Source organism: Aedes albopictus, chromosome 3, assembly GCF_035046485.1.
Source record: "Aedes albopictus strain Foshan chromosome 3, AalbF5, whole genome shotgun sequence".
NCBI classification, from domain to species: domain Eukaryota; kingdom Metazoa; phylum Arthropoda; class Insecta; order Diptera; family Culicidae; genus Aedes; species Aedes albopictus.
In genome coordinates, this window is record NC_085138.1 from 344950002 (window position 1) to 345094180 (window position 144179).

At 40.1% G+C, this 144179-nt stretch overlaps 3 protein-coding genes across 7 annotated transcripts in view; 2 read left to right on the plus strand and 1 right to left on the minus strand.

The window, feature by feature from the left end:
- The first annotated feature begins 4967 nt into the window (after positions 1-4967).
- On the plus strand, positions 4968-7181 carry LOC109421932 (leucine-rich repeat-containing protein 47). The gene is made up of 3 exons (XM_062859679.1): positions 4968-5681; positions 5782-5917; positions 5982-7181. The coding sequence occupies exons 1-3, from the start codon at positions 5199-5201 to the stop codon at positions 6965-6967; spliced, it is 1605 nt and encodes a 534-aa protein (XP_062715663.1). The 5' UTR covers positions 4968-5198; the 3' UTR covers positions 6968-7181.
- Positions 7182-22176: 14995 nt separating this feature from the next.
- LOC109432691 (merlin) lies at positions 22177-49169 on the minus strand. 3 transcript variants are annotated; one of them, XM_029865080.2, is made up of 6 exons: positions 48131-49169; positions 39196-39423; positions 38688-39137; positions 32540-32979; positions 32350-32480; positions 22177-22580 (listed from the first exon to the last, which is right to left on the minus strand). In XM_029865080.2, the coding sequence occupies exons 1-6, from the start codon at positions 48557-48559 to the stop codon at positions 22561-22563; spliced, it is 1698 nt and encodes a 565-aa protein (XP_029720940.1). In that variant the 5' UTR covers positions 48560-49169; the 3' UTR covers positions 22177-22560. The 3 variants fall into 3 exon arrangements, with proteins under 3 accessions (XP_029720940.1, XP_029720937.1, XP_029720939.1); XM_029865077.2 differs by having other exon boundaries at positions 32274-32480; XM_029865079.2 differs by lacking the exon at positions 22177-22580 and having other exon boundaries at positions 31139-32480.
- An 88444-nt stretch (positions 49170-137613) lies between these two features.
- The window catches only part of LOC109432666 (OTU domain-containing protein 7B), a 40496-nt gene continuing 33930 nt past the window's right edge, over positions 137614-144179 (plus strand). For all 3 annotated transcript variants that reach the window (XM_029865081.2, XM_062843173.1, XM_062843174.1), the window contains exon 1: positions 137614-138019. In XM_029865081.2, the coding sequence (XP_029720941.2) occupies positions 137899-138019 (121 nt within the window). In that variant the 5' untranslated portion in view covers positions 137614-137898. The remainder of the gene's footprint in view (positions 138020-144179) is intronic.

Below are 144179 nucleotides of genomic sequence, written 5' to 3' on the forward strand. Positions count from 1 at the left end.
GTCAAATTTATCATTATTCAATGGTAGTTTATGGTGATTTTATTGGAAATTTTTATCAGGGCGAGTGGTAGCGTGAGAGCCTGGTGATGTCAAGGTTCTTGATTCGAGTCCGGTTGCCAATAGAGACGTTTTTTATTTGAAAATCGAGTCCATGGTAAAATTGAAAACATAATTCTGTTGAATTGAAACGAAAATCAGTCTGCACAAATTTAGTGGCGTTGTGTATTTAAATTGACCCTCAGAATAGTAATTTTCACCGCAAGCCGCCGTCCAGTGTAGCCGGTAAATCCACAATAGTACATGTTTTATTCTAGGATACGATGTGACACCTGCAACTTCTCTGTCTAATTTCACAGCTTGCTGTCTTGTTTTTTCGCGTCTAAGCCCGCATAACTATGAACAATATATTACCCGTTGCAAGAAAATAGAGAGCGAAAATGGTGCAAAATCGTTAATAGTCCTCCGCTGGTATGTCTAATCGTTATGGTGTCTTCTACAATAAGTGCGCGAATTGGCCAAGGAATACTGCGCCGAAAACACCAAAATGATTTTTCTTACAGGCGGAGATGTATGGGCGCTTGCGCGTACAAATTTTCGCGCAACGCATAATAAGTACTGTATCCCATAGTATCCGCAACAGCTTGCGACAATAGCTGAATCATTTCATATAACATCCAGAGCAACAATAAACCAACACTACCACAAACTGTTTCGACAGTGTGGTGAATGGTAATTGGGAAAATTACAGTATGTGGAATAGGCGGTTAAGTTCAGTTACCATAAAAAATCGTCGATTTTCTCGAACAAAATTTCATGCCCACAGTTTGTCAAAAGGTGGACATACTATCCATTCTTCTATCCAATCCATTGTAAGACAAACGGTTCAAAAACAGTCTGACAGTAAACTCAAAATGAAAACGAGTAGTGTATGTGTAACTGGAAGCTTATTGTGCTTTATTGTATTTAAACCCTATAATATACCGTTCCTTCGCATTAAGACCATAAACTACCCAAGTAACCATTAAGCCGTAAAAATGGCATTAAGTCGGTTCTATAGTCGAATATAGAACATGTTCAACAGAGCTAATTGGAACTATATCCTCTAATAGGGCTGCTCAAAAGCCACTTTTGGCGTATTATTCGGCTGATAAGCGGCTTCCCGTACCGAGTCTCTGACGAGAGGAATGTCAAATGTAAATAAAAAAAGAAAAAAAAAACACTTCTATTTTTGTCTTGCTTTTCTACTTCTACTCTACTTCTCGTCGACGTTCATCTTTTTGCTACTTGATCCAGATTCCGGCCAATGTCCTCAATGTTCCTGCGTTGAATTTCTACGTGTTAACCATATACTCCACAAATGCATCGTGAACTTCATACGCTCAGAATGGTATTTGAAGCAAAGAGGCGATGCATTGTTGATTTTTCCATCCAGGAGTAGCAGACGGATCTTAAATCAGATACAAAGACGATCGGATCCGAAGCCAGATTCGATCGATCGAGTGATGATAAATTTGGGTTGTTTTCGGTAGAAAGGTAGGACAGCGAGCGAAATATCAGGGGAAATTTACTACATAGAACAAACTGAGAGCTTGTTTGTACTATAAAGGAAAAGATATTGCGCGCAAACCCCAAAATTTTATTCCCACCTTTGGGTTTCCGCGCCGAAGACCCAGCGCCAGATTCGGCGACAAAGAGAGCTGACCGCAGTCGCCGGGCAGTTGGCAATCCTGATATTTGACGGCGGTCGCCCGTTAGTCATAGGAGTGGATTGTTGTCACGCAAATAGAGTTTTTCGCTGAAAATGCATGTGTATTGAGGTCTTGTTGACAGATTTTCTGCTGTGTTAGTGTGAAATTCAATGATTTCCTGTATCGCGTAAGCCTTCGCTGGAAGGAAATGTCAGGTTGCTCAGCGAAGCAAGGAAAAATTTCAGTGAAAAAAGCAATATTGCTAATTCAGATGAATCCAATGGTGTTAAAGTTTGAAGTTGAGGAAGCGCTAATCGATGACGTGAAGATTCGCGGGAGATAGAAGTTGAGCTGGGAATCATCTGGAAATTTGAAGGGGATCTATCTCGATGTCAGATTTATGACCGGGATCATAATCCATGGTGTACTACATGCTGCCGCTTGCCAATAACTTTTTTCAATTCCTGAAGGCCTGAACCTTTCTTCTATGTTAGATTTACTTTCATCGGTTTTAGTTTTGGTTTGATTGAAATTTATTTTGATTGGTATGGATGTCATGTCAAATGTCATGTAAGACAAGCCGTTCAACAGCACTGACAGCTGTCTAACTAGGCTTGAAAGCACAGGGCTAACAAGCACTTCAAGATAGCGTTATATACCCATATACGGCTTATTTCAATGCTTACGATTTACAAGGCCTATAAGCATTTGAAAACCTTCTTTAGAGCCTGTTGGCACTGAAAAGCTGTTGAAGTGCCTCTATACCACTTATATCAGTGCTTAGTGGTTACCTGGGTATAATAATAAAAACAAGCTGGACTCTGGTTATCCGAAGTCGCATTCTGAAACTGCTCAAGCATATATCTTACGAACGGAATGATGCATGAAGCTGAAACTTTGGCATGTAGTTAAAAAGTTTTATAAGTAATCAATCACAATTTCATCTTTGTACAGCATTATTCCGTTTGCTATGAATGTTTGAGAAGTTTTAGAACACGGCTCCGGATAATGAGGTCCAGCCTGTAATGTAAAAATAATAAATAAAAAAAAAATACTGTTTATTGCATTATGTACATAGAACAATCAAGACATCATATATCATCACGCACGACATATTTTTCCGAACTCGAACAACGGAACATTAATAAATAAACACGAAAAAGAATGATAAACTTCTGGATGGTTTCTTGCTCCTGGTCGACATTTGCTGCACCTCGGATGTGCCGATATGGACGATTAGCTAAACAAGTCCCAGAAGCTAATGCTGCTGATCTAGATGTTGTCTCCATCGAGGTCTCCGTCGGAAGCGGTCCGAAAGATTGTAGGGAGTTGCTTAGCTTTCATCTTCCTTCGGTTGTTTCCACTCTGTTGTTGGTTGTAACCGAGGTTGTAATCACCCAGGTGCGCTAGAGACTTAAGCGGGTCACTTGCTTCAGCAACAGTGCGGAAAATTCCGATGTATTTTTGCACCTGCAATCGAAAGATAATGGACAGAGCTAAAACCAACCTATAAAATCAACCAACAAAATGAAAGCTTGAAACCCTACTCACCTTACACATTCCTATTTGCCCGGATTGGCATTGAGTTGTTCGTATTCCAATCCTCCAGGGAAGAGTCCTCGGGTTTGCTTTGGCCAACTAGCGAGGCGGAATTTGGAATTTGTTTCCATCATGTTTTGGACCAACTCGTCCAGCCACGGCATACACTGAAATAAATTTTGTTGTGTAAACTACCGATTCCATAGTAAAATTACTAACCGTACCTATGATTCTCAACCGACAACAAAATCTGTTAAGGTAACTGAAATATGCTTGAAATTACAATGCATTGTAGTAAATTCATCTAAAAGCGTAGTCGTCTCAACAAGAAAACATTGTTAATTTTTCCTGGACACGCATTTTACAACACAGTGTGGTTAAAAATACGATGCTCATTTGTTAAATTAAGATTATTTTTAGTAATGTTAACTGCACTGCTAGTTAAGTTGACAGTGTTTTAGTAGAATTAACTGGAAATTGTTGTCGGTTGAGAATCATAGGTACGGTTAGTAATTTTACTATGGAATCGGTAGTTTACACAACAAAATTTATTTCAGTGTAGGAGAAAAACTGCCGTAACTTTTGAAAAGGACACGCTCAGAAAACCGTTCTGATAAACGTGAACAAACAAATGCGAATATAAGAAGCAAATATACACCGTGAACTGGAACTAGTTCCAGCTGTCAATATGGGCGTTCTAGAAAACGTGAAATCTAGTTCACGGTGTACATTTCTTATTGTTGTTATCGTTGCTATGCATAGTTCCCGTTTGTTCCCGTTGCCGTGATTGGGAGTGCACGTATATCGGAACGGATTTTTTTGCGTGGACCTTTCCCGAAAATATAATAAACTCGAATAAAGAACGATTTTCTTATAAAAAGCAAGCAAATGCGAATTTAATTCTATTAGGGCACTCCGATAAACTATAGTGCCCTATTAACTAGTGTCGACCCCAGGCATATTCAAATAAATTTCATATTGTCATGAAGAGATTTTTTTTTTAGATAAACCTTTATTGATTATTAAGCGAAAAATGAAGAAACGCAAGCAAAACAATCCATTTTTCCAAACCTCATCAATACAAATACGGGCAACCATTTGCCAATCTGTTAAACCAATGTTTTGTATAGTAAAATGTCTATTAGTGCGTGTGTTGTGCCGATTCAAAAACTAACAGTTTGTCATAATGTGACATCATATTACCACCATTCCGTACCAGTTTGCATTCGCATATTATTCAACAATGTCTGGACTCTAAAATATACTGTCACTGCTTAACAAGATGTTCACAAGCTGTTGTTGATGGTTTTCGTTATCGGGGTTCATATTGTTCCACTGAAACTTAACTCCTCGAGAAAATGTAACCTTTTCAGTTGGATGAAGTTTGCTGTTTGAACTTTATGCCAAACTGTATATTTCTATGCGGGAGGTCCCCAAATAGGTCTCTTTTGGACTGACTAGTTGTCGTATCCTATTGGCTCTGACGGCAGCAAAACTGCACTCACTCCAATGGGAAATCCCATTTGTATCTGTCATCGTGTGCGTGAAGAAGTATAAGCAAACATGTTTTGTCTCGTTTTTTCTCACGTTTGCCATACGACTCCCGCCAGGCGGCAGCACTGCGGCGCTGTCATGGCCTATCCTAGGTTTTATTTTTAAAGAAATCTTGGGTCTGAGTACATCCCTGGAACGAAACTTCATTATTTTAGTACAAAACTTCAAAACAAAACCGCGTCCGTGATCGGCGACAGTGTTGTTTACGTTCTGCCGCATGGTGCACACCCCGCTTTTCTTCCCAAAATATTTCCGCGCAGATTAGTGCAAGTTCGTTCCCGTTCGCTGAGCTCTCGTCGTCGCCAAGTTGCACAAAATCGCGTCATAGTCTATAATCTAATTTCATCATCTTGTGTGGTTGGTTAATATTAATAAACATCGTCATCAAAACTAGCAAGACATTCAGACTATATCGATATGTGGCACGAAGTGCAGCTGGCCAAGGAGGAAAACCGCCGGGAGCTGGTGCTCTCGGGGGCTGCCATCCGAAAGCGATTCGAGGAGAACGACGGCAACCTGGACGAGACCGTTTACCAGCTGAGTGCCCTCAACCTGCTGGACATCAACGATACACCGCTGCGGGACATTTCACCCAAGATTGCCAATCTGGAACATCTGCAGTCGTTGATTCTGTTCCGGAACCAAATCGCGTCGGTACCGGTGGAGATTGGACGATTGGCGGCGCTCAAGGTGCTGGATTTGTCCGGCAATCAGATTGAGACGCTCCCGATTGAGTTGGGACAGCTGAAAGCACTGACGACGATCAATCTATCGGGGAACAAGCTCAAGCAGGTGGATCTGGGCCAGCTGGAGTGGTTGACGGTGTGCAACTTGTCCTCGAACCAGCTGGAGGAATTCCCGGTGCTACCGTGCGGAAAGGAGGCACAACATCTGGCAGAGGTGAGCGTCATCCCCCTTAAACTTGTCACTTGAAATTCCGCGGAATGGAATTCTGGGAGGCACATATAAAACAGATAAAAATACTTTCGTACTATTGCAGGTAAACTTGGAGAAAAATCACATCAAAGAAATTCCGGTGACGTTGGTCAATCAAACGAGCCTGAAGACGTTGAACGTGGCTGATAACAAAATTGAATTGGCTCCAAAATTTTTGGTCAAATGTCCAAAGTTGAAAGGTGAGAAGCTAGAGTTCAAGTAATGAGAGCAATTGAACACAACTTTTACCTTTTTCTTTCCCAGAAATCAATCTCAAGGACAACCCCCTGAAGGACAAACGATTGAAGAAGCTGGTGGAGCAATGTCGCAGCAAACAGGTCCTAGATTACGTGGAAAAGAACGGCTACGTCGCTCCTAAGTCCGAAACCGACACCAATGCCGAAAACAGTCTTCCAGAGCCGGAACCAGCGCCGGAAGTGGTGGACGTTCGACAGCGAATCACAATTATCAAAGCGCCGGAAGATGGTCGTAAAGTGAGCTTCACAGCGGAAGCGAAATCTCTGCGACCATACGTAGCCCATTGCATCGTGCGGGACTTCGACGTGGGCAACATGAAGAAATTCCTTCAGCTGCAGAATGACCTCCACGACAACGAGTGCGGGAAGCGCGAATTGGCCACCATTGCTACCCATGATTTGGCCAAAATCAAGGGAAACATCCGCTACCGAGCGGACCTAGCCGAACAGATCGAGATTACGCCTCTGGGAGCGAAGGTCAAATCAACGGCGGCCAAGTATTACGACGGATTGAAGCAGCAGGCGGAGATCATTCGAAAGGAGAAGAAACGGAGCACCTACTCCGGTGTGTACAAATTCATCAACCTTCTGGAGGGAAAAGTTTTTGTTTTCTTCGATGACGAGGAGAAAGTGATCAGTCTGCCACCGTTGACGAACTGCGACGAAACGAAAATATCGCCGGAGACCAAGCAAATGCTGCTCGAGGTGACCAGTTCCGTTAGCTTGGAAGTCTGCCATCGGGTTATGGTGGCACTCATCAAGAAGATGATCCTGATGGATGTTCAGGTGAGTCGAGCTGCGCCAGAGGGGAAGAAGAAAGCGAAGGGAGCAAAGGGGCCATCGACCACTGTCTTGACTTACGACCGATCGGTGGAGATGGTCATCGAGCAGGTTCGACAGTACGATGCCGAAGGGAACTTCCACTCGGTCTTCCCGGGCCGAGCGGATTTGGTTTTCCCCGAGGAGGAGAAGATCGACGTCGAGTTCAAGTGAGACACGAAAGAACCGGATGTTTTTGTTACCTAAAACCTCTCTACCACATGTTTGATAAGTAATTGAATTGAAAATTACCTGCTATTTAAGTTAACATTTCACAACGAACACATACCCAAAGCCACGAAGTATCAGTACTACTAATAATTAATAATCACTGTTGTTACAACGATTCGAGAATTTACTGCGAAGCATTACAATTTTTCGAAACATCTGCAAACTGTTTCAATTCAGAAATTCCGGAGTAGCTAGATATCACATCCCAAGATTTATTCAGCAACTTAAGCATGGAAAGCCGTGAATAAAATCGCCAGAAAATCGTTCCGAAAACTCCTTTTTATAACTCCACGTGGCTCATCCGTCTTGTTGATTTTGTTCCTCGAAATTGTAGAGGTATGTTTAAAGTAAATCCAGTGACTGTGAAAGAATCACAGGATGTATCCCTGAAAGAATCGAAGAACGAATTCTTAGGTGAATCCCTGGGAAAGATGATGGACGGATTTCTGAAATTTCTGATCGTACTCCTGAATAAATTTTTGAAAAGATCCCGAGAGGAATTTCTGAAGGAACCACTACAGGAATTCCTGGAGCAAACTCTGAAGGAATTCCTGGGGGAATCCTTAGAACAATTATGGGAGCAATTCCTGGAGAAATTTCTGAAGAAATCGCTTGAGGAATCCCTGGAGAGGTTCCTAGACAAATTTCTGGATGAATACTTGGAGGAATTGCTGGAGAAGTTACTGAAGCAACTCCTAGAGGAATCGCTGGAGGAACTTTTGGACAAATTCTTGGCAGAATCCTTGGTGAAAGTTCTGGAGGAATTTCTAAAAGTATATCTGGAGAAATCACTAGAGGAATTCTTGTAGAAATGCCTGGAAGTCTTTCTGAAGGAATAATTGTAGGATTTCCTGGTGGCATCCTTGGAGAAATTGCTAGATGAATGCCAGTAGCAACCCCTGGATAAATTTCTGGTGGATTTATTTATTTATTTTTAACTATCAGTTTAGACAGACGGAAAAGCCCTTTGAATGATTTCAGAATTCCTACTGGAATGTCTAGAGGAATTCTGGGAGGGACCTCTGGTAGAATTCCCGGAGCAATTCGATGAATCCGTGGAAGAATTCCTACAGGAATACCCGAACAAAACCTTGGACACAGAGAACAGACGTCTATCTTTGCTTACTGCCTTGTGTAAAACTTTGTAACGGTCATATTAGAGTATGTGGTTATGCCCCCGGTGGGTGGCGCCAGCGTCCCATCACTTATATTATTGTGTTGTCATTTTTGTTTCCAGTGTTCGCCGTTTTTGGCCGTTTCGCGCTCGTGTCGCTTTGTGGGCTACCCAAGCAACACACATGGTTACAAAACAGTGACGGCAGCGTATTTAAGGGTTGCGCAGTAAGTCACAGTAACTTCTGTGCAACCCTTACATACGCTGCCGTCACTGTTTTGTAACCATGTGTGTTGCTTGGGTAGTGTATTTTAACGATGAACACTGCCATCGTGGGGTCAAATCGACTTTATATGTGGGGCAGTCTCCGTTGGCGGCGTTGAGGTACACTTAAATCCTTTACACGCGATTTCGACGTGTTTTTGTTCGAGCTTAAACGTCTGTTCTCTGTGCCTTGGAGGAATCCCTGGAGAAATTTTAGGAGAAATTCCTGGATGAATTCTTGGGGCAAACCCTGGAAGAAATCCTGAAAGAATCCCTGGATGAATTTCTTGAGGATTCCCTAGAGGAAATCTGGGAGGGTTTCCTGGAGAAATGTCTGAAGAAACCTCTTGAGAAATCCCTAGAGAAATTCTTGGAAGAATTCTTGAAAAAAAAACGTGTAGGAATCCCTGAAGCAATCTCTAGAGCAGTGGTGCTCATCCTGCGGCCCGCGGGCCGCATGCGGCCCTCCAAGCCTTAAGATGCGGCCCGCGGAGTACTTTTCGACGTACAGACATTTTTGAACGATTTTTTGGAATAACTTAAGAAATCGAACAAAAAAATTTAGCTGATCAATGTTCACAGTGTTCAACACAAATAAAGTGTTAAAAATACAAAAAGAACAATCCGTTCCGGTAAGATTCGAACTCACGACTTCGAAATATTCCGGCGTCGTATAGCCAAGCCCCAAAACCAGTCACGAAAAAAATAGTTCTGGTGCCACGGTGCCACTATTGCTGAAATATCTCAAACAACTTTAGAAGAAATTCATGGAGCAACAAAATATATTCTGAAAACTTCAAACAAGATTTCAGGATCAATTGCAGCAAAGCCTGAGGAAAATCTGAACAATAATCTGGAAGCAACTTTAAAAGATAATTTTTAAGAAACGGTCAGATATAATTGTAAAGAATCTCAAGCAGAAAAAATCCGAAGCATCTTTAGGATAAATTTCAATAGCAGCATAAGGAGCATTCCTGGAGACACTTTGGGAAATATTCATGAAACATTCTGGTTTATGTTGAAGTTCATAGAAAACTTCAAGATATTTTTAAAAGACTTTAATAAAAATCTTTAGCTGCAAGTCCAGAAGAGACTTATGGAAATACTTCACTAAAGTCTTCAAAAAACACCAGGAAAATTTCTAGAGAAGCTTCAGGAAAAATCCGGAAGCTATTCTAGAAGAAATACTTGGAAAAGATTCATGAAAAATTCGTGAAGTAACTTCAGAGCAATTCCAAAGGTTAATTCAAGAAAAGTTCTTGGATGAGGTCCAAGGGAATTCTAGAAATACTAAAATAAGCTCCAGAAAAATTTCTGAATAAGCAATTTCAAGATAAGCTGTTAAAGAAGGGGCCGGATCACAACGTCCGAGGCCATACTGTCCCGGTCGTTAAATCGCGTTTTTTTGCGAAATAACGTCCAAAAGTTTAGGTGCGTCATAATATCCTATGTGCCTTCTTTCCTTGGACTTCGTGGCATACTTGTATGTTTGGACGTTATGCCCCGAAAAAATGCGCCATAAGGCCCTGGGACATTATGGCCTCGGACGTTATGATACTGCGCCGTTAAAGAAACTGCTTGAAAATCTTCTGTACCAACTCCAGAATAAAGTTCAAAAGAAGATCCAGCATTTTTGGAGCGATTCAGAAGAAATTCATATAAAAGTTGCATGAGAAATTTCTGAAGTGGCTTCAAGGCAATCTAGGGGCGACTTCTAAATTATTTGTTTAAATTTCAATTTGAAACTCAAACATTTTTCTAAAGCAAGCCTATGAATCTAAATTGTGTTTTGTTTTCCTTAAAATACAAAAAAAACTTAAAGTTCTGCTAAATATATTGTAGAACCTCAGTTATTAGTCAATTTTTGTCACTTAGCGAAAAATAAAAACAACATGAATCAAGTTTGACCCTTACACAAGTTCTGAACGGTTAAGATTTCCAATAAATGTGTTGTAAAATAATTCTTTTCCATGTTTTCGTTCATCGATATTCTATGCGGCCCGCCGGTCGATCCCGAATTGTAAATTTGGCCCGCGGTATCCTTCAGCCTGAGCACCACTGCTCTAGAGGAACCTCAGCAGGACAGCCTGGAGGAACTTGTGGACAAATTCCTGTCGGAATCCCAGAAGGAATCCCAAGAGGAACTATCCCTGGAAGAATCCCTGAATCAGAGTGTAAAAAAATCGAAGATTGCAAATGATGATTGACATTCTCATTTTTTCATTCGAGTTTGGCCACATTCATTGTCAGCTGAATGCCTCTCTTTTTCCATTCAATTCTCAATCACGAATATTTTATAATTGTTCAATTCAATTTATTTTTCTGTAGTCAATAACACTATTTTAATGAAAGAACTTAACATTAACAAATTCAGAGATTTGGATAACCTTACAACTGAGAACAATTCAATTTCATTAATAGAGACGTATGTACAACATTTAGAAATTGCTAGCTACGAGTAGCACGTCGTAAAATGTCCAATTTCTATTAAGAGACGCACAATCCGACTCAATGGACAAATAGAGCAAATAATTAATATTCTAATTAACTACTATACACAAGTTTTGAGGTGATTGAAAGTATAATCGGGAGTTACGGTCTAGTTATATTTCTCAGTGAAAATTGTCAGTGACAGAAAAATGAATGAATAAGTGAAAAAAATCATTCATCAGAATATTTTTTTTGTTGATCCCTCAGTTGAGAATTTTCAAAATTCACGTTGAATTCCACTCATTGAAAATGAAAATTTTAAACTGAATTGCTGGAGGAATCTTTAGAGGAATTTCTGGAGGAATTCCTGCAGAAGTCTCTGGAAGAACCCTAAGAGGAATCACTGGAGAAATTTCTGAAAAAAATCCTAGAGAATTTCTGGATAAATCTCCAGGAATCTCTGAAGAAATTTCTAGAGAATCTCTGGATAAATTCCTGGAGAAAACCCTGAAAGGCATAGGCGCCAACTTGTGACGTAGTTGGGGGGGCGAAGCTCTCCAAAATTGGACAAAATTCAACTTTTTTTAGCTCAATGCACTAGTTTTCACACAAATATGCCTAAACTAGATGAACTGCGTCGAAATTTTACGGATTTGGTTGATTTTGAGAGGCCTCGCCCCCCCCCCCCCCCCCAACTACGTCACAAGTTGGCGCGTATGCTGAAAGGGTTTCCCGCGGAAATCCCTGGATAAACTCCTAAAAGAATTTCTGAAGGAATCCAGTGAGGATTTTCTGGAGAAATTGCTGTAGGAATTTCTGAAGAAATAGCAGGGGTAATTCCTGGCGGAATGCTTGGTGGAATTCCTGGAGGAGTCCCTGGAAAAATGCCTGGATGAAATTCTAGAGCATGGTTTCCCAAACTGTGGGTCGCAACCCCCCAGGGGGTCGCTGGCCTTCATCCAGGGGATCGCGAGGGACAGTCGAATATTTTTCTGTAACAGACAACAAATGAGAGAATTTCTATGGGGGGTCGCGAAAAGTACGTCTGCTGGCCAAAGGGGGTCGTGCACATGAAAGTTTGGGAACCTGTGTTCTAGAGGAATGCATGGAATAACTCTTGGATAAATTCCTGGGACAATTTCTGAAGGAATCCCTGGAGCATTTCCTGCAGGATTCCTGAAGAAATCCTTGAAGAAATTTCTAGAGCGATTTCAGGAGAAATTCATGCAGGAATCCCTGGAGGGATTCTTAGAACCTTTCCAAGATAAACTTCAGGAGGAATTCCTGGTGAAATTTCTGAAGGAATCCCTGGAAGATTTCCTAGTGGAATTCTTAAAGGTATTCCTGGAGAAGGCCCTGGAATCCTGGAAAAACTCCTGGAGGAATGCCTTGAGAAATCTCCAGAGGAATCTCTGTAATAATGCCATGAGGAATCTCTGGAGAAGTCCCTGAAGGAATTCCTGGAGGATTGCCTCGAAGAACCGCTGGAGCACTTTCAGGAAGAATCCGTGGAGGAATCTCTAAAGAAACTCCTGGATGAATCCGTGGAGGAATCTCTAAAGAAATTCCTTGAGGTATCTCTAGAGGAATACCTGTAGGAATTCTTAATGGAATCTCTAGAAGAATTCCCGGACGAATCCCTGTAGGAATTTTTAGAGGAATCCAAGCAGGAATTCCCAGAGGAATCCTATAAGAATTGTTGGGGTAATTTCTGAATCCCTTGAGGAATTCTTGGAGGAATCCCAGGAAGACTTCCTGAAGAAATTCAAAGATCAATTTCTGAGGGAATTCTTGGAGCAGTTTCAGAAGAAATCTCAGAAGGGAGCACTGAAGAAATTGCTGAATCAGCTGAGGAAATTCTGAAGGAATACTACAAAGAGTACATAGAGGCACTTTCTCTAAACTGTACCTGGAGGAGTGTCTGAAAGAATTCCAGGAGAAATTCCTGAAGGAATCCCAAAAAAAGTTCTTGGAGGCATTTTTAAAATAATCCTGGATCTCTCTCTCTCTCTCTCTCTCTCTCTCTCTCTCTTCTTGGCGTAACGTCCTCACTGGGACAAAACCTGCTTCTCAGCTTAGTGTTCTATGAGCACTTCCACAGTTATTAACTGAGAGCTTCCTCTGCCAATGACCATTTTGCATGTGTATATCGTGTGGCAGGCACGAAGATGCTCTATGCCCAAGGAAGTCAAGGAAATTTTCTTTACAAAAAGATCCTGGACCGACCGGGAATCGAACCCGTCACCCTCAGCATGGTCATTGTTGACGTTGGCACCGGGGCGCAATCTTCCAATTGGCAGCACGATCCAGATGCACTTTTGTCCACAGCTATCGCGATGATGAATCGACGATGATCAGGATGACGAAACCCACAATCGTTTCACGGTACCGTTGCGAAGGGATACAGTATTACATTCCGTGCGTACCAACCAACAGACTAGACGGAACGCGTTACTTTCGAACACCGATACTACTCACTCAGGGTAGGAGGTTCAAAAAGGAGAATAGTTAAAATCGAACGTCCAAATCGTGTGTGATAGGATTTAGGCCTTTCTAGACTCATGCCAACGTTACTCGCATTCGGAACCTTGGCGTACCAGAGTGAGAAATAAATGCCTTCACACTTGAATCTAAATCGAACTGGCCTTTTCTAGATTCATGCCAACGTTTCTCGCATTCGGAACCTTGGCTTACCAGAGTGAGAAAAAGTTTGACCGATCCAATGATTTTGACTTCCACGATTCTAAATATCAACACTTTAGAAGGATTGAATTATCCAATCAAGTGATCAGAATAATTTAAGCTTCGCAAGTGCAAGTTCAGGATCAAAGGAATTTGAGTAGCAAAATACTTATCCGGGAGGTATCCAGTGTGGAGTCCAAAAACAAAACTGACTGTCGTCTTTATTGATCTTCCTCTTTTATAGCCGCAGGGCCTACCAAAAATTACATATGATCACATGATCTTTCCTGAAAAAATGATGAAATAGCGGCTCTCGTTACGATCTACACATTTACACTTTCAGTACGTGTTTTAACATGAATATATGAGCGGCCAGATTTCTAGAATGATCTTTCGCGGGTACATGGTTTTTCGTGTTTTCACAGGAGAAATATTTTCTTCTCCGAAGAGAGAATTTTCCTGAATTTGAGCAATCTCTCTAGCTACATGATTTGATTGTATTTGTACAGAATTAGATCTACCATTCATATTTTGCACGATCCCGATGCTCAGCTGGCCTAATTTTCAAGATCAAGTTCAATGATGGATTTTGATTACATTTAGAATGCTACTGATCTGCTAGGCTATTGGTATGGTCTCCATCGGGTGTCGCTTCAGATTGTTTATTTTATCATGCTGCTCAAAGTCAGTCGAGTCCCTCAGCCGCATAGCTTTTGCTTCGTTATGCTGATAAACATTGCCGCTCTGATCTACGTTTATAATCGCGGGCCCTATTATATTGTTGTAGGTCATGATTGTTCGAATTTGATTGGGGTTTTATGATGCGGCTCGCTTGGTTAGCTGTAGGAAATGGTTGGAAAGGAATTCGTTCCGAATTGTGTGGATTCAAATGTACTTCACGCTTCGCGTTTGTAACAGTCATGCTGAATACCCGTGCATTTACCGCCTCGGCTATATGGGCATATATATATAATAATCCTGGATGTTGTTCCTGAAAAATATCAAGAAAACAATTTACGGATGAATCCCTGAAAGAAATCCTTGGATGAATTCAGGCCAAACATTTCAGTAGGTCCTATCTGCATCCTCTCAGGCCCTCTTTGTTCACTTTCTCTTTCGATTATTGCAATGTAATGGTACACTTTTCAACTATTTTTGCAGTACAAATCCAAAGACGATTGTTTTGACCATCGTTCAATGCAAGGAGACAATCATAAATACAAATAAACAGCTGAAATATTAAGAGGAAACAAACCATCATCGTTTAGCAAAAACTCAAAAGCAGTTTTCTCGCTGGAATCTCAACCAATGTTAATAACAATTTATCACTGCACTCTGGCCACCATCTGGATAACAGTGAAATAATTTTCAATGATGGATTTGTGACTTAGAGGAAAAAAACTGCTTTTGAAAAATTGATTATTGCTGATGACTGAATGATGGTTATTTGAGCCTTAACGAAAGGAAAGGAAACCAAAGAGAGACCCTCTTCTGCAGATAGGACCTTTAGACATGTTTGGCCTGAATTGGTGAAGAAACCCCATGACTGCCGGTGGAAGCATAATTGTCACATGTGCATTTTTGGCAATATTGAGATTTTGCAGCCCATGACCATGTATCATGGTGTACTATCATATAGGGAAATATAAAAAGGTAGTTTATTCCGAAAATTGTTGAAAAAATGCAACGCCGATTTGTCACATTCTGAAAAGTGGACGCATAAGTGTCACGCTTCATTGGAAAACCTATGAAATTTTAAAATAGCTCTAAAACAAAAATTAGTGCTCAAATTCAAAATTGGTTGATGTTAGAACACGATTCGTCATTTATGCTTCATAGTTGAGACAATTTACTTTTTCGAACTTTGGACGCGATTTTCCCGATTGTCTGTTTTTGCACATGTGACATTTATGCGTCCACCGGCAGATGAGGAATTCCTTGGGGAATCTCAGGAGAGCTTTCTTAGCTAATTCCGAAAAAAAATTTTTGTAGGAATCCCTGGATAAAAAAATCTGAAGAAATTCGTGTCTGCAGTAATTTCTGGACGAATTAATGAAGAAATACTTAGATGAACTCCTACAGGATTTTTATACAAAACTTTTAAGAAATTATTGGATTCATTTTTGAATAATCTCTGGTAAAATTTTCTAAAAGACTTTTTGGAAGACATTCCTACAGAAATACTTCGAACGATTTCAGATGGAATTATTGGAGAAATCTCAAGCGGAATTCTGGAAATAATATATGAAGAAATCCCTGAAGAAATCTGTGAACCTGCAGAAAAACGCCAAATGATCTCTGGAGAAATTCCCGAAGTAAGATAGGGTGGCTCCAGCTGGTATGGAAAAACCACATGTAAAAAGTTCGATAGGCACCCTTCTCATTTCGGTTAATATAATTATATTACGCCACGATACTCCGGTCATATTTTAAGCTCAATCCGTTAACATTTGGACGATGCTAAACTTGTTTGAAGTTTGTATGGAAATTTATAAAAGATTACATCATTTTTTGAATTTTTCTCTTGAGAGAAATTGTTTTGTTAAATTACGTAATCGATAATATAAAAATACAGGGTGTTAGGTTCCTAGGGCCCATATAGCCGAGGCGGTAAACGCACGGTTATTCAGCATGACCATGCTGAGGATGACGGGTTCGATTCCCGGTCGGTCCAGGATCTTTTCGAAAAGGAAATTTCCTTGACTTCCTTGGACATAGAGTATCTTCGTGCCTGCCACACGATATACACATGCAAAATGGCCATTGGCAGAGGAAGCTCTCAGTTAATAACTGTGGAAGTGCTCATAGAACACTAAGCTGAGAAGCAGGCTTTGTCCCAGTGAGGACGTTACGCCAAGAAGAGGAGAGGAGGAGGTGTTAGGTTCCTGAGTGCAAACTTTTTAATGGGTGATAGAGGACCATGAATGGTGAAAAAAATTGTTCTACGCGTATGGTCAAATCTCAACCGTTACGGAGTTATTGGACTTCCCATGTTTTTTATTCTTATTGCCTGGCCATAACTTGAAAATGGTCAAACTTATCGCAGTTTTTTTTGCCCTTATTCGAAAGATTATTGAGTTTTCTATCAAATGGCATCTTTGAATCGATTGGTTTAGTTTAATAAATAAGTTTTCTAGAGCAAATAGCTCAAAAGTAGTGTGTTTTAATTTGTTTTTGTTAATTATCTTTGAAACATGCGTAATACATTAAAATTGTTTCTCTGGCAAAGTTGTTGCCCCTATTCCACTCTACAATTCGTACTTTGCCACCAAACTTCTAGCTCTTATCGTTTTCTTGCAATTTCGATTTGAATGTGCGGCAAAGTGCGCAAAAACATGCTTACCTTGACAGTTGCAAATTTATGGTCTGAAATGCAATGTTTAAATCGAATTTTCAAGAAAACGATAAGAGATAGAAGTTTGACGTCAAAGAACAAATCGTAGAGTGTAACAGGGGCAACAACTTCGGAAAAGAAAGAATTTTAATTTATTACGCATGTTTCAAAGATAATAAAGGGTGAGTCGATAATTATTGTGCCATTTTCAAACTAACGTAATTTTTTTTTACTTCACCAAAATCAATCAAATTTTGCACAGTTTCTCCTTATAGTCTCTATTGTTCACATATAATTGATTGAGCAGTTATCAATGAGATTCCGGTCAATATAGAATAAATTTAGTTAACAGTTCTAAAAAAGATGTTGTACAATCACATGCTAAAATCTAAAATCATGCTATCGCACCTTGGAACAATTAATGATTATACATTATCGAATCATCATAATGCTCGTCAATAGGTTTCAGGAACGGTTGTCAGTGAAACATAAGCTTGGAGCTGGGTTAAAACCAGGCACGATGCGCATAAACAAACCAGAGAGCTTTAATTATTTGTTCCAAGTAGAGCCTAAACATGTCTACATGGAGGGCGTTAACTGAAAATGTCGTGAATTTCACTAAAACACATCCTAAATTTGAACCGATATCAAAAAGTTGAAATACATATATATACTAGACTACTGTAAAAGTTTGGTTTCAATTCGTTAACTGTAGACAATTTGTGAATCAGTTGAAGGTAGGGTGGCAAAATAATTATCGACTCACCCTTTAAACAAAAACAAATGAAAATACACTACTTTTGAGCTATTTGCTTCAAAAAACTTACTTATTAAACTAAACCAATCGATTCAAAGATGCCATTTGATAGAAAATTCAATAATCTTTCGAATAAGGGCAAAAAAACTGCGATAAGTTTGACCATTTTCAAGTTATTGCCAGTTAAGGCAATAAGAGTCAAAAACATGGGAAGTTCAATAAGTACGTAACGGTTGAGATTTGACCATATGTGTAGAACAATTTTTTCTATATTTATGGTCCTTTATCATCCTTCAAAAAGTTTGCATTCAGGAACCTAACACCCTGTATAGCCTAGGATACGCCGAAAAACAACTTTGAAATAATAGAAAACGATTAGGGCTCAAACAAATTAACCCTCTAATACCCAATCCCGCCTTTAGACGGGGTATAGTTTGAGCATTTTTGTAATTTTTGTTTCGTGGAAAATCAATTTTTTTATATTTTTGGCTGATATTTAGGACTGGTTTGTATATCTCAAAATAGTTTTTGGTGTATTATAAAGCGTATTTACATTTTTTGAAAATCATTGAAAAATTGATGTTTTAGTCACCTTTTAGAAGTCATTGTTTATTTTGTATTGAAACGCTACAATTAACATATTTAAAATTTTTCCCAAATCATTCTATCCTTGTTTAATAGTTCAAGGGAATCGAATACACTCTAAAATTATTTTCCTTAAAATTACACGGAAAATAAAATTTTCTGTGAAAAAAATTAAAATAATAATATTTCAACAATAATCATCAAATCTCAAAATGTTTTCATCTCAAAAAATCCGTTCCCCAAATTGGCTTCCAGGAAAAATATAAAAGTGTGGGGATGTTCAAAAATAAAAATTAGAAAAATCAAAAACCGAAATTCATTAAATCGAGAATTAAAGAGAATCATCTTCCAAAACATGTTTAAATCGATTTTAGATGACGAAAAATGATATTTAGATCGAAATCAAAAATTTGGGTATTAGAGGGTTAATACAAGAATGGGCGAAGGGAGATGTGATCGCTGCTCCATTTAACACGTAAGGTACACCAGGGTAAGTTGAAATGGGTGGGGCAAGATGAAACACGAAGTTTTGAAATAGATTTCAATACAATTTTAGAATCTATCCTTCGCTAAAAGATTGTTTGAATCAAAAACTATGTGTTATGATAATCAAATTGTTTATCATCATTAGAAAACATCTTGTTGACCCGCTGTTTCATCTTACCCCGGTGTACCTTATTTCATTTCACATTACGCTCCGGATACATTTATCGAAAATGTTAGTAATGTCGACGAAAACCAATCGGATTTTTCATTTCGCACAGTGGGACGAAATCCAAAAAAGTGATACATGAGTATTTACTCAGAAACTATTGAAATTAGCGTTATGTGGTCTTCTACAATGTTTCTTCATTTTACAAGTATGTACTTTATTTTGATGTAATAAAATTTTACTTAAGGGTGGTATACACTTAGATAAAAAAATTAACTTTTTTATTTTACGTCAAAATTTAAAAATGTCTAAGAAAACATTGTAGTTAATGTATTTAGAATAAACTTTGTCGAAGACCAAAAAATTCTATCTCGCAGTTGAATAAAGTTATAGGGCAAAAATGGTGTATATGTCCCTTAAAATCGATTTTTCGAAATATCTTTTTAGAATGAATTTTCCCAGTTTTCCAATGTTCGGCAAAGTTGTAGATACTGCAAAAATACACATTTTTTCTGAAGACAGCAAATGGCTATCTTTTCGTTTAAAAGACTTAGGAATGTTTTTCTTACTTTTTATACCAACTTTAGGGGGATAGATCATACAGAATAGCGGCTATTAGCAGCTAATTTCCACGTTATGTTTGCATGAACTTACACCCTTTCGATACATATGCCAATCACAACGGGATCGAGCGGGATTCACTACACTTTTTCAATTTATGTATCGTAAGATTTTATTTAACACAAATACCCCACTTAACAAACAGTATGTTTAAAAGATTTTTTCATTTTTTTTTATTTTGCCTTTGATCTGCAAAGTTGTAGATGCTCAAAAATATACGGTTTTACCAAATAGACCAGATTGCAGAGATCGATTATGTAAAAAACATCAAATCCTGAGAACTAATAGGAATAAAGACAAATTAAAAAAACAGTTATTTGGAGATAATATTTTTTCTACTACCGCGGTTGGCACAAGAAGGTGTAGATCACAGAGAGCACGATGGGCGGGCCAGGTGGAGCGTGACCTAGCGAGCATTGGGCGCGACCGAGGATGAGAGCGGCAGCCACAAACCGAGTATTGTGACGTACTATTGTTGATTATGTCTTGTCTTAAATGTGATGTTGAACAAATAAATGTATGTATTGTAAATATTGCTGCAATATTTTTTGTAGGTCTATACTTATGCCGGGTAGTGTATTTCTATGCATCTACAACTTTACTAATCAAATACAAAATAAAAAAAATGTTTAGAAATCATCTTTCAAACATACTGTTTGTTAAGTGGGGTATTTGTGTTAAAATCTCAAGATACATAAATTGAAAAAGTGTAGTGAATCTCGCTCGATCCCGTTATGTTTTGCATATGTATCGAAAGGGTGTAAGTTCATGCAAAACATAACGTGGAAATTAGCTGCTAATAGCCGCTATTCTGTATGATCTATCCCCCTAAAGTTGGTATAAAAAAGTAAGAAAAACATTCCTAAGTCTTTTAAACGAAAAGATAGCCATTTGCTGTCTTCAGAAAAAATGTGTATTTTTGCAGTATCTACAACTTTCCTGAACATTGGAAAACTGGGAAAATTCATTCTAAAAAGATATATCGAAAAATCGTTTTTAAGGGACATATACACCATTTTTGCCCTATAACTTTGTTAAACTGCGAGATAGAATTTTTTGGTCTTCGACAAAGTATTTAGAAACATTATCTACAATGTTTTCTTAGACATTTTTCAATTTTGACGTAAAACAAAAAAGTTAATTTTTTATCCAAGTGTATACCACCCTTAAGTGAAATTTTATTACATCAAAATAAAGTACTTTTAAAATGGAGAAACATTGTAGAAGACCTAACGCTAACGACATAACGCTAAATCCAATAGTTTCTTGAGTAAATTCCCATGTCCCACTTGTTTTTGATTTCGTCCCACTGTGTTTCGTGGAGGAACGAATGATGAAGTTCTTTCGGAATTTGTGTCTGCCTCTTGCGACTCTTTTGTGCGATGATCTAATTCCACTCAAGGTTTAAAAAATGAGCGCTGCATACAAGATACTCTCTCAAATTTCATGCCGCCGTTTATCACGGATTGTAAGAGAGTTCGTGGGGCAATATCAGGCTGGATTCATGGGTGAACGCGCTACAACGGATCAGATGTTCGCCATCCGCCAGGTGTTGCAGAAATGCCGCGAATACTATGTGCCCACACCTCACTTGTTCATCGATTTTAAATCGGCGTATGATACAATCGATCGAAAACAGCTATGGCAGATCATACACGAATACGGATTTCCGGATAAACTGATACGGTTGATCAAGACGACGATGGATCGAGTGATGTGCGTAGTTCGAGTATCAGGGACACTCTCGAGTCCCTTCGAATCTCGCAGAGGGTTACGGCAAGGTGATGGTCTTTCGTGCTTGCTGTTCAACATTGCTTTAGAGGGTGTAATAAGGAGAGCGGGGATAAACACGGGTGGGACGATTTTCACGAAGTCCGTTCAGCTGCTGGTTTCGCCGATGATATTGATATTATTGCTCGTAAATTTGAGGCGATGGCGGAAACGTATATCCGACTAAAGAGTGAAGCCAGGCGAATCGGATTAGTCATTAATGTGTCCAAGACAAAGTACATGATGGCAAAGGGCTCCAGGGAGGAATCACCGTGCCCGCCATCCCGAATTTCTATCGACGGTGATGAAATCGAGGCGGTTACAGAATTCGGGATAAATTCAGAGACACATTGTAGGCAGGAAATCGAGCTTACTTTGAACTCCCCAGAACTCTACGATCGAACAAAGTTCGCCGTCACACGAAGTTAATTATCTACAAAACGCTGATTAGACCGGTAGTCCTCTATGGGCACGAAGCATGGACCTACGTGTAGAGGACCAACGCTTCCTTAGAGTTTTCGGACGGAAGGTGTAGCGTACCATCTAGCAGAGTACAGATAGAAGACGGGACTTGGAGAAGGCGAATGAACCACGAGCTGCATCAGCTGCTGAGAGAACCAAACATTATCCGCACCGCGAAAATCGGGTGGCTACGGTGGGCGGGTAACGTTATCAAGAGTCATCCGGCCGGTACTAGAAGACGTGGTGCGCAGCGAGCTAGGTGGGTCGATCAAGTGGAGGACGATCGGCGGGCCCTTCGCAGAGTGCGGAACTGGAGACAAACAGCCATGGACCGAGTAGAAGGGAGACGACTCCTACGTTCAGCAGAGGACACTCAGACCTTAATCTGACCGGTAAGGTCTGAGCCCATAACCGGATGCATACAATATACAGCTCTCAAAATGATTTCTTTACCATCCATTTCCAACGCAAACACCGTTCATCACTAAACTTCATCGTAGAAAATCAATGTATTATTCACAGCTAAAATTGAAATCCGTCCCGAAGCATCAGCTCCGTAATGTCAAAATAAAATTAAGGCAACGCTCGATGATCAACCCAGAGTTCCGAGAGTTGTCACAACGCGTCAGTTTGTGCGTTTCAAAGGCACTTCTTGTCTTGGCCCCGATCAATTCCCCTCGTTGTTGTTGATCGAATTGGATTCTTACGCTACGTTAGGCAAAATGTGTGTTCGCTACCGCGCACATTCCGCGCGGCAACTTGTGTGGCAATAGTGAGAGTATGTATGCGAGATTGCACTTCCTTGGGAATCACCCGTTTGCTTCGCTTGGTTGGTTGATTGATGAAGACTCCGGGAAATGCTATGCTATCGATTCTTCCGGTTCTCTGTGTGGGAAATGCCGCAACGAAATGGGAATTTGATTAGTGAAATTTGTACAGATTGGAGCAAGGTAAAATGCTGATGTAAAAGCGTAGAGCGAAGCTCGACAGGTGGCCTTCAGCTACTAGTAGACGGGAAACAGCAAACACGCATATGATGGACAGAGACCCAACCACACAATAGAACAAGCAGGACACACTCTTTAGGAATAAAAAAAACGCTAAAATTAAAGAAATAATTAGATTATAGAAAAAAAAAAAGATAAAACGAACACAAACAAAAGAGTAAACGAAAGAAAGCACACAAGAAATACAAACAGAACCATTTACCTTGAACCGAAATGTATGTGGTTGGTTGGATGATGACAGCGAATGATGAAGATGATGACAAGAAACAATAAAAACGGAAGTTGAAACTGACGGTGTACTGATTCAGAAACCACAAAAAATACATTTTTATTGACTTTATTCTGCTGTTTCGACTTAAAAATGTAGTTATCCTTTCTGCTATAAGAAGACTCGGTGTATAAGAAATAAGCATCTGATTGTTTTTTTTTGTATAGTTTGCTGCTTGCGCATTAGGCTAATAATAGGCGTTTTAAATGTATCTCGATAAGAACTGATTAGCATTACAATGGATGGACTGCTATTAACCGTAAGAGAAGTAGTTGTCTGTTTCTGTTTGTTGTTCGGTATTTTACACTAGGCGTAAATCAAGGAGGAGTGATTCGATTTTGACGTTTTTACCCAACTAACAGTTTTTTTGCTTTTTGGAAAAGTATTTCACAGCATTTTTGAAGTCTTTGAGCTGATGTTGACTTTCAGTGCCTCAACATATTTGGGTAAACCTCGAATATTACTCTATACTCTTTAATTGTGCCTCAAAAGCATATTTTCTAAGAGATTCTACTTATAGACTCCATTATTTAAAGATTTTCCACAAAAAAAAATCATTCAGAGAATACAGGGATGCTTGAGCTTGGACGCCCGCGGATGCTACCCCAGTATCGCCAGACCAACTATACGCACACAAGGAACCAATGAGATATCTGCTAGGAGACATCTTCAATGTGTGAGCGTTAGTTATTATTATTACTATATATTTAAGACACTTTACCACTTAAGTGGCATTCGTGTCTAAATTAACTAATTTACTTTACATTGATTTTACTTAGATTTCGTTATTAATGTTACTATGTTTAGTAAACTTTAAGATGGCTGCTTCGCGTTGCGCGTTGTATGCTAGGATATCGTTTATGGAGCCGTTGATCCCACAGTCGATCCGTTGTTGGGCATATTTCCTGCAGTCGGTCAAAATATGTTGGACAGTTAGGTGTGTCCCGCAACAGCTACATGTTGGTGGAGAATTTCCGTCGATTAGGTGCAAGTGTGTCATGCGGGTATGTCCTATTCGAAGTCGTGTCAGGATGCGTTGTTCGGAAGCACATTTGCGATCTGGATACTTTGTTGGTGAGTCTTTGATCTGTCTCAGATGTGAACGGGTTTGGTGCCATTCAGACTCCCATGCAGTCCAAATGCTTCGCTTGGTAGCTTTGATAACGTCTTGTGCCGGCGATGAGATGTCCATTTTCTGCTTATGTCTAGCTTGCTTCGCTAGGGTGTCTGCTCGTTCGTTTCCTTTAATACCGCAATGGCCTGGGATCCAACACAGAGATATGCCCTTTTCGTGCAAAGTGTTTTCTATGCATTGGATCCATGGATGCTTAGATCGACCGCCTTGAATGGCGTCTAGGCAACTAGCAGAGTCGGTAAAAATGATTGTATTCTCTTGGGAGCTTGCTTTGAGTACGGCAGTAAGAAGACCATGAGCTTCTGCCGAGAAAACACTACAGATTTCTGGTAGAGCGTAGCTTTCTTCTTCATCTCCCATGACTACCCCTACTCCAGTGAAGCCAATATCTTTGGAGCCGTCGGTGTAGTATTTTTCATAGTGTTGGTAATGATTCGTGATATGCTCCTGGAACGTGGGTAATACGACACTTTCGTTAGAACCGGCTTTGATACGTTTCCTGAAGTGGTTGTCGATGTATGGGGGATGGTTGAACCATTCTCGATCAGAGTTTCGGAGGGTGTGGCAAACCTTCGGCAAAGTGCAACCTGTGATTTGCTGGAAATAATGGTTGGCTCGGGATACCACAGGATAGTTGATTGCAGCTGGCGTTTTCTCCAGAAGTCTAACTGCTAGCTGCGCTAGTCGTTGCACTAATGCTAGACGGAATGGTAGGCATCCAGCTTCCGCCATGATGGACGGAATGGGGCTACATACAAAGGCTCCGGAAGACTGTCGCACTACTTCGTTATATGTTGGACATAGTAGCCGTACCATGTCGTCGATGTTAGTGCTGGTGAGCACTAGGCCATAAAACAACTTTGATATGATGAGCGCTGATCCTGCCTTGAGTAGCACGGATCTACTACTTCTCTTCAATCGACATCCTAGAATGCGCAGGATGTTGATCCGTTTGCTACAACTGTTCTTGACAGACATCAAATGTTGCTTAAAATTGAGATTTGAATCTACCAAAATTCCAAGTATTTTCATTTTTCGAACAAGTGGAATGGGGGTATTGTTGATTTGAATTGCTCGTCCTCGTTTCCGGTGGCGTTGGTGACAGCAATGCAGTAGCTTTGATTTAGACGGTGCGATGGAGAATCCAACACTAGCGGCCCATTTTGTAACAGCAGCGACAGTTTTTCTCATTATCTGTCGGATTGCTTGGCTGTTTGTCCCTTTTACCACGAGAACAACATCATCCGCGTACAATAAAATATCGGCGCTTCCTGGGATTTGATTGAATATGGGTTGCATAGCCACCAAAAAGAGCGTAACCGACAGGATTGATCCTTGCGGAACTCCATTTTCCGCTTTCCTGTGGCTGGATGTACATCCGTTTGCTGAAACTTGGAACTGTCTGTTGGCAAGAAAGCTGGAGAGAATGTTGAGCATGCGCCCACAAATTTTCCATTCCTTCAGAGTGCGGAGGATGCCGGGCTTCCACGTTGTATCGTACGCCTTTGACACGTCGAGCGCTACAATCTCGACATGCTCGTTGTTATCGAAATTGAGCAGGTGTTCTAGGTGAGCTAGATGAGAGTCAACACCCTTGCCTGACCGAAAAGCATGCTGACGTGGGTCTAGTTTGTTGTTGGTTTCAAGCTCTGTAATGAGACGGCGGTTGATCATTCTCTCGAATATTTTACCCACGCAGCTTAACAGAGATATCGGTCGGTAGCCGTCCGGCCTGCTGCGGTCCGCATCCGGCTTAGGAATTGGTACTACTGTCCCAAGCTTCCACTCTTCGGGGAACATCCCTCTGTCCCAGATACGATTGAACAACTCCAGCATAGAAATTTTCGAGGATATGGGTAAACGCTGTAACATTGGGTAACTAACGTTGTCTGCACCGGTTGAGGAACCCCCTTTGCGATTAAGAGCCCACATCAGTTCTTCTATTGAAAAGTCTACATTGTACTGCTTATGAAGATGTGGTCGTTGACATTGTACATAGATATTGGAGTCTGTTTTGTGTTGCCTTCGAAACTTGTCAGGGTAATTCGAGTCAGATGATTTACTTTCATACTCGTCAGCCAATGCTTCTGCTACTGCCTTTCCATCGTTGGTGTACCCGGTCGGGAGGTTGAGCGTCAGTCTATTTCCACTTTTCTTTCCTTGAAGTCTGTTTAATTTGTTCCACACCTCGCTTGCTGAACTCGTGGGATTGATGCTTTCGACGAAGTCTTCCCAACTTTGTTGTTTTGCGTCGTTGATGATCTTACGAGACCTTGCGCGGGCTTCCTGAAACTGTTTCAGTGCTTCATTTCTTTTGGGGTCTTCACCGCTTAATCGTCGAAGAGCACGTAATCGTTTGCGTCGTAGCTTGACAGCTAGTTTGACTTCCTCATTCCACCATGCAACTGACTTGAGTCCGCATTTGCCCGACGTTTTCGGAATGGATACTTCCGCTGCTGCAATGATCCTATTCGTAAATTCCTCTACTGACAGGAAATTTCCCGGGCGAATCGTTTCGCTAATGAGGTCTTCGAAGAGTTCCCAATTGGCTTTTCCGTAAGCCCATTTTGGTCGATAGCGCGGTTCACTTGAGGCATTCAGCAAGTTGATTAAGATCGGAAAGTGGTCACTGTCTGAGGAGTCTGCCAGAACGTTCCAATTGAACTTTGCTGCAACCGACGAAGAGCACATTGCGATGTCAAGAGCTTGTGAATTTCCAGTTGCTGGATCTATTCGCGTGTGAGACCCGTCATTCAGCACCACCATATCATTTTCAACGACTAGTTCCAGAATTCTCTCACCTCTTATCTTGGCTTCGGTAATAGAAGAACCGATTTTGCTTCCCCAAGCGAGGTGATGTGCGTTCAAGTCTCCCAAAAGCAACGTTGGTTTAGGGAGCTCTTTCAAGAGATTTTCCAGTAAGAAAACAGCGTCTTTTTCTCTTGGTGGCAGGTATACCGAAGCAACAGTAATTTTCATCGGTACGAAGAGTTGAATTGCAACGACTTGTAGATTAGTTTGAACTTGCATTCGCTGGAAAGGCGTTCCATTTTTAATTGCCAAACCAGCGCCTTGTCGCCCGTGGCTCGAGCAGTGGCTGAACAGAAAGTCGTAACTGTTTCCGAGGAATTTTGTCGACAGCTGACGATTGCCTATGTTCGTTTCTTGGAGAGAGATTACGATAGGTTGATGTTTAGCAACTAGCATTTGCAATTCACTGCGGTGTGACCGGAGGCCACATATATTCCACTGCATCGCAAAGGACGGGGTGGTGCGTTCATGATTGTTCGAAGAGTCTGTATCGCCAGAAGATGCGGGCCTCGAACGTGAGTACCTTGGGTGTACGTGTGTGCCGGTTGCAGCGTCTGTAGTGTCGGTACAGTTGTCATTCGACTCGACTGGATTCCAGGAGGTAGTAGGCAATGCAAGGCGCTCGTGACAGGCCCCATTCCTGTCCCCCCAGACATCCACTTCCGGTGTAGGAAGGGGGGAGGTTACTACACGCTCTCCCTCCCCTCGTCGAGCACGCCCGCGAATTGGGCTGCTTGATGTAGATGTGCTTCTTTGCTGAGTAGTAGACGTGTTGAGCCCTAAATTAATGGAAAGGTTTCGGCAGAGTGACTGTTTTTCTTGGAATGAGTGTGTTGAGGAGGTACTTGCCGTTAAAAACGACTTACCCACGTCGACTGCCGCCAGAGGCTCATCGGACGAATCCGGGACATCCCTGGTCAGGGTCGACGTGGTAAGCCTCGCGCTTGGCGATTCAAAAGATGCAGAACTGGCGGATGGCACACAGTTTATGTTGTTGTATCTGTCGTAGGCGACGGCGTCAGATACAATATTGCTTGGTAATGCTTCAAACTGCTTACACAGGATGGTGTAGTCTAGCGTGGTATTCGATCGTTGTCCAAATTCGAATTCCATTAGGTCATTGCAGAGGTCCGTTTTTGCGTCTTTAGGTAAATGTTGTTCTTCCAAATTCAAGTCCGTTTGTAGAACCAGGTCAGTATTCAAGATTATGAAGGGGTTTTCAGCCATTGTTACAAGTCAAGCTGGTTCCGCTACTGCTCGCATCGGAGTGGTTTGATATGCGGCCACGAAGATCACCTGTTGCCGACATCCCGAGTTCACGTTTGTTACTTCTGCTCCGGGTACGATAGCTGTTATCAGTTCCTTTGTCACGATTGTCTTTCCTTTTAGCTGGTGGTGAGACAAAACTTTCGTCCTTTCTAGATTTGTGCTGCGTCTTCGAGGTTGTCGCGGATGACTGAGTTTCCTTGGGTGAGGTGGTTTGGGTGAGCGGTTGCTGTGGCTCACGCAGTGCTGATTTGATAGAAGCGAGCTCTTTGGCCAATTCAGCCACTTGATTTTGCAGAGATGCAATCAATTGGTCCTTCGTAGCGATCTCTTGTTTGAGTTGGTTTTGAATCACGCGTGCTATAGTCTCCCTCCTATTTTCTTCGTTGTAGATGCGCCTTGCTTCGCCAAACGAAATACCTCGGTCAACTTTTATGTGGATGATCTTATCTTCTTCCTTGTATTTGGGACATTCCCGAGACCTTATGGAGTGATCTTTCCTGCAGTGGAAGCAGTGAGGGGTATTTTCACATTGCTCTCCTTCTGCGAGGTGAAGTGGTGACGAACATCGTAGACAGATACCAGGTTGACTGCATGATTTCCGTGGGTGACCGTAGGTTCCGCAGTTGAAGCACAGCAGTGGTGATGGGTAGTACGCTCTCACTTCAATCCGTAGTAGTCCGAAATACACATGGTCTGGAAGTTCCGTGCCGTGGAAAGATAGAATCAGCAGTGGAGTATTTTTGAGTTTACCATCCACTCGTTTCTTTATTCGCCGGACTGCTTGTACATCTTGGGATTTCAAATTTTTCGCGATAACTGTTTCGTCCGTGTTGATAGAGTCTGGCTCATATACCATACCCTGCACCGTGTTCAGCGTTGGATGTGGGAAGATTTCGATTGGCGTTCCGTCGGTCAACTCCGTCATCTTTGTGAGCTTGCTAACGATGTTTCTGGAATTGGTGCGAAGAAGATAGCGCGTACCGCGTCCCTCGCGAGAAGCTTTTACGCTTCGGGCTTCTTTAACGCCGATTGCCAACTCAACAGACGTGCCAATGATGAACGGCTCAGGGAGCTGAGGGTCGTCCGTTACGTTTTCCGGAACTCTACACCTTAACACCAGAACCATGCTTTGTCCCATCTCGTCCTTGCTGAGCATCCATTCAGGAGTTCTTCCGCATCGTTGGGATCCAATTGGATCATTTGAGGCCCCCGCCATCATGGCGGGGGGTTTTCCGGTCATTTGACCAGGCTCTGCTGACACTTTTTCGGATACACTTCACTTTTTCGATCTCACGTGATAAAATATCGTGGGCCGAATTTGTGTCTGATTTTGACACCGACTTGCACTCGGGGTCCACTGATCAATATATAGTGTATCAGCACGGCAATTGTATTGGTGAGTATCTCCAGCCGCGCGGCGGCAGCTTCATAAACTTTTCACACGATTTTCACAGTCAATGTCTTGCAAATTCACTAAAAATCCTTTTTGCCTAGAGGTGCACACACCGAACTTGGCACGCGATCACCGTTTTAGGACTTATCGGTTAGCAATTCACTATAAATTATGCGAATTTAATACGAGTAGCTGTCACGTGTTGATATCCAACATGACCCGAACACTCGAAACTGAGTGAGCGTTAGTGATCGTCTATTTTAAGGCGACAATGGCGCCTGCCACGTCAGGTTGCAGGTCAATGTGGGGAAGAGGAAGGAAATGATTATTGCAATCGTTTGTATCTACAGCAGACCTCTGCGGCTGCACAAATTCATGGATGTAGGAGTGCTGGTGGGATATGGATTGCAGAGGGTTCACACATTGGTGCGTGGATGCCAGGCGTAAGGTGATAGATTGGTGTGATTATTATGTCGTTTTGTTTTTGCGGTGGTGCTACAACGGTGTAAGCACTTTTGCACCGAAAGTGTTCGTTTTTGATTTTCGTGCTACACCGGTGCAGCACTTTTTCTGCACCGCGCATGATAGTGTAGCACTCAAAAAATCGGGAGTGTAGCAGGTGCACACCGTGTCCACCAATCAGCGTTTGCAAAGTTGTCAATATTTTGGTGTTTATACACGCACACCAATGCAACTGCACCGAAAATGTTCGTTTATTCAGCGAAAAGTGTAGCACGAAGCGGTGTAGCACCGCCGCAAACACGAAAACGACATTACTATGAAGCTAATGCGGCACAGTTCGCAAGAGTGCATAACTTGTGGGCGTTATCTGATAGACTAACACTGTGCTGCGAAAGCTGGAAGGAAGAGAAAGGCTTTTCAAACGATTCTGGTTCTAGCGATGGCTATGAACACGTGAATATACATGAGTTGTATATGTAGAGTGAAGGGAAAGAGTAGATAGAAAGATATATAGTAGGAGGAAATGGACGAGCCAAGAATTGAACCCACGACCTTCCGAATACGAATCAGAAGCGGTAGCCACTAGACTACCAAGGCCGTATCATTCAAACAATTCAGGGATGCTTGATGCCTATAACAATTTCCGACAAGGACTCATCCACAGTATTCTAAGTTTCAGCTTTCAATATGCTTCAGGTATTTGATCATGAGCTAAACATAGATGACCGTCAAAATTCGTAGTTGCTACTCCGTGATTAACCAGAACATTCAAAATTTCACAAGGAAGCAACAAACGGAGCAGCTACCGCTCTCAATGTGCATTTTCGAGAGTTCTAATAAACTGTATAAGGTCAATTACGGCGCCGGCAACGTCCTTACGGTCATCGAGGAAGGGAAGGAATGTTAGTATGACGTAGGTTGCTACTAGAGACCTAGATCACCTCACGGGAAGAAGTTTTTGTTAGTGGAGAGGGGGAAAAGTCACATGATCGGGATTCATTTTGGTAAGTAATGTGATTCATGCAACCTCTATTCATCACGGTAATACAAGATTTCTTCGATAAAGTTAGTCATCTGCAAAAAAAAACAAATATCAAAACTGAATCACAATCCTTCGTCGATTTACGCCTAGAATAAAACCGCTCCGTAAAATACTCTAATAAATGTGACAATTACTCGGATGATGAATTTGATGTTTTAAATTAAACAGCAAAATCTATGGGATGCAATCTGTTACATGGAAACATGATAAAATACATCTAATTGTCTCTAGTAGGGGGGAAAGTATCGTCTTCGTACACGTATCATAGGCTAGGCATAAATAAAAGTTATACTGTCTAAATATCTACTTCTCGTTCGGAAGCGACTATGACGACGCAATAGAATTGATTTTGACTATTTAGCATTCAACTACTACCACTATTATACTGCTAGTACTACTACAGAAGATGATCGATCGCATCGCTATTACACACGACGCTCAGTTGGTTCCGGTTGAACCGTTTGAAATACATATTTTGGCAACGAGGAGAACTACGAAGATGTTTTACCTTTACACAATTTATCAGGGTTTTTAGTTCCGAACGCATTCTTTCATAAGCTGAGTTATTAGTTGTCCTATCGTAAAAATAATCTGGCACAACTCTGCCGTTATATTGAACAGCGTCTACTTTCCTGTGATGGAAAAGTTTAGCATGCAAAGATGTACTGTTCTACTGTTTTTTTGTTCAAATCCAACGATGTTTGACGCCATTGAACGCATGCTTCAATATACTCTTTAGGATCCTGCCAGTACTGATGAATCTACACCTAGGTACCACAAATGATACAGTACAAAATGTCAAGCCATGTACAACAAAACAAGAGAACTCAACAATCCAAAAATAACTGAACTCGATACAGCCAAAAACAAAACGTGTGTTGTTTCTACAGTCACGAACACTAGAATGGAGATATCGACTTCGAGGTTGAGATTTCGGTTTCAACACCGAACTCGGTAAATTCAATTCTAGTGTAACTCTAGTGACGAGAGGCTCAGCCAAGCACGCGCCGCCCATCCTCTCCCCGCAAAGAAGTCCACAAGACACTTTCACTATGTATATAGGCACTTATGTAGGCATATCAGCAAGGCGTAATACGGTATCGTTAAATGTGTGTGTGTGTTTTGTGTAGTACTACTTAGCTAATAAGAGATTGTACGGGTTTTGTGCGAACCCTTTCTCTAGTCACTTACAATTCCTCAAAAAATGCTACTCGTGCTTTCGTCGAGCCCGATTTGAGCTTCTTCAGGGTGGAATACTTGTTCTCACCTAGGCGTGTCTGCTGGGCGCTAATTTTGTCCAGTGGCGACTGCTTTTCACCGATTTTCAGCTGTTCGATCTCCGACCGGAGCTCCTTGAGCTGGTTCTGCACCTGTTTCGACTTGGTCAGATACTCCACCCTGTGTGGCGAAAGATTTCAGAATTTCTGTAAAAAGAATCTCAAATGGAACGGACTCACCTCTCCTTCTCGATCTCCAGTGACAGCTGGTCCATGTCGCCGTCGATCATTAGGTCATAGGTATTGCTCTCGAGGGCGGGCGTTTCCGGCGAGGAGGACGGAGTTATGAAAATCGACTCGGTCGACGTTCGGCTCAGGAAGTTCAGGAGTTTTTCCTTGGCCTCCTTCTCGGCGACCCGGGCGTGGATGAGTTCGTTTTTGAGTTTTTCCGTCTCCATTACCCGCTTGCGGGATTCCTCGATCATCTGGGCGGTGAGCAGTTCGGCTTCCTTGGTTTTCCGCTCCAGGTAGATTTTCTCCTCCTCGGTTTTCCGGGCCGTCATCCGCATCCGCGTGACCTCCTGCTCCACCTCGAGGGCTTTGTGCGAGAGGAGCAGGGCTTCCTCCTCCGCCAGTCGGTTCTTCTCGGCGAGCAGTTCCGCGGCTTCTTCGCTGCGGCGCTGGAAATGTGTTGAGTGGGGGAAAACTATTGCTTGAATCTATCATCTACCATAAGTAATATTTTTTTAAGAAACTACAATTCGTTCTTCTTGGAATATGAAATTCTTTCTTCCTAGAATCTACGAACATCCCTATAAAGCCTCGTTTAGATTTTCTAAATAGCTGTTCGTGTGATGTTTTGTTTTGCTAACGGCCACTCTAGATTTCGAAATTCCTGCTACATTGTAGGCCTAAAAAATAGATTGAGGTTGATGATTAACCTGGGCTTGTTAGGGGAATTCCGACCGAAGAATTCTTTCAGGATTCTTCAAGGAGATTCAAAAGTTTGAAGATTTCTTCAGGAATTTTAGGAATTCTATTCATAAAATAATCTTCCAGGAAACATTGCTGCTGGAAATAGACTGTAAGGTTGACTCTCTTGATTAACATCTTAGGCTTACGCGATTTTTTTTTAATACTAACGATACGAGAATCCCCTGAGGAAGACATTATCAGCGTGTCGAAACGTCGTTTTTTAAACCTAAGATTGTGTTGCCGTTAACCAATAGAATCTTCCAAGACTCACCAGCAGGTACTTTAAGGATTGTTTCAAAAGATCTCTGTTTCAAGCATTTTACAACAAATTTCTAAAGAAGTTTACTTCTGCAGAGATTGTCCCAGATATTTAGGGTAGGACGGGGCAAGATGGCCACCCGGGGCAAGATGAGCACCCCTCCGTTTTACTACTTTTATGATGAATTTTGCCCAAGCAACTTCATAATCCGTTAGAATAATGTTCATCCTGTTTGTAAACCTGATAAAAGGTACTTCATAATGAACGAATTAAACAATATTGTCAAATAAGTCGATAGCATGGAATTTTAGCATTTTCTTATAAGAAATCATCAGAATAAAATAAGGTTTTTATGTCAGAATCAAATTTTTACCATAATTCTAGTTATCAGCCAACATTACTAGCTTACTGCAAAGCATTTTAATTTACATTAGAAAATATTTTCTAAAAACAAACATTAAAATTTATTCAATTTTAGTTATTTACCTATAGTGGGGCAAGATGAGCACCCCTGATGGTAATATAGAAAATATTTTGAAATTATTGTAATCCACTCAATAGTGCCGAACATAGGTTTCCGTAACCTCTGCAACTATTTGGTTGAGTAAATTTCTAAAAATAAGCAACCTAATAATCGTTTATTGTTTTTCGGGTCATTTTGTATAAAGTATTATAAAACCGCATTTTTTTTTAATAATCGAAAAAAAATGATAATTTTAGAACGTGATACCATAGCTATACACAAGGTTCACTATATCAATCAGTGTATGACCAATTTATTGTTAAAATATTGGGATTTTAATGAAGTGCTCTTCTTGCCCCGTGGGGGTGCTCGTCTTGCCTTGTAGCATGTTCGAACTGACCATAAAACATCTTTTTTGTTTAGTCAAATAAATCATCCTTATTGTGAATTTTTAACCCTCCCATGTTTATGGGTGATAGAAAACAAGATATAGAAGAGAACTACTGAGAGGTACTTTGAAAAATTGTGTTAACTTTCAATAAACTCAACGTGATCCTTAGGGTGCTCATCTTGCCCCGCCCTACCCTATTTTAAAAATGGCACAGGGATCCTTCTTAAAAATAATATTTCAAAGACTACTCAAAGAGTTTCCTTCAGGGATCGCTTCAAAAGATACTTTCGAAGATTGCTTTGGACTACTCTGCGAAATTGTCTTAGGGATATCGCAATGAGTTCTCAGAAAGGAAGGGAATGATACCCTAAAATCTTCAGAAAATGCATCCCAAGGGGCGCTAAAAGATTCCTTTGAATTTGTTTACGTAATTTGCTTAAAATTTATTTTAGAAGATCTATTCTGGGATTATCTAAAAGTTTGCTCTAGACAGGGATGGGAACACTCACTTGCAAAGAGTTACACTCACTTGCTATTTTCTCAGCTCAGAAGCGTGCAATCAAGAAACATTGTATGTACGACTTTTGCCTTGTGGTTTGGTCTAAAACTTTGCCGAATAGAATAGGGGTCGCACACGCATCTCAAAGCCGTGACAGGGCTGTGAAAGCGACTCTCCACGAGGTGAGTGTAATTTACATTCACCTCGTGGAGAGTTGCCTTCGCAGCTCCCTCACGACCTGGGTATGTGTTTGCGACCCCTACACTATTCTGCAAAGTTTTAGACGAAACCACAAGGCAAAAGTCGTCCATACATCATTTCTTGATTGCAAGCTTCTGAGCTGAGAAAACTGCAAGTGAGTGTAACTCTTTGTAAGTGAGTGTTCCCATCCTTGGCTCTAGACTAGAGATTCCCCAAGAGATTTCTGCAGTAGTTGCTCTCTAGGAGATTCCTTCAAAGATTCATCCGGGAGATCGTTTCAGGACTCTCTCGTGTGTTACAGTAGATTATTTCAAGGATTATCTTTCTGGAGATTCTTTCAGGGGTTTCCATAGATTTTTCCCCCAAAGATTCGCTCAAGAGGTCAAAACTTTTTCATTGATTTTTCCAAGAGAATATCTTCAATAACTTTGCATGATGAATGGGGGTTTCCCTAGAAAACTGCTTCAAAAGTTTTATTTCAGGCAATTCTTACTTGAGAAATTGCTTCCGCAAATTCCAGGACAGATTCACTCTGAGATTTCTAAAGAGAAAAGTCAAGGATACCTTTCGGAACGATCCCTTGATTTGCTTTTTGAGATTATTTTACAGATTCTTTTATTAATAGCTTAAAAGTTTGCTCAGGGGGGTTCCTCCAGAAGATTTCATCAAGGAATCTTACGGAATTCTCCAGTAGATTTAAGATTAAACATTGCCCTAGAGATTTCCCAAAAGATTTCCTCAGTAGTTGCTCTAGGAGATTTCTTCAAAGAACCTTCCGGGAGACCAATTCAGAACATTTGGGTATGATATAGGAAATTATTTCAAGGACTCAACTGGGAGATTTCTTTTACGATTTCTTCAGAAAATTCGTTGAGGGATTCCTCCAGGTTGCTCAGGGATTTTTTCATCACCAGATATTCGCTCAAAAGCATTTTATGGAATCTCTTGAGCGTATTTTATTCTTCAGAGTATTTTATGGAATCTCTTGAGTGAAAAAAAAGGACAAACATCTTTAAACAAAACATCCAAAACAATTCCTTAGAAGATTGTTTGTGGAAATTCCTTCATAAATTCCTCATAGAGATTCTCCTAGAAAAATTTTCAAGGATTCCTATGAGCGATTCCTTCCTATTTTGCTCCTGAAGATGCCTTCAAAAATTCCATGATTATTCCATAAATTGCGTAAAAGTTATCTCTGTAAGGTTCATCCTAACCTTTCAGAGATTTCTCCAAAAGATTTAAGATTAAACCTCAAAACTTTGTTCAAGAGATTCCCTAATACATTTCTTAAGTTTCTTCAGGAGGTTTCTTCAAAGATTTTTCACGCAGACCCCTTCAGGATTCTTTCATTTGGTATTTCAAGAACCATGGACATTTCTTCAGTGGTTTACCATAGGATTTCACCAAAATCCTTTGAAACTGTAAGGAGACTCCTCCACGGATTTCTCCACGAGGTATTTCTTTCAATTATTTATGGTAAGTGGTTATTATTATAACTTTATTAAAGAGATTTTCAGCCCTAGGCTGGTTCATCTCTTATGGTAAGTGGGTATTTTGCAGGGAATCTTCCGAAAAAATAAAATCCTCGAGATTCCTTTAGAGATGGCTTTTGGAAATTCCTTTATAAATTCCTCCTAGAGATTCATTCAGTGATTTTCTTTGAGGAATTATTCAAGGATTCTTTTCAGCTATTCCTTTCTATTTTGTCCCTGGAGATTTCGTCAAGAAATCTTACGGGAGATGTTGCAGATGAAACTCCAATAGATTGACTTAAAAATGTTCAATGATTTTTTCAGAGATTATGCTATGAGACATACCTTGACGAGTTTCTACAGGTGTTTCCTGCATGGTTTTCTGTACAGGATTTTTCAACAAATATTTCCAGAAAATTTCTTCTGGGATTCTTCTGAATGAAGGACTTTTTTTTAAGTTTGGCCTAGGAGATTCTTCAAGGAGGTTTTTACAGGAATTCTCTCAGGAATTCCACCAGGCATTTCGGCAAGAATTCTTCGATATTCCATCAGAGGTTGTTCTCTAAGATTTCTTCTAACATTCCATGACACATTCCCAAAGGAGATTCCTGCATGGTCTGCTCTAGGAGAAATGCCTTTAGGGTTCCATCCGCGATTACCGTTAAAGGGTGTGCTGAATATTCCTATGAGAGATTCTTTCTGGAGTTTGTAATCGATTCGTTCAAGAGATTCTTCCAGAGATTTCTCTGTGAGGTTTTTTCAATAATTATCTCCGAAGATTTCTCCAAAAACTGTTTCAGAAGATATCGTCAAGAACCCTTTAGAAAGAAGATATGTCTTTAGGGATTCCACCGGTAGGTTTTTTTTTTCTTCACGGGTTTCTCCAGGAGACTCCTTCAAAAATTTATTCAGAAACTTCTTTCAGTAATCTTGAGCAATGCAACAGAGATCTTTTCAGGAATTATATGAGCGATTCCTCACTGGGTTGATCTTGAATTCCTGATGTCAGGGATTCCTTTGTTGGTTTTCAAGAAATTCCTTCCCTCTTCAAATACTGTTCTTGGAGATTCTTTTTTCTCAACATTCATTCAAATATTCGATAGCGAAATCCGAAAAAAGCCCCATCATAAGAAGTATCTTCTGTGTTTCCTGCAGTACGTTTTTTTTTCAGGAATATTCTTTTAAGAATTGTTTTTCGAAATTCCTTCAGTAATTCATCGAGGAGGTTCATTGGAACATATCTCTAAGAGATATGTTTATGAGCTGCTGCAAAAGATTACAAATATTTCTGCAGAAATTTCTCTTGATAATTTTGTAAAAAATTATCCTCAATTTTATAGAAAAATCTATTAGGGGTTACTCCAGGAGAACTTTCAGGAACTGTTTCATAATGACTAATGGATATTTAAGGGAAGATCCCGTGAACCATCAACCAAGCCGTTCTACTCCGGGTTCATATGGCACAGACGCTTCAAGCATTTCGATGTATTCGTTAATATATCGCCTTCATGCCTAATTTCACCTTCTACAATCTACAACTAGTATGAAAACCTAGCGAATACTTTCAAATGAGCTCTGCAACGAATGATGAAGAAATTTCCTGTAGAAATCCTAGAATTCTTGATCCTTGAATTTTCTACTGTAATAATCTTACTAAAAATTGTACATTTCGATCTTCTCAGACTACCCTTTTCAAGGGTTAGGAGCAGTGCTGAAAATGTCATTTCGACATATGTACATTCAATTACCTACACCCCGTTTCAAAAGCTGAACCTGAAAATATGGTACATATATGAAAACTTGTGCGGCTTGACCAGTTCTACAAGAAAGTCACGGAAAACCGCTTTATCCAAAATATTTAGGGTAAATATCATCGACTACCTTCGAAAAAATTGATATTCATCATGTGTAGTCTATAGATATTAGAGTGAAAGCGATTTTTTCATGACTTTCTTGTAGAACTAGTCTAGCCGCATAAGTTTATCTAAGGGCATATTTTCAGGTCCAGCTTCTGAAATGAGCCGTAGACGATTGAATCTAGATTCACCAAAATTAGATTTTCAGCACTGGTTAGGAGGCATCAAGACATCACAGTACCTAATTTTGGTTTCCCGACAGCCGAACTTACCAACGCCTCGTTGGCAGCAGCCATCTCCTCCTGCAGCTGCATCAGTCTTTTCTCCATGTTGGCCCTCTCCTGTTCGGCTTCCTCCCGCAGTTGTTTCTCCCGCGCTAGCTTGTTCCTCTCGATGTGGCGCCGGTGTTTTTCTTCCTTGGCTTGGGCCTTCATCTGCTGGATCTCCATCGTGTCCGGTTTGCGTCGTTTCATGTACAGCTCGTGGTTTCCGACGCACAGATCCAGCAGCTCTTTGTTGTTGCGGGCCTTCTCCGAGTAGAACGTGGTGGCCACGTTGCCCTTTTCTTCGTTCGTTTTGACAAAGAATTTCTTCCCGTCGAAACTGATGTTCCGGATTTCGTTCCACGGGAACGTCGTCATCGGGGTCAGTTTGTTCTCCTTGCTGTAGATGTTGAGACCGAGCGCCGTCACGCCCACGTATACTTCTGTGTTTTTCTTGTTCTGAAATATAGAAAAATATTAAACATTATCCATACTAGAGCAATGAAACCGTAACTACCGTAATGGGAAAATAGTTCACCCCGAACATGTCCAGATCCTGTGCGATTTTCAGATACTCCATTTCTACCTCGTCACGGGACATGCCGCGATGGTCCGCATACCAGGTGTTGATGCGTTCTTCCCACATCTGCGGCGTCATCTGGTACTGGTCGATCACTCGCTGCGGTAGTAGGTTTTCACTGATCAACATACCCGGTTTACAGATGGCCTCGTCGTAATCGCCGTACTGGAAAAAGAAGGAACGTATAATAAGTCATTTTGCCATACAGTAGGATGTGCGACTATTTATTATAATTTGGGCATAATCAACGCGCATACTTAGGAAGCAAGAATATCTAGGACATGTAAACGCTCAGGTAGACCCCAAAAGGAGAAATTCCGGGACATCTGAAGGTCATGTCAGCAAACGGAAGCAAATTGGTCACGTTCTGATGGTTGATCGACGTTAAAACCTATCGTGACGCTACCACGTCAAGTTGATTCAACATGCGCCAAAATCTTTTCATCATAACCAATGTACGATACCCACGACCGCCAAGGTACGACTTTGGACATTGAAGCAACCGGATGGAATGGAGGAACAGAACGCAGCGTTGACGGTGAAGCTGCATCAACACAGCATGGACTATACCTGGGCTTTGATCTACATCTGCCTGGAAACATACTGAGGAAACCGAAATTATGATTTTCATAATGCCTTTCATATATGAAAAGGAAATTTGCTAGAAGAAAACAATTTCATACGATGCGTATGATTTCCATAAGCTTCTTATGGAAATCATACGATCAAGGTTTCATATTTATACGACGTGCGATGAAGTTCTATACGACGCTCGTATGAAACTTATACGAACCCTTCTCGTGTGAAAAAAATCATACGTCTCTCTTATGAACGTCGCCCAACTCTCCCTCGGATAAAACAAGATGGCGTTTGAACAGAAGTTGGTCGCAAAATTGAAAATTCCGGTTGATGTTTTAGCTATTTTCGAAGTTATTTAGGAAAATGTATTCCATTTTATAAATATTATCACAATAAATACTCCAAATAGAGTGTGACGTGAATATAGCGGCTCTCATTACATGGCTAAAACAGCAAATGTTTAACGCGTTGTCTCAGGCGGATGTACACTGGCGGTACGATGTGATCTGGTAGTCCTGGGAGTGGATTACAGAATGGCGTAAACAAATCGCAAGTTTTATCTCGATATTTATGTAAACATGTACTAATTTTTCAATTTGATTATTTTATAGAATCTCTCCAACATATTGGTTGTGACAAGTGAGATCCTGGAGCCGGTTGCAGAGACACCCGCCGAAGACAACAACATTGGTGCAAAGGAATACGCCGTTTAAATGTTCTATTTATTTTTTATTATAAATACTAATATAATAACAGTAATTAACTACAACCAATTTGGCACACAGATTATGCCAAAAGATATTTACTTGAGCTCGTTTCATTAGTGGGGTTAGGTGACACAGCTCGACTCTTATATCAATAGTGAAAAATACATGATTGAAATTACTTCAATGTATTTTAACACTGCGAGTCATCTCGTTCAAGTATACTTTCCACTTTGATGTACGTGTCGGCCTGGTAACCTCATTTGAAATGATTTCACTAAAAATCACAATCACAAAATATCACAACTAAATATAATAAAAATTATTCTCAAATGGTATGAAAGTCATAATAAAAAAATTAATACGATTTTAAATTGAAGCTTGTAATAGATATTTATGAATTTCATACTTTATGAAAACCATACGAGCTTATTATGAGGTTCATACGATTATAACACATATGTATAAATTTCGATTATAACACATATGTATAAATTTCATACGACGCCTTTATGAAAACCATACGAATAGAATATGGAACTCATTCTACTCTCCTGGCTGAATCTTTGATAGTGCTGTCGTATGAAATGCATAATAAATTCTTTTGGTTAAATTTCATAGTCGTTTCTTATGGAATTCGAACTTTATTTTTCCTCAGTGCAGGATTCCTCCAGAAATTCCTTTCGTGATACCTTTAGAGATTTCTCCAAGGATCTTCTAAATCTCCTCCTGTGATTTCTCTTAGTATTTCTCCCGGAATACTGCCGAAATACCCAGTTTTTTGCTAAGATTGAGTATTATTTGAACTAAGGAGATTAGATTTAAAGAGTTTCTGATAAAGGACGTCTAAAAGCAAATATACTGGATGAATCCCAGCTGGAAATGTTTAACAATCTTAACAAAAATACCTGGGGAAATCTTAATAGGAATTCCTGAAGGAATTTATGTAGAAATTTGTGAAAGTATCTATAGAAATCACTGGAGTAATTCAAGAAGCAATCACATCAAAATTACTGGAGGAATCCCAAGAGGATTTTCTGAAGGAATCCCAGTAGGAATTTTTGGAGGAAGTCCAAGAGGATTTCTCCAAAGATTTCAGCCGGAATTCCTCTTGGAATCGCTCCAAGAACGTTTACTACGATTACTCCAGATATTTTTCCTTGGAACCTTCCAGGATTCCGTTCTAGGGTTCCTCCAGGAAATCATTTTCAAGTTCCTCCAAGCCTGTTGGGATTCCTCTAAAATTCTCTCAAATGAACCATCCAGGGATTTTTTTATGGATTTCTTTATGAATTTATCCTGAGACTCTTCCACAAATTCTTGCTGCGATTCCTCCTGGGAGTATTCGAAAAACTGATCCAAGAACATCTTTTGAAATTCTAGAAATTCTGCTAGTGATCAACTCGCTAGTGATTGCCCAAGCGATTTCTCCATGGATTCATCCCAGAAATCCTCTTGGAACTTTTACAGAAACGCCTGCTGGAATTCCTCTTAAAATGTATTCAGGTTTTTTTTTTCAATAATTCCTCAATAAATTACTCCTGTAATTTCACCAGGGATTTCTTCAAGGATTCCTCCAGATAAAAATAAAACCCTACGGAGATTTTTCCAGGAATTCTTGCTGGAGTTTTGCAAGCATTCCCAGCTTGGCTTATCCAGTATTAGCTCTCAGGATACCCCCAGGAATTTCCAGGATGCCCAGCAATAATTGTCTGAAGACACCAGTAACAATTCCAGGACGGTTCTCACCAGACATTTCTGAAGGATTCCCAGCAGCATTTCTGGGGCATTGTTTAATCTCAAACGAATAAACACATTCATCCACACCGGACAGTAAATCGTATACTAATACTTTTGTTCATCCAGAGGATGTTATGTAAATGTAATTTCAAATGATGTTTATGTATTTTTCCATCGATAAAGATCGATAAGATCTCTGATCGTCAATGAAGGCGTACAAGGCGCCTCGAACATAAAAATTAGACTAAACAGACGAAAAAATAACGTCTACGATTATTGCAGAAACAGTATCATAATATGTTACTTCACAATAAAAACTTTAAATTTTTACAGTAAATAATACCATGAAACGAGCTGACTCATTCATGTGCCTCCATTTATCCTCATCGTTGGTTGTCGAACGAAGCACAAATCCAAAACCAAAACTCAAATGAATTCACCCGCACAAACCTCTATTGACAAGCTTGTAGGCCTATCGTAAATTCCAGACCGATCGCAAAAGAAAACATAAAACATATTGCTGACTGCACCCCAAATTGGACTGACACAATGGTGTGCACACACTTTCAAAGTGTGATTGCAGCGCTGGACCACGTCGGATCGAGTTGGGGTCTTCGGTGCACTTATTCCTTGTAAATCAAGGAATAAGTGCACTGAAGACGTTGAGGCGATCCGAGGCAATTGTGCACTTTTATCACACTTTTTAGGCGTATCAAAAATAGTGTGATAGTCCAATTTGGGGTGCAGTCAGCAATAAACAAACGAATACGCACGGTCGCACTGTTCCAAGCTTCTATCGCGAACTGACTGCTGGTGATGCGGCTGGCTACATACAAAAGCTTATCAAACATTATTCCTCTACTTCCCAGGGTTGCTCTAGAGCACCATCGATTTTCGACGAACTCGATACAATCTCATTAGGTAAACCCAACTGCCAACTACTTGTTTCAATATTGGAACAGTTGATGAACAATCAAAAAAGTATTGATATATGTACAACTTTTTTTTTCGTTGATTTCGACAAATTTGGTCAATTTGCAATAACTTTTGTTCAATCACTTTTTACGGACACGCTTTCTTGCCATAGAAATAGTTCTGAAAGCTTGGAAGCCATCATGATCTTGTACTGTACAACTTAAAACTCTGTGTTTGTCCAATATTGCTGTAAAAATATTAGGGATTCTATAGGATACTCTTCCGGGGATTCCAGTTATGCATGCAGAAAATAGGTTTTTAGGTAAACTTTTAAACATTTTTTCGCTGATTCCGTTGAAGACTCTTTTACGAGTTCTGCATATACTATACAGGAAATCCGATAAAAATTTCTTATGGGATTCCATGAGAGAGTCCTTCAGGAGTTGCACTATACCATAAATTATTTTTGGAAAACTCGCTATATTTTCCTGTGCTGTACTCAATCTTCAGATTTTTTCTTTAAATTTTGATTTGAAGTTCCTCCAAAATCTGTATGTATAGAAGCGTTTAGGTACGCCTTTCCCATGACTTCTGTCAGGCATTTCTCAATATACTTTCATTGACTTCTGTCAAAGGTATCAAATTTTTAAGGGATCAAGCAGAAAAGTTAAACGTAACCGAGTTGTTCAGGAATCCTGAGAGGGCCTTCATGGACTTTTCTCAGAATTATCGCTAGAATTCTGCTGTCAAGGTTTTCACTCAAAAAGTCCTTCGGGAAATCTTTTATAAATCTGAAAATTGCGCATAAGAAGTATTCAGAAGTTTTTATATGAAGTTGTCGAGATCAACCAGAAACTACGAAAATTCCTCAACATTTAATATACATTTGTTTCCAAAATATACATGAAGACAGTATTATGACAAAAAAAAAACTACGGAGCTAAAATGAACATAACACAGGCAATCAGGTGGAAATAAAATCAAAATTCTTTCAAGTGCAATGTAACTTAGGCGCCGTCCACAAATTACGTAACGCTCTAGGGGGAGGGGGGGAGTATGGCCAAGCGTTACGGCCCATACAAAAATTTTCGGGGTTTCATACAAAGAAGCGTTACGGAGGGGGGTGGGGGGTCGAAAAGTTCGATTTTAGCGTTCCGTAATAAATAGACGCTGCCTTAATGAAAATTTTAAAATTTCTTGACGAAACCCTGAGTTAGGTATAACTTGACCTACTCAAATTGTGCCAAAATAATTATGTGTCAATCCTGCAATTAAAAAAAACTCTCAAATTTTGATGAAAAAATACGGAATTTAATTTCCCATAGCTTTAAACAATTATTTGAAAATCTAATTCGAATGAAACCATTAGTAGAATTTGGATTGATCTATCAATGATAATTGCTTATTATGCAACTGAACTGTTTTGTCATGGGTAACCTTTGAAAATAAATGATTAAAATTAAAAATATCTAGGTATGCCAGTATTACCTTATAAAATCGAAGACCTCAAATATGTCTGTCTTTAAAATATGCATCATTTTCTCCTAAAATTCCACGTAACTTTGAGTTTAAGTTCAGACATTTTTCTTCAGACTGCCCGACTAAAAATATTGTCTGCCGGCAATTCTGTTAATGTTGATATCAGTCTATTCAAAACTCGATTGTCATCAATGCAATACACTGCCTATGATCGCATAATTGTCCCATATTAATAGGAGACGTAGGAAATATGGGACTGATATGCTATCATGGGCAGTACAGTACCATGAAGATTTTTCCCGATGTCTTTTACAATTTCCCGTGTATTTCCCGGTGATTTCTAATTCCCGGGGTTTTCTCGGGTTTCCCATATTTCCCGGATAGATGGACACCCTGCTAGTTCCGTCGAGGAAGAGGTCAATTTCTGATTGCTTTTAAACCCATCTTACGACACATTATTTTCCATTAATTTCAAAAGTAGGTAGGTACATTAGAAGTCATTTCAGAACTTTTGGCCTTCATATACCACATGCAGGTCCATTCCGGGATCCTGGTTTCTCAGAGGAAAAGAATAATTTCTGATGTTCTAGGGTAGGTTACCCCAAAATGGACATTTCTAGGAAAACATGGTAAAGTTTTGAATAAATTTTTCATTCTTTATTCCAGCACACATTAAGATGAGCAGTTTTGAGAAGGCTGGACCTGTTCCGGTGACGTAGTAGGCCAGAATCGGTTCCCCTAGGGACCCCCAAAGAACAATTTCAGATCTTTTTGTAACTCCTTCGTTCGACGGCTCGGAATTCATGAATTTTTATTCAGAAGCCAAAAACACTGTGTCGAAAAAATAAATTTAAAAATGGGTCTGGTCCCTTCCGGATACTTCGCAATCGGTTCCGGTAGGGACTGAAAGGGAACACTTTCAGAATTTTCTTGTAATTCCACCGTTAATGGGTAGTACGGAAATCGCAAGAAATTTCTTGGCCTATCTCGATGCGTGGAAAATTCAGGCAAGGAATCGCTCAAGAAATAATAAAGCGTCGCTTTATTCCGGATCCTAGTACGGAGCTGAAACGAAACGTCAAATCAAATGGGGCTTGCTGTGTTAAATTTCTTTACCATTCCGGTCACGGAAAAATAATGCACTGAACGAAAATTACTTGAGCGATTCCGTTTGAAGTGCATACCTCCCATAAGGCTCAAAATTCATGAATTTCATCTAAAAGTCAATCGACATGGTGTCGATGATCAACACTTCTTTTGGTTTTGTTTGCATTATTTCACTCATTTAGAATTTTTTTTCTTGAAAATCATAGGCATTCGACCAAAAATTTACCAGGATTGCTCCAGATGTTATTTTCAAAGATTTTATTTTTTTTTTCAGTTCAACTAAAAAATCTAAGATTTTTTTTTAAATCTCCAGGCAAAAACGACAGACTGTTATCCAAAGAACACTTGGCCCGGTTCAAGGAATTCTACCAGAAACTATGGGTTCCACGACTAGAATCAATAAAGCGATTTTTTTTTAAATAAGTAGTAGTCCTTGCAGCGACTACTCAAGGAATTCCTCCATATGTTTTGTACGAACTATTGAAACTACAAGAACTTTCACTCTTCAAACCTAGAGGATCCTTTAATTTTTGCTTCACTTTGTCATTACTCGACGACAAGATTTCAATTTTTAGACTGACTCGTTTCCGTTACATCAGTTTTTACCCCAGTATGGTAAATAGTTTAATAGACTTAGAAGGCATATCTCACAAATCCTTAATGTGTTTCAAATTTAACACAATTTGTCCAGACATCAACATCATTGAGATACATTGTAATGATGTAATTATTTTTTTTTAACTATTTTTGTTTGTAGAGACAAACCAGCTAAGGGCTGAAAGTCTCTGGAATAAAGACAAATCAAGATATTCTAAATATCTCATATGGGATCTAGGTAGGGTTTGGGTACTAGTAGTGGACCCCCTAAGCCATCGAAATTTACTTCTGCGGCTTTTTAGCTATGTTAAGGCAGTGGATTGTTCCAAAGTGGATTTTTTTAACCCTCACAGCCCCAGGACAAACTTTTTATTTTTAATCGGCTGATACTCAGGATCTGTAAAACATAAAAATAAGTGGTCTTTACTATGATCGATGGGAAGAGTTGTACTTTATGCAAGGCTAGTTGTCAAACTAGAAGTCCATGCTTCAACCTGATTTTGCACCGAAAATAAGTGTTCCCTGGTGCTATGTTTGGCGATATGTTCTACAGCTGCCATTTGGCTACTTTTTCAATGATTAGCTGTTAATTCTCGGTAGATCAATCAAAGTGGAATCTAAATCTGGCCTTTAATATCTTAGCGAAGCGTGCTTTTACAAATTGGAATCAATTTTGTAAATTGGGTCAGAAACCGATAAACGCCTAAAAGTATGCAATGATCTAGTAATAACTCGTTGGCTAAAGGTATGACCCGTGTTTGAATTTTAGGTGGATTAATCACATGAGTGAAACTTTTGAAAGAAGGGCTCAAATATACGGAACAAATTCTTCATAGACACCAAACTTCTAAAATCATCTTTTCAGGTGCAAAATGATTTTGATCACGAAATTGGGTCTTAGGGAGTCCTACCGGAAGTACACTCCTGGGACAAAGTTTCAGACGCAACTTATGCTAGAAAGCAGCCTCAGCATTGTGTTCTTGCGTTGGCCTACCATTTCAAGATGATAAAGATGTCAGAATTATTATAATATACCAGATTAATAAACGACTCGCCAAAACATTGCACCAGGGAACACTTATTTCCGGTGCAAAAACAGGTTCAAACGCGGACTTCCGGTTTGACAACTACTCTTACATGAAGTACAACTCTTCCCATCGATCATAGTGAAAACCGCTTATTTTTATATTTTACAGATCCTGAGTATCAGACGATTAAAAATAAGAAGTTTGTCCTGGGGCTTTGAGGGTTAACAAGTTCCACGTCCCCTCTTTATGTTAAGACCGTCAAACATACAACATTTATAAATTATTCCAGTGAAATACGCATTCGAAAATACGCATCGATGTTGCCTACAATGGACACCCCTGGGGTCCATTATAGGATTATTTACAAATATCTTGGCGCCTATAGTGGACCCCTCATTTGATTTCCATGTTAGCTGTCACGCCGCCGACGGTGCCTATAGTGGACCCTCTCTGAGTGTGCATATAGTGGACCCTTTTGAGTGTTTACATTCATTAAATAGTTAAAATAACCGATGGTTGCGGCCACTGGGTCATTTGTTTGCCAGGAACTGCTGTGTAGCAATGTAATTGATGTTCCCCCGGTGGAATTTGCCTGGAAACAGTTGATTTGGGCATTTATATTTGAGTTTTTCTGAAGGGGGTCCACTATAGGCGCAGGGTCCACTACTAGCACACAACCCCGATATTAAAAAAAAAAACTATGTTAACATCTACACTACATACCTTGGCTTGCACTGCATAGGAAGCCAGCAGAACGGACGCCTCCGGTGGGCAATAGACCTCCATCGAGAGGATCGCTTCCTTAATCTGCAGGAAGAACATATGCTGGGTCACCTCCTGGACCAACTCTTCGGCGACGTTTTCCGGATAGAACTTGGCCATAAACATAAACACACATCCCTCCGGGGTCAGATTGATGTGCTGGTCCAGCACCTTCTTGTCCATCTTGAGCCAACAGCTGTAGCCCTTCTTATCCATGTAGCGCAGCCCAAAGTACCACGTCTCCCGCAAGCCGATAGTCCGGCAGATCAAATCAAACAGGAACCCTCCGGTGGCCCTGTGCTCCAAGTGAAACTCCAGCTCCGAGTCGTAGGTGCACACCTTGACCGGGAACTCCTTGCTGGACTTTTTGCGCCGGAAGGGAGCCATCATCCTCCCGGACGGGGGCGCCCCGAATATGCTGCTTTCGGAATCCAATTTAGCACACTTTGGTCCGGATGTGGTCTCCCTCGCAGGAGCCTAACCAACTCCTATTTCGCAACTTCACTGTCCACTTCTTCCGAAAAGGGGCGACCCAGAAAAGTTGGCACGAATCCGCCCTACCAAAAAGAAACCCGTTTTACGTAAACACAAACACCATACACATTACACACCAGCGATCTCATCAAGAGACTCTTTCGTTTAGGTTTGCTACCGACCGACGGACGATCGGACCCGTTCTTCTTGGCGACGGTGTGCTGCTCTTCTTTTGCCACTCTTCACGGCGATGAGATTGGGTAAGACGAAAAATAAAAATTCTAGGACTTCTTCATCGCATTAGAGAGGGGCGCAGCAATTTTGTTGCCCTTCACTTTCACGGGAAAACACTAGATTCGACACTTTTCCACGTTAATCGCGTTCTCTGGCACTCGCGGAAGCATTTGGTACACTTTTTACCCTTAAATACTGCACTAAAATTACGAAATCTGAACAAAATAAAAATTGTAAATAACTTTTCAGTCTGATCTGCAGAGTTTTTGAAAGGGAGTTTTGGACTTTTTTCTCTTCTTCGCGCTTGACTGACAGATCGAGAACGCTCGGTGCACGGAAAAAAATCCAGTCGCAGAAAATGTCGGAGTTATGCGAGGTGTGTCGGAATCGAAATGGAACTCGCCGAATCAACCTCGGCGAATCTCCCCATTTTGCATGCAATTTTTCAGTAAAGAGAATTGTCAGACAAAAGAGGTACAAAACAACCCGGATAAAAACTAACCATAGGGTGTTTGGTGAAAACCATTCCTGCACCATACAGTGTACCAGCTACAATAATGTATATTGTAATGAAATGGTTCACTAAAAGCTTCGCACATTGTAGCTACTATACATTTACATTCGATTTTTATGTAACAATATATTATACTGTTTTTCTTACGTTTGAACCATTCACTTTTCCGAAACATTATTTTTCCGTGCATTATTAATTATTTATTCAGTTTTAGATTTTTTCCGTGCTTTGTTTTGTTGATGTTTGTGACTTTTTTGATGCAAAGGAAAGGAAAGAAAAAAGTGAATAAGTTGAAACATCAATTTAAAAGTAAAAAGAAAATCGCGTTAAGTACTGTTCCTTTGAATTCCACTAAGAATCAAAGGAACAGTACTTAACGCGATTTTTTTTTACTTACGGATATTCCCCTAACAAGCCCAGGTTAATCATCATCATTAATTTAAAGTCAATAAAATGTTTAAATAAGTAGTAAACCAGATCTCTTAAGAACTGCAGATCCAAGAGATATGGTGGACTAAGTATGTAGAGTGCGATGAGAGGAATACGATTGACGTACTTTATCGTAGAGCCATCTTTAACATATGGACTGGACTGAATACTGAAAGAAATTCTAATATAGGTTCGTCTGTGGATTCGCTTTTTAACCTAACTTATACTTGAATCGAACTTGACCGTTTTCTCATAAGTTGTTATGTATTTCCCCGTGTATTTCAAACTTTAGTCAATATTGCAATAACGGTTAAGCACGCTGTAATGATACTTATGTACCTCGTCACCCACTTCATGCAACTACATTAGTGGTCTAATAATACTTAGCGCGCTCGGCATAGTTCCATCATGCCGCTCAAAGTGTTGCCACAAATAATGCTTAGTTTGCGAAACCCAGTTATCTGGCTGGTGGGGCATGGGAGCCTAAGCTTCAACTGTTAATGCAATCAGAGACTACTCAGACTTAGACGTGGGCGATCCAATATGAAGGGTTATCCAAAACGCTCTGGAGAATTCCCAAAGCGCATTCTCATAATGCTAGTAAGCCTAAGATGCCATTAACAGGAGGAAAATGACAAGATAATATAACATTATATGGTTTATGTAATGTAAACCAATACAACATAACAAAAGAGAACCATTCCAAAACCATTTAATTAAATGTATAACCAGTAGTGAAACTACAATTAAAAACAATATATTTACGGTACATTTTATTGTTTGAAACCATATGTGTACCATACAATGTACGGTTTATTAAAACCCACGTATCAGTATTTATAACAATTCATTTACAATATAATGTATGGTTTTGCAAAAAAATATATATGGAGAAAAATATTTTTTTATATTGTTACGATACTTAACCACCCGTATAGTATATTGTAAAAATCTTATTTACAATTTACTGTATTGGGTTCTACATTACATTTTATTGTTTTTGTATTTTTATTTTTACAGTGGTGTCTATTGTAAAAATATGGTTCTAAATATTATGCTTTTGGTCGAAATACGAAGTGACCGAACGTGCGAAAATTGATTTTTAACCTACTTAGAAATGTCGCAACTCAATTTGGATTAGTGCATATTGTTGCTCTTAATTAGCTTAATGATGCGCAACAGAAAAAATAGATTCAAATTTACTTCGCAGCTGCAACTTCGCATGTGCTTCTAGCGACGACTTCGATTTGGTGGTGCGACGATAATAGTACTGTTACAATACAACGTTCGGTTTTTCTACTGTATTTTTTATTCGGGAAGAAACAAAAAAGACGCAGCGATTACTCTTTATCCCACCCGCACGCAGAAAAATAAATTGTAAACACAATTAAATTCTAGTTCAAATCAACCGATTTTTCAGTTTACTATAGCGACAAACTGATTTCTAGTTTAAACTGAACTGTTCCATTTGTTTGATAATACAAATATTTTCATTTGTCGAAATTTTTGACAGTTTGTTAAAACAAACAGAGATATGGTTTTTTAAACATGAAATTATTGATTGATTCAAACGACTGCACTTTTGCCACTAACAAACCCGGAATGTGATTGTTTTGGTGACGGCAGCAACTGCGGCAGCTCGGAAATCTATTTTTAGATCGTCGGTAAGCGGATGGCGAGGAGAACGACTAGAAAAAGACAAAAAAGGCGAAACCGATCAACTTTTTGTGGATGCTGTCGTGAGTACCTGCGCGTTATCCACCACGGCCAAAGCTGCACTTGGAAGTTGGCGTGATGGATTTGCTGCACCTTCTTCGCTGTGGCGATGTTGGGGTAAGCATTTTATAGATGTGTGAGTGCTTTCGGACCATGTTTATGGTTTTTATTTTGTTGAAACAAATGAAATTTTTGACATTATATGAAATGATGGTAATCGGTTGTTTTTATCAATAAACTCTGAATCTCGCTCTGAATGAAAACAATTAAATATAACTTTGGAATAAGTAAATTCTCAGTTTGAAAATCAACCATGCGTTTTATTGTTTTAAACAAGCGCCATTTTTCTGCGTGCGGCAACAGATAATGACCAGGGTACGAAAAACGAATCACGCCGAAAAACAAACGCTTTGTCCCAACCGGTGCATGTTGGTAACAAAGGCGCTCCGCAACAAGTGCATGTCAGGCGTTGAGAGCTATAAAACCAATAATGCATTGATTTTTTGATTTTATACGAAAGAACACCTTTTTCTGAAGCACCATGATTTTTTTTAGATTTTTAGAACCTAAAATCGCTTTCGAAGAGATTTTTCGAAATCACCTTTTGACAGCTGGCCAACTGCTTCACAGCTCCGCCCAGTACAAAATGCGACGAGGGGTGATTCGACAAATCGCTCCCATATAAACTTCAAACTGATTTTTAAATAGGTTCCCGGGCACCAAAAGTCATGAAAATTTGGATTTCGGCCGGGAAAACTCATTCGCTCACCCGAATGCCGGCGATGCAAAATAGCAAAAAGAACGCCAACAACCCAATACTGAGTGAGAGCACGGCGCACTAAGAACGAACGCAACACGAACGGCTCACCACCGACGCCAACGAAGCGAATCAAGATAGAAACAAATAAAGTGTGAAATGAATCAGCTGTCATCGGCGTATACGAAAACAACGTTCGCTCTCTCAACTACCGAGTGGCATTCAGCTGATTCAATCAAAACGCACTTAGTGATTCAATTCCCAGTACTGAATGCTTCCACTGAACGCTATAAATGAGCGTTCCAAAATGAATGCTCTCGCACCCGACTCAGAACGCAAATATTGGTTCGTTCACCTTCGGCACTCAGATTCGGTAGCGATTCATTCGGCCGTCGTTGCTTGCGTCGCTCGGTGCTCGGCGATTAGAAAGAATGGACAATGAAAGTGGAAAGATTTTGCTTGGCTGGGGGAGAAGCACCGACGAACCGACGTGACAGATAGAACAAACAAATTCAAATTTGTTGTCCGCGACGCCATGATGAAAAATAGCCGAACACTACCGCCATCTACATAACGGTTCGCGTTGGTTTGCTAGCTTGATCTCAAACCCCCGTGTGTTCATATAGGAACAGGTTTGCGTCTGCGCTGATTTGACAGAAGGGTTCGCTCGTTTTATTGGTCGACCGTTAAATTGAGGAGGGACAGTTTTGAATCACCACTGTCACGTCGGTTCGTCGGTGGGAGAAGCACACTCGCATCTGATTGTGCGTGGATGTGAGTGAGGGATACGCAATAAATGAACGATTTTTCCCCCTTGACTCACGGGCTACGACGCGACCTTCTGTCAAATTTTTATTCATGAATTGGCTTCTTTGTTCATTCACAAATTTCATAACGCCAAAATTGGCCTTTCCTGACACCCACCCACCCCTTCGTAACACTATTTATATGGGGAATTGTTTTATTAGTTCGGGCTGTAACACCATGAAGGAGCTGTCAAGCATTTGGCCAGCTGTCAAAAGTGTGGAGAGGAGCAATGCACACCCGTTCCACCTTAAGCACCTTTGCTTTTCCACACCCGTGACCCCTGCGCGCTGGCGATCCCTCGCGCAGTGCTACCAACCGAAGACGATCGAACCGAGTCATTCCAACCGCCATCGTTGTCCGACCGACAAGTGCTTTCTACAAACTCTGTATTTTCATAGAATAAAAGTTCATGTTAAAGTAATCGCGAGTGCTTTTGATTTACTTTCACTCACGAATCCATTCGCTGACTTTCCGCTGCGTAGCCGTGACTAACCGTCAAAAAGGTGATTTCGAAAAATCTCTTCGAAATCGATTTTAGGTACCAAACAAGGTACCAAATAATAAAGTACTAAAAATCTGAAAAAAATCATGGTGGTTCAGAAAAAAGTGCCCTTTAAAATCAAAAAATCAATACATTTTTCTTAATTTAAAAACCCAATTGAGCGATCAGCTGAACAAAACGTCTCGTAAAAATTTATGAGCCAAGATATACCGCATTTAGTTCACCACTGGACTGCGAACTGCGACTTCATAAGTGCGAAAACGTAAATAAAAGTGCGCGATTGCATCAAATCAGGTTGATGTCTTCGGCGCACTATTTTTTCAATCTATGGTGAACAAGTGCTCTGAAGACACCGAGTTGATTTGATGCAATTGCGCACTTTTATTAGCGTTTTCGCACTCGTTAAAACTAGTGCGATAGTCCAGTGGTGAACTAAATGCGCTATAAATATTGCTTTTTTCACTGAAAATTTTCCTTGCTTCGCTGAACAACATGACGTTATCTTCCAGCGAAGGCTTACGCGATACAGAAAATCGCTGAATTTCACACTAACACTGCAGAAAATCTGTCATCAATAACTCAATACACATGCATTTTCAGCGAAAAGATCTATTTGCGTGACAACAATCCACTCACATGACTACCGGGCGGCCGCCGTCAAAATTTGAGTCAAGATTGATTTTAAATAAGGGCGAAAGTAACATGAGCGAGTTCTCTTCATCGACTCTCTCTTCTTCAAATTAAAACCATCATAAAACTGAAATAAAATATATTAGGTTTTATAACGGTTCTCAAAACCTCTTCAAGACTAACTCATCATCAGAATGTTACTTGTGTTTTTGGTCATAAATTGCTAGGTTGCGATGCAATCTAGCGTCTAAGTGTAAAAAAGTTCGATTGAATTTGCATCTTGTCACTTTAATTTGCAGAAGAGAGAGTCGATGCAGAGAACTCTCTCATGTTACTTCCGCCCTTATTTAAACTCAATCGAGAAATATCAGGATTGCCAACTGTTCGGCGACTGCTGTCAGTTTTCTTTGCACGCTCGTTGAAAACTACTCTCAAGTGAGTAAATTATACTCACTTTCAAACTTTGGCTAAATCTGTCAAAGGTGAGTAACATGCATTTGTCAAGGTGAGTTATTAACTACTCTGTCATGTCAGATCTCTGCTTTACTCACTTTTGAGTAAGGCGTTTTATTTACGAAAAACTCACTAGCTGTTGTGATTGATCATCGCCGCATCAGATTGCCGGAGATTCTTGTGTGCCAGCCAAGTTGCAAGCTGGCGGAAAACCTGAAACCGGCGCTGAAATAAATCACGTTGCAGTAGCAGTGGAGCCGGAAACCTTCCGGTAACCAACAGGTGAGACTTATAAAAATGTTAATAATGACGCCATTTGTCAACTTTGTTGTCGCCGTAAAATGTAAAATTGTTCTCGCCGGTTATGTGGCTGATGAGGAGGCTGAGCGGCAGAGCTGTGAAACTCCACTTCCGGGAGGTAGGAAATGAACCTCTCAGTAAACACCAGTATAACAGTTAACAATTCGTATGTTCACATCATTGTAACTAAAGAGGTAGATTGATGGAGCACATGAGGTTTTCAAAGAACGTACGGTAACACCATAGACTAATTTCAAGACCTCGATGTACCAAAGAAAACGATCAAATTTTCGGTGACCAGTCTGGTACCCAATAAATATTCATAACCGTGTATTTTTTTCCGTGTAAATGGCCTTTTGTGTAAATTTTATTTAGCGTGTTACACTGATCTGACAGCTCTGACAGTAAGGGACTAAACATAAATCACGTAAAGTGAGTACCGAGGATTGTTCACAATCTGCGAACTTGACTGCGGAAAAAATTGCGACCATGACGCCGCTGGTAACACCGCAACACCGCTTAATTGTTGGGTAAAAGTAAGTTGTATTTTGACTTGGTGTTTAATGAGTTGTAATGATTATCTGTTCTCTAATTTCAGTCCAAGACTAACAACGGCGAAGATTCGGTTGATCAAGTGCGGTAGATCCGCACATAGCTTGCATGACTACTTCAAATGGCAACGTTCGTAGTAATGAACATGTAATTCAAACCATCATCAAGTTCCAAGGGAAGTTTAAAGTGATTTTATAATTTTATTATAATGTTGTGTTATAAATAACGAATGCCTTAGAATAAAAAAAACAGGCAAGATTTTTGCTCAACTTAATGTTTGTGTTTTAGTTATTTGAAAATGAAAAACAATTCCGAAAACCATCCCGAGGAATATTTATATACTCACTTTCGCTAATTTTGCAAAATATAAAAGTGAGTATACTAATACTACTAAATACTACTCACTTTAAACAAAATCAATGATTACTCTAAAGAGAGTAAACTCGCTTTACTCTCTTTTGAGCTGATGCACTTTGTAATGAAGTGAGTGGAAATCTACTCACTTTAGAGTAGTTTTCAATGAGCGTGATGTCGCCGAATCTGGCGCTGGGTCTTCGGCGCGGAAACCCAAAGGTGATGGGAATAAAATTTTGGGGTTTGCGCGCAATATAAATAAGCCACTTTGAAAAGTTGCGTCACGTCACAGAGTCGCACTCAGGTGTCGTTGGTAAACAAAATATTGTCGGAGTCGTGGGAGTTTTTGTTTGCATCTTTTTGTGTGTCGATTTTCTTCTCCCTTTTGTTCGCCAGTCATCACCGATCATCAACAGCTTCGTGCCTTCGTTTACGCTCGCTCGCGCTCGCCCGCAGTTCCGTTCGCGTTCAGTTTAGTTCCGTTCATTCTTCAGTCAAGTCGCAAAAGTACAGAGTACGGGAGGAGAAAAAGTGCATCACCGTCGTCGTCGTGAAAAAATAGTGCGGAGGCGGAGTATTTAGTGCGCTTTGCATTTTATCCGTCGCGAAAAAGTGCAAAAATACCTAGCGTTGCATCGTTGTGAAAAAGTAAGAAAATATTGTGCTGTATTCGATGGTGTAGTGCAGTGGAAAAAGTGGATTTTCGGGAACCTACGCATTGGAACTACCTAGGGGATGACATTCGCGTAACATTTTTTTTTGCGAAGGTGAAAAACGGCGACGGACGAAGAAAATCCTTTGGTTGCTTGCTTGCTGTGTGTTTGTCGTCGTTTATATGATCATGCTGATGGCAAACGACCTTCACATGATTCCCGTTGTCCGTCGTCGTCGTCGTCTTCGTCGCAGCGCAGTAGTCGTTTTGGGTTTTAGAATTGCATTTTCCGCTTCAAAGTTTCCTAGCGTGATTTTTAGGAAGCGTTCAAGATCTCGAACAAAATTTGTTATTTAATAAAGGAATTCTTTTAATCGACTAAAAATTATCGTTGTTGATTAAAATTAAAATTATTTCGATTAGTATACAAAGTTGGGCCGTAGCACCCGTAATAAATGTTACGCTAGAATTTTCCCGATTGTGTTACGTTCCATCATACATCCATCGGGCTGCTCGGAAGGGTGGCCAAATAGTTTTCTCCGATATTGGATGACTTGATGTACAAAAATCTAATCAGTAAGGGTCCAACTATGTAATTTTTAAGCATTAGTTAACGTTTGAAACACCTTTAAATTGAGTAGATACATACGTCTCAATATCGATTATTAGATCAATCAGACCCTATTCTGTTGACTTACGTTGAAAACACGCTTAACAATTAAGAATTACCTCCAAAATCACCGAAAATGTAAATTGCGTCACTAAAATCTCTCAAATGCGGAAATATGCAGGAAGACAATTACAATATTCACCTCAAAATCGTCGAATTAATAATTGTAGGAAATTTGAAAGCCTTATTGCAATGAGAAATGTTCAATACAGTAGATATGCATTAGGCAGCCGGGTCTGGTACGTTTGGCATAAGGCCGTTTGGCATAAAGACATTTGGCATAAGGACGTTTGGCAGAAAGGACATTTGGCATAAAGGGACGTTTGGCATAAAGGACGTTTGGCATAAAGAATATGTGAAATATATTTTCCCTCCGGAGAGAAATTAAAGAACAGCCTTCAAGGTAAAGAAAGCAAACTTGTTGTTGGTGCATTATACTGGATCTCTTATTTTCGAAATAACCTTTTGCTTCCATGAATTTGATTGGGGAATGTTCCTTCTTTTGTATATAGGCTGTTCTTCATCGAAACAAGCAATTTAGATTCCGGTAATGGTTCTTTCCAGCAAATCATCCTTGTCTGCATATTATATTATAAAAATTAATGGTGTCAGGCCATTCGGCCGAAGGTCATTAGGCCGAATGGTCATTGGGTCTTCTTCTTGCCGTTACGTCCCCACTGAGACAAAGCCTGCTTCTCAGCTTGTTCTATGAACATTTTCTGTTACGTCCTGGAGTTCGGGGTGGCCGGGAGACATAGCAGTCTATTTAAACTCACAGGCGTAGCGAAATAACACATTAAAACGTAACTTTATTTACATAAAAGACTACATTACAAAACGACACGTATATACAACACGGCGGTTACAATTCTTCTAATCTAATTAATCACTGCGATTGTGCATCGGCCGAAGGCATATTACAATGCTATCGGCGAGCACGCAGAACGACGAGAGCATGAGATCCAATCCAGTGGTTCTCAACATCTCCCCCTCTAATTGGTTTGGCGGTAAACCATTGCAGCGGTCTTCTGGTGCAGGAAGAGCGATAATGGTGGCCAGTGGTGAAAGCGTGGCCGGTGTTATCGAGGAGGACTGTGGTGCACACACGCAGTTTGACTCTCACTCCACCATGGTTGATCATCCACTCAAAGACGTCGCTGAACACTGAGGCACGTCCACGTGCCAAATCCATCCGATGCCCATGTCGATCTAGAAAGTATTGCTCGAACTTTGGATCAGACTCGACGCAGATCGGTGGGTGCTTATCGGAAATAATTTCTGCTCCCCGAAGTGATCCTACATTGCACGACTTGAACACCTCTGCTGCACACTTGTTCTGCTGAGCGTGTTCGAAAACCTCATCACTATAGTCTATTTTACGAAACGACAACAGTGTTGATATTGATATTAACACTCACGGGCTTGGGCGCAACCTCCTGTCAAATTTTCATTCATGAAATGAGCGATCAGCTGATCCGAAACGTCTGGTGGTGGTGCAGGTACGGCAATAGGATTTTTTATTTCTTGCTTCTGATGCTGTTGTTCCTCACAATGAAGCGTCGACTCTGGAACAAACAGCTGATCCACTCGTGGCTGCCGCGGTTGCTCTTTATTTATTACCGCCGCCGTAGTGTCGACATCATCTGGATACGGAGATTGGTGTTGTGTTCCCTGTTGATGTGTGCTGATCGGGGAAGATTTGTATGTTGGCTGTGGCCCTCGAGCAGCCCAACATAGCGAAAACATCAACTGCGTCTGTTGGTTGAATGTTTTCATCCGCTCCACATAAGCTTGATATTGGAGCTCCATCAGCCGATTCATACTATCAAAGTATTTGTCGCTGGCTTCTCGCATGTGCCGAAATTGCTCTTCGAGGTATTGTTCTCGATCGAGAGGAAATTGGCTTGACGATGATGGCGGCGGTGGGGCTTGTACCGCTGACTGTCCATCATATGGTAGCGAATCAATGGGCCATTCATTGATTCCAGCTGGGGTTTGATGCGAGGGTTGATCTACGAACTGGTGCTGCTGCTGAGAATGCATTTCCACGGGCACTGATGGGAATGGAGTTCGGTTCCGGTAAACTGCTCCTAGAACCGGCGAGTGTTGCCACTGATTCACCTGACGCTGGTGCAGATCCTGTCCAGCCATTGAAGCTAAATGCTGGTGCTGGCCTTGTTCACTCCGCCCGGAGTCCATTGTGTCGCCGTCGCCCATCTTCTCCTCCGCGGAAAACTTAACGTGTCGCGGGTCCTCACTGCACGCACGAATTTCTCGTCGCCACTGTTACGTCCTGGAGTTCGGGGTGGCCGGGAGACATAGCAGTCTATTTAAACTCACAGGCGTAGCGAAATAACACATTAAAACGTAACTTTATTTACATAAAAGACTACATTACAAAACGACACGTATATACAACACGGCGGTTACAATTCTTCTAATCTAATTAATCTCTGCGATTGTGCATCGGCCGAAGGCATAATACAATGCTATCGGCGAGCACGCAGAACGACGAGAGCATGAGATCCAATCCAGTGGTTCTCAACATTTTCACAGTTATTAACTGAGAGCTTCCTCTGCAAATGACCATTTTGCATGTGTGTATCGTGTGACAGGCACGAAGATACTTTATTGATGCTGAATCTACTGATATTTTACCCATGAATTTTTCCTTCTTTTAAATATAGACTGTTCTTTCTAGTATCATTGCTAAAATAGTTTTTGGCGCTGAAACTGCTGATATTCAATTCATAAATTTTTCCTTCTTTAAAACATAGGCTATTCTTTCTAGTTTCATTGTTAAACTAGTTTTTGGCAAAAATTGTTGGAAAAGGTAAAAACAACGGCTAACTTTCAATTCGTCCTGATGACCATTCGGCCTAATGACCATTCGGCCTAATGACCATTCGGCCTAATGACCTTCGGCCTAATGACCCAGCATCAAAATTAATACATTATAATGTATTATCCTTCTTTGGAATACTTATCATTCTTTTACGTTAAGTATGTAGTTCACTTTTTACTAAAATCATGTTATGCCAAACGTACTTTATGCCAAATGTCCATTATGCCAAACGTCCTTTATGCCAAATGTCCTTTATGCCAAATGTCCTTTATGCCAAGTATCCTTTATGCCAAACGTCCTTATGCCAAATGGCATTATGCCAAACGGCATTATGCCAAACGTACCAGACCCTAGGCAGCCAATCTAGTTACATTCATCTAGAACTCTAAAATAGGTGATGCCCAAAATGTAATACAGTTTTTCTACATTGTATGTATTTTGGTCATTTGATGATGGGGATGCCGTGCGATTACATACTTGGAGGCATATTCAGTGGGTCTGGCGATATTTCCTCGATTTTAACACAAACTTCAATAGGCCATATGAATAAAGCTGAGTTAATACTCTTTTCTCAGATCTCTGTGAAGATTCACAGAGATTTGCTTCACGGCTTCACATAGTTTTAGTGAGGAGTATTTACTCAACTTTGTTCATATGGCCTAATGACCTTGTCCAAATTATATTGGCCTCAACCAGGGAGTTCAAAAGATATATTCAGTGTACACAATGCGGTTGAAATCGTGTTTTTCTCAGTTTAAATTGCTTCCGCTAAGGTTTTTGTCACCAGGAATGCATAGTACAGTCATATTATAAGCGTATTAGTAACTTTGCAAAATATTCCATTGGTTTCTAAGAAAGTTAACAGAAAAGTTGTCCTCAGTTTCCTCGTTTTCCAGTTAGCCTAGGGTTAAGGCTAAGCGCCAATTCGGGTTCGATTCCCTTTCAGGTCGGCAAAATTTTTTCGACTTTTTGGGCATAGTGTATCACTTTACTAGCCTCACAATATACAAAATTTAATGCATGCCATGGCAGGCAAAGAATACCCTTCAATTAATAACTGTGGAAGTGCTCAAAGAACACTAAGTTGAAGAGAGGCAGATAAAGTTCCAGTGGGAACGTAGAGCTACTAAGAAGAAGAACAAGATAATACTAGCGCTTGCACGCCGTATGCTTGAGAGTTAAAATATGGCGCCTAGGCCTGTCCACCTTTTCAAAAATGTTCTCTGATTCTCAAGTCCACCCCCGTATTTTTATTGGCATCCTGAAAGAAGTAACTGGGCAAAATTTCAGCCAAATCCTTTGAAATTAAGAGGTGCATCAAGTCAATTTTGTGTTTTCCGACTATTTTTGAACTTCAAAAAATCATAACTACACTAAAACTTGTCAAAACTTAATTATTTTGGCACAAATTGAAAGCTATGCTTGTTTGCTACAAGTTCTCCGAACAACGTATGCCAATAAAATTGAAGGATGTGTAATTATCACATTTGTAATCAGAAAAACCTTGAAAAGTTATTTTTTTGATAGATTTCGTTGTGGAACACCCTAATATACGTCATAAGTTGGATTTTTAAAACGGCATCATATTCTCTAATGTTTTGTGGTTATTTGCTTCTTTGATACCAATGCTGTAGGAGTTGAGCAAAAATTACTATAATTTGTGAAAGCCAAATGTGTCTTAAAAACTAGCTTTTCGGGGGCAATCATGCTCTGGCGCGCAGAAAGTGACATCGCGTCAGCACTGATATTGATAGCCAACACCTGTCAACACGCTTGTTTGTTGACACTCGTGGTAGGGGATAGCCAAGGCAAACTACAAGGAAGCAAAGCTACTACGTTGGGTACAATTTTGCGCCACAGCGTGATTGCCTCCAAAAGCTAGTTTTTGGGACGTATTTGGCTTTCCCGAAGTTTAATAATTTTTGCTCAATTCCTATAGCGTTGAAGTCAAAGAAGCGAATAACCATAAAACATTAGAGAATATGATGCCGTTATATAATATCCAACTTATTACGTATATTAGGGTGTTCCAGAACGAAATCTATTAAAAAATCAACTTTTTAAGGTTTTTCTGATTACAAATTTGATAATTACACATGTTCCCATCTATTTTATTGGCATACGTTGTTCGGAGAACTTATAGCCATTGGCGCCCTTGGTGATGATTGTAGTAAAAACACTAATCTACTAGTTGGCCGAACATCACATTTTATTATAAGGCTACTGAACTGAATTGTAGACAAATGAGTCAAACGATTGTCATGTGATCGAAAACACCCTTAGTTTGTCGAGCTTCTGAGAGGTGCGAGGAAGTGTTGGTAATATTGCCCTGTAACGTTACGGAAGAAAAAAAGTACAGATTTTTGAAGAAATCGTTTCCTGTCCTAATTAGCATTTTTATGGTATGAAATTCAGACGAATTTATTATATAATTTGTCCAAATCTATTACTATAGCCTATATTCTCTAAATATTATTATAACAATGATTTATCCAGTATTTTTTTTTATTATTTAATTTGTAGTTCATTAAAGGATACCTTCATAAAATTCTCCACTTTACAGCTTCTTCAGCGATTCCAGTATAAAGCCTTCCAGTCATAACTTGCTTTACAGCTTTCGCAAGAGTTTCCTTGAAGATTGTAGAAATAGCTTTACGAGAAATTCAAACAGAAATTGCCTATTTGAAATTTCTTAGAGATACTTGTAGTGCCCCTCTTCGCATGTCACTCCCATGTTGTTTTTCAAAGCGCATACCTTTTGTACTAGAACTCCAATTATTTTCAATTTCAATTTCAATTCAATTCATGCATATCCTTTTCATGGCATATTGAGCTGTGAAATGAGGCGGGAAAGACATCAAATGAGTTTTACATGACTTCGTGAGTGACAAAAATATGATTCGCAATAGAAACAACATGAGACTGACATGCGAAGAGGGACAGTGTAGAAGTTTCGCTAGCTATTATACATTAGGGGTTTGTTTTTGTATTACAATTCTAGTTGTCGATTAATCCACAGGTTTTTTTTTCCAAATATTGATTCAGGAACTTTATTACATATTCAACAACAAATTGCCATAAGAAATTTTCTAGGGGCAAGATACTGTGCAAACGAGAGCAACTCTGAAAGATTCTGAGTTACTCTTTTTATCGGTGATCGACGAAATTTGTTGAAAGACATCCTTAAAACTGCAATTTTCATTCAGCACACGCAACATTGGTGCCAGATCACACTTTGGCCCTGACTTTGGCATAAACGAGAAAAACTCTGAGGAACTGTGAGAAATTCTGAACTGTTGGAGTCGAAGCAATCCGCGATTGACTGGAGCATTTGTAGTATGCCATGATATTTAGTTATTTAATAAATTTGTCATTCCACTATCGTTACTCAACCTATCAAGACGTCTTTCAATTCCGATAGGTTATGAGCCCAGCGAAACGGGACATAGCCAGAAGATTTTCAAGCAGTTTTATTTCAACCGAAGATTTTCTGAAGAAGTAGTTCTGAAGCTCTTACCACGATGGCCAACAACGGAGGCGGAGAAGCTGGAAGCGGAACGGGATCGGGATCAAGCGTAGCGGCTTTGGATCGCCGGGTCGCGCGGACCGCCGGAAGCAGTGTTGCCTTGACGTTGGAGAAGCTCAAGGGAAGAGAGAACTACGTGACGTGGGCGTTCTCGATGAAGATGACCCTCATCCGGGAAGGCACGTGGAGCGTGGTGGAGCCGCGACAAGGTGAATTCGTTGATGAAGACACGAAGCAGCGGGCGTTTGCCACCATCTGTCTTAGCTTGGAGAAGACCAACTACAGCTTGGTGATGACCGCAAAGGACGCAAGGGAAGCTTGGGACCAGCTCAAGAAAGCTTTCCAAGATGACGGAGTCTACCGGCGGATCAGTTTGCTACAACAGCTTACTTCGATTCGGTTGGAAAATTTTCAAACAACCGAAGCGTACGTGGATGCCATGGTAACGACGAGCCACAAACTGGCGGAGATGAATTTTGCCGTTAGCGACGAGTGGATGGCATCGTTGCTGCTGATGGGACTGCCGAAATACTATGCTCCCATGGTGATGGGAATGGAGGCGTCGGGTCAAGCAATATCAGCCGATGCGGTCAAGAGCAAGATCCTCCAGGACGTCAAGCCGAAGCAGGGACCCAAGAGCAGCAGCGAAGAAGGTGCGTTCTACAGCGGCGAGGAGCACCAGCGGCGTCGCAGGGGCGGCGGTTCAAGCAAGGGTAAGGACGACAGTTGCTTCAACTGCCACAATCCGGGTCACTACGCGGCCAAATGTCCGGAGAAGTCTGGACCGTCGTCGTCGTCGAAGCGGAACAAAGGTCGAGCGATGTGTGCAGTTTTTGCCATCGGCGACGTGCAGCAAGAGGAGTGGTACTTCGACTCCGGAGCGACCACCCACATGGCTCGTGTGGGAACTGGATTCGAAGACAAGCAAGAGCTGGCGTTTCAAATCGGGACGGCGAACAACGGAACCATGCGGTCACAAGCAAGAGGTACGGTCAACTTGGACTGCGTTGAAGGTGACGTGGCCTTGCAAGAGGTACTGGAAGTTCCAGACTTGGCGGCAAACCTGTTATCCGTGAGTAAAATTTGTGCCAAGGGATTCGAAGTGCTTTTCACGAAGCAAGGATGCCAAGTTCTAACCCAGGACGGAGAAGTTTTCGCATCGGGGATTGCGGAACGAGGATTGTACCGGCTCAACCGGCGCGAGGTCAACCGAGCGTACACGGCTGCAGACATTACCATGTGGCACAGGCGACTGGGGCACCTTAACAAGCAAGGTTTGCAGAAGCTCCAAAGGATGGCGGACGGATAACCTGGAATGTGTTGCCTGTATCCAAGGTAAGCACTCACGAGATTCGTTTCCTTCTAGCGAGAGTCGGGCGAAAGAGAAGCTAGAGATTGTGCACACGGATCTGTGCGGGCCGTTTGAAGTTCCCTCGATCGGCGGCAGCCGATATTTCATGAGTTTCATCGACGATGCGACGAGGAAGGTGGTGATCTACACGCTCGAGACGAAGGACCAAGCCCTCGAAGCATATGAAGAGTTCAAGGCTATGGCGGAGCGCCAGACGGGCAACAAGCTGAAAGTCCTACGCAGCGACAACGGTCGCGAGTACGTGAATTCAAGATTCAAGGCAAGCATGGCTCGTGACGGGGTGCGACACCAGAAGACTTGCCCCTACACTCCCGAACAAAACGGGATAGCCGAGCGGATGAACCGCACCATACTGGACAGAGTGAGGAGCATGCTGAACGATGCGAATCTGCCCAAATTGCCCAAAATTGGATTGAAGCCATGCGAGAGGAGATCCAAGCGCTGGAAGGCAACAACACCTGGGTGCTGGAAGAGCTGCCGAACGATCGAAAGGCCATCCGAAATAAGTGGGTTTTCAAAACCAAGCGAGGCGTCGACGGGCGGATTGAGCGGTACAAGGCCCGTTTAGTCGTCAAGGGCTGTTCGCAGCGGCCAGGCATCGATTTCGAGGAAGTTTATGCTCCTGTGGTGAGGTACTCAACGATTCGGTACCTGATGGCGATGGCTGCGAAGCACGATTTGGACATCGAGCAAATGGACGCCGTATCTGCATTCTTGCAAGGTACGCTGGGTGAAGAGGAGCTGTACATGGACCAGCCAGAGGGGTGCAGCGTGGACTCGATGAAGGTATGCCGACTGAAGAAAGCGCTGTACGGCCTAAAACAGTCCAGCCGGGTATGGAATCAGCAGCTGGACGTGGCCCTACGAGAATTCGGACTGGAGCGGTCGAAGGTGGATCCATGCCTTTACTACAAGGTCGAAGGCAACCGGATGCTGTTCTTGACGGTGTACGTGGATGATTTCCTAATATTCACGAACAACAAGAAGCTGAAGAAGGCCCTGAAGAAGTTCCTGTGCAGCCGGTTCCAGATGAAGGACCTCGGCGAAGCGAAGCACTGCCTGGGCCTGCGAATAAGAAGAGATCGTGTTAAAGGTGAAGTAAATCTAGATCAAGAACACTACATTGAAGCGATGCTGGAGAAGTACGGAATGGCGGATTGCCATGCCGCGGCTACGCCGTTCGAGCCGAGTCTACGATTGGAGAAGTCAATGTGCCCGAAAACGAAGGAGGAAGAAGACGACATGAAGAAGGTACCGTACAAAGAAGCCATCGGAAGTTTGACGTACCTGTCCCAAGTTTCAAGACCGGACATTAGCTACGCCGTAAACGCTGTAAGCCAGTACAGCAGCAATCCAGGACGACAGCACTGGGAGGCGGTGAAACGAATCTTCCGATACCTGCGAGGAACTACTGGCAACCGCTTGTGCTACAAAAAGGAAGGGAACCCGGACATTGCAGGCTATACAGACGCAGATTGGGGAGGAGACGTCGACACCCGGAAATCGACGACGGGCTACGTCTTCTTAATGCAAGGTGGCGCAATTTCCTGGAGCGTGAAACGTCAGCCGACGGTTGCGTTATCGTCATGCGAGGCCGAGTACATGGCGATGTCCCGGACCATTCAAGAGGCGTTGTGGTGGCAGAACATGCTGGAGCAGATTTTCGGCAAGCGGAAGGTCGATATCCTGTGCGACAATCAATCTGCGATCTGCGTTGCGAAGAATGGATCGTACAACCCCCGGACGAAGCACGTCGACATACGATACCATTTTGTACACGACTCTCTGGAAAACGGTGCGATCGAGCTGAAGTACATCAACACCAAGAAACAAGCTGCTGACGGTTTCACCAAACCTTTGGCGCATCAGAACTTGAAGGCGATGAAGCTACAAATAGGAATCGAGGATTAGGGAGGAGTGTTGGAGTCGAAGCAATCCGCGATTGACTGGAGCATTTGTAGTATGCCATGATATTTAGTTATTTAATAAATTTGTCATTCCACTATCGTTACTCAACCTATCAAGACGTCTTTCAATTCCGATATGAACAACACCTCGAACTCAGATATGCTCTCGTTAGATCTGTCTTGCCCCTAGGAAATTTCTCAGAGATACATCCAAGATGTGTTTAACGAATTTCTATATAAATTTAGGGTTGAAGGATTCGTCATTGATATCATCGTTATCAATAAAATTTTGACAGCAGTTTTCTCTTTGAAAGAATGAATGTTTACAATAAAAATGTATTCACTGTATTTTATTCTCCATTCAAACATTTGTATTTTGTACGAGTAAACTGCTTTCGAAATTTCAATGATGACTGTGATATCAATGACATAATATTCAACCTTAAAGGTTCTTTAGGAATTCCAGTAGACTTCAAGTATTTCTGAGAAATAATTTGTCATATAGCTTCTTTTTATTCCTGGAGTAACGTACCAACTGGGGTTTTGCTGAATACCCGTGCGCTTACCGCATCGGCTATATGGGCATATGGCTTCTCTGATAAACTTATGTAGTGCCATTCGTTATGGAACTCAATAAGATATTTCTACAAAGATTTTAGCAGGGATGTAAAACCCTCAACTACCTGAAGGGCGCTTTGCATCAGGTCGAAAAGGGTGCTGATGCATATACCAATTAACAATGTTAGGAACTAGAAAAACCGCAATTATTGAGTTGCCTCAATTGCGTATCTGCTACGAGATTCCACAAGAGTGTCGATAAGATTTCCTCTTACGGGCATCCACAAACACTCAATTTCATAATCGCTGATTGACGCAGTGTCGAGAAGAGATGTCGGTTTTTGGGCATTTAATAAATCGAATTGGAAATCATTGGAGATATACCATGACTCCGTGTGGCTTCCAATATTGCATCGAAAAACACGTTGTCAAAGGCATCCTCGATATCTAAGAAAACACCCAAACAAAATCGCATTTGAGCGAATGCTTTCTCGATATCGTAAACAACCTTGTGTGAATGAGTCACAGTGGACTTTCTAGATTGGTAAGCATGTTGGTTCACATGAAGAGGCACGTTGGCCAGATGAACATCACCGATGTGATGATGATCGACAATGCGTACAAAACATTTCAGAAGAAAAGAGGTCAAACTGATAGGTCTAAAACTCTTTGCTTTTTCATAAGACGCTCGACCCATTTTCGGAATAAACTTTTCAATAATATACCGCCAGGATTTGCGAATATACCCTGTAGCAAAACTGAATACAAGTTTGAACATGTTTGAAATAAACAAATCTCTTCTGAAGCACAATAGGATAAATCTCATCTGCCCCAGGATTTGAAAAGAGCAAAGCTATTAAGTGCCCACTCAATCGATTCTATAGTTACGATACTCCGAGCCGAGGCCAGAGAATCATCAGGTTCATCCGAAGATGTAATATCCACACATCCAGGGAAGTGTTTGCTGAATAAGCATTCCAGAACTTCCTTATCAGAGGAAGTGAAATCGCCATTTGGCAAACGAAGTACGTTCACTTGAAAATCCTTAGATTTTGCAAGGATTTTGTTCAGTCGACTGGCTTCACTCAGACTGGAAACATTTGTACAAAGGTTTTTCCAGCCGGATCGTTCAGCAGACCGAAGAGCTTTTTGGTAGGCCTTGCGAGCCGACCTGAAAGCCTCCGATCCAGCTGAACGTCGTCTGTTCCAACTCTTTCTACATTGTTTCCTGAGCTTCGCCAGATCAGAGTTCCACCAAGGGGTTCCTCTTGTGGTCTTCACAGACCGCAGAGGGCAAGCTTCTGCAAAAGCTTCCATGATGAAGGCCGTTGTATTATCAACGGCATCATCTAAATCACTTGGAGTGTCAATGGATGGTGAGTATTCATGAAATTTGGCTGTTGGTCGGTAAAGAGATCCCAGTTTGTTGACCGGGGATTTCTGAAACGGAAAGTTTGCGTTTTCAAAAAAGATGTAGCGATGTTCAGATAAAGATTCTTCATCTGACACATGCCAATTGGTCAGCTCGTGACTAATTCTGCTAGAGCAAAGCGTTATGTCTAACACTCCCTCTCTAGCAGGTACCATGAAGGTTGGGCGGTTGCCTATGTTAAGTAATGCAAGATCTGTACTACTTAAGTACTCCATCAAACTGGAGCCTCTCAAATTAATGTCTGAGCTGCCCCAGATGATATGGTGAGCATTAGCATCACTGTCAACAATTAGTGGAAGGCCTTTTGAAGTTCAGTATGCGATGACTTGCTTAAAAGCATCCGTAAGGGGATGGTTCATCACATCATGCAGTAAATACAGTGCCGATTCGTTTGTTGAGGGCTCGTCAGAGGTGCTGTCTCGATGGTTGGACCCCAACTAAAAAGCACTGTCAATGTAAAAATCGATGTCAAAACGAGTTTGACGTCTGACCGCCATCGCATTGGTTGATCAGTTGTCAGTTGCTCCAACGAACGCAGTCGTGACCGAATCAGCGAATCCGGGCTGTTCACCGATCAGTAAACGCATTTCCTGTTGAGGTTTCCAACAGATACCTACATCGATTGTGATATCATATACCTACATCTCTAGTGGTTACTAGAGAGATGAGTGTAACATGATTACGTGGTTGACAATCACACATGCTCGAGGCATGACACACGAGTTTACCATTGCATTGTTACTGAAAGTAGCAAACACCGGGTTCACAAGGTTTCCTAGTTAGAGATTCGCCTTACGAAAGTAAAAGGTTCTTGCCTCTCTTCAGTCGCTTAGGCTGAACCGTTTTGCAAAGGTTTGCAAAGATTGTTCGTTGCTGTTCTTTTATGCTGAAGATTGATCTAGGCTGATCGGGAAAAGAAGTTAATTTTGATGATCAACTCCATACGGGCACAAAAAAAAACGAATTAAAATTGTATTCTGTAGAGTGGCTAATAAAAATATAAGGCGAAATATAAGGGGCAATACACAAAGTACATTAGAGTGGTCATCAAGCTCCAAATTTTTCATAATATTTTTTAATGATTACACAGTTTGACATTGAAAATCGGTTGTTTCTGGGGTCCTCTTGAGTCTTCCCTAATCTCTATGCATCGGTAGCCGTGTACCGAAAACCGGTGGATCTGGCCACCCTGCTCGACTCGGATCGGTCCGTCCGGTCGTCGTCGCCGTCGGTCGATGGCAGAGTACTATAGGCAGTAGGCTGACACACAGGCAGAGGCAGCTTGTGGTGTAAAAATAGTGGCGGAAAATCGTCATCTCTCCTGTGTGCGCTGCTGGGACGGCCGCAAGTTGCAATAATTATTGACAGCCTAGCCAAGCCAGTAGTGGTGGTAGAATTTTCAGGATTTTTCCTCGTGGGAAGTGAAATACCTAGTGGAAAATTGCGTTTTTCCGTCTTCTCCTGCCGATCGTGAGCCGTGTGCGAAACGTGTGCAAATCCGTGAATAATTTGCTGTGATCGGGAAAGAAAATTCGATTTTACGTGGAGTTCTGCTCTGCTTTGGGGATGTGAACGATTATGAGTGCGTCGTAAAAAGAACAACAGCCAGAGAAGTGAAGTGTAGTGGGAAAATTGGGCCTGGAGCCGATTGGAAGAGGTCCCCAGAAGAATCAGGATGATCTTGAAAAATTGAAATCGTATTTCTTTTCCAGAGGCTAAGCCTACTACGAAGTGTTATCCAAAGTCAAAGCCTGCTGCAAGTGTTTCTCAGAGGCATAGCCTGCTGAAGGTGTTTTCCATTCGTGAAGAAAAATATTAATTTTCAGTGAGTGATACAAGAGGAATAACTGCAAACAGCAAATAGTGGCAGAACCTCGTCAAAAGTCAGTGCAGTCAGTGGCTAAAAAAGGAAGAGAGAAGTTCCAAGGGAACAACAACAATAACAAAGACGACGACATCGCGAACATCGAACACACAGTCGGCGCGGAACCTGCTTCAGCAGCCGAGCGGTCATCCAACCATCAGCAGCGGAAAAGTGTGAGTGTATTTTTATATGTATATCCAATGTCTTCCTATGTGTACAACCTCTGTGTATCGCAAACGTAACCCCATAGAAGAGTCATCTATATCAACATGTGCATATCCACCTACTAATCAAGGGTATGCGGTATGGGATTTCTTTACGTTGGATAGGTTTCGGCATATGAGGCATAGGTTTCTTTCGGCATATGAGAGTACAATTCTAAAAACAAAAATTGAGCATATTACGAAATGTGATTAGGTTTTGACCGCTAATAACTCAGCCAATAAGCGATGAATTTCCTCAATTAATACAAAGTATTGAAAATATGGTGATTTTTTAACTGTGACGAATGCATTCAAGTGAGATCAAACCAGCAGCAAACTTGGCTATTTTGTACGAAAATCAGCATTTGCACGATCAATTATGCCCCACATTGTATATGATCTACTTGATTGTTAAGCATAAATTTTGAAAAAGAAAAAAGCCCGCTTGATTGATTTATATGAAGTCCTATTTGCCCCGTACCTTTCTCAATATAATGCTGAACGAATTCAAGAAAATCTTGATAAGATTCACAAGCAACTCAAATAAAATCTTTGGAAGAACTTCTGTTGAAATCTACGAATTAATCCCTGAAGAAAATATGAAAAAAAAACTCAAAGGAATCTTTGCAGGAGGTCTCAAAGAATTTTTTGATGTTATTCCTGATGGAAAACATTAAGGAATTTTGAAGATATCCTGAAATGAATTCCTGTAGAGACTTTTGCGAAGTTTTGAATAAGGAACCACTGACTAAGTTTTTGATAGATTTCTTAGTGGTATTTTATGTATTTCTAAGAAATGCACAGAGTTAATTTCTGATAAAACTGAAGGAGTTTCTGAGGGTAGCTGTATTCTGGAATAGGTTTTTTCAATGAAAATGTAAAAACAGTTTAAGAAAAATCTTTGTAAATACTGTTCCCTAGAAAATAATGACGAAACGGGAAGAACTGTTTTTTTAATGTCTAAAAAGTTCAAGTAAAAAGGTTAACACGAATATCTGAACTAACCTTTGCAAAGTTCCTGATAGAATTGTTTGACAAACTTTAGAGGTTTTTTTAGAAATTTTCAGAAGAAATTTCTAAATGGATACCTTGAAAATCCTGAATATAAGTCTGACAAGATTTTTAAAGAAAGAATCTCTGTATCAACTTGAAACCAGTAAGATTTTTGTAAGTATATTCATCTAAGGGCGCCGACTAGAGTTGTTGCAATGTGTGTCAGAGAAGCTAGTTACAGCTCTGCCACCGTTGTGGTGGTTTGACGGATTATGAGTTCATTGCAGCAACGCACTATAGGTTGCTTTTATCACATTCTTCCCAACTTATCAAAATTTCAATGTTTACTCAATTTTACAACCGTGAAACCTTGCATAAATCATGCTGATCGGTTCATATTGAGTTTTATTACCTCGAAGGGACTTCAAACCCATCGCATCTCATGCATATTTTAGTAATGTCACAGTTTTTTTTTTTAAATAAATTATGTTGTTTATTTTCCCAACTTTTTCTTCATCTAAACATAGCCACCCTGAAGTCGAATTGAACCGTGCAGAAATCATGCCGATCGTTCTGATACTTCATCGACTACAAAGGGTATGCAAAGGCAGTTGTATATATAATAGAACGTCGAGTATGTATAACAGAACAGAACTTCTATCAGTTCATGCTTTTTGCCTGAGAAATCTTCAGAGGAACTCCTAGAGGAATTTGTAGAAAATTTTCTTGAAGATTCGCTGGAAAACTTTCAGGTAGAATTCCTGGAGGAATCCTTTAAAGATTTTCTGGAGAAATTCCTCGAAAAATCCCTAGTGGATCTACAGGAATTTCATGAGGTATCTCTAGAGAACTACCTGGAGGAATTCCTCGAGGAATCCTTGAGAAATCTCCACAGGAACTCCTGGAGGAATCCCTGCAGAAATTCTATTAGGAATTTCCAGAGGAATTTTTGGAGGAATTCCAGGAAAAAATCTTGGAAGAATATTTGGATGAAATATTTGAGAAATCATCGGAGGAATTCCTGGAGGAATCTCTGGAAGAATATTTAGAGGAATCCCTGAAGGAATTTCTGGTAAATACCTGGACCAATTCCTGAAAGGATTCCAGGAGGAAATGCTTGTGAGATTCCTGGAGGGATCCCTTGAACCAATTTTTGGAGAAATCTCTGGAGGAATCCTTAGAGGAACACCAGGAGGAGAAATTTCTGGAAAATTCCTGGAGGAATCCCTGGAAAGATTCCTGGAGGATTTACTGAAGAAACTCTTTCAAAAGAATTTCAAAAAGGAATCCCTGGAGGATTTTCTGGATCAATTCGTGGATCAATTCTCGGTGTAATTCCTGAAGCCATTCTTGGTGGCAATCCTGGAGGAAATGCCGGGATGAAACTTAGAATTCCTGAGGTAAATTCTGCAGGAGTTCCTGATTTAATATCTGCCGGAATTCCTGGGGTAATTCCTGGTGGAATTCTCAAAGGTATTCCTGGAGGAGTCCCAAAAATCCTGAAGGAATCCCCAGAAGTCCCAAAAATCCCTAAAGGCATACCTTTAGGAAGATGTTTCTTAAAGAATTCCTGGAGGAATTCCTAAAAGAATTCGTGGAGAAATTCCAAGAGCAATCCCTAGAGGAACTCCTGGAGGATCTCCTGAATGAATTCCAGTAGACATACCTGAGAGAATTTCTGGAGAAATCTCTAGAGAAATTCTTTGAGCTATCTTCTAAGGAACTCCTAGAGGAATCTCTAGAGAAATCTATAGAGGAATTTTTGGAGGATTTTCTTGAAGAATCACTGAAGAACTTTCAGCAAGAATCTCTGGAGGAATTCTTGGACAAATCCCTGAAAGAATTCCTGGAGGACTTCCTGGATGAACCCCTGGCGGAATCTCTAGAGGAATTGCTTGAGGTATATCTAGAGGAATACCTGGAGGAATTTCTAGAGGAACCTCTAGCGGACTTTATAGAGAAATTCCAGGACTCCTCAATGAATTTTTGGAGGCATCCCAAGAAGAGTGCTAGAAGTCATTTTAAAAATAATCCCGAAAGTTGTTCCTGAAAAATCACAGAAGCAATTCCTGGGTGAATTTCTGAAGAAACCCTATGAGAAATTCCTTAGCGAATCACAGGAGAGTTTTCTTAGCGAATTCCTGGAAGAATTTCTGTAGGAATCGCTGGATAAAAAAAACTGAAGAAATCCATGTCTGTAATAATTTCTAGATGAGTTATTGAAGGAACAATTGAATGGACCCCTAAAGAATTTTTTGAACAAAATGTTTAAGGAATTTCTGGATTATTTTTTGAATAATCTGCCGTTTGGTGGCAGCCCTCTCAAGCCAGTTGCACAGCCCCCGGTCCTCCCGGGCCTGTTTCCTCGGGACGAAGTCGGCACACCAAGGGAGTTAGAAAGCACGGCCTTTCCTCTGCGGCTACTGAGCCCCATCTGGCTAGCTACCGCCGTGTTTGCCCCACCGTTGTCTTCTTGGGCAAACATTAAATTGGCAATTCAAATTTGACAATTGTTGAGGTCACTGGAGCAGCGCACGCTAGGTTGGTTTTGTTACTCTTGAGCCTTTCTCTCAGCTCATTTCTGTTTCATTTGTATGGGAACCCCCCGTTCCAGAGACCGGAGAGGTCTCACACCAAGTTAGGACCTTCCCCGGTCCCAAAAAGACCCACATACATCATTTCACATCGAAAGGTTCAGTAGTTTTTTAATGCATAAGGGTCAGACAGACAGACAGAAATTCATTTTTATATAGATAGATTATATATATATATAGATTAGGTTAACATTGCTCTGCATTTTCGGTTCTTACAATTTTTGGTGAACCTTAGCAATGGAATTGATTAAAGCGTTAGAAATCTCGAAGTTCACTTCGAAGATTGATCTTCGTTTAAAAACTAGTTTCAAAGTTTGATGTAGGAATTTAAATCACAATTTTACATATGTACTTATGGTTGATTTTAACTAGCTAACATTAATCTTAGTGTTGAGGTGGTCGTACCACTCTTCCTCTCGTGAACCTGGAAGACGTCGCAACGTTGAAGGGATCCTCTCTGGAGCCACCATCATGATCGACTTCAAGTTCATCAGGTGGGACTTTCTTAAAGCTATACTAAACGAAACGATTGTGATGGGATGCGGCTGATGGAGCGATGGAGTGAGACGTAAATCTACATATCGAAATCGTTACGAAATTTGAATTAGTTTTGTATTTTTCCAAGAAGTAACAATTACTGATATTTTGAAAATATTTTCTAGGTAAACTGCCATGGCACATTGTTTCCGACTCATAGTTTTTTTATTTATTCAAATGGTCCAAACTACATAAATCCTCTGGAAAAGTACATGCTCAAATTCATTGAAGCAGTTATGGAAATATCTCTGAAGTAACTAAAGTAGAAGATCTTTAAAAGATTTCCGACAGAATTTTTGGTTGGAATTTCTATGTACAATTTCTCAAGAATTGTTGAAAAAATGTTTACGAAACACATTAAAAATGTTTGACAATTTTCTGAAACAAATTCTTGAGGAAATCCCTAATAAAATTCCAAACACGAACTTTGATGAATCTGTTACCAAAAATAATAATGATATACTACAACAAAGCTAATAATGTTATAATTCAGTGAAAAACTGCTAAACATCCCAAAGTAATTTGTTTGCAGATCATCGTAATTTTTGGAAGACGTAATTTTTAGAATTCGTAAAAACTAAACGAAATTCAAAACAAAAATGTTTACCAATCCAAATTTCGCATAGTTTTGTTTCGATTTACAAAGTTATCCGATATATCGCTCGCATACCCTCACTATTAAAAAGCACCCACAAAAGGGGAACCAACGAAATCGCCGCTTTTCGGAGGGAGCAACATTCGATTTTTCCACCGTACGACCGTCCAGTGCACTTGACTTGACACGGGTGAGGACGGAAAAACGGATCAAAACTGTTGCTGGCGCGGCCTGCTCTTGAGAGAGCAGTTGGTTGGTAGCTACTTTTGTTTTGTTCAGCTTCAAGTGGGAGGGCAATCTCGACTCGACTTTTGGTCGAGAAAACCACAAAACCCAAAACGCCGCACCGCTTCGAAATCTCGTTTAATGAGAAGAAACTAGCCAAGTAGATGCTGGTCGGCTGACTGAGGTAACAACTATGAGAGGATTTGTGCGGTTTGTCGTCAGTATTCAAGGTTATTCTGGTTGATGAGAATAAGGGGGGATGGATGGGTCGCTTTGTAGTATTTTTAATTGTTTGATGAAGAATTCGTCAATGTCTGTGATGGGAATGATAAAGGACGTAGCAGGATTTCTAGCAAAATCGATGCTCTTGTGCAAACATTCCACAAAGTATTTACTGCTGGATAGCTGGAATGGGTCATCTAGATTTTTCTGGAATTTATCTAGTTCTCTATAGTTTTCTCTTAGGTTCCTTAGACATTTGTCTTGGATTTCTCTATAGAGTTGCACCAGAAGAACATATTTCATTTTTATGGAGGACTTGTTTAATTTTTGTTATTATTGTTATATAGATGCTCTTGCGATTTTCTTCAAAATCATTTTTGAGTTCCCTTTCTCAGTAATTAGTTCACAACTTGCTTTATGAATTCCACTAGGAATTTGGTTGGTAGAAACGTTATTAAAAATTACTATCCGTTCTTATGGGCAGTTCGCAATTATGACTTGATTTATACTAGGTATACTGCTAGAACAACTTAGAACAAGGGAGAACCCCATAAGACATTGGAATTCCTTAATGAATTACAGAAATATTTTGAGGATTAACTTCTGGTGAAATTGATTGCCTAATTCCTTACAAAATTTCTAGCAGATGTTCAGTCTTAGCATATATCGTAGAACAATTTTGAATGGGATCCATGATAAATTATTTTGAAGACTGCTAATAATGTTCTGAAATATTTCAATAAAATTCCATTATAAATTCACATGGTGTCTAAGACATGAAACCTGAAACTATCAGAGAATGTTATTCCACCTGGGAAAATACTGTAATTCCCAGGAAATTCTGTAGCCAATCAGAAACATTTTAGAAATAAGGAATTTGATTGAAAAATACAATACGAGAAATAAATTTAAAGACAGAGTCGATTTCCATACAAAATAATCATGTTAAGGGATGAAAATCTCTTTTACTAGCGATTCGATTTTTATGGAATTTTGGCTACAACCTTGAAATAACTAGAATTTTGGCTAGTAATATAAATCATCATCCATACAAACGTTTCGCTAGTAACCATTAGCACTATGTTTTGCCACTTTTGGTTCACAGGGCTATTTCCATACAAAAAGAGCCTATAACCAATCATTTGGAGTTTATACGTAGGCGCCTTTTCCAAAAGTTGATATAATGCGAAGAAAAATTCTCAAAGGAATCTTCGAAAAAAAATCGAACAGTAATCCCCAAAGGAATTCAAAGAGGATTTCCCGAAGGAGATTCAAGAGGAAGCATCGAAGAATGTCCAGCTGGAATTCTCGAAAGATGTACAGGAGGAATTCTCAAATAAATTTTAGGAGAAATCTTTGAAGGAATTCCACGAGAAATTTTCGAAGGAATTTACGGAGGAATATTCGAAGGAATTCTAACAGACTTCCTCGCCAGAATTCCAGGAGAAGTATCAAAGAAATGCCATGAAGAATCCCCGAAGGAATAGCAGGAGAGTTCTGAAGGAATTCCAGGAGATATCCATAAAGGATTTCTAGGAGGAATTCCCGAAGGAATTCCTGGAAGAATCCTCGCAGGAATTCCAGGAGGAATCGCCGAAGGAATTCCAGAATTAATCTCAAAAGGAATTCTAGGAGGTATTCCCGATGGGATTCCAGTAGAAATCCTCGAAGGAACTTCAGTAGAAATTCCAGAAGGTTTTTAAGAGTAATCCCCGAAGCATTTCCAGGATGAATCCCCGAAGATTTTTCAGGAGGAATCCCCGAAAGAATTTTTGGGTGAATTTCAAAAAGTAAATTGTCCATAAACTACGTAGAGTTCAAAGGGGGGGGGGGGGGGGTTAGTCTGGTCAAGTCTACGGTACATATAAATTTTAAAAATTTTATATGAATAAAAGCCTACAAGTTGGGAGGGAGATCTGAGATGACCAAAAACGAGTCTACGTAGTTTATTAACAAAGCCTAATGTAGGGTAAAAGGGTATAATACGCCCCACCGGGGCAAAACGCCCCCTTCATTTTCTAGCGATTCAAGCGCTATTTGCATGCGGGATCGATTGGAAATCTTAAATCTGGAGCAACATTTGAAAAGGGCATACAAGCATTGGTAAACAATGACTTCACGCGTCGCTCCTGAGCCGCCCTCAGCTTATTCACAAAAACTAAGACCGTTATCAGATAGAGCAAACATCGATCTTTCGGATAACGGTGTTCATTTGCGTGGGCGGGCTGCTGTTATGCCCTACGGAGCGTTTTAGAAAAAAGACACAAGACCTCTTGGGCCCTTTTCAAATGTTGCTCCAGAAATATTTATGATTAATTGCCATCAAGCTGGTCCGTTAGTTGATTGGTATAGAAAAGCAATAAAAATATCAAAAAGTCTGAAATCGAGGCTTTTGGCGTAATATTTTACCTCTTGCAAGCTGGCTTCATTGTAAACGAAGCTAGTTCTGTTCGCTCATGTTATTTTGCAACTTTTATGTCGTTAAACACTTGTTAAAAGGCCCTCCTAGGATAAGCATGTGGTAGAATTATCCCGTGGTACAGTTTTATCACGGGGCTGAACTTTTTTTTTGTGATGGGGCGTATTGCCCTGTTTGTTTTGATAAGGTAAATTTTGGAACGTTTTCAGAAAACGTTTCAAAGCTTCCATAGCCGCCCCTCCAGAGGTAAAGTTCTCATGCAACACTTCACTGACTTTAGAAACAACGATTTGCAGTGGACAATAGATGGAATAAGGCGCCAATTTTAGATATATTGCCATTTCTGCTTAGGGGGGGCATATTATACCTGTTTACCCTATTCCCTGAAAGAAATCCTTGAGGAGTTCTTGTAGGAACTCCAAGAAAGATCCTTCAAGAAAATCTTGGAGATATGTCTGATTGTAGCACTAAAATGTTTTCGAATAAAATTTTATAGGAGCAAATCCTGTAGGAATTTCTGAAGGAACTTTAGGAAAAATCTCTGATGTAACTCCTGGAGGTATCCCTGAATCCCTAGAAAAATCACCGAAAGAACTCCAGAAGCAGTGGCGATTCCCTAACCTCAAATCTACCTGTTCAACAAATGTAAATTCTTGATTTTTATGATCAAATTAGCTTTCAATTAGTAGAAAACGACTAGAACAGCTATCCTCACACATTTCTGATTTGATTTTGATCTCAAATTCTCTGCTATTGCAAGTTTTAGGGTCGTTGAACAGGTAAAAAGTGAGGTTACGAGACGCCACTGTCCAGAAGCAGTCTCTGGAAGAACTCCTGGAAGAATGCCAGAAAGAACTTCTGTAGGGATCTCTGAAGAAACTTTAGAGGGAATTCCTGAATTCTCCTAGACGTGTCCTTGGATCCTTCTGTAAGAATCTCTGAAGGAATTCCTGGAGAGATCTCTGAAGATACTTTTGGAGCAATTCCCGAACGAACTACTACACTGCAGGAATCCTCGAATTAATCCCTGGAGGAACTTCTGTAGGAATACCTAAAAGAATTCCGTGAGAAATCCCTAAAAAACTCCTTAAAGTATCACTGAAAAATCTTCATGAGGCAACCCGAAGGAATTCCAATAGAAATCCCCGGAAGGATGGATCCTTGAAGAAATTGCAGCAGGGATTCCAGAAGGAACTGCAGCAGAAATTTTTGAAAGAATTCCCTGAGGAATCCTTGAAGGAACTCATTTTCATTTTCATTTTATTTATTTCAAGATAGTATAACACTTGTACTAACATTCAGAGACCCTACTGAAACAAAGTTTCTTTAAAAGGGTCTGGGAATTTCCTAGCATAATGGCATCTTAAAGTTTACAAACTTATTCATAACTTATACAACAAATTTAGCTTAAAAATAGGGGAAAAATTCAAATCTCTAACGTATGATGAAATTCATGATATTGTTTTTCACGTGAGTTCTTAGTTTTCGCTTGAAAATTAAAATTGAAGCAGCATTTTTCACATCATTGGGTAAACTGTTGAACAAATCAGGCCCTACATTCTGAAAGCGCCTTCTTCCTATTTCACTTCTAAATCCCATTCGTTGAAGTAGATGAGCATAACGTGTCGGGTATTGGTGAGTAGCAGCATTGAATGACCAGTTGTGGTGAAGATTCAGTTGGTTGACGACTTTGAACATGATGGTGCATATTTGGTTGGTAAACAGTCCGCGTATCGGCAAGATGTTATGTTCCGTGGTACTGTACAGATCGTTGGTCGGGTATAGAAAGGGTAGCTTGAATATTGCTTTAAGGCAGCGGTTTTGTTGAACTTGAACTTCCTTGAGGTGAGTGTTGCAAGATGAACCCCAGATAGCGATTCCGTACTGGTAACGAGTGTGTATAAATGCGAAGTAGATTTTGAGAAGTACGTGTTGTGGTACAAATCTTGACAATTTTCGCAGCATTCCACATAACGATGAGCAACTTGACAAAACCTTTCGTATGTGGACATCCCATCGTAGCCGACTATCGATATGAACCCCCAGATGCTTGAAACTTGAAACTTCTTCGATTGAAACTCCATTTACGATGATAGCAGGTTGGTTAACATTTTCACGGTCCTTGGTGCCAAAAACCATCACTTTTGTCTTTTGGAGATTCAATGCTAGCAGATTGTTTTCAAGATAAGCGATTATTAGTTTCAAATCATCCGACATATCTTGGATAATCTCAGCGCGACTGCTATTTTTATACGATATTGCTGTGTCGTCGGCAAACAATCTAGACTGTCCCTTTATGTGCAGATTTGCGATGTCATTCACATAGATTAAGAAAAGTAGAGGGCCAATATTGCTCCCTTGCGGAACGCCACAACGGATATTGCGAAGTTCACTTCTAATTCCGGAAACCACCACTTCCTGTTGACGATTTGACAAGTAACTGCGTATAAGGTCATTGGCCACTCCTCGAATACCATACGCATCAAGCTTTTTTAAGAGCATCGAGTGGTTGATTGTATCGAAGGCTTTAGATAAATCAAGGAATAGAATTCCAGCAGCCATTCTTTGATCCACTGAATCTGAGATTTCGTCGACTAATTCTAAGACTGCAGTTTCCGTCGAAGATCCTTGGCGGAACCCAAACTGGTGTTGGTAGAGCGAAGCGGTACACTCGAAAAAGTCATACAAGCGGGCAGATAGGAGTTTCTCGAACACCTTGTTGATAGACGGTAATACGGATATGGGTCTGTAATTAGTGGGGTCAGTCGGGTTACCCCCTTTGAAAACAGGATACACAAGAGCCTTTTTTAGGGAATCTGGGTAGATCCCTGAACTAACACTATCGTTGAAAGATGTACAGATGATTTGCGAGAGCACTATGCCGTGTGTTTTTAGAGCTGCTACTGGGAAGTCGTCGACTCCTGTTGCTTTAGAGGTATCTAGTGCTTTAATTACATTTAGTACCTCAGACTGTGAAGCCGGCCTTAGGTAGATGGATCTATCAGAAGTTTTCATAGTATTAAACTTGTTTATATCGCCATCCGAGTTGAGGTTATTTGCAATCCCTTCTCCGACAGTCGAAAAGAACTTATTGAACATATTTCCCACGTGCTTAGGTTCGGTTATCCGGATTCCTCCAATTTCTAGTTCAAGCTGTTTGTCCTCAGTTGTCTTGTTCCCAATAAGATTGTTGATCCGATTCCACAGTTGCTTAGAGTTGCTCGAAGAGAATAATCGTCGATAATAGGCTGCCTTGGCATGACGTTTGGCGTCTGCTAATTTTTTGTTAGCATGCTTCAGGAGATTCTTTAATGGCACATTCTGCCGATCGCTTTTCCATCTTTGGAACAGGTTGCTGGAAATTTTTCCAAGCTTCCATATGTCGAAGTTGTACCATGGACAAGAATTCAACTTCACTTTTACTTTGATGGATACAGTCTTAGAAAAAGTATCCTTTAGTTGTTTGTAACGGCTCGTTATTGCTAAAATTCGCTCGTTGGGTTGGAGATGTTCAAAATCGTACGACTCAAGAAATGTTCGGAAAAGATTGTTCACTTGATACGTATTAACGAAAGTTTTTGTTAGCGTTTTCTCGACTTTACCAACAGCTTTTTTAAACTGCGTCAGAATATAACTGTGGTCACTAAGTTCGCAATCCAACGTGAAGTTAGTTACACATTTGGACTCGTCGACATGGCAGATGACGTGATCAAGCAGATTGTTACTCTCCGGCCGTGTTTCAAAGGTGTTGGTTACAACCAAGTTGTAGCATTTCAAGAGTTGCAGATATTTCTGAACACCACGAGATTCTGTGTTATTGACGGCCAAATTCATGTCACCAAGGAGAAAGCAAGGTATCCTTGTATCTAACGATGATGCGATGTCCTCGATAAGCGAAACAAAACGATTCACAGCAAAACCGGGCGGTCTGTAGATCCCATGAACCATGACCTGCGTTTGAGTTCCGACAATCTTAACAGCAATGTGATGGTAACCATTATCCTGCGTTACATCCTTTATTTCGAAATTTATGCCATTCCTGATGAAAACAGCTAGACCACCAGAGGAGTTGTTGCGACACGAATGAATACTTTGGAAGCCTGGAATATTGTAGAATTGTGATCTACCATTCTTAATGCACGTTTCTCCAACCACCAGGACGTCCACCAATATGTTTAAGCTTTGTAGGAAAATCTGGAGCGAGTTGAATTTATCTAGTTGATTCAGACCACGGATATTGATCTGCAGCATATTCAGTCCGACGGAATCGTTGGAACCGACAAAGGAGTTCATGCGGTAATTTTTGGCTAAATTATTCAGTTCCATCTTGTTTGTTATCCTAGAACAGCTCTACTATAGCCACTATTGCATGTTTGAGGTCAATTTGTGAAGATCAGCACGGGATCGAACTTTAATCGGTTGGGAGTTTGCAGCATATTTAACGTAAATTATACCATTCCTCCCAGGCCAAACGTATCGGAACTTCAGCTCCGGTTGTTGTAACTTAATTGCTTGGAAAATTTCCATCGAGAGCGGAGAAAGATCATCTCGAATGATTACTTTGTTAGTCCACCCAGATGGCCAACGAACATTCCGGATCATGGACACAGTTAAAGAGCCAAATTGCTTTTTCCTGGCTAGCAAGCACTCTTTTGCATGGACGTCATTGAATTTCACTCGTATTAGGTTATTACCTTCTTTACTTGCTGACAATCTGGTGCATGAGATGATAGAGTTCTTCTCATTCATGATCCCTAGTTTATGGCACATTGCCTCGACAAGAGACTCAGTGTTTTCATTCGGTACCCTTGGGAGACCCATTATTATCGCATTGGATGACAACTTCTAAAGAACTCTTGTAGGAATCTCTGAAGAAACTCCTAGACTAATTCCTGAAGAGACTCCTGTAGGAATCCCTGAAGAATTTTCTGGAGAAACTCTTGATGGATCTCCTGGATGCATCACTGAATCTTTCTGGAAGAATCTCTGACGAAACTTCTAGAGAGATGTGACTAAGGAAAAAAAAACTAATGAAAAATAAAAAAAAAAAACCTAATTTGATGGTGCCTTTCTCGTGCATTTAAGTATTTTCTACAATACTCATCATGCCATCATTTTTAGACCCCGAAAATCATAAACTCTAGAAAGCATCGCCGTCCTAAACATTGAGACACCATCTTAGATGTTCTGGTACTCATTTTTTGGACTCCGGACTTATTTCTCATGCTAAATGTACCCATATTTTTGGTTTTAAATTACATAAAACAGTCACCGTTTTGAATTTGGAACGCCGCGTGAATAGTTACATTGCATGGTTTAGGAGACCTCGTAAAACAGCGGAATCTTGGATTTTCTGAATACAAATTTTGAATTGTAGACATGTTTCCCATACCAAATATGCCCATATTACCACGCCAAAGCAACTCAAACTAACCCTCATTGCAGACAGTATCAACAAATTCCAACAGCAGCGATCGTCTCTTCTCATTGAAACGCTGGAACACTTTTAACTGCTTGATTATATGTATTGATATTGTACATACTTCTACTCTATTTGCATTCATAATTATCTGCCGGGCTATGCTTGTGTGTGTAGCTCCGTGCACTAATATTAAACAAATTGACCTTTACTTGGGCCAAACTTGATGACGATCATTCGTTCAGCAGTGAGTGTCATAGCTCCTGCGTCCGAGTGACGGTAGCGTGCTTTTGGCTGCTGCTCTTTTGCAAAGTATGGTATTTACAAGCATTCTGCATAGCAGATACAAATTTCGCCCAAAACTATATTATCAACAGCACATTTCTATATAGAAGATGACTGTTGGTCCTAATCAGTCATCTCAATGGTTCCTTATGTTAGTGCCACTGATACTGTAGTAACAGCTACGATCACTAGCGACCAATAAAAAAAATCAAGCTCAAGTTCAAACTGAGATTTGAAAAACTTGAATCTTAGAAACTAACCCTTCCAATGTTTTGTTTCAGGCATTAAATTTCTGCAACCGAAAACTCTTAGTTCAATCTATGTAGAATAGAAGATGGGCACAGTTTTTTGTTGTTGTAGAGCTGGTTTTTCTCAACTTGTGATCATATCTTGAACAGTTTCTCTTGAACTGCAAGGTTCTTTTATTATCGATTGTAAGATTTTCTCGCAATATAAGGACCGTATCGTTAATTATGAGTACACCTTAAAATTGCTGTATTTCAAAATGTTTTATTTATTTTGTAAATTAAATTCAATTACAATGTTCATTGACCATCAGAAAGCCCATGACATGATTGTATATTTAATTTTTCGTGGATCTTGCCACCTCTCGCACTTTCTTCTTGGCGTGCATCATAAGGTTTTGGACAACCGTTCCGACGATGGTTTTGCATACGTTGACCCAGTTTTTCTTGAATTTTGTGACGTCCTCTGTTCCTCTATCCTTTTTCCGTAGTTTCCTTTTCATCAAAGTTAACTATTTCTCAATGGGCCTTATTTACGGGCAATTTAGAGGATTCATTGCCTTTTCCACAAATTGAACATTGTTTACTTCATACTTGTCAAAGGTGTCACGCGCATAGTGGCAGGATGCCAAATCCGGCCAAAGTAATGAGTGGCAGAATATGTTTCTGGAGACATTCCTTCCGGTATATTTCGACGTTCATACCTGGGACGGTGAAGAAAGGTGACGATTTCATACCACATTGACAAATTGCTTGCCTAACCAACACATTTTCCCATTTTTTTTCGCTAAAAGTCGATTTCTCCTAATTCGTAACATCCGTGCCATGCTTAACAGTGAAAATTTGTGCCCCTGGAAGTACCTTGTAGTCCAATTTGACATACGTTTCATCATCCATGAATATTCATATGCAATTTTTGCTCAAAACATCGTCGTACAGCTTCCAAGCCTGAGTTTTCACATAATCCGCCAGAATTTGACTGCGTTTTGGACATTTCTGTTTTGGGTAGGTCTTCGGGGAATTACGCTCCTTGGCGCGTTGAACCATACCAACAGTCGTTTCACACTTTTTGCGTAATCTCTAATGGATACCTCCTATTTTCCTTCAACGATTTTGCAAGTTTTGCTGTTCAAATTTGACTTGGACGCACCTTTTTTTGCCGCGTCCGGGTAAGTCTTTCAGTGTGTTATGCATACCGAATCGTTTGATAGCATTTTGGACAACAAAAACCCTAACACATTCAATTTTTGCTAATTTTCTTAGCGATGATCATTTTTCCTTGCAGTGCCAGGTCACAATCGATTTTCGCTTCTCCTCCGTAAACCGTAACAATGCGAGGTTCCACTTGAGGAAAAACTTTAACTTTTAATTAAGGTTATCGTTTGTTTACAACGTTAGCAACACATAGACACAAAGCAGTTAACAAAATAAGGCATAGTCTTTTTAATACAGAGCCTCAAAGGTGTACTCATAATTAACGATACAGTCCTTACTGTTTATCATGAGTATGACCAAAAGCAAGAGACACGTGACGGTCTTTATATTTGTGAAATTAAAATTCCATTTTCTTGGCAACCGTATAGATCCAGTTTATTTGCGTTACCGTTTTATACATATAACAATGGACCATCGAAATAACTAATGGCCGCTATGAAATGAACAGATAGCGCCACTGTAGCCTTGTGTATTTAACAAAGTTGACTCCAATGATCCTTTTGGCAACTTTTCTGCAAAATTAACTTTTTTTTTCAATTTTCAACTTATTTTTAGCTCATATAACATGGGGTTCTTCTTCTTATTCTTTCTGGAGTAATATACTAACTGGGACAAAGCCTGCTTTTCAGCTCAGTGTTCTACGTGTACTTCCACAGTTATTAACTTAGAGCTTCCTCTGCCAATGATTGTTTCGTATATAGTGTGGCAGGCATAAAGATACTCAATGCCTAAGAAAATCAAGGGAATTACGTTTACGAAAAATTTCTAGGACGGCCGAGAATCGAATCCGTCACCCTCAGTATGGTCATGCTGTTAGTTCATCCAAATGCAATGTTCCAACTAATTAGACGCTGTTTAATTGGATTCCTTGTGCTTAGTCGACTAAGGACATCTTGATGTCGTTTTCAGCGTCTCCAATAAACATTAAAACCGTCTGACCGTGATTTTTCGTTACATTTCAATGAATTCATTCACAAAGAGCACAGAAGCTGTTCCCTGTGTCTCGTCGCCTTTTCTCATTGTCTTAACGCACCGCTCTGACAACTCAAATTCCCGAAGTGTAAATATGACGCCAAATGTATTAAAATGCTAAGATAAATATTTTTACACTCAGCCAGCAGTAGTGGCGTCATCGCATCGCAGAGCACACAGTTGGCGGCGATTGAGATTCGTGCAAATTGCCACCATCACGATCATCATCGTCGTGGTCTGGTCGTTGAAGTATTTTGCACTCACATAGATCCCTCCCATTGCTACCGCTGTAGCTAGTTCCTGTGTGTGTATAGACTATTACAGTTGTTGTTACTGGCGCTGTGCGCGATTCTCTCTCTGTTTACGACGCGATGACTAATGTGCCCGATGCCGCCGCCACCGCTCGATGCCCATCTTGTTTACTAGAATTAAAGATGCTCTAAGCTTCCATATTTGCCATTCAACTCTGTAACTCTGCTGTTATACAGTCTGGTTCTTTCTGAAATAGAAGTTGATCAACTGATGCTACGGACGACTCAGTTCTTCTAGCGTAACATTTCGAATGAGTGTCATGAGAAGCAAAACGAAGCCATTCTTCGTTCGCTTGACCAATTGGCGAAAAAGCACTCAGTTAATTACTATGGAAGGCTTTATAGAACACTAAGATCAGAAGCAGGCTCTGCCTTAGATGGTCCGCAATGCTTGACAGAGCAACAAGAATATACATAGAAAGATTTTATATTTTTGCCGGATCGTAATTAGAGTCATTGGATGTATGCAATTTTTTGAGTAAATAATATGGAACGAACTCACCAGTTTATCTAAAAACTGATTTTTACTATCATCGATGCAGATTCAATTTTCATAACCGAATTGCAAAGAACATACAAATACAAGACAAAGCTAAATTCTTCCAGTCAATGCCAGTTTGATTCATAAACATTTCGGCTTAATATAGCTCTTTTGAAATGTCACGAACTACTGTTGTAGCACCCTTGGCTTGTTTTCAGCTGTGTTCAAAACAGTCGGCTTGTGATCAATTGCGTTCCGCAAGTTTTTTTTTGCTCGCTCTCTGATGTATAGAGGCTGTCGTATTAGGTAACATACGCCGAGATACAACAGATGAAACAGAAAAAAAAATCAATCAGAATCTCTTACACATGAGAGAAACGCATGACGACCCAATGAATGATGGGGAAACCGATCGACCGGAACAGGCCCCGGAGGCATTCCATCACTGTCGGCGGTGGTGTGCTTGCTGGTTGGTACGCACTCATTTGACGTCCGTCGAGATTGTTAACTTCTTGGATGTTGTTTTTGTTCCTCCTTCGATTGACATAACCTACAATAAATGAGGGTCGCGGCGCCGAGAGCTCCGCCGCCGTCAACTTGGTTGGCTTGTTTTTACTTTTGCTTCCCGCGAAGCGAATGTATCAGCTGTTGTCGCTGTGCTGTGGTTATAGATAGGTACCAACATTCTACGATTTAATGTTTTCATCATCGACGACCACGTCTTGGTTTTGCGGCTAGAGTGTGGAATCGGAAATACGATGCCGAGGCAAGCTGGTTTTTCGTTGAAATATCGATTGCGAAGATGAATAATTGCTGTCAATGACATTCCCTCGGTCGCATAAGAAGGGCCAAATGATTTGAAATCAATTATTTTCATGTTACTAAGATGGGTTTAATGGATTAGTGGCTACTGGTTCTGAATCGCATGCAGAACGGATGGGTTCAATTCCTGGCTCGTTCCTTTTCTCCTAATTTGTGCTTTTCTACCTACTTTCCTAATCTTCTTTACATATAAACCTCATGTATGTTCAAAACCATAGCTAGAACCCGGAACGGGTTGAAAAAGCCATTTCTCTTTCTTCCAACTTCCATAACACAGTGCTAATCCATTAGATTATGCCTATAAGTTATGCAACCAAGTGAACTGTGCCGCATCATCTTCAGAGTAATCAACATACGATCTAATCACCTGACGCCTGGCATCCACGCACTAATGCGTGAACCCTCTATAACTTCTCTCAGAACCTGGAAAGCTTCTCTCAGAAGCTGGAAAAGCTTCTCTTAGAAGCTGGAAAAGCTTCTCTCTGAAGCTGGAAAAGCTTCTCTTAGAAGCTGGAAAAGCTTCTCTCAGAAGCTGGAAAAGCTTCTCTCAGAAGCTGGAAAAGCTTCTCTCAGAAGCTGGAAAAGCTTCTCTCAGAAGCTGGAAAAGCTTCTCTCAGAAGCTGGAAAAGCTTCTCTCAGAAGCTGGAAAAGCTTCCAGAAGCTGGAAAAGCTTCTCTCAAAAGCTGGAAAAGCTTTTCTCAGAAGCTGGAAAAGCTTTTCTCAGAAGCTGGAAAAGCTTCTCTCAGAAGCTGGAAAAGCTTCTCTCAGAAATTGAATATGCCGGAATATTTTCTGACTGAAACTGAAATCTCAGATACTGAATTATGCTTTGTCGTAAGCATGATTAGCTGCTCCTACTGTGTCTTTTGAGCATTTCTACTTAAATCATGGAATTAAATTTAAATTTGAACTCCCTTTGGGACTACTCCATGATGAACTTCCTACTGGAAGAAGCACGCACAAACTTCTGGGAAAAGCTTTCACAAGCTTCTGGGAGAAGCTTCCACAAGCTTCTGAGAGAAGCTTCCACAAGCTTCTGGAAGAAACTTTCACAAGCTTTTATGGAGAAGCTTTCACTAGCTTCAAACAGATGCTTTCACAAGCTTCCAGGAGAAACTTTTACAAACTTTCAGAATTAGCTTTCTACAGCTTCTAGACGAAGCTTCTACAAGCTTCTGGACGAAGCTTCCACAAGCTTCTGGAAGAAGCTTCCGTAAGCATGTGGGAGATGCTTGCTTTGAAGCTTTCACAAGCTTCTTGGAGAAGCTCTCACTTGCTTCTTGGAGATGCTCTCACAAGCTTCTTGAGGAAGCTTCCACAAGCTTCTGGAAGATGCTTCCACAAGCTTCTGGGAGAAGCTTCCACAAACTTCTGAGAGAAGCTTACACAAGCTTATAGGTGCAACTCGAATTAACTACTTGGAGAAGTTTCACAAGCTTCCAGAGGAAGCTTTCACGAGCTTTCAGGAGCAGCTTTCTCAAGCTTTCAGGAGCAGCTTTCTCAAGATTCCAGGAGAAGCTTTCACTAGGTTTCAAGCGAAGCTTTTACAAAATTTCAGAAGAAGTTTTCCAAGCTTCTGGATGAAGCTTCGACAAGCTTCTGGATGAAGCTTCGACAAGCTTCTGGTAGAAGCTTTTACAAGCTTTTGACAGCAGCTTCCACAAGCTTAAGGAAGAAGCTTCTACAAGCTTAAGGAAGAAGCTTCTACAAGCTTAAGGAAGAAGCTTTCACAAGCTTTCAAGAATAGTTTTCACAAGCTTCTGGGAGAAGCTTGTACATTTTTTCAGCAGAGCTGGCCACATGCTTTCAGGAGAAGCTTTCTCAAACTTTCGGGAGCAATTTCCACAAACTTTTGGGAGAAGAAGCTATCACAAGCTTTCAGGATAAGCATTCATAAGCTTCTGGGGAAGCTTCTGCAAGCTCATTCGCCAAACTTGTAGGTTTTGGAAACAAGAAGGAAAGCTTTGAACAGAAGGTTTCATAAGCTTCCAGAGAAGCTTTTATAAGCTTTCAAAAAAGCTTTCATAAGCTTCCAGAAAAGCTTTCATAAGCTTCCAGAGTAACTTTTACAAGCTTCTTGGAGAAGTTTTCACAAGCTTCTGGGAGAATCTATCGCATATTTCTGAGAGAAGCTTGTTTAGTATAATTTCTTCCAAATGTTTTCTCAACTTTCTGGACGGTTATATATCACAAGGTTAAATTAACGTAACTGCATGCTCCTATGAGAAGGTTTTTCAATCTCTGGGAGAAGCTTTTCCAAGCTTCTAGAAAAAAAAATACATAACCTTTTCAAAAACATGTTTCAATCAGGTATATTTTGCTCCAGCTTATCTAATGCCATTCATTCTGTAATTTCCTTTTCAATTATCAAATGAGGCAACCGAAATCTCCAAATAGGTATTTCTTCTTTCGTCTATCTGTTTAAAATGATTCCACGTGGAGGCTTCATAGTTGCATTTGAGCATGCTCAACTGATACCGTCTCGTCGATGAAATGGGAATAATGATTCCCGGCATGAAACCCACATCTCTCCCTTTTCCCACTTTATTCCAACTCAAGGCTCAGTCAAGCTTTTTCTCCAACAAGCATAATTGCACAACCCCGAAGTTGCCATCTAGGCAGGCAGGGTTCTCCACGTTATCCACTATACCCTGCTTAAGTCCTTGCCGACCTTCCAATACCTGTACACACAGTACATATGGTCTCCTTGGTCATACAGGTACGAAGAGCTCAACACCGGGCGCACATCGAACCACCTCTAGATTCACCTTTTCCAGATAATTGAATATCGATTGGTCGAACGACGCGGAACAACACGTGTGGAAACGAAATTCTTGCAATCGGTGATGCACCGAGCGATGCCCAAGGCACCGATTTTCGCGACTGGAAAATGTTTTCCCTTTGGGCATCGCCTCGCTGTCATCGGCTGGAGGGTGACACTCGCTCGAGGGCTGTCCAGGGCCTTCTTCCAGCTCGTTTGTCATTAGAATTGTTGTTTTCCCAGCTGGTTACACATCATCACGCGGTGGCCTCGGTCGGCCCGTGTAAAGTCTGATGTAGTTGGAAATAGGAAATACTTGTACTATGTAGGATTGTACAGAAATTTACGTGAAATGCTATGTAAATTTCATGACTTGTAAATTGCCGTTGTCACTATAATTTAGTATAATTACATGGCATGCAACACATGATGGATCATATAAATTTACATAATTGGAAATTTACATGAATGAAATAAAGTTTACATGACAAGTAATTCTCATATGCTTGCCAAAACAATGTCTTCAAGACAAATATTCAAATTGGAAAGTTCTTCGTTTTTTATACAGATACATGTAAACTTTAGTGTAAAATCACGCGCACAAAGAAAATACTAGATTCAGTGTAGAATTACATTGATGTCATATAAAATTCAACCATTTTGATGTATATTTCCGTCTATCATCGCGTAATCCATTGTGGTCTTAAACCAGTTACTTGTATTTTTGTGGAAATTCTCGCGATCGTATTTTCACATCAAATCTGATGTAAAAAACTAAATCTAACACTTCCAATATCTGATATGATCACGTTTCGAAGCGTCCTTCCGGATTACAACCGGATTAGACCTTATAAACCTGAAGCCAAACCGAACGTTTGTTGTCGCAGTCGCTGCCACCACTACCAACGCCTCCATTACCTGGACAGTGGATACCTAGTGGTTATAGCGTTTGCAGAAAATAAACCCTGCATGAAAACAAATATGTCAAGGGCAGATTCTATTAATAAAGACCTTTCCTTGCTCGTTGCATCACCTGATGAGCTGCAGAAGCCGGCTCGGCTCGTGTTGGTATCCTTCCCGTCGTCCAAACACACAGTAGTTCGAACGAAGGAAGGATTACACACGCGAGTGAACCGCATGTGTTGCATCACCATCCGCCGCCATCCCTACCGTCGTTACCATTATCGTGATCAGTAGGTACGCTGGGATTAGGAATCTTGGTCTAAGTTGTTGCCGAACGATTCAATAGGATTCACCACTGCGAACGAAGTACTATCAAAACATGTAAATTTACATTTTATTGAATGTTAGGATTAGGAAACACGATTACGACATCATTTCGTTCGTATGTTTGAGATTATGTTTGCACATTCTGAATTGAATCAGATTGCCAGTCCGGATCTTCAGTTCAAGAAACTTCCAAAATTTGTGTGACGTACCTAATCCATGATCTCTGATTTTTTCTCATGTAATTTTACATAAATCGGTTTTAAACAAACCAATCGGTCTGTACCACAAGCGACAAGTCCAATTAGTTTTGGAGGAGATCTGAGAGCGCTGATAAAACCAAAGTTATTTTATATTTCTTTTATTATGGTTCTTCGAAAATCTTTTCAAAAAGTCTTCGTCTCTCAATTGGGAACCACTGATGAACTCCATCAAATGCAGCAAAGTAAATCTTGCAGATATTACTGCCGTCTAGTCAGTCTCTGCCTTACTTAGCGATGGCCATTACTGCAAGGCAAGATACCATCCCACATGGTGTTCTATACCTTGCTTCATTCCGGTCTAAATTTATCTTCCAGTCTCGTTCATTGCCAGAAGGTTTTCTCTATTTTAGTCAAACCTTTTTTTTTGTTTTATTCATCTGGCAACTCCTCCAGCCATTTTCCAACCATTTAGCTTGTTTCGTCGGAGTATCCAATCACAACAGCGATAAAAATTCCTTTATCCGAATTGGTCGCGTCACCGTGCGTGTGTTGGACGCGCCGGTCGCCGGCCGTCTGGTAGCAATTTTCTGGCCCAGACATCGCGGACAGTAAATCAAATTTACCATAAAAAGAGGTTATTAACGAACGAGCTCCCGGTCCCGAGAGCAAGATTGGCAATTGGAATGGATGACGCGTCTGCCGAAGCCGGTGCCCGGTGCATGTTTGCGTATGAGAGGTGCATCGTTCTGGCTAGCTGGGGCGGAGCGCGTGGTGGATCAATCAAATAGGGGGGAAGGCTATTAAAACGGTGAGTGGCGTGCCTGATGGTCCTCCTGGTGCCTGGTGGTGTGGCGCTACTGTGTCGACGGTAGATAAGTACTTTTGAAGATGATGAGGAAGCGTTTTGCTACTGTTGTGTTGCATAGCAATTTTCTGTACAGCAGCTTGTGTTGCCCAAAATAGCACTTGAATCAAGTAAATTTTGGTAATAGGTGAAGTAAATTCGTTTCCAAGGGTTATTTATAGCAACAGAACAATCATTTTTGTAGGGGCTTTCCTAATTTAGCGATTTGATTCGACATGACAATTGGAACCTTTTCTTTAAGGAGAAGGAAAAGCATTTCACAGACGCCTTAGTTATTCTTCGAAACTAAGCAAGGCTTCTCTCAGGAATCCAATAAAGTTCAGGAAGCTGAAAAACTGCCCTCTAAACACTGAAAAGATTCCCTACTGAAGCTGAAAACATTTCCAGCTTTCAGGAGATGAAAAGTTCTTTCAGGAGCTGGAAACTTCTTCCAATAGCTGAAAAACTTCCCAAAAGAAGAAAATCTTTTCTCAGAAGCTGAAAACTCTCTCAAAACAGTGGCGTCCCGTCCATAGGTCCACTGCGTTCACTACACAGTTGATAAAAACTAAAATAAATCACTATAATGTCAACATTTTGCTAAAAACGATATAAACTACTCATTCGATCCTTTGATGTTCACAACTTCAAGTGAACAAACCACTATGAAATACTAGTGCGTATCCAATAAGAACCAAGTAAATTTTCCAACTTAATCTCACTATGCCACCACCCTGCCGCTGCCAGAGTGCTCCACGCCGAAGCATGCGAAACATCCATGTGACAGCATCGCCAAAAATCTCTCGCCTCAGTTCACTTCCAGAAGTACACGGGAGCGCTGTATATGCATGCAAGAACTGTGTTTACTTGTGTTCGACTGTTCTGTGCTGCTTTGGCAATGTATTAGTAAAATTTTTGTGCACTTCTTCCAATGGACGTGGGCCTTATCGGTGGCGGAGGAAAGGAAAGATTGTTTGCTTACACCAAGCTTGCGCTCGCGGGGAAGCTGCTAAGTTTGGCAACGTCGCATTTGAGCTACTGCACCCTAAAACGAAAGTACACAGCGAATGAGTAAATTGCGAAAAGACAAAGGATTTTTCACTCATATTTGCGTACGACTGGATCAGCACAAAAAATGTGTTGATCCGGTGTTACACAAATTTGCGTGAATTTTCACACAAGTTTGCATGAAATCTTTTGTCTTTTCGATCGCTGCGTGAAAGTTACTCCTTGCTCTGTGTACATCGATCTTTCCGTGTGTATGCATCAGCAAGAGAGCGAGGCGAAAGAGCAAAGCGAGAGAACTTGTACCATTCAACGGAGGCCGCCCATCCACTCTTTTGGCATGCGTGCATGCCTTTGGGTGGACCTGAATGGGTGGCATTTTCATTCACTACTAGTTGCACGTCGCGTACGGTTTCATTTTCTAGCAACATTCAAAGGAAAATGGAGCGCGATATCGTAGACAATCTACTCCCGCAATTCGTTTGCCAGGCGGTCGATTGAGGAAAAGCTTGTACCGCATCTCGAATCATCTAAGTAGAATACCCTCTTCGATTGTGTATACTCAGATTTGTACTTTTAATTCGATTGAGTATACTCAGATTTGTACTTTTAATTCCGCCCTCTAATGCTTATCCTTGGAGCCCTTAAACAGATACGCATGTTTCGACTACAGTCATAGCATAATCATAGGTTACTCACATGGGTCAATTTCATTTAAATTCTATTTGAATAGCATAGAGAACAGACTGACTAGTAATAGTTACAGAGTGACCTATAATTGTGCAATGGGTGTTTCACTTCTTCAGTGTTAGTTATCCACTTCTGAGTGGATTCTTCGAAGTTCAAAAGTTATTCCGAAAAAAATCCCTTAACAATTGGTGGGCAATGTCTACTCTCGCTTCCCAAATTTCGATAAAGTTCAGCTGACCAATGAGCTGATAATGTTTCACACGAAAAAAATCGCAGAGATAGCTAAGGTGCTTACTAAGAACAATTTGGAAGACGTCTTCTCAGAAACGTATCTGCTTATTCCTCTGATAATACCACTTACGTCAACAACTGATGCCGTTGGAAGGAGCTTTTCCATCTCAAAAGAATAAGAACCTATCTTCAGTTACAATGAGCAAGCAAAGACTAAAGAGGCTTAAACTGATGGCGGTAGAAAACCCTCTGTTTCATCATTTGGAACAACAAGGCAGTTTTCTCGACGAAATCGTCGATAGATTCACTTGTCTTGCGGAGTTCAGGTTCCTGCTGTTTTCCATTCATACTACAGTCCCATGTGAAAACTTTTCAAGTGCACAGTCAGCTTTACGGGTCACGAGACGCCTTTGTCAAAAGCTGAAATGATTCTCTCAGAATCTTGACATACCTTTCTCAGATGCTAGACAAGCTTCTCTAAGAAGATGGACAAGCTTCTCTCAAAAGCTGGAAAAGCGTCTCTCAGAAGCTGTAAAAGCTTCTCTCAGAAGCTGGAAAACTTATCTCAGAAACTGGAAAAGCTTCTCTCAGAAGCTGGAAAAGATTTTTTCAAAAGCTGACAAAGCTTCTCTCAGAAACTGATAGAGCTTATCACAGAAGCTGGAAAAGCTTCTCTAAGAAGCTGGAAAGGCTGCTCTCAGAAGCTGGAAAAGCTGCTCTCAGAAGCTGGAAAAGCTTCTCTCAGAAGCTAGAAAAGCTTCTCTCAGAAGCTGGAAAAGCTTCTCTCAAAAGCTGGCGAAGCCTCTCTCAGAAGCTTGGAAAGCTTATCTCAGAAACTGGGCAAGCTTCTCCCAGAAGCTGGAAAAGCTTCTCTCAGAAGCTGGAAAAGCTTCTCTCAGAAGCTGGAAAAGCTTCTCTCAGAAGCTGGAAAAGCTTCTCTCAGAAGCTGGAAAAGCTTCTCTCAGAAGCTGGAAAAGTTTCTCTCAGAAGCTGGAAAAGCTTCTCTCAGAAGCTGGAAAAGATTCTCTCAGAAGCTGGAAAAGCTTCTCTCAGAAGCTGGAAAAGCTTCTCTCAGAAGCTGGAAAAGCGTCTCTCAGAAGCTGGAAAAGCTTCTCTCAGAAACTGGAAAAGCTTCTCTCAGAAGCTGGAAAAGCTTCTCTCAGAAGCTGGAAAAGCTTCTCTCAAAAGCTGGAAAAGCTTCTCTCAGAAGCTGGAAAAGCTTCTCTCAGAAGCTGGAAAAGCTTCTCTCAGAAGCTGGAAAAGCTTCTCTCAGAAGCTGGAAAAGCTTCTCTCAGAAGCTGGAAAAGCTTCTCTCAGAAGCTGGAAAAGCTTCTCTCAGAAGCTGGAAAAGCTTCTCTCAGAAGCTGGAAAAGCTTCTCTCAGAAGCTGGAAAAGCTTCTCTCAGAAGCTGGAAAAGCTTCTCTCAGAAGCTGGAAAAGCTTCTCTCAGAAGCTGGAAAAGCTTCTCTCAGAAGCTGGAAAAGCTTCTCTCAGAAGCTGGAAAAGCTTCTCTCAGAAGCTGGAAAAGCTTCTCTCAAAAGCTGGAAAAGCTTCTCTCAGAAGCTGTAAAAGCTTCTCTCAGAAGCTGAAAAAGCTTCTCTCAGAAGCTGAAAAAGCTTCTCTCAGAAGCTGAAAAAGCTTCTCTCAGAAGCTGGAAAAGCTTCTCTCAGAAGCTGGAAAGCTTCTCTCAGAAGCTGGAAAAGCTTCTCTCAGAAGCTGGAAAAGCTTCTCTCAGAAGCTGGAAAAGCTTCTCTCAGAAGCTGGAAAAGCTTCTCTCAGAAGCTGGAATAGCTTCTCTCAGAAGCTGGAAAAGCTTCTCTCAGAAGCTGGAAAAGCTTCTCTCAAAAGCTGGAAAAGCTTCTCTCAGAAGCTGTAAAAGCTTCTCTCAGAAGCTGAAAAAGCTTCTCTCAGAAGCTGAAAAAGCTTCTCTCAGAAGCTGAAAAAGCTTCTCTCAGAAGCTGGAAAAGCTTCTCTCAGAAGCTGGAAAAGCTTCTCTCAAAAGCTGGAAAAGCTTTTCTCAGAAGCTGGAAAAGCTTCTCTCAGAAGCTGAAAAAGCTTCTCTCAGAAGCTGGAAAAGCTTCTCTCAGAAGCTGAAAAAGCTTCTCTCAGAAGCTGGAAAAGCTTCTCTCAGAAGCTGGAAAGCTTTTCTCAGAATCTGTCCAAACTGCTCTCAGAAGCTGAAAAGCTTCTCTCAGAAGTTTACAAAGCTTAACGCTGGAAAATTTTCTCACTGAAGCCTTATGGTAAGCTTGATTAGCTGCCCTATTGAACATTTCTACTCGAATCATGAAATTCTACTTTGAACTCCCTTCGTGACTATACTCTATGATGAGCTTTGTATACCGCCCCGAAATGCATCCGTACTCAATTCAATTTAAACCTACTGCATACAATGGGTGATAAAATCGAACAAACCACCTGCAAACCGACATCGGTTCCATTGAATAAAACGACCTTGCCCATAAGTTGATTTAGTGCAGCGGAAACCTGACCTGAAAAGCCTTAACACATTTGTACCGTGCTCGCTCAGATTGTGTTTGTGGTGGTGTTCGTTTCGGTTGAACCAGGTTCGGTCAAGTTCAAAGTTGCCTGTCTGTAGGTGTACCTTAGGCCGTCCCTATTTTTGCAAAAGTTGAAAATGTTAAAAGTTCAATATTGCAAAACGATCGTCTTAGCTAAAAAACCATCATGACAAAATTTGAAGTCCGTATCTCAAGGCTAAGTGGTCCCCCACGGGGCCTAAAGTTCTCAAAAATTGTATGGGGTCAAAAAAATCATGAACTTTTTTCGACGAGAAAATTACACTATTCTACTGGAATCGGTAATTTTAGGACCCTAAAGGGCCAAAAATCGGCTCAGAATTGCGATATCTCTTTTCATTTCTGAGTTATTGACGAAAAACTACCTAAAATTGAACATTTTGACCATTTTTTTGAAATCCCTGTGTAAACCTCCCATATTTTGTACGATAACTCAAAAACGAAAAGAGATATCGCAATTCTGAGCACATTTTTGGCCCTTTAGGGTCCTAAAATCACCGATTCTAGTAGAATAGTGTAATTTTTTCGTCGAAAAAATTTCATGATTTTTTTGACCCCATACAATTTTTGAGAACTTTAGGCCCCGTGGGGGACCACTTAGCCTTGAGATACGGACTTCAAATTTTGTCATGATGTTTTTTTGGCTAAAACGATCGTTTTGCAATATTGAACTTTTAACATTTCCAACTTTTGCAAAAATAGGGACGGCCTAGTGTACCTAGGTACTTTGTACTCCAACCATAGCCAGGAAGCTCCCCCAGTCAGTCAGTCGTGAGATCGTGAGTCATGAATCAGTTTAGCGTCTCGACTGTTTCGTTGCGAGAATATGCTGCCCACCACCCCACCATATCAGTTCAGTATTTAATTAGTGCGCACCTCAGACGGGCGTTTTGAGCTTGAGTGGTGTTGCTGCTCGTGTTTTGTTTTGCTTGATTAGCGTGGGATTGTTTTGCGTCAAAACGCACACACAAACACTCGCACAGGGATGATGATCAGATGTTTATTTGGTTGCCATACACTGGACCTAATCGTCGTATCAAAATCATGATAGGATGCTTATGGAACTTGTCGTGCGAGTCGATGAATCATTCAAGTTCCAAATCATCCATAATCATACTTCTTATTTCTCTACGAAAGGTTTTCCAATACACTCAATGTTTTTGTACGGCTGTTGACTTCCGTACAGTATTCTCGCTCAGTGTACGCTTGAACAATTCAATCAATGAAATCAAACAAAGACTCACCCTCTTAGGCCTTTGAGGTGTGAATCAGTTGTCAAAATGTTTATGTTTCGGTCTGAGGAAGGTAGTTTCTACCCTGCCTTGCACTCCGATCATAATGGTTAACGTCCTTTCCGAGCCCGTTGAATCTATAGCAGCCAGTTGACTGCCACCCACTACAACGAACGTCGCGCGCGGCGTGGTCACTGACTTGAAACAACGCGATCGCGCCATAAACCAAATGCAAACAAACACGCACCAATTGTGCTGTTTGCATGGTGGTGGCTCTGGCTACTACCTAATGTACAGGGTGCCTAAACTATTGTTACGCTTGACTTGGCACCACCTCGGCATTCCGCTAGCGCTGGTTGATGGTGGCAGTGGCGTTCGAGGCCGGCCAAGGAACGACAAACACAACATCATCGTCGTTGTCAGTCACACGCAACGGAACGCCAGAGCACGATTTGTTTGTTTGGGCTGAACCGAAATTGTCGAAATCCTTTGCACGGTCGTGTGGTTTGATGACAGTTTTGGACGTTGTTGGTTCGCTCGGTTGGGCACCGCGGGTTTTGTCGGTGATGTGATATATCAGCCGAATCGATTATCCTCATGCAACGCAACGTAAATATGCTACTGCAGTTTTCAGAGTGTCATTTCGGTGTAGAGTAAACATTGACGTATTGGGAAAAGCACAGATCTCGCGTTACATTTGAAAAGGGCCTATCCCCAGAACGTAAACATTGAGAAAAATCGATGCAAACATTTTCCATCACATTTCCTATTCGTATTTCACAGTTTTCGGATTTTTCAACATGCTTTTCGTTTTAATGACACAAGAATAGATGTATCTATGCTTCAATAATCAGTTTTGCATTAAAAGTTATCAAAAAAGTATGAAAAATTATAGATAAACATGTTAAGCTAATTTGAAAAGTTTCACCCGGTGTACGCCTTATTGTGAGTCTTTCTAAAAATTTCTTAGCGTGGGTTGGTCCCCCGTGTGAGTCCGTTGTTGACATCGTATCAAGGCTTGGCCGTTTTTGAGAGAGAGAATTCTCGCTCTCGGTGCTCGGGCCGAGAGCCGCTCCGAAAATTTTCGGTTGTCGGCCCTTTAAACGAGAGGACCAACAAATGAAAACAAAATTTTACCGTTACTGGCCCATTTGGAGCACGGGCTTATGAATGATTGGGAAAAAAAGCAATGATCGGCCGTTTTGAAGGTGGGGTTTATTCTGATAAGATTAACGGTTAGGCGGGTGATGTTCGCACAGTATGTTACTGTTGGGGGATGCTATGGAAAGGTATCAAAATCGATTTGTTTACATTTTAGGGATAGGCCCTTTTCAAATGTAACGCGAGAGATAGCGACTCTCGGGGAACAACAATCTCACCGACAATATAGAAACTCGGCGCGATCTTCTTCTTCTTTATGACTTTATGGCTATACGTTCTCACTGGAACTTCTCCTCAACTTAATCTTCTTTGAGCACTTCCACAGTAATTATTTAGAGGGATTCCTTTGTATACTGTGTGGTAAGCACAATGATACACTATGCCCAGCAAATTTTCTCGACGAGCAAATTTTTCCGACTGGAACGGGAATCGAACCCGCCGTCTCCGGATTAGCGATCCATAGCCTTAACCACCAGGCTAAAGACAATTCACACCGTCTTCAGCCAGAGGCTGCACAGACTAAACACATTACTTACACTAGACAACGGACAACATACAGAACACGCAATGGTCCAGTGATGAATTTTTCGTTTGACGAAAAGTTTCCACCGACTGGAGCGGGAATCGAACCCTAACGCCGAAGCTTACCATACGCCTATACGACTGCCGCTGCTAATCGCACGGCCACGAAGCTTACGAGAGACCTTCGGCGTATTATTGCTGTTTATACACCATCGCAACCAGTCTTCGACTTTCAGTGATTCTCAACGTTTTTGTATTCTGGCAGGGTCTAACTTAAAACCCGGGAAACCTCAAGGAAATTTATTTAACAGCGAAAACCTGAATTACAAGGGAATTTCTTGAATACTCGGGGGGATTTTACACTGATAAAACATAAAACATAGTGTGATATGAATAATAAGTAGAGAACTTTATTAGTAAATCCGCTAGAAATATCGCAACAAGGATTTTTTACTACCTATTTAGAAATCCCGTCAGGGTTTTTTTTTCTTTAAATTCTCACAGAATTTTTTCCTTCGGTATTTTTCCATGACTCAAACAATTCTCAAAGTTCTTGGATTCTTCGTTAAGAATCTTCCAAATTTTCTGAATTTCTACCGATTTCTGCAGAAGTTTTTCACGGAAATCCCACTGATTTTTTTTAACAGAATTTCTTCCTGAGGTTTTTTTTTCTATTGCTCCCGTTTTGGCCAAAGAAAATGTCGCAGGATTTTTTTCCATTATTTATTCCTAGGTCTCTACAAGAGTTCCACTCAGCATATATCGCAGGTGTTGCCACAGAATTCCTCTTACAGTTTCTCTCGGGATTCTTCTTAAAGGTTTCCCGTGATTCCTTCTTGTATTTCTCATAAGACTTCTCCAGTAGATATTTTTGGGAGTTGTTGTAGAGCTCTTCCATGAATCTCTTAAGGAGTTTTTCACGATTTTTCTGCAGGAGCTTACGCCGGGATTTCTTGGATCTCGCGACCTCCCAGTCTGTTGTCACCCCGCTTTTCGTAGAACAATCGCACCGTACCTGCAAGCAGTTGGGGGGTCGCGAAACGAAGGTTGGGAAACCATATCCTAAAGTTTTTTGCGGGTTTTTTTTTAACCCGTCAACACCCAAGGTGTCTCACAATTGAGATCTTCATAAAAATTGTTATCTATTGATAATTTTATTTTCAATAAAATAAACAGGCGTGTTAATTCTCATCAAAACCAAAAGAGTATTGCAACATGCTCCAGAGCGGTGTTTTGCCTCTGCCTAGTCGCGAGGGAGCGAACGAACCCCAAACAAAGAGGCAATAAAAATTGAGCGAGCAAGAGGGGAACAAAAAAAAGTGCCGATGATGATTTAGTATAAAAGAATGCGATTTTTACCTCGAGAATCTTTCTTTGCATGAGAGTGGAACTCGCGAGAGCTTTTTGAGTGTGAGTGGACGTGAGAAACACATTTCTGAGTTTTATTTATTTTTTCTTCAGAAAATCGCCGAAATTGCTTCCTCATTTTCTCGGGGCGGGGGGAGTTTCTGGCAAGCCTGAAAATAAACATGATTTCTCGAAAAAAATGGAAGTCTATGGTGTAATTCCAAAAAAAATCTTCAATGTCGGTCCTCAACATCTGATGTTTTTTTCAAGCTCTGATTTAGCAAAACTTTAATACTATCGTTGTATTCTGTTCCGTATATATACAATGCATCTATATTTAGTGAAGGAGAGGATAACTACTGAAGAAGAATAAGAAAATGACTGTCAGATGACGTCATGGTTTACAAGAGATATCTACGAGCTTCAAAAACATATTTCTCTCTGTTTATCTGTTTTTCTCTTTTTCTCTCACTCTCATTTGCTGTAACTCACGCTAGAGAATGATCTCCTGTAGAAATCCCAGGAGTCCACGAAAGTCACAAAAGAAATCTTGTTCAGCATCCCTCATGGGAATCTTCAAAGAAATCACGGAAGAAATTCCGACTGGAAGCTCGGCAGGACTCCCTGAAAGAATAATTGAACTCCCCGGAGGAATTTCAGCAGTAATCCCTCGACGAATGCTGACTAGAACATTTGTCAGTTCAAGATTTTCTAAAGCAATCCATGCTGAAATCCTTAGAGCAGGGGTTTTCAGATCGTGCAACGCGGTGCATTTGGTGCACCGCGAGCCTTGCCAAGTGCACCACGACACTTCTGAGTTGATGCAAAATATTGAGGTATAAAATCGACCAACAACAACGTGAATTAGTGATAGCAATGTTATATTACTTTTAGACAAATGTATAATTAAAATTTTAATGAATTTCATAAGAATGCCAAGGAGCTAATAAGATTAAAAAAAAAACAAATCTTATGAATCCATCAAAGATATCCCTCCCCAATACCAATCCCAAACTTTACTCAGAATCTCACAAGGAATATGACTAGTTAAGAAAAATCACCAAAAAACATAAAGTAATTCAGGGTTAAACACAGAGCTTCGTTGAGGTCTCACTGATCAGGAATATACTGAAATTTTGCCATTAACCAGACATTAATTAAACCAAAACCCAGATCATGACTCTGACAAGCATTTACCCTAAAAATTCTTAGAATTGACTTGAAACAAAATTATTTAGATGTGCGAATAATATCAAAACTCCTGGCAATTTGAAGAATTTTAAAATTTCAACTTTTAAAATTTTTGATTAAGTGCACCGCGTGGCAGTTTTACCCCAAAAAGTGCACAGCGAGACAAAAGGTCTGAAAATCCCTGCCCTAAAAGAATTCCAGGAAGAGTTCCTGTGGGAGTCATATCTGGTACAATCCTGAGGGGAATCTCTGCTGGAAGCTCGACTGAAAGAATCGCAGTAGATATCCCGAAAGAAATTACTGGAGAAATCCCGAGAAATCCCTGAAAAAAAATCCAAGAAGAATCTTTCAAGAAATACCAGCAAGAATCCCGGCACGTATACCTGAAAGAATTACACAGGATTTTCTTAATAGAATAGAAATATTTGAAAAATACCAGGAGGAATCTGTGCAGTCATTCCAGCAGGAATCCCTGAAGAAATGCTGGCTAGAATTCCTGAAAGAATTCTTTCTATATTTTCTAAATCTGGATTACTTTATTCCTGAAGAAATCTCGAAGATAATACCTGATGGAATCCTTAGAAGAATCATGGCAGGAATCAGGAAAATTGCCTCGGGCTGAAAATCTCTCTAATGAAGATACCTAACTATAGAAGAAACCCCTGAAAAAAAAAAAACTCGGGAATAATTTTTGAAGCAATCCTATTAGAAATTCCGGCACGAATACCTAAAAAATCTAAGGTTCCCTGAAAAAATCTTGGAAGAAATCAATTTTTTCATATTATTTTTCGCGGAGAATTCCCTAATAATGGAATAACAGCAGGAATTTCAGAAATAATCTTTGAAGGAGTTCAATCTCTGAAGAAATGCCGAACAGAATAACTAAAAGAATCCTTTCAGGATTTTCTGAAGCAATCATTGCAGAAATCCCTCACTAGAACTCAGAAGTAATCCCAACAGGAATTCCTGAAGGAACATCTCAAAGAATCCCATGAAGAATCCTGGGAAGATTCTCGAGAGGAACGCCTGATGAAATCCCGGAAAGAATTCCTGAAGGTATCTCTCCATTTCGTGGCTGCCATCTTGGATTATGGTCCGTTATCTTGGTTTACAAAATGGCTTCGCATATTTACTTTTGAGTGCTTATTAAGCTTCTTATTAAGCTCGATCAATAGATACCCATTCCGTAGCCGCCATCTTGGATTATGGTCCACCATGGTCCGCTATCGTGGATTTCAAAATGGCATCTAATATCGATTTTTGACTTCTAGGGTAAGAAATCAAACTTTGAACTAGTCAAATTGTAATCTTAATTTGAACCATTTCGAAATTCATTAATACGACGTACTTTTAAGGCAAATATTGTCCCAAAATATAAGTTAAACAGCTTTCCGTAATATGACCTGATAACATGGACTTTAAAAGCATTGAAAAAGGCGTTTTTGTCATGGAAAATAAACAATTGGAACATCACTGTGATTTCACCCATTTCCCCCCAGAGAAAGCACATTTTCGGTGCACTCGTACAGCTCATGCATTGTATCACACGCAATATGTGAACACGTCAAATGAAAGCTTATTTATCGTAGAATCGACCAACCGAATCATATTCCGCATTATTTCTCATAAAATTATCAAATTTAAGTAATTCTTACTTGGGGAATGTTATCTTAAGTTGAACCATTTGTAATCTAAATTTGAACTAGTAAACGGGGGCGAGCTTCCAGTGTTGGCCTGCAGACTGCGCTAGTGGTTGTTTTGTTTACTCTTGGGGGATGAAAAATTCCAAATTTAGTTTCCAAGTTCCTGAAGAGTTTAGAACATTCTTAGTTGAAATTCCACTGCCTAATGAAAAATAGTCATGGGAATTAGCAGATCCATGTGTTTTTCTATTGTTCAGCACGAAATTGGATGTTGTGGGAGATGCTCGAGCTGCTGCCGCCAGTAGTTCAAACCTAGATTGAAATTGGTTCAAATTATGATTACAATGGTTCAAATTAAGATTAAAATCATTGTTGACGAATAATCGAATTTTTCAATGAAACTCGGTGCAAATACAAACTTTTTACCACTTAACAGAAAGCTTATACCCGTGGCTTTCATGTACATAAGATTTTGCCGTAGTAATTTATTTCCATGTGGGAGAAAAAATCACTCAAAATTTGCGCTACTTCGGAAAGCCGCAATTTGGTTCAACTTTTGATTACCTACCCTATTCATCAAACCCGATCGATAGATACCTATATTGCATGGTATCCGAAGCCGCATTACAGTTAACATACATTCTTAAGTTTTGGCAGCCATCTTGGAACCTAAACCGCCATCTTGAATTCCAATACCTCTATAACCACCTCGACAATCTAAGGAATGTATATGCCAAATTTGATTGAAATTACCATTTATTGTCCACTATGAACAAGGAGAACATTTTCTCTGAAGATTTTATTCTAAAAAAGTTGCTTTGTTCTGGAGATATTCACATCAAAAGGACTGTCATGTTTATAGGACGCTGGGCGTTCGGGCCATCTGTCCTATAAATAGGACGCTGGGCGGATGTGGGATGAAACTGAGATTTCTCTCGGAGTTTCTCCAGATAGTTCTCTCGGAAGTTTTTCTCCGTTGTTGGTCCTGGGATGTCTCTCAGAGTTTTTCTGAATTTATTCTGAACATTCTCCTATTTTTTTGGAGTTCTGCAGGAGTTATTGCTCATATTTCTCATAGAGTTCTTCCCGTGATTTCTTTCAGAGATTTTACAGGCTTTTCCTTTAGTTGTTTACCGTATTTCTTGCAGTGATCCACGTGAGGTTATTTTTACAGATTTTCTTAAAATTATTTCCAGAGATTTTCTTGGAATCTCCACTGGAAATCATCCCAAATTTCTGGGTGCTCATTTATAGCATTTCTTTAATAGTTGCTCCCGGAGTTCTTTCAGGGATATTTCCAGGAATGTTTCTCAGAACGTCTCCTGGGAAATATTTGTAAGAGATTATCGGACATATATCGGAAGGGGTCCAGGTGAAATCGCAGGAGAAACATCGCAATGATCTATTGGAGAAATTCAAGAGGTAGTTCGGGAGAAATCCTGGGGAAAAAACTAGCCTATCTAGGAAAATAATTCTGGGAGTAATCTCGGCAGGACATATTAAGGAATCAAGGAGGAACTCTGAAAACCTCTAAGAGAAATCCTGAGAGGAACTACGGGCTTAAAAGCATTGCTCTCAACTTTGATTTCTATTTTGGCCAATCACGTGTATTTTTTATGGGAGTGGCTAAATTAGAAGCAGCCTGGCCAAAATAGAATATATGCCGAGCCGAAGTAGTTTTTACTGTGATCGCTGAACATTCCATCCAAAAGTCTTGAGATTTTTGTGGCGTTTTACTGGAAAAGCTTATGAAATACTAACGAATCATTATATGAATTTCTAACGAACTGGCGAAAACAATAATATTTTGTAACTCCCAAGGAAATGATGGGTCATCTTAAGAATTTAAGAAAAAAAACCTGGATTTTCTTCAGATTTCTTTAAGGATTTCTGTCAAAAGTTTTCTGGGTTTCATTACTGTACTATATAGAAATACTCTAAAAACTATGCCATTTTTTTTAGGATTTCAAGTTTTTTCAGATGTTTTGCCAAAAGTTATTTTTCTAAAATCATCTTCAAGCAAATCCTCTTTAGAAACTCCACCACAGTATTCCACCAGAATACCTCCAAAAATACGGTTGATGTTACAGTTTGCCTAAGGTTTTTTCTACATTTTTTTCCAAAAGAATCTCTAGAAACTTCATTGGGAAAATTATTAAGTATTTCTGCCATAAAATCTCATCATATCGTGTCGACATATTACCAAAAAAAAAATGACATAAATAGTGCTTAGAGAATACCACCAGAATATCCTCAAAGAATGCTGTCAAACCACCCTCAGAAATTCCTATGGCAATACCTTTACAAATCTCACCATTTTTTTTTTCCTAAAGAATCTTACAAAATACACTAGTTTTTGTTCTACTTAGTTTGTAACCATAAATTTTGGAATGTCAACAACAGTTCTTCTAGGAGCGGGAAGAGTTAATTCAAATAATTCTGACCATGTAAGATTCTTCTAAAACCATCAACCAGACAGTTGAGAACCACTGTCCCCTATACCGTGCATTGTCACCCTCTCGAGGGTCATAAATTCGCCACTTCACATCGCCACTCGCCACAGCGCCAGCGTCCAATAAGTGAAAGATTTAGTAGTAGTAGGTAGGTACTAGGAGAGAACCGACGACGACCGCGGTTGAATGAAAAATTTAGTCCTGTCCTGTTGACCGGGGATGTCCCAAAGGAAGACATTAAGTTTCCGCCGTGGTCTTCATCGTCGCCGCGCCGTCATGCTGGCTAGTTGGCCGGCTGTGGAACTGCATTGTGTTGACTTGCTGCTCTATGACGGGAAAGCGGTCAGCTGCCTCCCTTTGCCACAATATTCCTGGCCCTGGTACGCTAGTACTCGATCCTGATTGTTGATAGTTGTTGCAAGAAGAATGGATGGTGCACAGCTTGTTAACAGCTTCTTGTCACCACGAGAGGTGTCGGACCGCGCGAGCGAGCTTCGACCACCCGGTTGGGTCGACGAAAGTCTATGAATATGGAGTGAAGGCACATTATAAACTGCATCAATTATGCACTCGCTCGGCGAGGGCCCACCGGGAGTCAGGTGCAGCCAGCCAACCAGCCGATATAGAATAGATAAATGCGGTGATAAATGGATGCAGACGAACACTGCGGCGGATGACGTCGGTGGTTGACTGTATGGTGAACAGTGGACACACAACATTTGGTGTGTGACAAAAGAGCCTGACCTGTACAGGATTGCGTTTTTGTATAAAACCCAAAAACGTTTTTTTTTTGGTTTCTGAATACTCGAGCTCAAAATTTTATTTCATAACCGTATTGATCGATGTTTAACATTATGCAGTGTTGCCAGTTGCAAAGATAATTTCAAAGAACCAAGTTTTATTGTCTAGTTCCAGTAGAAATTATCAACTCCTTGCAAAGTATTTTACGTAAGGTGTAGATGGTGTGTAGATAACGAGAACCGTGCTCTTGAAAATCTCACCTTAATTGATTCTAGCATCAGTTCTTCTAAATGGCCAATTACGAAAAACATCTAAATTGCCTCCTATATTGCCATCCTACGCACCATCATAACCAACATCCCGGTCCATTTCAATCGAAGTAATTTTTGTATCCTGTGTGTCCTGGTATCCTGCACCCCCGACAAGCTTTTACAACATCCTCATGCGTGCAGCTGGTCTGGAGATTCAAGGCCAGAGGCATCCGCGCTATCGCATCCGGCGATAAATATAGCAAGCCTAATGGAAAAAAAAAACGAACAGGATAAAAATTCACGGAAACAAGGCACTTTGCAAGCAGCAATATTGAGAGGATCTGCTTCCATGTCGGAAACATCTGGACTGCTAATATTAAACGATGTTAGGATTCGACGGAAAATGAACGGTTGATATTGACGCGAGAAGTACATGTTAAGCTGCTGTAAAAGAAAATGACAGATTCAGTATCAAACTGCGATAAGATCAGGTATTAGGTTTGTCCATCTTTGTTTCTTCAAATCCTAACTGTAGAGTTAGGTTATTCCCGGAACATTTCAAATTGATTCTCAGAAGAAAAATACAAATCCGCATAGTAACATTAACCACAGATACGCCCGTATTTGCCGGCCCTCAACACGGCAAATCTAATCGCCTCCGTTTTACCACTACACTACACTTCGTCAGCAGAGATCTTATCGAGTCCATATCAAGCAATTCTTTTTTTTTTTTCTTTTTCGACGTTGTTGTCGCGTCAATTCGCTTGGCCCTCATTTGCCAACCTGTCAAAAGCTTATCGGCAACGCACAAAACGGTCCGTCGGTGGCGCCCGCCACAGGTGGTCGATTCTAATCCCACTATACTAGAAGACGGAAAGTGCTCTCTCTACATGGGAGAACGACATTGTTATTCGTCGTCAATTAAATTGTTCCATCATCGCTTTAGGAACTAGGGTGAGAGTATCGAATTTGGGCTTATGGAAACTTTCAGTTGATTTATTTATGCGTTTTAATCTGTTGTGATACAGTCTACACATACACAGCCGTCCTTTAAAATAATCCTGAGAATAAAACAATTGAACATTTTGATCATTTATCTCGTTTTTATTAATGCTTGCAATACATCGGAGATGCATTGCAAGTATTAAAGCGGTTATGTCTACTGTGCAGCTATATTTAATATAGCTTTAATATGCAGAATGTCTGGGTCTTTAATATGTAGAAACTGGGGTCTTCAGTTAGCGTAGTGGTTAAGGTTTTGGATCGCCTATCCGGAGACGCCGGGTTCGATTCCCGTTCCAGTCGGGAAAATTTTCTCGACTCCCTGGGCATAGTGTATCATTGTCCTTCCCTCACAATATACAAATTCATGCAATGGCAGGCAAAGTAAGCTTTTAAATTAATAACTGTTGAAGTGTTCAAAGAACACTAAGTTGAAGCGAGGCATTCCAAGTCCCAGTGGGGACGAAGAGCCCCAAAGAAGAAAAAGAAGATAGTCTACACATACACAGCCGTTCATTGAAAAAATCCTAAAAATAAAAGAATTGACCATTTCAATCTTTTCTCTCGTTATCATTAATGCTTGCAATACATCGGGGATGCATTGCAAGCATTAAAGCGGTCATGTCTCCTGGCAGCTTTAATTAATATTTCTGTATATTGTTGTGTTCTCTGAGACTTGTGTCTAGGCTCGAACGCAATTACAACTAAATATCTACTGTCAAGACAAAAATGTACTTAAAATGTACTGTTGACAAATTATAAACTATAGCATCTGTTTTGTAAATAAATCTTAAATTTCTTCAATGTTAGGTAATTTTTCCTTGACGAGTCAACGAGCACTGTGGAAGAATATTAGGTCTGGTCTGCAAAACAAAGATAGATCACAAATTGAAGCCTGGTTGAAAATATGCCCGTTTACCCTGCTATCCACAGTCATCTGTTTGCCACGCACTTTTTCCGCAACGGAATCGTACCACGAATCCATTCACCAATTCAAACACCCTCTAATGACTCATTCATTCTGCGTGGAAAGTAAACAACCCATACGATTGATTTTAACTCAAGTTCGAAGCTTAGAACGTATACGCCCGCTCTTAGTAGATAGTGCACAATTGTGTGATGGCTTTGGCCCCATCAACAAACGAGCGCCGGCTGCCTGTCTTTCTCTGAGTGGTGGTTACTCATCGTTTGTTTATTGCGTTGGGAGATTGTTTTCGCGGTGCTGGTATCTAGGGCTCACGTCGTCGTTGTTCGAACATTACTCAATAAGAAAGGATTGTTGCTGTGCTTTCTAATGATGCAAACGCTTTGCTATGTTCAAGCTTTAGGATCTCGTGCGGGGGATTAATGTCAAAGCAGTTTCAACCTGATTGATTGAATATCGGAGGGCTGACTTTCCCCTCATGCTCATTATTTGAGAGATTTATGCCATGGTTGACAAATCTTTTCAATATTTATTCAAGCAATTCCAATTGTTTATCCTATTTTAGTGGTTGTTCCCAAAAATCATTCAGGAATTCCTCCAAGACTTTCCAAGAATTCCTCAAAGAATCTTTCCAGGTATTCCTCTAAGAATTCCTGGAAGATTTGCTCCAGGATTTTTTCCAGAAACTCCTCGAAAATTCTTCCAGGAGTTCCTCCAAGAATTCATCCAAAAAATCCTACAAGAATCCTTCCAGGAATTTCTCCAAGAATTCCTCCTAGAAATCCACCAGGATTTTCTTCAAGAATTTCTCCAGATATTACTTTAAATATTCTGCCAAGAATTCCTCAAAGAATCCCTCTAGGTATTCTTCCAAGAATTTGTCCAGGAAATTCTCATAGACTTCTGCCAAGAAATTTTCCAAGTATTCCACCAGGAATTCTTCCGAAAGTTTCTCAGGAATTCTTCCAAGAATTTTTCTATGATTTTTTTCATGAAGCTCTCTACGAATTTCTCCAGAAATTCATCAAAAACTTTCTAAAGAAACCTGCAGGAAATCGTCAAGAAATTTTTCCCAATATTACTCCAGGGATTCTTTTAAGATTACTTTCAGGAATTTCCCCAGGAATTTGTGAAAAAAAAAATTCAAGACAAAAATTACTTCAGGAAATCTTCCAGGAATTCCTCCAGGGGTTTTTGAATATTTTTTTTTCAAGACTTCCTCCAGAAATTCCTTCATAAATACCCCCAGGATCCTTCTGGAAACCTTTAGTAATTCCTCAAGAAAGTACTCTTGGGATTACTCTAAGAACTCGTCCGTGAATTCCTTCAGGGATTCCCTCAGAAATTCCTCCGAAAATTGTTAAGGAATTCCGAAATTCCTCCAGGAACTCCTTCAGGAATTACTCCAGGAGGGTTTTTTTGGAGCAAGACTTGCTCCAATGCTTCTGTCAAAATTTCCTCCTAGAACCCTTTGAGAAATTTTACCAGAGATTCCTTTATAAATTACTCTTGGAATACCTCCAGGGATTTTCCAATAAATTCGGGAATTCTTTCAGGAAATCCTTCAGAAAATCCTCCAGAAATGCCTACAGGAATCCCCCCAGGAATTCCTTCAAAGACATCCGACAAGAATTCCTCCAACAATCCAGAATTGTTGTCATGAATTACTTTAGGAGTACCTTCAAGACTTCTTTCAAGAATTTCACAAAGAATTTCTCCAGGAATTCCTTAGTAAATTCTTTCAGGAATTCCTCCAAGAATTCCTACAAGAATTCTTCCTGAAATTTCTTAAAGAAATTTCTGGAGAAAACAGCTGAAGGAATTCCTGGAGTACTTTCTGGAAGAATTCATGTAGTAATTTGCGAAGGAATTTCAAAAGAATATCCTGGGGGAATTCTTAGAGCAATTCCTGAAAGATTTGCTTGAGGAATTCCTCACTCAAGCAAATCTTTCAGGAATTGCTCTAATTCCTGGAGGAATTTTTGAATTTATTTTTTAATTTTCATTTTCTGGAGCAACTCCTGGAATATTCTTTGTAGGAATCCCTGGAGTACTTGTTGGAATAATTCTTGGAGGAAATCCTGGAGGAGTTCCTGGTGAAATTGCTAAAGCAATTCCTGGTGGAATTTTCGGAGGAATTTTGGAGTATTTCCTGGAGCAATTCTTGAAATATATCTTGTAAAAATTCCTGGAATATTTTCCGACATAATTCCTAGAGGAATTCCTGTAGTAATTCCGAGTAAATCCTGGAGAAATTCCTGGAGGAATTACTGGAATACTTGCTGGACGAATTTCTGGAATATATCCTGGAGTATATTCTGGAGGAATTCCTTGACGGATTCTTGGAGAAATTCTTAGCAGAAGTTTTGGAAGAATAACTGGAAAAACTTAAAAAATAGCTAGAGGATTTTTTGCAGAAATTTTTGGATAAATTCTTGAAGAAATTCCTAATGAGATTCTTGGAGGAATTCTTAACAGAATTCTTGGAGTAATTCCTGGAGAAATTTTGGTAAGAAGTCTCGAAGTAATTCCTGGCGAATTACTTGAAGAAATTCTCAAAGAAATCCCTGGGGTTTTCCCGGGAGTATTGTCTTGAGAAATTTCTGGAGGTTTCCTGAAGAATCTTTGGGATATTCACGAAGGAATTTGTGCAAGATTTTTTGGATGAATTCTTGGAGAAATTTCTTGAAAAAATCCTTGGAGATATTTCTGGCGAAATACCTGGAGTCTTGGCAAAAGTCTTGGAGGGACCCCTGGCAAAATTCTTGGGAAAGGTCCAGTAGGATTTTTTGGAGGAATTCTTGGAGGGATTCTTGGAAGAATTCTAGGCAGATGTCTTGGACGTATTTCTAGATGAATTCTTTGAGAAATCTTTGGGGACGTCCTGGTGAAATTCCAATAAAAATTTATTAAAGAATTCTTGAAAGAGTTCGTGGAGCAATTCCTGAAGCAGTTCCTGGAGGAATTTCGGAATGAATTTTTAGCGCAATTCCTTATTTATTTTCGGAGGAATTTCTGAGGAAAGCCCTAAACGAATTCTCGAACGAATTCTTAGAGTAATCCCAGGAGCATTTTTTTTTTCCTTGTTGGGTATATAAGTCACTGCGACCAGTTTTTAGATCTATTGTGACAAATGCCCCAGTTTTATTTAGCTATGTCAAGTTGACGTATCACCGTTTTTTAGCATTTTTTAGAGGAGTTACTAAAGGTTTTCAGAAGGATCCTGGGGGAATTCATGAAGGAATTTCTGGAGGAATTCTTGAAAAAAAAATCTTAAAAAAACCATGGATGATTTCCTGGAAGAATTCTTGGTGGAATTCTTGAAGAAGCTCTTGAAGGATTTCCTAAAGTAATTTCTGTTGGAATTCCTTGACAAATTTCTTCACAAATTCCTGGAGGTTTTTTCTTAAGAAATGCCTGAAAAGAATCTTGAATGAATCCCTGGAGTAAATTTGGAAGAATATTTGGACGATTTGCTGCAAGTTTCCGGAGAAATTTTTTGAGTAATTTCAGGGGAAATTCTTGGAAAGTTCATATCGAAATTCTTGGAGGAATTCCTGGAGAAACTCGGAAGAATTTCTGGAGCAATGCTTGGAGAATTTCGTGGCAGAATTCCATGAGGAATTCCTGGACAAATTCTTGGAGGAATACCTAGAGGGATTCTTTGAGGAATTCTAGGCAGATTTTTTTAGTAATATCTTGAAGAAATTCCTGGTGGAATTCTCTAAGGAATTATTGGAGTAATTTCTGGAAAGTAGGAATTTCTGGTTGAATTCTTGAAAAAAATTTTGAGGAATTTCCGGAAAAGAATTTTTAGAGTAATATCTGGAGAAATTCTTGAAGAAATTCCTGGTGGAATTCTCGAAGGAATTGTTGGCAGAAATTCTCTGAGGAAAACCTGGAAATATTCTTTTATGAATTGGGGAAAATCTTGGAGGAATTTCTGAAGGATTTTTAGAAGGAACTACGTCGATAAAATAAAGAGATTCAAGAGTAGAGCTTGTGGAGCTTGAAGGTCTCAATTCCGGAATAGTTTGGATGATCTAGATCACCGAGTGAATGTTGCTTAGTTATCAGAATTGCACTCCGAGGCTCTAAGAGTAGCGTAGACTATATTCCGCGAGCATTCGTTATAATAAAAAATATCCAGATATTGACGACTCACTTCAAAATACATTAGGTCCAACACGTAGAGATACGCGTAATATTATGAGGTGCAACAGACACAACCGTGAAAGAATTATGCCGATAGAGTGAACAGAAACAAGAGTAGAGCCTGTAGACCTTGAAGGTCTTAATTCCAAAATAGTTTGGAAAGCCTGGAATATCTCACGAATATACCAAAAGCATTATAGTTGTGCACTGAGGCTTCATTAGCAGTATAGTCTACATTCCTCGAATAATTTTTACAATTTTAGCATGACGCAGTATGTAGATATCGTAACCCAAACTTCAAAGTGTTTAGTAGGCCATTTGTATTTCAAGGAATGTCCAACTACCACAATATCGAGTTGCTTGTAGCATTGCCAGGTCTAGTGAACATCAACGTTTCTAAATTTCTTGAACAGAGTGAACACAAATGATGGCAGATGTTGTAGATCTTAAAAAAAAATGAATTCCAGAGTAGTTTGGATGACCTAGATCACCCAATTCATGAGCCATGAATTTTCTAGCAGTGCTTTGAGGTTTCTGGGTACCGTAGACTATGTTCTGGATTCATCGTGTATAAAATTGAGTATACGATGTTGGATTTGTGACACAATCTTCGGAGTATTTTGTAGGCCTTGGAATAGCCCTGGGATCAGAACTTCAACAGACTATGGGTAGTAATACATTGCATATCAAGGATCAGTGAAAACTATTAATGATTAGCAAAATGATGTAATTTGAGCAAAAACATGTAGAATTTATAAAAAAACACAAAAAAAGCCACGTATTTTCGGCTACCAGTAAAAGGGAAAGGGTGCAAAAGGGGGAGGTACTATGCATTACTTAGCACAACTATTCCCCTTGACTATAAAAAAAACTCCAAATCCAAAGTAAAATGGGTTAATGTAGGAGAACTTGTGCTATTTCCATCACCTTGTTGTCGAGATCAAGAGTGCTGCACAAGAAGCTAGTGATTGAAATGATATGAGGAGATCTTACATAATCATCAGTGGCGTGTAGTACAAAATTGCGCCAGTTTCTGGCATGTGGCCTTTGTCAATGCTTAATTGTGAAATTCTGTAACATTCGACAATCACTAAGTCACTCTATGGCCAAGTCATTCAAGAACATTTTCATAACAAAAGAATTCTGAATCCTACGCGTTTACCGCTTTGGTACTATGAAGACATATAAAGTCTTCTAAAAAGTACTTAAAAGAATCTTCCTGCTTCGTCCCTGTTCAATACACTTGTTCCAATGAATCATTGTGCCTTCCTTCTGTGATAATAAATACTCCATGACCTGGTTCAATTTAGTCAATTTATCATATCACCTATCGCACTGTGATTCATACACGGCCGACCGAGACCGAGACCCACCAATCTAGCGCCTTATCAAAATTACATCGATATCACTTGAGCCGAGCAGCAGCTGCCTACGACCAGATTAATTAAGCTGAATTACTACAGCCCTCCTTCAGTCACAGCATAGGGCACACAATGTAAATTCCCTTTATGACCAGCCGCGCACCACCCATAGCTCGCCACTGCACTGGCACTGTATGTCCGACCCGACAAAGTCAGATTTGGCCTATGTGTGAGCTCTCCGGATTGCTCCGGTCATCCCAGCCGAGGAGTACATCTGAATTTATGGTCCTGCATTCAAATGAGATTATCACAATTTGATGACTCAATTAGGGGCGCGCACTTGGTCGCCGCTCTAGTCCACCATGCGGACGGAGCCTAGTCTGGTCTGCTGTATATGGTAAAGATATGTAGATAAGGCGATGAGGCGCGAACCAACCGACGATGCCGATGATGGTGCAGTGCAAGGCATCAGGCCAGTGCGATAAGAAAATTCACCCGTTCGTTGTTGTTGGAAGTGGCCGCGGCTTTACACATTCAATTGAGGGCCAATATTAGAATTTCGAACACTGGCTGTCGTGTAGTCGGTGCGTAACATGTTAGTCTTATTGGGGGCCGTCCATATACCACGTGGACAGAAAAATCGTGACTTTTGACCTCCTCCCCCCTCCCCGTGGACAAGCGTGGACTTTTCACTGACCCCTACCCCCCTCCCCTAATGTCCACGTGGACTGCAGAAAAAAATATTTCAATTTTTTTATTTAAAAAAAAAACAGTGATTTTCAATTTTTTTCTGAAAATGATGCAATGAATAAAATATTTTTTCTTAATTTTATATATTACGAATGTTTTCGTATTACAAATTATCTATATAGGCTATCATGGCTCTCTGAATGTTCAACCCATGATCTACTCATATTTTTAGATGACTTTTATGCTTTTATATACTATCTATCAAAGATTATATTTTTTAGATCATTGCCGAAAAACATTTATTGCAGCAACATTTTGAAAGTGCATAGTATAGTTTCAAAACTCACTCATAGTGATATGATTTTAAACTTTATTTTCTATAATATATTTTATATTTCAGAGGAAATAACCTGCAAAGTTTCTTGATTTAAAGTATATACAGATTTACAAATAGAATTAAAAATGATATAAACCTTTAGTAATCCATGCAGAATTTTAACAAAAATTTTAGACACTCGAAATCCTGATAACTTTCCAAGAATGTTGCCATTATATTTCAAAATTGGTTTAAGAAGTTATGATGTTATCCTTTGAGTAGTCGTCGCGAACTTAAAACAAGTTTAACTGTCATAAGGTAGAATAACATCAATAATACAACATAATTTGTTACACTGATGATTCTTTTTATTTTGAATCAATATTGTCCACGTGGACATTTGACAAACCCCCACCCTCCTCTCCATGGACAGGCGTGGACATTTCTCAGACCCCCTCCCCCCTCTAAGTTGTCCACGTGGTATATGGACGGCCCCTTGGGGAGGCACCTACTTGAGTCACACACCACTGGTGTTCACTCTTGGCACCCTCTGCACGGATATGGTACATGGATGGAGTTTTGCAAATCTGTGCGTATTTGTTTGACATACATATTTGCAGACTGAAATTCTCGGTCATTTTTTATTATTGAATAGATTCTAAAAGATGGACCAGGGAAAAGAAAAACATTGGGTTTTATCAAGGTTTTATAGTCATCCACAAAACTAAGATGAAACTGATGACTGATCGGTATTGAATGATTTAACAACAGTGATAAAGAATCCATATTTCCAATACTCGAATCTTTGTACAAAAACCAGCATAACCAGCAATTAGACATTTTAGAACCATTTACTCTTATCGTGGTATTGGAAAGCCCATCACCCGTACGTTATAACTTTTGTCATAAATGTTGGATAGCTTTGCGATCTTCTACAAAGTGTTTGATTATATTTTACATCAACGGTTAAATAGTTTGAGAAACATTTAAGCCCCTCGCCTCATGAGAATACACTACCCGTCATAAGTACGGGCTCACTTAAAAAAGTATTGCAACACTCAGTTGAATATTGCATCACTCCCCAAAAAGTTTAGCATCACCTGAAACAGCTAAATTTGTGCTGCTTTATCTCGAAATCCTGATAATATGCAAAGGTACAGTCTTCAGCAAAGTAAAGTTGTTCGGAAGGTTGTTGGCATCACAATGGCAAGCAGTTTGATTCGCAATTCTGCCGCTAGGTGACGCTAGTGAGCATGGAAAATGAGCATTTTCAACTAGCTTTATCTCGTGATCCGTGTATTTTAAATGGGTGCTGGGTACCCGGGTACCCTGTCGGCCACATAAGGGTTAATTACAAGCAGTTTGGTTCACAATTCTGCAGCTAGGTGACGCTAGTGAGCGTGAAAAAATGAGCATTTGCCAATGACAAGCAGTTTATGAAGTGAATCAGACCTGAATCACTTGAATATTTAATGAATCAGACCTGAATCACTTTAATTTCAAGTGAATCAGGCCTGAATCACTTGAATACCATGTGAATTAGCCCTGAGTCACTTGAACATGATGTGAACCAGAGCTGAAGTACTTGAATATCAAGTGAATCAGACCTGAATCTCTTGAATATGAAGTGAATCGGTCCTGAATCACTTGAACATGAAGTGAATCAGACCTGAATCACTTGAATATGAAGTGAATCAGACCTGATTTCCGTGATTTTCAAGTGAATCAGGCCAGAATCACTTGTATATCAAGTGAATCAGACCTGAATTACTTGGATTAAAACGGCTCAGACCTGAATCTTTATAACATGAAATGAATCAGACTGAATCGCTTGAATATGAAGTGAATCAGACCTCAATCACTTGAATATCAAGTGAATCAGGCCAGAATCACTTGGGTTAAAATGACTCAGACCTGAATCATTAGAACATGAAATGTATCAGACAGAATCACTTGAATATGAAGTGAATGGAACCTGAATCAATTGAGTAAGAAGTGACCTTCCGAACAATTTTGCCGAAGACTTGAACTTTCTATCTCATCAGGTTCACGAGATAAAGCTAGTTGAAAAGGCTCATTTTCCATGCTCACTAGCGTCACCTAGCGGCAGAATTGCGAATCAAACTGCTTGCCATTGTGATGCCAACGACCTTCCGAATAACTTTGCTGAAGACTGTACCTTGGTATACTTTCAGAAATTTGAGATATAGCAGCACGTGTGTAGTTGTTTTGAGGTGATGCTAAACTGTTCAAGGTGATGTAATATTCAACTGAGTGTTGCAATACTTTTTAACCCCTTTGGGACGATTTTTTTCACCAACCTCGCCGCTGTAGAAAGCGTCAGCGAGTTGGAAATGACCCAACCGTCCTGAAAGGGTTAAAGTGAGTCCGTACTTATGACGGGTAGTGTATGCAAAAAGTAAGTATTCCCATATTATATCCCATAAAAATTTCAACCGCAATGCAAATAAACTGACACGCAACCAATCGCATTCAAATTTTGCGCAATAGGACGCAATCAGTGAAGTACTAGATTGAAAGTAGTGAGCTAGATTTTTGTATGGTGAGATGAACTATTCTCCATTTCTGCAATGAATTAATGCAAACAGCGTGGGTATAATGATATCATCACTAATTTGATGCTGTTTGAGCAAAAGTTTGGGTAACCGTGTTATTGAAGTTTCAAGAAATAAATAATATAATAACACCGTTACGCAAACTTCGCTTAAACAGCATCAAATTAGTCACAAAATCATAATACCCACGTTGTTTATGCTATTTCATTGCATAAATAGAAAATTGATCATCTCATCATACGAAAATCTAGCTCTCTACTTTCAATCTAGTACTTCACTGATGGTGTAATATTGTTTTGGATGCTAATAGGTATCAAAAACTGTTTTTTTTTCGAGTTCATGTGATCAAATTTTAATTCTGAATTACTAAAGAAAAACTTAGAGATAATTCCTATATGAGTTCTCCAAAGAATCCTTCGAGAAACTCCTTGAAAATATTTGGAAAAATTTCTGGAGCGACCCTAAAACTAATTCCGGAATGAGGTTTGGAGAAGAGGTTTTCAAGGTAAGCATTGGAAAAATACCTGAAGGAAGCCTTGTATAAATAAATTCTGAAGCAATCTACTTGAAATAACCCTGGAAAGAGTTTCTGAAGGAATCCTTGGAGCAATATCTGAGAAATCCTTGGAGGTGTTAGTGAAAAAGTCTTTGGGGAAACTGCAGAGTGGACCTGGTGGGATGGCTAGAGCACATGCCTCTATCACGCCAAGGACCTGAGATCGAATCCCACTTCCAACAAACTCATAAAGTGTGGGTTCTTCCTTCAGAAGGAAAGCAAAGCCGTGGGTCCCAAGATGAACTAGCTTGGGTTAAAAACCTGTATATAAAGATAGAATCCTTGAAAAAAAATGTTGAAGCAATCATTCGAGACATTTCTGGAACAATGCATGAGCAATTCCTGAAGGAATCCAAGTATGAATTCCTGATGGAATTCATGCAGGAATTTCTGTTAGAATCCAAAAAGGGATTCCGGATTGAATCTTTGAAGGGAAAAGACTGAATTTATCATTGGTGTTACTCTTGAAGGAATTTTTGAAAGAATTTCCATCAGATCTTTGAAGAAATTCCTGAACGAATCTTAGGAAGATCTGAGAAATTTACAAGAGAATCCTTTTAGAAAATTTTGAAGCAATTCTTGTATAAATTCTGGATAGTATACTTGGAGAGATTACAGAAGACCCATGAAGATATGTGTGAAATATCCTCGAATCAATCGTGAAGGAATCCCTGGAAAAATTGCAAATCCACTTGAGGAAATCCTTTAAGAGATTCTTGACTGAATCCTTGAAGGAGTTACTGATTGATTCGTTTAACGAACTTTTTTATAATTCCTTGGAGATATCTCTGACAAAATCTCTGGAAGAATTCTGAAGGAATCTTGAAGAGAATTTCTGTTGGATTCCTTGAAGAAACGAGGAATTCCTGAAGGAATACTTCAACCAATCCCTACAGCAATCACTGCAAAAAAAATACCAATGAATTAATAGAGATGTTCATGAGGAATCCTTACTGAATCCTTGGTAAAATTCATGTTGGAATTCTTGGATAAATTTGTGTTGGAAACCTTGGAGGAATTTCTGAAGAACTCCATGAACGATTTCATAAAGATTCCTTGGGCGCTGTTCATAAACCACGTAGACTCTATTTTGACCATTTGCTCAGACCACCCTCCTTCCCCTCTAGTAAACTTTTGCCCATGCTAAATTTTTGAAATTTGCATGGACCATAGGTTTTGGCCTTGGGGGCGTTCCGGAAGGAAGCATTGGAGGAATTCTTTGAAGAAGTTCTGGATGAATCTCTGAAAAAATCGTTGGGAAATCCTGGGATGAATTCGTGAAGAAATTCCTGTAGGATTCCGTAGACATTTTCGAAGGATTTGTTTTTTGCAGACATTCCTTACATACTCTTTTGAAGTTTTTGAAAGGCTAAAAAAATCCTTGAAACATTTCATGTACACAATAATCCTCGGAGGCCTCCTTAAAGGAGTACAGACAATATTTTCTGAAGGAATCCTAGAAGAACTTTCTGAATTAGTTCTTGTAGAAACTTCCGAAGAAACCATTGGAGGAATTACTGAACGAATATTAGGAGAAACTTCAAGTGTAATTCCTGAAGTTACTCCAGGAGACATCTTTTTAGGACTCTTGGAGAAATGCCTAAATGTTTGCCCAGAGGATCATCAGTAAGAATCGTAGAGGAAACTCTCGAAGACATTCCTTTAGGATCTCAAGTAAAATCCATAGAAGCATCATAAGAGAAATGCTTTGAAAAACTTTTGTAGCGATCTCCGGAAGTACTTCACGGCGTTACATAATGAACAGACAACCCCTGAGACATGAACAAAATTCTGTATTTATGCACACTAGCGCCACTCTGTCTTTAATTACGTCCTAAACTTTCCAACGGTGAGGTGATTGCAGAATTTCGCTCTTTCCTCATCGTATCGCCGACATTGCGTCCGACCATCATCTCCAAATCGGCGAGATCCGGCTGCGCATCGCGAGAATCCATCGACAGGAGGAGAACATCGGGTACCGTAATTTCGGGTGAAATTGATCACTTTTCGCAGTTTTCGGCGCCTAATTTTTGAATAGTTCTCGATATGGTTGAACTCAAAGTTTTGAAACAAGTACGACCATGGTTTTCATCAGTCAACGAGGTTAAAACTTTTATTACAAATCATTTTACCACAATAAATGTCATTTGAAATAAAAAATCAAAAATTTTACTTTCGGGGTGAAATTGATCAGTCAGTGAAATGCCTTTGTAAGTCCTGAAAATATTTTTTCCACCTAAATTAACCATCCCAGAATGCGAAAAGCTATGCAAAACTTTTACAACTTTACTAAATTTATAATTATTTAAGTTAAAAGTTTCAAGAAAACGCCTGAAAGTATGCAATTTCAATACTAAATATGTAATTACACTACTGTACTTCCGAAAAGTATAATTTTATGCATAAATTTAAATATTTATAGAATTTTTGATAACGAAATCGGTTTTAGCGAATGCTTGGCAACTAGAAACATTCATTCGAACATTCATTACATGTGTGATACTAAAACGGTAACAAAAGTTTGGAAGAGTCTTTGAAGTTCGCCTAACACACAATATTGGAACATATTGGATTTAATACAGAAATATGTGTCTAATTGGCTACAAAACATGTAAACTCATTATTAAATAACCCTTGAGCCAGATGATGGCCATTTTCCACATATTGTTTTAAGTTTAGAGCGTTATTTTCGACAAATAAAAATGCCCATCACATCGATCAATTTCACCCCACTGACCAATTTCACCCGAAATCACGGTACCAGTTCAACACACGCCGACTGGAAGACGCTGCGGTGAAAAGGTCCTTCGTCGAGGAGCTAGAGAACCGTACTGCCGATATTCCAGCAGGCGGAAGCGTAGAAGATCAATGGAGCGCCATCAAGATCGCCTTCTCCGTCACCGGCGAGTATAATTTGGATGAGCTACGCACCCGGAGAAAGCAGTGGATCACAGATGATATCTGGAGGAAGACAGAGGAGCGACGGAACGTCAAAGCCGCGATAGATCGAGCGAAAACACGAGGAGCCAAAGCCGTAGCCCGTCAGTGGTATTCGGCTCTCGAGAAGGAAGTGAAACGGTCATGTAGGCGGTACAAAAGAGCGTGGGTGGACTCCCTAGCCGTCTCTTCTACGATGTCTCACGTCGCCTTAGTGGACGCCTTAGTGACTAAGAAGCCCGTGAAAGACACATTTTGAGAGCTATTGACCGACCCGGCTGACCAGCTGAAACGCTGTAGCGCTGGTTCGAGCACTTTGGAAACCTTTTTCAAATGTCGGCCACGCCACCAACACCTCAGCATGATCCGCCAAGGGTTCGACGCATTACCCATGTCAACACCGAAGCTCCATTATTGTAGGAGATAGAAACCGCCATCCGTATCATGTAATCGAACAGGGCCCCGGGGGTCCATCGTATATCAACGGAGATGCTCAAAACTGACTCCCTAGTATCTGCTCAATTATTCTGCAACATATGGGAAACCGCGACAGTTCCGGTCGACTGGATGCAAGGCGTCTTCACGGTGCCCCCACAGACCGTTATTATAAAATAAAAATGTCCATCAAAACTAAGTTCAGGGATCGAATCCTGGTGCCATTCTGCACCTCTGGGCAAATTTTTAAAATAATCCCTAGGAGGAATCTCGAGAAATCTCGATTTGATGTTTTATACTAAGAAATTTCAAAGCAATCCATGTTCAGATTGGACAATATCGATTAAATACCTACACAAACTTTCCCTAAAGTGTTCAAAGTTGTTTCAAACCCGTATTTATTTAACCCTTATGTGGCCGACAGGGTACCCGGGTACCCAGCGCCCATTTGAATAACACGGTGTAGAAAAAAGCAAAAAGTTTGTCGGACACATAACGGTTAATAACGTTACTTCAATTATACATATTTACTACTCATCTAAATCAATTAACTGATTAAACTGACTTACCAAACATTTGGCAGTGTACAAAAGTGAGAAAAAAAAAATGCAAAATACGTTGCTTGTCATGTGTGCTTTTGATTACCAACGTTAGGGCTAGAAAAACTGGAGTAGGTCTTTGAAGGCAGTTTTCTTAAAATGAATAACGTTTTCAGTCACAAAAGTCGAAAACAAATTTAAACTTTTTTTTGCTTAGCATTTTGAACAGGGGCGCTCAGTGTTTAGTAATTGTATTGTTCCTTGCTGTAAATGCATCGCTCCTATATGGGGCGAGTATGACACATAATCGATCCGATGACCGTAAGGACGTGGCCAGCGCCGTTATTGACTTTCAAATGTTAAACTCTCGAATTGTGCACATTGAGAATGGTTAGCTAGTGTCAAGCCTTGCTTTCATTGGTTCTCTGTGCAACTTCAATTGCTCTGGTCAATCACGGATTACGATTACACAGCGTAACAAAAATTAACTTTTGGTCTGTCGCAAGAGCAAACTTATGTGTCTCTGACAGATTTTGGGCCGTTGAATCCGAATCCGGGTTCAGATTTGCTCTAGCACGTCACAATTTTGTGCTATACCTCAATTTATAGGGCAAAATATAAGATTTTGGGCTTTTTTGACTGCAAGCCATTAAGCATGGACATATTTTTTTAACCAATCAAAGGATAAATTGGTCAATTAACATCTAAATTAACGACTCATGCAAAATATTTCGTTTTACCAAATCGAATTTGATAGTTTTAAGCGATTTATGTTGGGTACGATATTCCCCATACAAGTCACCCTTCAAAAGTTGCATGCAAGTTTATATACTGACATAAAATGCTTAAATCTATCAAATTTGAATTGGTAAAACGAAATATTTTGCATCAATCAATAATTTAGATGTTAATCGACCAATTTATCCTTTGATTGCTTAAAAAATATATTTCCAATCCATGCTTAATGGCTTGCGGTCAAAAAAGCCCAAAATCGCATATTTTGCCCTATAAATTGAGGTATAGCTCAAAATTGTGACGTGCTGGAGCAAATCTGAGCTCAGATTCGGATTCAGCGGCCCAAAATCTGTCAGAGACACATAAGTTTGCTCTTGAGACAAAAAAATGTTGCGCTGTGTTATCTTTGATTTGCTTTGCCTAGAATTTTGAACATTTTTTTTAAATGAAAGGTGCTACATATTCTTGCACATGAACACTAGAAAATTTCTGAGAAATATGTGTTAAATAAAGATCTAATAGTACATCAATTTTGGAAGAACAGGAAACTACGACGTATATGTAATAACATGGGACACGGTTTATATGGGAAAATAAAAAAAATGCAAAAAACTTAGTTCTTGTATACTTTTTGAGTTCCATTTTGGTCCCATATCAACTGTGCAAAATATCAGGTCGATCGGGAGAACTATATTTTAGCGCCCGTTATTCTTAGTTTTTCAGACGATTATATGAGAAAATTTACTTCTTCAATGAAAAATCGCTTGGGGTCACCCCTTGGTCCCTAAAAATAATTCGATGAATATTTTCTGTAGCAAACTTCACGATGAATTAGACCTCCGAAGACCGCAAAGCGATGCGAAGTTCATGGAAAAAAGTTATGAAGCCTTACCCGATCGATAAAATGACAAGATTTGATTATTTATTGTTATTCCTTAAATGTTAAACAGCGCTTCCATGCTATTCGGTTTTCAATCAATAACTTTTTCCACATATCTTAGATCGCTTTGTGGTCTTCGGAGGGTTGGTTCCTCGTAATATAGTAAACATGTTGTAGAATTAGGGAAAATTTTAATGTATAACACTGGGATGTGTAATATGTTCATAAAACAATAGGGAAAAATCGCTTTTAATGCTTACGTTAAAACCGATGCATGGCTTAGAAAAACATACTTATGTCAGTTTAGTCAGTTAATTGAATTGGGTGAGTAGTAAATATGTATAATAAAAGTTGCGTTGGTAAATATTTACTGGTTTGAAACAACTTTGAATACTTTGGGGACATTTTTTGTAGGCATTTAAACGATATTGTTGAATCTGAACATGGATTTCTTTGAAATTTATTAGTATAAAACTTCAAATCGAGATTTCTTGAGATTCCTCCTAGGGATTATTTTAAAAATTTGCCCAGAGGTGCAGAATGGCACCAGGATTTGACCCCTGAACTTAGTTTTGATGGACATTTTTATTTTATAATAACGGTCTGTGGGGGCACCGTGCGTCTTAGTAAAGGTGCCCAAAAAGGCTGACCTGACCGTATGCGATTATTGGTGGGGTATCATATTTCTGTGCATCGCACTATGGGGCGGCTCCATACAAAGTGGTGGCCAAAAATATTTTTTTGGTTTTTCCGCATTTTTTGGAAGTATTCTAGTAAGATTAGCATAACATTAGTCAAATTTATGTATTTTCATCACAGCTGGAAGCTGTAACTAGTATTTAACCTAGTTAGGAACTACTTATTCTTGAACAATTAACTTAAACGTTTCTTTTTCATTTTTGAGGCAGTTCAAATGCAAATCAATACTAGAATAAGATTGCCATACATAAGATAAAACAGGAGAGGTGGAGGTGGAAGCACCCCCCCCCCTTTCGATGCAAATTTGACCCCCCTCCTCCAATTTTTCAAACGTTAAATAAGAGTATTGTTTTATCGATCACGTATTTTGGTAAAGAATTGTTCATCTACCAAGAGCCCCCCCCCCCCTACGGTAATATTTATTCAAACTCGTCTAAAGGATACTTTTTTAATATGCTTCTATTATTTTACTGAACACATATAAACACCGATAACTAAGTTGAAGATTTGTGTCCATTTTTTATACAGTGGCGTTTCGGTTTTATCACTAGTCGTTTAAATCACTACTCGCCCAAATTCACGGTTTTCTATTCGATTTTATCACGATTTTTGTTTCGTTTTTATCACACTTGTTCTAAAACAGTGTGAAATCAATATAAAATCAATACAGCATTGCCCAGTCCACTAAAACTGTTAAAAATGTGAACTACGACTCATATATTTTGCAGCTGAACGATTTTGAATAAAAAAAAAACTTTTTTTCTCGTTTCACTAAATTCACAGTTTCGTTTATATCACGGTAATTTTTTTTTTGATCGTGATAAAACCGAAAAACCACTGTACTGCAGGAATGAATATACTGCTAAATAGAACATCATTTTGATTGATAAATTTCCATCACAAATTTTATTAATTAAGTTTCAAGAGACATAGCTTAATCAAATTCACAAGCAATATCTACTTATTTTCCTGTTCAGGTGACATCATTCCATATAACTTTTTGGGAATGGTAAACATTTTAGATTCACTTTCACGATTTTTGAGAGCATGGCCAATCAAATTCACCATATTTGAAACGTTATGTCAATATGCAGTTTTTATATAGTGTCAACTTTACCGCCAAACATAACATTGTTTCCACATTCCAAATAAGCGTCGCGCCAATCGTTATTTTATTTTACAAAGCATTTTTTGCGTGAGCCTTTTGCCATTGTAAAAATATTGTGCTACGTACTTCAACTTTTGAAGTACAGTAGACGTTCGATAGCTGCAATATGTTTACGTTTCATCTAACGAATGAAATTCGATAACTGCAAAAACTGGTAGATGTCATAGAACTGTCAATTGCTGCAGAATGCTGCCAATGTGCATTTGAAAAACATCACATTGCAGCGAAAGTGCATGAGAAAAACATCGCATCGCTGTTGACATTTCATTATGAGGGATAGCGGTGCGATAACTGCAAAATTGTTGCACTTAGCGGACTTGCAGTTAAAAAGCATTGCAGTTATAGCGTTTGCACTGAGCGAACGTCTACTGTAGTCGTTCTACCTTAGCAAGATCAAAATTATATTTTGCCTTGATATATTCAAATACTTTTGTTGCATTGACTATTTGAGAATTTTTTAGATCTAAAATAAAACGACAGTTAAACAGACGTCTCACTCTACTCAGTTCCCATCGTTTCCTTTTTTAACGTAGATAGCATTGGGGGATTATGTTTTCGTGATGATGTTTTTTATCGCATTTTGTTCCAAGTGATACGTCTGTTTGTCTGTGGTAACACGATGCTCCTATGTTCCATATTACCACAAACAATTATTTTCATATTTGTTTTCGTTGAATTAACTTCTGTGCTATATTCACGTTGCTAGCGTTTAATTTGAAAACGAACTTATGAATTGAAAATATTATCCTCGTCTTTTAAATACAAGTAGGTAGTTTTTAGTAAAATTAATATATAAGATGTGGTGTTTCTTTCCCTGTTGCTAAATATGTATTGAAAATATAAACAAGATTTTCGTGAACAAAAGAAGTATTTCAATCCAGATGGGTTCATACAGTTTATGTATGGAACGATAATTTTCGGTCAGTTTTTACCCATTTTTAACATAAAAATAATTAAGTGTGTAACATTTTTAGACTTCATTTTAAAATTAACAGTTCCACCTTTGAAGCACTGTTTAATTTGTACGATTTTTTTTGTATGTGCTCGCATAATCAATAATCATAGTTAACCAAAAAATAACAAAAAAATCAATTTTTCGGGCTTGGGTCATAATGACGCTCATCCGCAGCTATCCGCAGCTGGATTCGCGTTCTGCAGATACTATAGACCCCAAACTAAACTGTGGAGGCGGTCTCTTGAGACTGCTCGACCCTGCTTGTTAGATATAGACCAACTTAGGCAAAAAATGTTGTTTTTGTCAATAATTACCCATTTTTTACTAATTTCAATTAACCGTGTAACCCCAACAACACACTCATTTTAAAGTTCAGACAATAACATTTCCAACGGAGGATTAAAATCCAAAATTAAACCGTTTTTTCACTGAGAAAACTGCATTTGTTTAAAATGCATTTTTTCTACAATTTTCACTATTTTTCTAAGTCTGATATCTGTGGCGCAATGAGTTTCCATCACAGAGGGCTGAAATTTTGGGAATCTAGGTTTGAACTATCTGGCTCTCAAATGGTATATAAGACACGTCATTCAAAGCAAGTAAATTTTTCGATTTTTGGCCACCACTTTCCCCATAGTGCATCGTTCTCAAAGTCCTCTACAAAGTGATCCTTAACCGGATACAGGAGAAGATTGACGCAACTCTCCGGCGGTAGCAAGCAGGATTCCGTGGCTGACGATTCTGTTCGGACCATATAGTCACGCTCCGTATCATTCTGTAGCAAATCCACTGATTCCAAGAGTCTCTCTATCTGGTGCACCAAGTGCTCATTGATTACGAAAAAGTTTTCGACCGTCTCAAAGACGCAAGGGTGTCCCTGAGAAAATCTTCGGCCTCATTGAAGCACAGTACAGGGCATTTTCGTGCAGAGTACTGCATAACGGTGTTTTGTCCGATCCCAACCGGGTCGTTTCTGGGATGAGGCAAGGATGTATCCTATCACCGCTACTGTTCCTCATCTTAATCGACGAGATCCTGGTAGGTGAGATTGATCCTGAACCAAGTCGTGGGTTGCTGTGGCAGCCCATTATCATGCAGGGAGCACCTAAATGACTTCGAACTGCCTGATGACGTTGCTCTCTTAGCTCAACGGCGCTCTGATATGCAGAGTAAGCTCGATGAGATTGCCGATCGCTTCTCGGCGGCAGGTCTCACCATCAACGTCAACAAGACCAAATCACTGGATGTAAACGACCGGTCGTTTTACGCCAGTGAAACAAGGTGTGTATCAGTGGAGAATACTTAACGGCTGCAAGTCTTCATCAATTTTGGATCCCCAACGTGGAGCTCCATCGTCGATGTTATCAAACACCTATAGCGACACTGAAATTCGGGAGTGAAAGTGGAGGTGAGTCGGCCACACTCTACACAGGGGCGGGAACGAAATCTGCAAACAAGCGTTAGATTGGAACCCAACAGGACATTGCAGCAGAGGCAGACCCAAAGGCTCATGGCGGCGCAGCCTCATCAAGGAAGTAAAGGAAGTCGACAGAAATTTTACCTGACGCCAGGTAGGCCAAGGCGTAGGCTGGCAATCGTCCTGGATGGAGATCTATCAATTCGGCCCGCTACCCCACCATTGGTGCTCAGGACTGAAAATAGTTTGTATATGGAAATGTCCGTTACAAATTTGGAACGCACCACGCTTTCCTGCCCTCAACAAAATGTGCATATTTCCGAGGGCGTTTATTGGACGGCCCATCCACAATTACATTGTTGGCCATCGGCTCTTACCCTGCCAAAGCCGTGTATACCATCGCCCGTCCGCCCGTCTATTCGACCAAGTATTAGGTGCTATTGTTGTTCGTCATGACCCAGACACTGACTATCTGCTGGTGCTGGTACGACGGCAATGTCTGCGCCAATAGAGTGGCTAATGTGCGACTAATCAAGCTTAACTGCTTGGTTTGGTTCGTATTGTGTCGTCCGGCGTCGCCGGTCGCATAGGAATGTCGTCGTTCTGTGGCCATTCTCCATTCTCGCTGGCCAAGTTTTTTCTCAATTATTTTGTCGACTATGTATGTTAGGTACGACGTGCAATAGGTAATCGGACGCATTTTATGGGCGAACAAATTCAATACCAACCAGCCAAACAACCAACCAACGATGACACCGATTCGATTGAGTCTATCGCAATTGGACACCACCATCCCATCAAAAGGTCCGCCTGGCTGCCGTTTTGTGCAGTGTCATTCTCCCGGCTTGGTCCGGCGATGTGTTTGTGTGATTGGATCGAAATTGGATTGGAATTAGGTAACTCTGAACTGAAGGCCCATGGCGCAGAGACTTTTAGTTGCGACAATGTCAGTTGATTATCAGCTGTATCGATTGCGGTATTATAGAGAGATTTTTCTGTGTTTCTGATTACATTCATGAAACAAGAACGATAGCAAAATTTGAGCCTAAATTCAAAGTAAGATTCGCTTTGAAACAATTTGCACCAGGATTATCTGAAACAGGTATAAGAATGATCAAAATGATAGTATAATTCGTAGTTACTACTTTGTATGAACATAGGAAAATCAATAAAGAACCAAACAACGTAGCTCGGAAGGGGTCTCCAGTCACCCTAGTGGTTAAGGCTATGAATCGCCAATCAGGAGACGACGGGTTCGATTTCCGTTCCGGTCGGGAAAATATTCTCGACTCCCTGGGCATAGAGTATCATTGTACTTGCCTCACAATATACAAATTCATGCAATGGCAGGCAAAGCAAGCCCTTCAATTAATAACTGTGGAAGTGCTCAAAGAACACTAAGTTGAAGCGAGGCAGGCCAAGTCCCAGTGCGGACGTAGAGCCATAAAGAAGAAGAAGAAGAAGCTCGGAAGAATCCTACAGTTCTTAATGTGATTCTTTGATAATTCTAGACTATAATACGTGTGGATCTACAAAGTTGACAATAATTGACTTCAGTCATGTCCTTACGATCATCGAGTAAGGAAAGGAATGTTAATTGATTGATTGATTTGTCTTTATTAACTCTTCAGCGCGCGCGCTGTTGTAAAAAGTACAACACTATAAAAAAAAACTCGCTTTTTGTATACAGCGCGAGCGCGGTGCAGTTTCGGATGCTTGATGGCGCGCGTCCTGGAAGGTTAAAGAAACTTTCAGCCCTTGGCTGGTTCGTCTCTCCAAAAGGAATGTTAGTGTAAAGTGTATTGTTAGTAAAGACCGAGATCATTTAGCCTATTTAGGCTGGTGAGAGTGACGGGTTCGATTTCCGGTCAGTCCTGTCCAGGAACTTTTCGTAACAGAAACTTCCTTGACTTCCTTGGGCATTGAGTATCTTTGTGCCTGTTATACGATATACACATGCAAAATGGCCATTGGCGGAGAAAGCTTTCAGTTAATAACTGTGGAAGTACTAATAGATCACTAAACTGAGAGGTAGGTTTGTCCCTTTTTTTATCTGTATTAACGAGATTTTTGGCCCTAGGCTAGTTCATCTCGGGACCCACGCTTTACTTCCCTTCCGAAAGAAGAACTCACATTTTGTGAGTTTGTCGGGAGTGGGATCGAGGTTTGTCCCAGTGGGAACGTTATTGCTGAATTCCATTCGACGTTCCATGGAGTTTTTCAGATGTCTTACAAAGATTTTCTCGCTGTTGCTCTCTGAGTCTCTCGCGGGATTTCTTCCAGAGCTCTTCCTGCGTTTTCTCCCAGGAGTTTCTCTCAAGATACTTCTTAGATGTTTTTGAAGAATTTCTCTAGGAGTATCTCTCAGAAATCCTCTTGAACGTTTTTCCACGATTTCTTCTGCTGTTCGTGTCGGTATTTCTCTAAGAGTTCTTCCTTGGATTTCTTGCAGAGAACCTTGTGAAAATTTCTCGCAGATTTCTACAAGAGTTATCCCTGGGATTTCAACTAGTGTTCCCACCCAGGATTTTTTTCAGGAGTTTTTCATAGGTTTACTGCATTGTTCCTGAAGTACCTCACCAGGTTTCTTCCAGAGCTTCCCCTGAACATTCTTCTAGAGTTTCAGCTGGAAGTTCTACAGGGGTTTCTCACTGGGCATTTCTTATAGGTTCTCCCGGGATTTCTCTTGATTTCTCCGACATTTCACTAGGAGTTTCCTGCGGGACTTCTCTTGGAAGATCCCTTTCGGTGTTGCTCCGGGAATGCCTCTCAAAATATTTCAGGATTTATTCCACCCAAGTTTTTTTTTCGTAGCTTCTTCTGGAGTTTCTTTTGGGATTTCTGCAAGAGCCATTGTTGATATTTCTCATGGCGCTTTTTTGCGTTTTTTCACAGGTTTTATCTGACTTTTTTCATATAGTTGTGTCCACGATTTCTTGCAGTGTTCCTCCATTGAATGCAAGTGAAGTCTCGCAAGGGACACCAGAAAGATCTATTTGAGAAATTCGGAGAGGAATTTTAGTATAAATGCCAAGGGAAAAATTTAAAAAATCATACAATAATTTCGAAATGAAATAGGGTAATTCGCTAATTGTTGAACACTACCCAAATGTTGAACAGTTTCTGAATATTTTATTATAAATCTTACTTTAGTAATTTTCATCCAACGTAAACGTATGATGTAGATGCATATACATATGGGTTACGATATTGTTCTTATTAAGTTACAAAATTATACATATTTTATGTCAAAACAATTGATTGAAAATTTAGTACCGCTGATGACACGAAAACTGCACAATTCTTAAGATTTATTTTAAGAAATTGTTGTTACGAAATAAGCTTTGCGGGCAAATCGATCACAAATATCCAAGGCACACCATAGTTACAAGAACTGGAAGGATGTCCTTAACAGTTTAACATTGTTTAAAATCACATTTTCATTGTATTTCAATTTGAAAAAATATTTTTCTTATCACACTATCATTATGCATCCATGATCCAATTGTTGAACACTGGCATAACCTACGATGTTAGCATGACTGCTAGATTTTTTTTTTCACTTTACCTAACCGTGCATTTCATGGGGTTTCAAGGGCGTTCCAGGGATGTTCTAGGGGTGTTCCAGTGGGCTTCAGAAAGATTCCAGTGGTTTTCAATGGGTTTCAAGGGCGTTCCAGAGTTGTTCAAGAGGAATTCAGAGTGTTAAGGGGGTCCCAGGAGTATTTCAAGGCGTTCCAGGAGGTTCAGGAGCAACCCATGGGTTTTCAAGGGATTTCAGGGTAGTTCCACGAGTGTTCTTGGGGGTTGAGTGGGTCCCATGGGTTTCCAGAAGTGTTTCAGGGGCTTTCAAAGGCATACTTTTCTTCTGTCGTTTTCGCTTCTAATCAAATCTTTTCAGCCATTTTTGCATCTAGTCATGTTTAAAACGTTTTCAGTCCACTGGAGTTGTTTTAAATGAGCAATTCCTTGCCATTTAAATGAATCGTCACTAGCTCGGACTAGCTGGGCACAAAACACGAAAAACCCGGAAAAAATCCGCCAGAGTGAAAAAATATCGGATGTCGGGTCAAAGTCGGGTCAAATTTTATCAAATGTTTGACCACTGTTGGACTCACATCGAATAATTGTTGGGTCTATGTTGGGTTTGGTGGCCAAAATAAAAACAGGTGAATGATAGGTTGATGTCGGGTTATACGTCATCAATTACGAACAAAGCTTCAACCGTTCAACAATTGGCGAGAACCGTCCAACATTAGGATGAGCTAGCTCAAGGAAGCGTTCAACATTTGGGTTACAGACTTCCCATACAAATGTTCTATTTTTTCTTAGAAAATGGAATTTAAGAGAATACAAATTCAATGGGCAGTATAAGGGATGAGTAGATGTAGACGTTCGCTGGATATTTTTCAACTAAAGTGGAATTATGCACGGAAAAACAAACGAAAACCAAAATGCCAGTACTAACCGTTCAACAATTGGCGAATTACCCTATTATTGAAATTTCGGGAGGAACTCTGAGAAAAATTCCTGTAAACACTTCTGCGAAAATGCCAGGAGGGATTGTTGGAAAGCCGTCCCCCAAAAAGCCACTGGGAGAAGGAACTTTAGATTTTTATTGTGGAAGGATTTCCGAAAGGAATCCCGTGAGAAACCCTGTGGGCCTACCGGGAAAAACGTCTGAAAGATATCTTGGAAGGTGCTTCTGCAGAGACCCCGTGGAAAACTTTTAGGGAAAAAAAATCCGGATAAATCTCTAATGAAATTCTGGACACAATTCCGGGAAAATCTCTGGATAGAATCTTGAGAAACTCCTAGAGAAATCCAGGAAAAAAAAACTTGAGCAAACCTTCATGAACAAGTTTTTAGCTCAATTATAAGTAAATCTTTCTCAGACGATTTTCTTATAATTTCTGTAATAAACTACCAAAGACTTTAAAATCCTTGAAAGAGTTTTTGGGATCACAGGTTTTCTCGAGAGAAGTATCCATCAAAACAGCCAGGATTCTATCAGTACCGCCCATTTTTATTCGAAATTGTTAATATTTCCTTGTAATTCCCGGGTTTCCTAAAAAACCATGGAGTGTGAGTTCGATTCCCACCCCAGTCCGAGAAAGTAGTTAACTCAAATTTACAGTGCGGTGTTACTCAGGTGCGTTACGAGAGGGTTTCAGAAGGTTTTCGGTAGCATTTCAGTTTTCAGAAGATTTCTAAGAGATTCCGGGGCGTTGGAGGTTCCGGAAGGTCTCAGGTGCGTTACATGAAGTGAAACTATTTTCAAGAGGTTTTCGGAGGCATTTCAGGAAGTTCTAGATGATCTCCAATGGGTGTCGGAAGCGTTATAGGATCGTTTTCGGGGGGTTTCGAAGGATCTCATGTGCGTTACAGATGGTCCAAAGGGGTTTCCGGTGGAATTTCAGGAAGTTCCAGAGGATTTTCAGGAGGTTCCCGATGCGTCACAGGACCGTTTTGTGGGTTTCCGAGGGTTTCATGTGCGTTAGAGAGGGTCCGAAGGAATTTCAGGAGATTTTCGGAGCTATTTTAGGAAAAAGTTTTCATTTTTAAACAAAATTAAGAAAAGGGATATCCACTTTGAGTGATTTCCTTTAGCTATGTCAGGAAGTTTCAGAGGATTTCCTGGGGGTTCCGGAGGCGTTCCAAGGATGTTTTCAGGGGTTTCGGAGGGTCTGGAGTGCGTTACACAGGGGGTTTCAGGGAATTCGCGGTGGTTTTTCAAGAAGTTTCTGAGTATTTTTCAGCGAGTTGCAAAGGCATTATAAGGCAAATTTCGGGGGTTTCACGGTTTTTATTTCGAAGGCTCTAAGGTACGTTACAGAGGGTCTGTGGTGGTTTCAAGGGACCTGAGGTGGTTCAAGGAGATTTTTGAGCATATTTCAGAGGTTTCAGAGACTATGATGTGCGTTACAGAGGGTCCAAGGCAGTTCCAGGGGTTTTCGGAGATTTTTCAGGAAGTTTCAGAGGTGTATTATGAGATTCCAGATAGTTTTAGAGGCTTCTTAGGGGGTTTTAGTGGGTTTAAGGGGGGCTACAGTTTTTGAATATATTGTAGATCACTGCTCTCCGGTAAGCTTCAGGGGTATTTCAAAACGTTTATTAAATTTTCAGGCGGTTACAGAAAAGATTTATTCCTCCTTTTGGGTTACCGGACCCTCACCAACATAGAATAGGGGTTGATAGGCACACTGCAGCGATTGGGGGTATAGTCCACGATTGAGATGTATTCATCCGTTTCGGGGTCCATATTCTTTTCCGTTTTATCACACAATTCCACATATAGTCCGACACTTAAACCATTTATTACAACATTTATTACACTACAATCCACATATATTTACAGTTACTTATAATCTACACATCAAACAATGAACAAATCAAAATCCTAAAATAGTCCAATTTGGTTCTTTTCCAACCGTCCTTCTTAAGAGCTAGAGCCTACTGAAGATAATTTAAGGCCTAAAGTTCTACTATGCTTATAATGACGTCATTGATATATCTCAATAAGAGAGGAGAAATATTGTGGTGAGATTCTAATCTAATCCAGTGATGTAGCCAGAACAGGTAGGCTCACTCCCAAACACCCCCCTCATCGCTCACCCCTGAATACGTACCCAAATAGATTCCACCTAAATGGATTCTACCTAAATGAAGGTTCCACCCCAGTAACACATTTTATTCAAATAGGCTAGAACTTAAAACCAAAATAAAACTAAAATAAAAGTTATATGGTGTTATTACGGTTTTCCAAACCTCTACAAGACTGATTGGTCATCAAAATGTTACTTGGGCAGTGTACTTATCCAAACGAAAATCGAAAAAAATGGGTTAGATTCTTGAGGGCCATCCATCGCGTCTACTATTACTAGTTTTAATTGGCGCAGCTTGAACAATGTGGGCAAATTGCTCATTAGGAATAGAAAACCGCTTACAAGAAAGAAAGAGGGGGGGATTAGGTAAATTTTGTAATTTTGTTTCAATCGATCTACTCTTTCCAATAACAACTATATTAGATCTTGTGTGGATTTTTGAATGAAGCACCAATGATACATATCGTGTAATTGTGTCACGTTAAAGGCAAAACAGATCTACTCCATCAAATGTGATAGTATTATTGAATTTTTTTCTTAAAATTATACTCAAAATATTATATTACTCATTCACAAATCAGTATGAAGGATTAACTGTGCTCTGGTTTTGTTGTCTATAACTAGTACTCTTTTATATACATTCACAACCTATAGCAGCTGTAGCCGATAGGCAACTTAGGATGACATATATTTCCCTGTTCATTGCCGCCAAGGCAGTCTGTTTTCCCAGAATAATATGACAACTTTTTTCTAGTATAAAACAAATAACAAGCAGAGTGATGCATATTTGTATAACTCATCTTTTTTATCTCTCTGTCTTTTTTATATCTACGCGTCACAATGCTCGTCCCTACTACATTCTGCACTATCATCATACATATTGGCAAACATCGCGTGGCGTGGAATCAACCAACCGACATCATCATCATTGCAACAACAACTACTACTTCAACCTCGACAACATCCCACCCTGCACGCCCCCACTCTCGATGCAATGTACTAACACACAGAATGTCATAACCACTATTCCGAAGAGGTTCCGGATGTTCCAAGACAGGAAAGGCAGAACGCTGCACAAAAACAGCATGATTTAGCGATAGAAAAACAAACAGTTATTTGGCGGATCCAAGGCGAACTCAAGCAAGCAATCAAAATAGCGCCAGACAGTAACATCTTCCTGGTTCCCAAAACTGTGTACTGTGAACACTCGAACAGTCGAATCGTGGCAGCAGCTGCATCATCGTCGTCGTCGTCGAACGTCCCTACCATCCAGAAGAAGGCGACTTTGTTGGCAAGGATTCGCCCATGCAGTGAGTCAACCGCCCAGAAGGGCCACGCGGCCTCGGCCTCAAACTATAACCGTTGCTGTTCCGGCGCCGGTGGGTGTACCAAGTGTTGCTGCTGCTGTTGCTGCGGTGGCTGTTGTGAGGGCAACAAGCGGCAACGACAACAACAACAACAACAACATCAACAACAAGAGCAACAACAGCTCCAAAGGCGAAGCAGTGATCCCCCGGGTCACTGTCGGCAGAGGCAACAGCAGCAGCGGTCCGCATCGTCTTCGTCCGTGGGTGGTGGTGGTGGTAGAATCTGTTGTGGTGGCAGGCAACAGCGGAAGAGCCGCAGTGGCAACGGTACCGGGACCGGTACTATGGAGACAACCCATCTGGTGACAGAGTTCATTACGCACACCGGAGCCAACACGCAGGACGCCGTCAGCTGTCTGAAGTCGTGGGAGTGGGATCTCAAGAAGGCGCTCATCGACTATAATGGTATGGATGGATGTTGGTTCTTTGGTTTTATTGTTTGTATATTGTTCGTTTACTAGAGTTTAATTTCTGTTAGGGAGAGTTGTAAATATCTAGGATTTGCCAAGTAGAACAGAATATTTACATGTAGGTTTACGATTACTTGACTTTGAATAGGTTGTTATATTCATTTCGCTAGATTAGGTTTTCTGGTCATTTTTTACAGTTCTACAGTTATGCTGAAAAATCGAGTTTTGTAACGAGTTCCATACTTAATTTTATGTAATGTTTTTTTTTCATAATACAACTCATTTGAGTTGCATAATGTGTAGAATACAACTCAAATGAGTTGCATAATGAACATTATGCAACTATTTTTCATTATGCATCTCATTTCAGCTGCATAATGAACCTGTACGGAATAGTAGGTCACTATGATACTGAAATGAGCGGTAGTTATTTATGCAACGAGTTGCAAAATGATATTGTTTATAGCACGAGTCGTACATTTATCCAACAAGGCTTGCTTGTATTTGGACTGAAAACCCCATACAAACTGCTGCTCATTTGCGCCAGCTCAGTTTTTTATCGATTGGGATAAATCTCACAGGTTATTCCATTCACCCATGTGGAGGATTCCCTGTTATGGGTAGTACGCAGATCGTAAGAAATTTCTTGTCCTTTCTCGATGTTTTTCAAAATGGCTAAAAGTGATTATTTCGTGTGTTATTGTGTTTGAGCGGCCCCCGCGGAACCTGTTCCAGCTGTTCCGGAGCGGCCATATCAGAAGATACATATTTTAGTCAGTTTTGTCTGCCCCATTCTCTCGAAATCATGAAGATTGATACGTCGCCCGGCATGTTTTGGTTGCAAACCAGAAATGTCCCCGATATCCCTCGAGATATCCCTGTAGGAATTCATGGCGGGAATCCCTGGAGAAACTCTCAAAGAATTTCCTGGGGGTATTTGCGGAGAACTTTCAAATAACACTAATTTATAGCATTTTTTGACTCGGTAATCTAATGATCAGTTGTAGTGTAGAATCATGCCCTGAGTTTGAAAATGTGAAGAAAAAAATTACAGTAGAGCGAACTCTCCATACAAGGCTGACGATTTAATATCGTTGTTTGTTCTATTTTTAAGTAAAGTTGCTCCCTTTATACATCTCGTTTTCCGTAACCAATGCTTCGATTGAGCTGACATCCCGGAGGAATCCATGAAATTTTTTTCAAGAAACTTCTTGGAGAAATTCCAAAAGAAATTTCTGGAGAAATCCCTACAGAGATTTCAAAAAGAAATCCCTGATGGATCTCCTGAAGGAATCCAAGGGCAAGTCCTAAAACAATCGTTGGGTTAAACCCTCGAGACATTTCCGGGGAATTTATGAAGGAATCTTTTGAAAAATTTCTGGAAGAATCTCCGAAGGACTTTCTAGAAGAATATCCTCAAAAAAATCCCTGAAAAGCTTTTTGAAAAATCTCTGGAGAAGTTCCTGAATAAATTATCCTGATCCTGATTAGCTTCTTGAAGGATTTCTTGGAGAAAAAAAGAAGAGTCTCAGGATATATTCCTGAAAGAATCTCGTAAGAATCTGAAGAAATTCCTTTGCTGGAGCTCCAGGAGGTATTCTTGAAGGAATTCATGGATGAATTCCTGAACAAAACGTGGATGAGCTTTCGAAAGAAAACTTCGAAAAAAATTGTGAAAGAATTCCTGGATAACTTCTTGGAGAACTTTCAGCCTCCTGTATGCATCCCTGAAATATTATTCCTGGAGAATTTCTGGAGGAATCCGTTGAGGTATTCTTGGGGGATCCCTGCAGGTTTTTCAAAAGGAATACCTGGAGAAATGTCTGGAGGAATTTCTGGACCAACTGCTGGAGCATTTCCTGGAAAAAATCTTGGAAGGATGACTGGATTCCTTCACGATTTTTTTGCAGAAATCCCTAGAGGAGTTCTGAAAAGAAAATGTGAAGGAATTCCTAGAGGAATTTCTGGAGGACTTCTTGGATGGATTTCTGCAGAAATTCCTGGAAAATGCATGGAGGAATGCCTTAAAGAATGCCTGGATGAATTCCTGTAGAAATCCCTTGTGCAGAAATTCTTGTGTAGTAACTCCAGAAGTAACTCCAGTCCAGTAGTAACTCCAGAATGGATTCCTCTGGAATCTCTGGATTAATTCCTGGAGGATTTTTTGAAGGAATCCATGGCGAAATTCCTGGAGTTATTCCTGAAGGAATTCCTGCATCATTTCCTGAAGGAATCCCCGGAGGAATTCCTGAGATACTTCCTGGAGAAGTCCCTGACGAAATTCCTTGAAGAATGCCTGCAGGAATTCCTAGAGAAATTCCTGAAGGAATTCTAGAAGGAATTCCTGGAAGACTCCTTGGAGGAACTTCTGAAAGGATGCCATGATGAATTCCTGGAAGAATGCCTGGAGGAATTCCTAGAGGTACTTCTGAAGAAGACACATTCTACCGTTACGTTACAACGTTTTGACGCCTGTTTTGTCAGATTTTCCACTGTATCTCATCAATACGACCGAAATCCTCAAATATTTTTGCATATTCGGATTCCTTGTAAAATTTGCGATAAGTATGAGCAGTTGAACTTTTAGTTTTCATTGGAAAAGTATATCCAAAATGCGAATTAGTTGCGTGACGTTACAACGTTGTAAAATATTTGAGGTTTTTCGGTCGTATTGATGAGATACAGTGGTAAATCTGACAAAAAAGGCGTCAAAACATTGTAACGTCACGGTAGAATGTGTCAGAAATTCTAGGAGGAAATCCTGAAAGTTTATAGGAGAAATTTAAGGAGAAATTTTCTGGAGGAATTCCAAGAGGAATTTCTAGAGGAATTCCAGGAGGAATCTCTAGTACAATTCCTGGAGAAATCTCTATAAGAGTTCTTAGTGGAATGCTTGGGGGAATCCCTGGAAAAATTGCAGGAAGAATTCCTGGAGGAGTTCCTGAAAGAATTCTAGAATTCCATGTCTGCACTAGTTTTTGGATGCATTATTGAAGGAATCCTTGAATGATCTCAAGATTTTTTGTAGGAAATCTTGTATGTATTCCTGGATTAATTTCTGTATAATCACTAGTAGATTTTTCTAAAAGAAATCCTGGAAGAAATTTCTGCAAAAAATACTTCAAATGATTCTAGATGGAATTATTGGAGCAATCTCTAAAGAAATCTCCGAAGGAATATCTGCAGAAATACCTATAACGATCTCTTTTTAAAAATTCTCCGGGAATCCCTGGAGAAATTCTTGTAGGAATCCTCGAAAAAAGCACTGGTACAATCACTGGAGGAACCTCCAAAGATATCCCAGGAGAAATTTTCGGAGGAATGTCTGGTGAACCCCCTAAAATTCTCGAAGGAATCTCTGGATTCGTGGCCCCTTGCCAACCTCCGGCTACGGCCGTGCTATAATGTTTTCTTGCGATTCTTCAAAATGTGATTTCGGATTCTTAGAGTTTGTTCAATATTTAACCCATAGACTAAAATAGAAGCATTGCCACAGTTTGGCCATATTATCAACTTTGGTTTCTATTTTGGCCAATCACGTATATTTCTTATGGGAGTGACCAAATTAGAAGCACCCTGGCCAAAATAGACATATAGGGTAGCGAACCACTTGGGTAGCGGCCGGTATTTTGGGCACTCTTTCCTATAACTCAGTCAATTCCAAACCAATTGACTTGAAATTTTGTACACGGCTAGATACTATTCGTATCCCATCGCGTTCCAAAAATTGTGTCAATTGGTTCAGAATTGGCTGAGTTATAGCAGAAAAGTGCCCAAAATAGGACCCCTGCCGAGATGGTTCCACTTCCCTAGGAGCTAATTTTTTTTAAGAAAACATATTTTTTTCTTCCAGTCTTTAATCAAAATGTATGGTTTTCACAGCTGTAATCATCATATTGTATTAGGATCTACTAGTAAAAAAAAAATTACGCTTATTATCATCGCTTAATTTAACAGGCTCAATGCCGCACTATGGCCAAAACTCCGGACTGGCCAAAACTGAAGCTTCTACCCTATTTCTTATGGAAGTGGCCAAATTAGAAGCACCCTGGCTAAAATAGACATTTGGGAGCTGATTTTTTAAGAAACATTATTTTCTTCCAGTTTTTAATCACAATGTATGGTTTTCACAGCTTCAACCATCATATTACACTAGGAACTACTAGTGGAAAATAAATTAATGCCGATTTGGCTGAATACCGCACTATGGCCAAAACTCCGGACTGGGCAAAACTGAAGCTTCTACCCTATTTTGTGCGAATATCAAATCTTTCATGCGGTAAGAGCGAGTAGCCTAGGCTTAAGCGCCAGGTTTTCGAACCAGAACATTAAGATTAAATTCCTGTGTCCCATCCCAGGAAGTGGATCTCCAATGGAGTGACAGTAACTTTCTGAGCAACGTCACTCCCATTGTTTTTGGTTCACATCTATAACACAAGTTTACAAAATAAAACGAAAGTCATGAACTTCTGTCAACGACCAAAATTTTTGAAGCACAATTTAGCCCTGATTTCGAAACCGACCTTCAAAAAATTTTAAGTAGAACAGTTTTTGAGTTTTAGCTCAATATCGAGTTTTACAACTTTTCAAAATATGCAATTTACTTAAATTCAAATATACTGCGTTTTGTTCAACCAATTTTAAATCTTTTTCCATAAATTAAAAGCTGAATACAATACCATTCGATCGTCTGAATACAGGTTTTGCGTCAGATTGATGAAATTCAAGATATTGGCGAGTTTTAGGGACGAACTCGTTAAATTTTAGCAAAATTCCCAAAAATTCTTGAAGAAATGTATTTTTTTCAATAAGAAAAAAACAATTTGAAAATTCTTTCTCGACATTGATTTGACATATCATATGTAGGCGAGTTACAGTAAAAATTTCAGCTCAATCGGAGCAATGATTACGGAGAATGAGATGTTTGAAGTGAGCGACTTTGCTTAAAAATAGAACAAAAATCGATTTAGAATCATCAACCTTGTATGGAAAGTCGAAAAAATTTCCGCTCTACTGTAATTTTTTTCTTTCGCGTTTTCGAACTCAGGGCATGATTCTACACTAAAAATGATCATAAGCTTACCGAGTTCAAAAATGCTGTAAACTAGTGTAATAGGTACATACTATATGGAGTGGCTGTCGAGATGTTGCCATTCCATTGTTTAGTTTAATTGTATTCAATGACGCTGCACAGGTCGCTTTAATACTTGTAATGCATTTCTAATGTACTGCAAGCATTAATAATGACAAGAAAAACGGTAGAAGCTGTCGATTCTATCGTTTTTCAGGATTCTTTTAATGAATGGCTGTGTAAACTAGACTAGACTAGAATATCAAATCTTTAATATGATAAATATTACAGGGTGCGGCAGGAAAAAATGCGAAAAGTTCAAGGCACTATTACACGCTAAATATGGGATATATATGACTATTTTTTCATGACAGTGTATCAATCAATGTCTATATTCTAGCACTGAAAAATAAAAATGAACATATTTGATGTTTAACATGTGATAATGTAGGCCTAATAAGTGGATATCAATAAACTGCGCGCCCAATGGTCATTAAACAAAATGACTATAACAGTATCAAAATTAGCTCAAATTCGATGAACAACCAGACCACACTGATCCAGAGCCATGTAGTTTCACATACCAGATGAAATAAGTACATATATTTGATGGTATTGTAGAGAAAATCAAAAATTTTGTTTTATCAGATGCGAAATTTAGCGACCTGTGCGATTTTCTGCGGTTTGAAAATTCTGGTTGTCTTCATCTTCAGGCGCTGCCCTGTAAAGGTTAGTGACCAAAATGGGAATTTTTTTAATTAACTTTTCAGAAAACTAGCCTATTATAGATCATGGAACGTTGAAACATAGATTGGTTAATGTCAAATGGACGAAAATGAGGTTTGAAGTTGAAAAACACTTTCGCATTTTTTCCTGCCGCATACTGTAAATAAGCTATTGATTTCGATTTGTCGTTAACGTTACGATTCTTTAAAAATAGTGTATAGGTAATGATCTGAATTTGATACAAAGAATATAGTACTAGTTCTTCAAACTGGTAGGAGCTCAACCATCATTTACTTCCCTCGTTTTACAACTCCATTTGGCACCTTTTATAAACTATCCTCATTTACAACGTATCCAA

Bases quoted from the DNA above. Each gene is read 5' to 3' on its own strand.
- LOC109421932 (XM_062859679.1), top strand. From the start codon at position 5,199: ATGTGGCACGAAGTGCAGCTGGCCAAGGAGGAAAACCGCCGGGAGCTG. The intron at 5,682-5,781 runs GTGAGCGTCATC...GTACTATTGCAG, and splicing joins AGGCACAACATCTGGCAGAG to GTAAACTTGGAGAAAAATCA. The intron at 5,918-5,981 runs GTGAGAAGCTAG...TTTCTTTCCCAG, and splicing joins CAAATGTCCAAAGTTGAAAG to AAATCAATCTCAAGGACAAC.
- LOC109432691 (XM_029865077.2), bottom strand. From the start codon at position 48,559: ATGATGGCTCCCTTCCGGCGCAAAAAGTCCAGCAAGGAGTTCCCGGTC. The intron at 39,138-39,195 runs GTAGTTACGGTT...TCTATATTTCAG, and splicing joins TGAACTATTTTCCCATTACG to AACAAGAAAAACACAGAAGT. The intron at 32,980-38,687 runs GTAAGTTCGGCT...ACACATTTCCAG, and splicing joins CTGCTGCCAACGAGGCGTTG to CGCCGCAGCGAAGAAGCCGC.